General features: G+C 46.9%; 2 protein-coding genes across 2 annotated transcripts; one reads left to right on the top strand and one right to left on the bottom strand.

Moving 5' to 3' along the window:
- Nucleotides 1–5,313: 5,313 nt before the first annotated feature.
- On the top strand, nucleotides 5,314–53,426 carry LOC119440221 (uncharacterized). The gene is made up of 9 exons (XM_037705148.2): nucleotides 5,314–5,409; nucleotides 8,305–8,337; nucleotides 14,216–14,368; nucleotides 16,459–16,691; nucleotides 30,643–30,743; nucleotides 33,333–33,438; nucleotides 35,990–36,154; nucleotides 41,664–41,795; nucleotides 53,029–53,426. Exons 1-9 carry the CDS (start codon nucleotides 5,349–5,351, stop codon nucleotides 53,215–53,217), a joined length of 1,173 nt encoding a protein of 390 aa, XP_037561076.2. The 5' UTR covers nucleotides 5,314–5,348; the 3' UTR covers nucleotides 53,218–53,426.
- Nucleotides 53,427–57,171: 3,745 nt separating this feature from the next.
- On the bottom strand, nucleotides 57,172–98,484 carry LOC119441025 (neprilysin-3). Its single transcript, XM_049661462.1, has 11 exons — nucleotides 98,390–98,484; nucleotides 92,769–92,846; nucleotides 92,559–92,671; nucleotides 89,995–90,053; nucleotides 75,502–75,553; nucleotides 74,449–74,513; nucleotides 73,018–73,118; nucleotides 69,584–69,640; nucleotides 59,957–60,064; nucleotides 57,785–57,843; nucleotides 57,172–57,304 (listed from the first exon to the last, which is right to left on the bottom strand). The coding sequence occupies exons 1-11, from the start codon at nucleotides 98,477–98,479 to the stop codon at nucleotides 57,202–57,204; spliced, it is 885 nt and encodes a 294-aa protein (XP_049517419.1). The 5' UTR covers nucleotides 98,480–98,484; the 3' UTR covers nucleotides 57,172–57,201.
- Nucleotides 98,485–139,009: the final 40,525 nt, after the last annotated feature.

A 139,009-nucleotide genomic window follows, 5' to 3' on the forward strand; every position in this document is an offset into this window, starting at 1 on the left:
GAAAGTGCAATGTTTGAAGACGAGGAAGACATTCAGATCTGTTGCTATGTTCCTTCAAGGACGATGTCAACCACTGGATACCTCAGTATGTGAAGTCGTTGCGCCACCCCTCCCCCCACTCAACTAGCAATATGCATTTTGGGAACAGAGACATCAGCTGCTGTACAGCATCATTAAAGCAAAAAATTTACAAATTCCAACCGGCTGTCTGATGGATAACAGCATGCACCAATGATACATTGCGCATGCCCAATGCGTACAGAGACCCAGACTATTTAAAGGGGAGAGTCGACTATCACTAGAGACGGTAGATAGTACTTTTTAATGAAATAGTCCTTTTTAATCGAAAGGGTTCCCTGTCTTTACGACAGATTAAAAAAGGACTGTTTATGTGGCTGTTTAGAGACACTTTTATGTGACTATCTAATAGAATTTAAAAGCATACGTCCTCCTTAAACCACTCGACATCCCGTTTGATTCCCATAGCAAAAAGCCTGTTGTTATCATGTATTTTGGACTTTTATGACATTTCGGTATGTGGTCAGTCCTTGCAACTGCGACTTTCCGGGTGTGTTAGCGGCTATGGCGTGGCGCTGCTAGGCATGAAGTTGCGGGATCAAATCCCTGCCGCAACGGCCGTAATTAATTCAATGGGGACGAAATGCAAACACGCTCGCGTGTGCCGTGCATTACGGCCGTTGCGGCAGGGATTTGACGAAGGAGTTGTGTGGCAGACGAGAAAGAGGACGAGCTGTGCCTCGGACCACCATCTTTGTTGTTGTGGCTGTGTAGATATGTAACCGACATTGCAGACTTCTTGGTGCATAACGTCACACTCCAGCCCGCGGCTCGTCGGCAACTACTAACTGAGCGGTGCAGATAGTTTCTGTCGAGAGCGATTGATGACGTTCTGAAGTCCTGCGCGACGCAACGTAAGCTGACTACGGCCAACCATACATAGACGAATGGCTTGACGCAAGACCTGAACCAAACACTTACCATTTTGGCCATTTATGTGCATGTCTGACGTTCACCAGGACTCGCGTATAACATTTCCAGGCTTGCTGCATAACGTCACACTCCAGCACGGGGCTCGTCGGCAACTACTAACTGACCGGTGCAGATAGTTTCTTTCGAGAGGGATCGATGACATTCTTATACGGTCGCAACCCCACAATACCCATGGACACCCTGGTGCCTTTTTTTAGGTGCCCACCCACTTATTATGCGAGAGAGACTATTTCCCGTGCGGACCATGCCCGACAAGCAGCTCGCGCTCGATTTCACGAGTCCTAGATCCATCACCATCACCAGAGGACCACCTACTTTGTACCTGAATCGCCTCCTCTTGTGGTCCCCAGCGCGACTTGTCGGACTTTTCGAAAAAATGACGCAGTTTCACCCGAAAGGCGAAGCATCAATCGCGATAGCACATCAGTAGAGAGCGATACGGAGTAAGGATAGCAGTTTTATCAGCTGTATAAACTTGGACATGTCGCAGCACCAGGCAAAGCGCAGAACTGTTGTCGACGCCGTCGGCCTTTTGCTCGCGTTCGCACCTAACGCGCGCGGCGTTGGTGACTGTTGCCGGTGCCTCTGGCGGCGGCTCGGAGGTTTTCGATGAGAGCAGAACGGGACACTCGTCGAGCAGCGTCGGAAGTCTTTACCACCTTCTCGCCTCGCAACGTTTTTATATAAAAAAATGTCACAGTTTCGCCCTAAGGGCGAATCAATGAATGCGATAGCAACACAGCAATGTCATACGAAGTAAGGTGAGCGGCCTTGGTAGCAATATGAATTGTAGTAAACATGAGCTGATTAAGTAAGCAGGTGTGCTGCGGCGTAAGTAGACCGACATGAAGAGAGACTCGATGACCACGAGAAGGCGCGTGTGAAACAGTGGTGTTTCACAGCGCTTACCGTGGGCAGCGCGTGCGAAGGGACACACCTGTAGTGCTGCACTGTCGATCTGGGCAGCATTGCATGTGTAGCGTGCGTTGGAAAATGTGGCCCGACTATTACTAACTGAATGAACAAGCGTGGTGCGAGCGCGCACAAACAAACATGAATAGATCACACTGAATGACTGCAGCCAACGACTGTCAAAACGCTGGCAGCGAGCGCATACGCCGCGCAGCGGGCAAAGGTACGTGCGGTCTATCGCTTCAACGAAAACTGAGCGGCGCATGCACGGCGCATAAAGGTCAGAGCCGTGTGGAGATAAGAGATGGCGCGGTCGAACGAACGACGAGCGCGGTTGTTGGCAGCGTAGAAGTGCGCCCCTGCTCCCCCCCCCCCCCCCCCCTGCTCCCTCCGGCGCTGGCTTCCCGCTTCCTTGCTCTTGCGCGTGGGAGAGATAAGAGACTGTGCGGACGAGCGACGAGCGCGGTTGTTGGCAGAAAAGTGCCCCCCCCCCCCCTGCTCCCTCCGGCGCTGGCTTTCCGCTTCCTTGCTTGCGCGTGGGAGATTGAGTGCGTTCGCTCTCCGTGATAGCGCGCGTCCCCGCACGCTTCCGCTGGGGCATACGGCGCGCGGCGAAGATTTTATCTGTACGGAACCTCACGGCGACGACGACGGCGATGGCGACGGCGACGCCGACGGCAGAAATCCGGCAGAAATCCGACGCCGACGCAGCTAAACGTCGCCTCCTCTCCCTCCCAGGGATCCCGTCCGCCCCATGGCATTTTGCGCAACGGAAGAAGTCGCGTTTGCTCACTGCCGTGCTTTCGCTCCCCGCGAAAGCGCCCGTCCCTCGCGCGCTTTCACTCGCACATACAGCATATGGCGCACGGCGAAGATTTTATCGCCATTGGACGTTATACGGACGCTCACGGCGATGGCGACGATGCCGCCGGCAGCAGAAATTCGCTTGGAGTGTCCATATAATTGCTATCGAAATAAAACTGCTCTTCCAGTATACAGGGCGATGTGGTGTGTTGTTGTTGGCTCAAAATATGAGTCTTATCCACAGGGGCGATTGGCCACACTGGGTTGATTGAAAAGGGCATCGTCGCCAAGTGACTAATGTCAGTTATGAAATTTCACAACTGGGGCGCTATAACGTGAAATGATTCCAAACTGTTTAGATTCAAACTCCTGACGTCAAATTTACGTAACCACCTTCGCAAGCATCGGGCGGTGACCCGCATCACTGTCTGAACAACCCAATCAAACACTCTCCTCGTTTATAGGAGGTCACCTTTGTTCGCTTTCAAAGCCAATAACATTGTCTACACTCAACAGTTTTTCTTATCTAATGGGCTGACAAGAGGCGAGGAGCACGCTCTAGTGGAAAGGGTTTCGATGGAGCCTATCCAGCACAGTGAAAAGAGATAACCGCACGAAGAAGGTGGTGCCGGCTTCTCCGATTGGTCCGCTTCGCCTTACTTAGCTTGCGGTGGCTGGTCGAAAATCGCGGCGGCGTGCAACGGATGGATGAGAATGCCGCTAAAACAGATCCTCAGCAAGGAAGAGTTGGGAGAGTGATGTCGTATGCATGGTGAAAGGGCTCGATAACGTTTTACTGCCACGCAAAAATGTTTATTATGCGCAAATAAATACATGCTCACCGGCAGGTGCGAGTAGCGAGGGCCTGAGCGATTGGCGGGCAGCCATCTTCCATTCCTTTCGGAACGGGGCAGTCTGTGGCTATTCGGAAAAATTTTCAGTTTTGTTCGGCATAATATTGCATTTTTTCGCGTACACTTCACTTTGGCGAGGTGAGTTTTCGCTGTTTTGTGAGGTCGCGTGACAGACAGGCGAAGTGGGCGTAGCCAGAAAACATTGGACCTATAGCAGAGGGCTAATGGTGAAAAGGCGTCGAATCAGGAATGATTTTCTTCTGTGCGGTTTAATCATGCAGAATCAGTGTGTACACGTTATATCAGATAGGGAGCTATCGCGGTTTTCCTGACGTCGCGTGACGGACAGGCGAAGATGGGAGTGGCCCGAAAATGTTTTGACCAATCGTGGAGGCTGATTGCTGAAATTGGAATCAAAACAGTTTGGAATCATTTTACGTTATAGCGCCCCTGCAGCCTTGGTTATCATCTGCTAATCCTCGAACGGACATTTTAGACGTTGTTTGCCTCAAGCCGTATCGTGTCCCGGGAAACCCGTAATACCTGGTGTATTAGTTTTTTTCATGTAGTGGCCGTTCACCTGCACCGAGTCAGTGCTTTCACCGCCAGAGGGTACTGTTATGAGTTAGTTGTCCTGTGGATGTAGAAGTTGCTGAAGTGTATAGTTGACTTAGGAGTGAGGATCAACGCCGAATATCTCAGCAACCTTCGGTTTGCAGACGACATTGTCCCATTCAGCAACAATGGAGACGAATTACAGAAAATGATTGAGGACCTTAATCGAGAAAGTGTAAGAATTGGGCTGAAGATGAATATGCAGAAGACAAAGATAATGTTCAATAGCCTGGCAAGGGACCAAGAATTCAGGATCGCCAGTCAGCCTCTAGAGTCTGTAAAGGAGTACGTTTATCTAGGTCAATTACTCACAGGGGACCCTGATCATGAGAAAGAAATTCACAGAAGAATATCACTGGGTTGGAGTGCATACGGCCGGCCTTGCCAAATCCTGACTGGGAGCTTAGCACTATAGTTGAAAAGAAAAGTGTAGAATCCTTGCATTCTACCGGTGCTAACATATGGGGCAGAAACTTGTAGGTTAACAAAGAAGCTCGAGAACAAGTTAAGGACCGCACAAAGAGCAATGGAACGCAAAATCTTAGGGCTAACGTTAAGAGACAGGAAGAGAGCGGTGTGGATCAGAGAACCAACGGGGATAGCCGATATTCTAGTTGACATTAAGCTGAAGAAATGGAGCTGGGCATGCCATGTAATGCGTAGGATGGATAAACGATGGACCATTAGGGTAACAGAATGGATACCAAGAGAAGGGAAGCGCAGTCGAGGTCGGCAGAAAACTAGATGGGGTGATGAAGTTAGGAAATTTGCAGGCGAAAGTTGGAATACGCTAGCGTAAGACAGCAGTGGACATAAAATATAGGCTGATGATGATGATTATCGTTGACCAGATGAGGTCGAAGTGGTGTCTTTGGTCCGCCGCCTTTGTTGTTGCGACTCCGCTTTTAGCCTGCTTGCAAATGGTGTAAATGAATCAACTTTGCTACATATTTCCCCGTAACAAAATAGTTGTGCTGCGGCACTCGTAGAGTATCAAGGACATCGCTCCACTCAAATGACTCTTACTTCCATTTGTTTCAAGGCCACCATCCACCCAGTGGCATGGTGTCTCACATTACGGAACCGAGCACCACTGAGGCGTCGACTAGCGAGGGGTCCAAGTTAACGCCGGCTTCCGAAACAACGCCAGCAATGCGAGTGATATCAACAACACCAGCAGCGATAACGACGCCTAATATGACAACGACTACGTGTAAGTGTACAGGTCACGATACTATTCACTTAAGGCCCTACAGCGTCTACGTTAAACGGGACCAGGAAATTACCTTCCTTTAAGGACTACGGAAAACCTCTGTACAAATTGCGCCGTCCTATAGTACAGTGACAAGAAAAAAAAAAAACGCGGTGGAGCACTTTTACTTTTCATTTAAAGTCATGACTGTGATTACGTATAACTATGCTGGAAAGAGACATGAGTGTACGATAGCGATTGTGCCCTGGCCTGAAAGAGAAACGGCTAAGCGCATCGCCTGCTTTTAAAAATTTAGATCTTGCTTATCAAGGCCACTCGGATGTGGCTCGTCCTTTCGGAGCTGTTGAATTGTTTATGCGGTAGTATAGATGCGCCTTTGATATCTCCCTACAAATCGTCTCTTTGAGGAGGTTCGACAGGAAATTGTGCCATAGGAAAGCATGACTGTCATAGGCAACAATGGCAAACATTACTACCTCGGATTCATGGTTCGTACACCCGCATTGCAGTTTTACGTATGTGACTATCTGCTAGCATAAAAAATCCAATGTCCCAATTAAACCTCTCAACATCCGGTTTGATTGTGCTAGCAAAAAGCTGATTGTTTTCATTTGCTGTGAAATTTTATGACATGTTTTGGTAAGTTGTCGGTCCTTGTGACCGCGACTTGCCGTGGTGGCTTAGCGGCTATGAAGCGGCATGAAGTCGCGGTATCAAAATCCAGCTGCAGCGGATGCGTCTCGCGAGGGGCCAAATTCAAGAACGCCCGTCGGCCGTGCATGAGGTTTAGATTAAAAATCGCCAGCTGGTGATATTCCGGAGCCCCCAGAATGTACTATTCGAACTGCATTCAGAAGCGCTCGATGCAAAGTCATGCCCACTTTATTTCATTTGTTCAGTCGGCTTTTTTAAATCTTTAATGTACAAGGAGGCGCAGGACTACAAATAAATGCTATAGGAACGCCAGCAAGTGTTGCTCAATGGAAGCAAAGAATATCTTCACGTCTTCACCAGTAAAAAATCACCATTAAAAAGACAAATACCTCTACGCGAATACTTACCGAGTGCAAAAATATATTGCCTGTTTCATGTGCGATAATTTTCATCTCGTGTAGCATGATTTCATTTTCTCCCGCGCAAAACATTGTTGTAGGTTTTGTCGCAGATTCTCTTGTTCCTGCGGTGTTGTGATTCCCGAATGAGATCACATAATTGCATAATTAGTGCACCATCGCTGTGAGGTCCGTCATACTGTTTTTTTTGTTATTCTCGATGCCATTGCTTGATTCTTGTGAATGGGATACAGCAGCGTATAAATTCAGGTTTATTTCCTCTGACGCGCGCTTTTCAAGAACGCCCTCTGGCAAGATATTTATGTTAATAATTGTGTATTCTGTTACGCCTTGCTAACCTTACATTCGTTATGCTACAGAGCAATTTCTGTGAACTGCCTTGCTCAGTCGGAGAATTCACTTCAGCAACGTCACTCGAACCAGTGTCGTATAACATCCTTTTCTAAAGTGAAACGTAAATATATAAAAACTTGTTAAACAACCTCGACTGAAAACTACGTGGTAGAATGTCTATGGGATCGTGATTATATTACACATTTTCCCCAACTTATAAATAATTTCAGTTGCGCGTGGCTTCACATATTGGAGGTGACAGGTTTTATGTTAATAGTCTATTATGTTAATAGTTATTAAACGGTGCATTGAGTTGTCTAAGCAACAAATCGCGCCCTCGATACGATAACTAATCGTATCTTCTAAAACATTTTCAGAGCTTTCAGGAAGCACTACACAGGTATCGTAATACAGAACTTAAACTTTATTGCTTGTAGCAGCATTCCGGCTTCGTGAGGCCCAATCGAACTATATGCTCGCACTAACGCCAACACGCGACCTTTATAGCGCTTTGAAAGCAGTCGCGTAATTGTGTAATTTTATTGACGAATATTACTTCATAAAAATACACGTAGGTGGCTACAGAACAGGGCCTCAAATGCAGAAAGCAAAAAAGAGATCGAAGCTTGTAACTATTAGGGCTACACTGTTGCATTGAATATTGTTCGGGATATTCATGGGATTTAAGTGTGCTCCTTTGTTGATGTTTCTTTTCTTTTTGTGCTATTATGCTCCGAGGAGTATGCGGTCATATCGCGTAGCAAAAACTTATGGATTCTAAGTAAACTGAGTTCGAAGTTCGTGCTATTATTTCACTGACTTTTTTTCTTTGTGTGCGCGTTCAGTGTATCGCGAGGTTCGTGGCAAAGAATTCGTGTTTACTAGTCCAGCTGCTATTTCTAGTTGATAAGCGTGCAGCAAACTCTAAATGTTTACATACCGCTAGATCAGGGAAAAAGCCGAATATATCCGCAGTCACAGAACACAGCCTTGTATTCTGTTTCGCAGCCTGCAGTGTTTTCCGGCTTTACTAGCCTGTACACAACGGTCAACTACGAATGTGTGAAAAAACAGCGTAGGACGGTTTTACTGGCTATGGTCAGAAACTTCTTGGAAACTGAATATACTGTAATATCCTGCTGTCGATAAACATCTGTGGGGGAGTATATAAAAATCCATAGAAAGTACCGTTGCTCAAAAAAAAAAAAAAAAAAAAAAACCTACGCGTCAAGTGAATGTAGTGGATTCAGTGGGGAAGGCCCATTGTTCTCTTTAGAGTTTCATTTACTTTCTCCTTGATGAAAAAGGAAAGGTTATGAAATATGACCCTTTATTTTTAAGTATTAGCACATGCAGTTAAAGAAAAACAGATTTCTCCTATTATATTTGTTTCCTTTAATGCCAGATGGCGTATTGCGGTTGTTTGAAAGTTTGTTTGCTTCCGTTCTTGTTGGGTCATACAAAAGGATATATTATTACTACATTTCAGACAGACCTTTCAATGCAAGGTACCAAAGGAAAAGTGAGTGTATTTTTGTTCATTCACTTCCCTCCAGTTGAATGAGATATACTACTGATTGGTGGAAATGTCATTGTGTTGGTACATGCCAGTCAATCTTTCTAACGCAAAATTAACACACTTAGAAAGATAGACAAAGCACAGCTCAACGGCAACTATGTGACCCGCCAGTACCCTCATCTTCACACCCACACACGCACGCACACACGCACAGCACCACGCACACACGCACGCACGCACGCACGCACGCACACACGCACGCACGCACACACACACACACACACACACACACACACACACACACACACACACACACACACACACACACACACACACACACACACACACACACACACACACACACACACACACACACACACACACACACCACACACACACACACACACACACCACACACACACACACACACACACACACACACACACACACACACACACACACACACACACACACACACACACACCACACACACACACACACACACACACACACACACACACACACACACACACACACACACACACACACACACGCACGCACGCACGCACGCACGCACGCACGCACGCACGCACGCACGCACGCACGCACGCACGCACGCACGCACGCACGCACGCACGCACGCACGCACGCACGCACGCACGCACGCACGCACGCACGCACGCACGCACGCACGCACGCACGCACGCACGCACGCACGCACGCACGCACGCACGCACGCACGCACGCACGCACGGCACGCACGCACGCACGCACGCACGCACGCACGCAGCACCACACCACCACACACACACACACACACACACACACACACACACACACACACACACACACACACACACACGCACGCACGCACGCACACAAGGAACGGTCAGGGGATGTCACTGTGTTCCCGTGTTTGCGTTGGCGTATTAGCGTGCAGGCGTGCGTGTACATGCGCCTGTTTAGTATGTCAAGTATAGACCTTTTCACAAACCGACGTTTGAGCAGCGCCATTTGCCGACGCGGGCGACGTCTAGCGTCAGAACATGTTATGCCACCATTTTGGACTGTGCGCCTTGCGAGAGCAGGCCGGCCGCACTTCGGTTGTGTGATCTTCGCCGCGCATTATTTCGATTGTTTTCTTCCGTTTCGCTTGTCTTGTGCGGCTTGACTTGTTACATGTTTCACGTGCTCGCGTGAGCGCTCAGTGTGGTGTGCGATGGCACCAGCAAGCCCAGCCAGTGGATGTGGTGTTTCGTCGTCGGTAGCGGCGGCAGCCGCGTCTGCTTCGTCGAGACCTGGCGTGCTAATCAGCGGTATATTTCATTGTTATTTCTGGACACATGTGACCGTATCGTCGATTGAATCTGATCACCATTAGGTTTCGCGGTTGAGGGTTGCCTCATTTAGCGAAAGCAGGCGCGTACGTAGGTGTCGGGCAATGCTTAGAACCAGGCGCCGGCGGCCCGACGACGCGTGTCAGTGGTTGGTAGATATGCGGTGGTTACTCCATACGCTTCCGACGCAACTGAACAGCTCAATCATGCAAAATTTATTGGATCTGGTGCAATGCAGGGTGCTTATAACCAAATGTCAAAGCATAAGCGTGGCGATCGAGCAGCGTGGTACCTGCAGCGAACCGACGCGCGATAGTGATCACAGATGCCAGCGCAACTGATACAGCCCAGGTGCTATATTTTTATTTTTAGTATTTAGTAGTTATTTATTTATACATACTGTCAATCCCAATAGGGATTATAACATGACTTGTTATAAAGATATATTTGTTTACCTATTTTTACGTTTGTTTACCTGGAATGGCTTTTCTTTCGAATGTCTCAATTTGGAACAAGCTTCGCTCACCGTGAACCTTAACGTAGATCGTGCGCGAAGTTTGTATTGAAGATATCGCGTACGGAAAGAATTGTTCGTGTGCGCTAGCTATCTCTGAAGCGAAATACGCCAATAATATTGCAGCGTTAGGGCCATCTCTGCTCTTTCTCTAGTTTCTGTGCAATGTTCATAATAAAGTAATCTCAACTCTTGACAATTGTCGAATAAATACATATGCGTATGACTGCAAACCACTACTGACCGTGAGTGAAAAGCGCTTAGTGGTCAGCGAAGCGGTGCACTGCACGCACGTAAGTATTTCACTTGATCGACTGTGCGAATAATTTATTTTTTTCGTTCCTGTTATTCTTGAAAGTATGATGCTATTGTCCGCGCGTACCCATGCGAATACCATTTTTTACGTTCTAACTTGCGCGGGCTCATTTAGCGCGTTTCTACTCCATGCACAGTTAGCGCATTACGGTTCCCGAACTCTAGCACTGGCGCTAGGCCGCGCTGATGAGGTTGACACGTTCGTTTTTGCATTCTCTTGCTGCCCAAGCACATAGACAACGCTCAAAGATGGGTGAGCTCGATGCAGCACCACACTGTTGAAATTATTAACTTTATGGGCAGGGCCGCGCAGGGTGCGTGTGAACGCAGAGACAATGTTTTGGTGGACACAGGGTCTGCATACATCTTCCATAGGACACGATTTTTCCAGATCGTTGCGAAGTGTATTTACCGACTAGTTCTCTCGCAGAGTGCTTCAATTTGTGTTATACCGGTGTCACACGGTCATTTTGATAGCGATCGAGACCGATCTGGATCAGAATGTTCGACCGCGATTGGCTCCCTTCCGCAGATTGAGCAAAGAAGCCAATCGCGACCAAGAAATTCGACCCAGATCGGCCTCGATCTGATACGGGAGCCAGATCGGCCCCCGTATTAGGCAGTGGAATGAAGTCGTGTTTGAAAGAATAACAAATGTAGCCTCTGCTACTACATACGAGAAAATATTGCATCGAAGAGCTGACAATTCTCGCAACCTATTGGGACATGTGCCGAAAAAAGTTTACCAAAATGCGTTATTTTACTGATGTGTGCATTGGTTCACATTAGACTGAAATGCCAAGTCCTCAGGTGATGCAGGAAACCGGCAAAACGTTAACATATCACATCGGCAGTGGTCTCGCGGAGTGCTGTGTTGTGGACACACTATACTCCTCAAAATCGTTATTTTCCGCTGGTTGTTTGTGCACCCATAAACTGCACAGTGCTGGCCTGTAGCCTTTTGATGAGTATATATGCCATTATTTACGAGCGTAAGTCATTCGTGACAAAAATAAACGGAAACATCGAAGGAAAGCTACCACTCCGCAATGCAAGCGCAAGGCAAGCTCACAGTCCAGACCGAACAGGCAACACTGACACATACTCTCCACGCCAGACCGTCGGAAGCGCCCTCGTGAAAACGTCTATATGCACCAACTGGACCATCATAAAGGGCTTTTAAGGTAGCCCATTGTTTGTAAGGTGCACAGAGGGGGGCTAATAGAAATGGAGGTGCTATTGTTGGCGCTTGGGTTATTTCCCTGTAGCGAGCTTATCATTCACTTGGTGTTGTACTCTTTTGTAGAACGGTTCAGAACCAATTATGCAGAGAAAATCTTGCAACACTGAATGATCATTTAAAACATGTACTCCTATCACCAAAACACACGTGAGACGACTGCTGTACGAACGTACAAACGAAAAAAAAATGTAATAGAAAGCCCATCGGGTTTTCATCATATTATGTCTAATTTCGCGTAGTACGCTCATCTTAAAGGCCGCTTTGATGAATTTTTAGGCTCGTTTTATTCTGAGTCTTCAATGTATAGTATACGTGGGACTTACTAATGCCATAAGAAATACAAGCGCGCTTACGCTTAGCTCACAGGTACTTCCCTGCACTGCTATACGTGTTAATGTCACAGCCACCGCGACTGCCAGGGCAACGAGTGCTACCATACAAGATTAACTCTTAACAGTTATGGTACAGGCAACATCGTTAGCGTATGACTTGATTCAGCTTCCTTTTTCCCATTTTAATACATTATTTGTAGAGCGAATGCGTGGAAAGTGTGTAACGATTAAAAATGTGAGCAAGAATAAATACGAAACCATTCGGATCGTGATGAATTAATGAAACTGCACGTCCAATGCAAAGCGCATCTTGAAAAGTAAGAGTCTTCCGTGGTCTCTAAGGTGCTGTTTAGAGCGCTCACAGGGTAACAAACCAAGGAAATTGGATATGTAACCGTTATGGTACCATTTTCTTTGTAATACTGTCCGATGCGTCAATGCAAGGCCTTAGTCTCGGTTACTGTATAGCGCTCTAATGAAGGACGCATCATGGCACGTTTCCCGTATTTCGGTCACCATGATATAACGTTCAAGAGAGGTACACTTGCTAACGAGAAACAACTGAATTGTTATTGTATCTAATTATCGTCACAATGGCAGTACGAAAAACAAGTCGTGTCACCGAATGAACGTGAGTGTTTTGGTCGTTGTAGATAATACTAAATCACCTCCCATCACTTTAAAGAGACAAACATGGTGAGAGCGCCCAAATAATATTTTTGTGCATAAATCGTAGAAACATTCCTAAGCTACCTAAAAGTGAGTCATTGCTAATAAATGATTGGAGCGTTTTGAGCAGAAATTATATAGTCAGGCGATGCGTGACCAATCATTGCATTGCGCAACGACTTCGGCTCCCCTTCAGCGGAATCATTTGGAATAGCCATAGTTTGCGCGTGTCGTGTTTCACCTTCTGGACAACAAAAAATAACAAAAAACAACAATAAATCTTATCTCTTATACACGAACAGTAATTAATATACCAGAACACCAAATATAGAACTCGCGAATCAAACAGTAAGTACTATTTGATTCTTGAAATTTCCAATATTGATTAGCTTAACCTGTTCACTGAGGACCGCAATGTGTGGCATTCTATGATTTCGAAATGCTTTCGCAGATTTTGGCGTTACTTGGACAGGGAAGTCTACAAAGGCTGTCAGGTAGAATTGTTTATGCCTGAAAGCAGTACGATTCTTGCAATAACATTTAGCTTATTGGGACTAGTAGTGAAAATTTATGACGTGACTTAGTAGATGCTTTGAAAGGGGAAGTGGCAGCTTACAATTGTGTCTGGATTTGTGATATTCCTGAGAATGGATTTGATATGTGCTCTGTGATTTTTCATCCATTTGAAGGCTAGGCCGATTGGCACTGTCTTTCAAGAAACGCAAAAGAGTTAGTACATAACATTAGTATAGAGCACTAATGCAGACATTAAAAACTTGATTTCTAATTTTTGCCTCGGAAAGCTTACTAAGAAAAACGAAAGCCAATATTCTTTTTGTCATCTTGCATCTAGATTGCTCCGTCGACATGTTCACGCAACACAACAGATTTTGAAGATTGGTTGCTCGAGCCGTTTTTTGCAAAAAATTCTTCAAAGGTCGGTAGGCTGAATCTTCGGTTCTTTTGTGTGTAAGCAGGGGCGGTATTCTGTAAGAGTCTACTTAGTGGACTGTCCATTTCGGCTGTCGCTGATTGGCTGCTGCTTGACGTGCAGGAAGGAGACTGGCTAGCACTTTCCGGCACATCAAGCAGGAGCCAATCAGTGACAGCCGAAATGGACAGTCCACTAATTGGACTCTTACAGAATACCGCCCCAGGTCTCTCTTATCACAAAGCTATTCCGGACCGAACATAACCGATTACTATGTTCACGCAGTGATAATCACTAAAGTACAGGCGCCACCAGTATCTCGTTTGTACGTTCTTTCTATCTTAGCTAGTCATCGCTTTAGGTAAGACTCAGCTATTTGGTGTTACAGTTGCGCATTCTTTTGAACTCATCTAACCCAATATGATGCTTTATTGTTCCTTTAAGGTCGTGAGTGGGGTGCTTGTCCTTGAAAAACAGGCATTGGTGTGTTTAAGTTACTCAACCTCTTGAGATGCTGAGCATACGTGTCATGAATTACAGACATTACCGGACTGCTGTGCCAGACGGGAGCAGCCGAGTTCCTGTCCGTGCAGACACCCGACGCCTGCGACTTTTTCATTGTGGAGTTTGCCACAAACCCGGCGCGGCCCCACCCTGTCTACTCGTACATGGCCACGGTCGACATCACTTCCCGTGAGATTTGCTGGAAAGTTAGGTCTACCCGCTACTGCGACATCCACCGTTTTATCGACAAAAACTTTTCAAAAGACCAGTAGTAAACAGAAATGTGCTGCTGTGTGCATGTTTCTGTAGTTCCGTAGTGCAAGTTTTCAAGTTCCGTAGCGAGGTTGCAAGGCTAAAATATTTGTTAAATCTTTTTCACGAGGTTGGTAGAAATAATCTGAACCCCAAAAGCAGAAATTTATCCACTCTCAAAGAGGGCGGATAGAATAAGATCCAGACTCTCAACATATGGTGACCACCTTTCAACAAGCAGAATTACATCACGTGGGCGCCAAATATTTCAATCTGGCTTGAGCGTTTGTCCTGGTAATGATTAGCGTCTAAAGCTTGCGCTTCCTTCCTTGATGTGATGTATAAATCTATGCATACATAGCTGTTTGAGGCAAAATACTTCCTTCGAATTGCCCTTAGAGTTTGTCAGCACCAGCCAGATTGGTCGTCTAGAGGCTTGTCAATCCAAAAAAAAAAGGTATTCAGACGCTGATGTCATTTAGTTTATATCACAGTTGGCGCGATCTCTAATTTTCTCACCACCGCTGTGGCTGAACTGACGTAAAATTTTAAAAATCTACATTACCGCGACTAGGTGCTTTATCTTTGTGCTTTATCAGAAACAGTGTGATCAGAAACAGTTTTCAAGAAAACAGGAGTTTGGTTAATTTTCATGCTGCTTCAAAGCGTTTGCCCTTGTATTCAAAGTGTTGCTCCTGCACGGATATCTTATAGTGCATATTTAAAGAAATTTTATGTAGCAGTCGGCAGTTCAGTTCCACTTCCTCTGTTAGCGTGTTTGATTTTTCCGTGCATTATTCCTGTCATGAATTCATGCGGCTCACTTTCCCTGTATAAAACAAGTTGTTAGTATTCAAAGCACAGTGTTGTAGAGAAACAGTAACTAAGGCAGTTCACATCTCTATTCCAATTCTTTCACTTCTTTTCATGGGAGGGTGATCAGGTGATGGCGATGATGGTGGGGATGGTAGAGATGGTAACGATAACGTCAACCACTTGCTGAAGAGGGTGATCTGGTGATGGCGATGATGGTGGGGATGGTAGAGATGGTAACGATAACGTCAACCACTTGCTGAAGAGAGTGATCTGGTGATGGCGATGATGGTGGGGATGGTAGAGATGGTAACGATAACGTCAACCACTTGCTGAAGAGGGTGATCTGGTGATGGCGATGATGGTGGGGATGGTAGAGATGGTAACGATAACGTCAACCACTTGCTGAAAGGGGAGATCTGGTGATGGCGATGATGGTGGGGATGGTAGAGATGGTAACGATAACGTCAACCACTTTGCTGAAGATGTGCGTGATCTTTGGCAGAAATAAATGTTACTGTCTTTAAATGCGCTAAAACCTCATAACATAGACATGTTACCGGGTCTGCAGAAGTGTGGAATACTTTGTTGCTTATAATCACTGCAGCAGTACAAGTAACCCATGGGTAGATAGTAAAACAGCCGGTATTGAGTAACAAGTGAGATATGTAATAAATTGGCCAGATCTAGTTTAATCTAATTCGCAACATTACCCACTTTGCATCTAGCTTAAAGTGAACGTGTAGCGCTTCAGGACTATGCATGCCCATTCCACTCCAAGTTCATTCCAAAATCTCGGGCTCCCATTTCATTACCATTCGATATGCCCGTCTGGCACCATCATTCCGTTCCGAGTGTTTGAAAATGTGGAATGATTCCAGAATTTTTCCAACCCGGAAGTCGCCACAACTCTGGTCCCGAGTTCGTTTCATGAGCGCAGTGAACACGCATTCATGTGATGTGGAACGCAAAGACACCCGTTTAGTGAGCTTTGAGTGCACGTTAAACCTTGGGATGCTGAACCCAATATTCAGAAGAATTGATCATTCATGACAAGGGAAAGGTGTGCTGGGACGAAGAAACATAAAGCATGTAACTAAATTACCCAATACCAAACAAACCAATCATGATCGGCAATCATTATCAATCATCATCATTTTCATCAGCAGCAGCAGCACCAGCAGTACTCACAATCATGATCTGCGGCGTCGCAGTGGCCCAGCAGATAGAGGTGGTGAACAGGATTCGCGTTGCTGCCAACGGTGCCTTGCTCCTGCTCGTCCAGCGCAGTGTGTTGCACTCTTTTACGCCCGACAGTGGGCTCGACCCGCGTGCCGTCGTGCGCGGCCTGGTGCAGCTAGTGGTGGACACGAACGCCCACGGCGTGGTGCTTGCAGACAGGCACCTCCACGAAAGCGACTTGCAGCAAGTGTTTGCGGACGCGAACGTAAGCCTCAGTAGATTTTTGAACTGTAGGAAAATAGTGTATTGGCTTCCCCCTGCCTAAATGTGAAGACGGAGAGAAATTGTTTGTTTGTCTGAGTTGCTTTTTGTTTCTTGTAGTTCCATACACAAAGAGTACGTTATGTCTGTGAAGCTTGCAGCGCAGCTCAGAACGAGCAACAAGGAAGGTAGAAGGGGTAAAGAAAAGGACCGGTGAACAGGGTGAGCGATAACTTCCAACTGGTGGTTTATTCGGTGACTCAGACGGCTATATACTTATACAATCAGCGAATCGCGTGACATGAAAAGACAAGAACAAAAAATTAAACAACAAAAACTAAAATCACCATGTAAATACATATTCAGACAGCATGTGGCGGCAGTCAGAGATACGCCAATTTATTGCTTTGACGCGTAAATGTAGGTGAGCTTACACATGCATGGCGAAGCCCTATGATAGCTTTCCATTCAATGATTTTTCTTGTAAGCTGATTGTGACTACGACCTAGAATGACACATTCTTCTAAATAACGTTTGCAACCACACGTGTTGCAGTGCTGCGGAAGAAATTACCCCCCGGCTGTAATGCAATTCTTAGAAGTGTAGCTACAATCGCGCAGCCTATCATTCAGACATCGGCCAGTTTGACTGACGTAACGTTTTCCACACTTGAGTGGAAAATAATGAACACAGTGTGTGCAATTAACGAACTTCCTTTTATGTTTTTTGTCACAGCTAGGAGGAGCCTCCTTATTCCGATTAGTGAGCTTGCAAGTGCTCATAAAATTATTAGAGGCCGGAAACACCACACGAATATTCGCTTGCTTAGTGATTTTCTTAAGATTGTGTCAGGCGGTGTGGATATAAGGGATAATGCTTGTCCTACCCCAGGTGGTTGTAGGGTTATCTTCGTGCCGGTTGTTTTTTCTACACGCTCTTAGAATCCGCTCTGCTACTGATACTTGTAAGGACATAGGGTAGCCAGTCTGCTAAAGCCGTTCGCACTGAGAAGCACAGCTAGAAAAAAGAAACGGGATATTGGCATGATTTTTAATGCATTATTTAGGGAACGTTAGCAATGCCTCTCTTTACCAATTTAGAATGAGCAGAATAAAATGGAAGAAGTGGTTTGTTAGCACGAAGTTCTTTGTTACAACACGTGTGAATATCGCAACAAGTTAAGCGCAGGTCCAAAAACCCCATCTAGTCATTCTGTGGGAGCTCGTGGGTAACATCAAGGAGTGAAACGCATTCTTTGACTATTGTGTTGCGCACATTTTGTAGTTTATTCTTTTCCACTCAAGTGGGGAAAACGTTACGTTGGTCAAACTGGCAGATGTCTGAATGATAGGCTGCGCGAGCAGAGCTACACTGCTAAGAATTGCATCACAGCCGGGGGGTCTCTTCCGCAGCACTGCAACACGTGTGGTTGTAAACCTTATTTATAAGAATACGTCATTCTAGATCATAGTCACAATCAGCTTACGAGAGAAATCATTGAAGCGAAAGCTATCATAGGTCTTGGCCATGCATGTGCAAGCTCACCTACGTTTACGCTTTCAAGCACTGAATTGGCGTATCTCGTACTGCCGCATAATGCTGTCTGAATATGTTTGTACATGGTAGTTTTAGTTATTGGTGCTTGGTTTTTTGTTGTATTTTCATGCCACATAGTTCGCTGAGTGTATAAGTAGCCTTCTCGGTCACGAAATAAACCATCACTTGGAAGTTAGCGCTCACCCTGTTCTCCAGTATTTTCTTTACTACTTCTACCCTCCTTTTTGCTCGTTGTGAGCTGCGCTTCAAGCTTAAAAGTCGTAGAATACAAAATCGCGCAAACTGCTACGCATTTTGAGTACGTCATGTGTTAGCTTTTATTTGTACATGCTAAAAGGCCACATTTGGGATTCTTATTTTTTGAGTTCTGTTGTGACTAGCAGCTAAGTTTAGCTGGTGTCGGTTTACTTTCAAAAAAGGCATGTAGAAGGACAGGCGACGTCGACATAAAACTCATAATTTCTCACGAAAAATAAGCGCGTGCCGCGCATGAAAGAAACTGAAAAGAATGGTGGGTAATGTCTTTTTTTCAGTACTTTTCTTCAGTGGACCAATGAGCTGCTATAATCATTTATTCCTTCTATGTGTCGTAACTAGCAGGCTGTTTTTCTTCTATTCCTTATGATTGCTTAGCAGTCTTTTACGGGTGGCAAAGTGGTTAATGCCTTATAAGTCTTTCCACATCACTACCTCATGTCACCGTAGTAAAGAAAACGTGACGATGCGTCACCTGTTCTAGCATCTAAAATTCAGCGTGCTGGCACAGCGTCATCATGCAAGAACGCAAAAAATAGCACCATAAACAGGAAGACGTTCCTCGTCTGATTTTGCAGGCTATTTATTCACCATGAAATCATCCGTTTAGTACGGAGGACCAGAGCGCGATGAAACATTGCCTCAACTTGCCCATTCGAAAGCTCAAGTGACAAAAAAAATGTCACAGTTTCGCCTTAAGGGCGAAGCAATGAATGCGATAGCAACACAGCAATGTCATACGAAGTAAGGTGAGCGGCTTTGGTAGCAATATGAATTGTAGTAAACCTGAGCTGATTAAGTAAGCAGGTGTGCTGCGGCGTAAGTAGACCGGCATGAAGAGAGACTCGATGACCACGAGAAGGCGCGTGTGAAACGGTGATGTTGATGAGAAGCGCTGCCTGTGGGTAGCGCGTGTGAAGGGATACACCTGTAGCGCTGCACTGCTGATTCGGGCAGCATTGCATGTGTAGCGTGCGTTGGAAAATGTGGCCCGACTATTACTAACTGTGGTGTGAGCGCGCACAAACAAACATGAATAGATCGCACTGAATGACTGCAGACGACTGTCAAAACGCTGGCAGCAAGCGCATATACGCCGCAGCGGGCGAAGGTACGTGCGGTCTATCGCTTCAACGGAGACTGAGCGGCGAATGCACAGCGCATAAAGGTCAGAGCCGTGTGGAGATAAGAGATGGTGCGGGGCGAGCGACGAGCGCGGTTGTTGGCAGAGTAGAAGTGCGCCCCCCCCCCCCCCGCTCCCTCCAGTGCTGGCTTCCCGCTTCCTTGCTTGCGCGTGGGAGATTGAGTGCGTTCGCTCTCCGTGACAGCGTGCGTCCACGCACGCTTCCGCTCGGGCATACGGCTCGCGGCGAAGGTTTTATCTATACGGAACCTCACGGCGACGACGACGGCGACGGCGACGGCAGAAATCCGGTGGAAGGGTCCATATAATTGCTATCGCAATAAAACTTATTGAGATAGGGCTGGCCCCATTGTCATAAGCCTGCCATCCATAAGCATTCCAACACCAAGATACCATGTTTACGAAGAAAATTGGCGTTGTAACGCCAATTCTGTTGTTGCGAACGAGACCAAGCAACATAAAATTCCTTACGCTACGACACAAGTTTCATTTCGTAATGACAGAAGGGTGCAAGAATGAAAGAAACATTTTCTGGTCCTATAATATTCTCTAAAACACCGGTTTAAAGAACGCGCACTTATTATCTAGCCGAATGGACAGCTTTATGCGCGGCCCACACTCAATTTCTAATTTGATAACGTGGCAGCTGATGACACATACAAGAGGAGTGAGCACTGGCGGAAAGCATGCGATAGGAACAAGCTGTGCATTATATAGTTTTTTTGTTTTTTCGGGCAGTTCCCATAGTTCCCGGCAAAATATGGTAGTCCCCTAGAAGCGCTGCAAATTGTGGTCTACAGTTTCTCTAGTCGGATCACTTAAACAAAATATACGTCTGGTGACGCGCAGAGTCAGGTAGCAGATCTCCAAGGTCACTATTCCAGCTCAAAACTTGAAACATAAATGCGCATGGTACTCTGACATGGTTGGTTGGATTGAGGTATGGGTTGTCAGGAAACGGAGCGCGTGTAGGCCATGTGCCATGGTGTGCGTGACGAGAAAGAATTTGTGCAGGAGAAAAAATCGGGTCCCACGCGCGGAGTGATTCGCTTTAAGTATAGCTTGCATTGTTGTTTGTAATGAGCACTCTTCGTGCTTAGCGATCATGTGTGAATAGAGACCGCAATACCCAGTGTGGCGAACCACATCGCCAGCGCAGTTAGGAGGAAGAAGAGAAGACGACGAGGAGGAGACAGAAGAATGTAGTAATAAATGGGTTCTACCTACAGTACCCTAGTGAAATCTTAACATTGGCGCAGCCGAAAGCAGGAGCCTGTGAAGAAGAAGATGAACGTCGTGTTCAACAATGGACGAACCACCATCGAGGGCTACAAAGCAAGTGACGAACAACATGTCCAGCCACTGGAGGACATCACCACGCCTGATGTTCTGCGGAGCATTCCAAGTGCCTCCGGGTTTACGGCTGACGACCCCGTCACTAAAGGTATCGTTCCTGCCTGCAATGAACAAGACACGAGTCCGAAGCTTGTTTTAAAGGACTCATCTCAGCTCGTGAAACTGAACCAGCTGTAGTGCCGCTGGACAATGATATAACTGTTGTTACGAACGCACTACTTGACCTTCAGAAATGCCAGATGAGGCAACAGCAGCAGCTGGTAGATCTTCTTGTTGCGCTATTAAGATCTAGAAGCAACAGAGAACAGATTTTCTTGAAACCACACATATTTGATGGAAATTCGTCCGGTGTACATACCTGGCTTCATTTTTATGAGTACGCTTGCTCCCGGAACCAATAGTTGACTGACGAGGATCGCATACAGAACATGCGGCTATTTCTGTGTGGCAACGCGCGGAAATGGTACGATCTTCGGTTCACTTCACAGTTGAGCGAATCGTGGGATGAGGGGAAAGAGAGTTTCTCTCGAGCATTTAAAAAGAACCCCGTGGAACTTTGGAATAACGCCATATTCTACAGACAGAAGGCAGTTAACATCAGAGAATATGTGTTGGAAAAGTAGCATTTAATTTGTACAGCCGAGCCGAATCTTCCAGAATCGTCTGTTATCACCCTCATTATACACGGCATGACAAGAGAGTGCCAGAAACAAGTTCTAGCTAGGTCGCCAAGCACAATGGACCAATTGCTTGAGTCACTGGCGTGCGTTATGACCCCAGATTTTAATGTACCATCGAATAAGACAAGGGTCACAACTCGAGACCAAGCGATAACTACACATGAGGCTCGGTACCCCTTCACCAGTCATACCTCCGAAAGTCAAGGCACCAGCGAACCTCACCTTTACGCTGAAGAAACAGTGTTCCTTGTTAAATCAGGCGTTTTAATAGTGCCAATGCTTATAAACAGCAGAAACATGTCAGCATTGATTGACACTGGTGCTTCCGTAAACCTAATTAATGAAAATAGAGTGGATTCCACCAGCATCATTTTCGGGAAGCCTATTCGTGTGTGTAGCTACGATGGATCATGTCGGGAATATCATAAATGGACAAAAACAGCTCTTGAGTTCCAAGGTCAGAAGTTCAAGGTGGAAGCGCTCGTCGTGTCAGCGGTGGACTTCGACTTTCTTTTATCGCGGCCCGATATGAGGAGCATGAAGATTAACATATTATGGAATGACGAGGTGAGCATTGGACAACCTGAGCAAGATACGTCTTGGACTGCAACACCCGACGAACGAAAGCTATCATGCGCGGAAGACGTGCCGTTGAAGTTCCCCGAGCTAATATGTATTGGGCCATATCCCGAAGCTACAACAGCGATTGAGGTGCCGTTCTTGTTGCGCGACAGCACAGTCGTCATAAAAAAACCGTATAGCCTCAGCCATGAAAAGAAAGTATGGTTAAGGCCAGAACTTCAAGGCATGTTAGCGGCAGGGATCATTAGGCCATCGACATCATCTTTTTCTTCCCCTATTACCATTGTACCGAAGGAAGATGCATCATTCCGACTGTGCACTGATTACTGAATGATAAACAAGCAGACTGATTTTTTTTCATACCCGATGCCTAGGATAGATGATATCATTGACGAGACTGGAGGATGCGCATGGTTTTCACGTATAGACTTATGCAAGGGGTACTGGCAAGTGCCATTAAACGAAGAAACTAAGAAATTTACGGCCTTTGTCACACCATTCGACGTCTACGAGTATAATCGGTTACCATTTGGCTGGAAGAATTCTGGGTCATGGTTGCAAAAGGTGATGAACGAAACACTGAGCAAATTCATTGGAAAATTTTGCAATGTGTATGTGGATGATATCATCGTCTACTCCAGGACAAGGGAAAACCATGAGGAACATTTGTGTAAACTAGTTCAGGCTCTAAGCACCGCAAGACTTAAAATTAACATGAAGAAAAGTGAGTTTTTTTTTGCAATGAGGTGGTTTTCCTCGGTAGGGTGTGTGACGGTAAAAGAAAAAGCACGAAGGAAGAGAGTGTGCAACGCATCAAGAAGATGGTGAAACCGTATGATGTCCATTCCCTCCGAGTGTTTCTGGGACTGGCGGGCCATTTCCGTGCATTCATAACAGACTATGCCAGAAAGACGAAATGTCTCACTGCACTGACCCAAAAGGGTGTGCCATTTATGTGGTCAGAAGAATGCGAGAATTGCTACACCGAGCTTTTTCGCATCATTTCATCGGACTCTGTATTAATGCTCCCTGACTTTAGGTCGCCCTTTGAGCTATATACCGACTCATCTTATTATGGAGCAGGTTCCATACTCTATCAGCGTAATGCGACAGAACACCAAAGAAGAGAACTGAGGGTAGTACGTTACTACTCTTGCACTTTTACGAAAACACAAGAAAATTATGCAACTACGGAGAAGGAAGCACTGGCGGTGGTGATGGCCTTGCGATATTTCAGAAGCTACCTGGAAGGAAACCACTTCAAGCTGTTCACAGACAACCAGGCGTTGATGTACCTGTTAGGGCTATCGCAGCCGAAGGGCAGAATAGCTCGATGGGTTAGCGAAATACAACAATTCAGCTTTCACGTCATACATCGGCCGGGACAGAAACATCAAGATGCCGAAGCCCTATCTCGACTCCACGTGCCGCACGAAACCCAAACTACAAATGTAAACCTGTTACAGCTTTGGGAAGGCACCCAGGAGATGGAAGTAAGAAATGGAAAATTGTACGTTCCGGAGACCGAAGTGCCGACGTTCTTGAAGCTTTACCACACCAGTCCAGAGTCAGGAGGGCACGACGGATTTTGGAAGACATACCACAAAATAGCCCAGCGATTCACTTGGAAAAACATCAAAGAAAACATCACAAATTATGTGAAGACTTGTCATCAGTGCCAGCTTGTTAAAGCCAAGTACAAGCCAAGAGGCAACAGGATGGTCTTGCCAGAGTATTTCGATATCCCCTTCGAGGTGGTTCATCTTGATTTCGCTGAAATCAAAAAGAAGGGGAAGGGAGTTAGGAAGACGCAAGTATTCTTTGTAGCCGTAGACGAGTGCACGCGTTTTGTCGCCACCAAAGCTGGAAAAGAGGGCGCAAACTGCGTGATATCATTGCTGGAACGAGAACTCTTCAAGAACATCAGAGTCGTCGTCGCAGACAATGGCCCAGCCTTTAAAAGCGAGAAAGTACGACTTTGGGATGAGAAAAGAAATATCACCCTTCGTTTCCCAGCACCTTACCATCCGGAAGCGAATTCCCTTGCAGAGCGAATAATAAGGGACTTGAAGATGTACATAATGTACATACGATTATACCCCGAATTCAAAGGCGGCTGGAAATGCGCCTTAGAAGGAGCCGTAGCGCATCACAACAGATCATATACAGCGGGCCTAGGATGTAGCCCACATTTGACGGCGTTTCGCACGAGCTCATGGCTGCCAGCTGATCACGAACTGGGCTTAGTGAAACTAATTGATCTGAAGGACCATCCCAAGACTTCTCAGCAGTGGCAAAGATATAGAGTGACAATGAAAAAGAATTTTGACCGCAGACACAGCACAAAAATGCCGGAGATTGAACCAGATTCGTGGGTTCTGGTTCGAAAGGGACTTGATTCGAAAATGCCCTTTACAGGACCTTACTATGTCGTCAAGACAGCCAGACAGCAAGGACTCCTGAAGAAATTATACTACCAAGGACCCTGTGAAAAAGTTGAAAAGGCTTCAATTGGGAATGTGCTGCCGTATTATCCTCGTGGGGACCAAGACAGCCGATTGGGAGTGTATGGCGAACCACATCGCCCGTGTAGTTAGGAGGAAGAAGGGAAGACGACGAGGAGGAGACGGAAGAGTGTAGTAATAAATGGGTTCTACCTACAGTATACCCTAGTGAAATCTTTACACCCAGTTAGACACATTTTCATTGAGAGCCGCCTCGTTCAACAGAAATTCATTGCGCTCAATCATTCAGATGCTGCGCATGACAACGAAGGTTTGACGAAGACGGGAAAACCACGACTGCACAAAGATGACTGTGTGAGGTTGTAATGCAATAAAGTGGGAACTTGGGCTGGTTGATATCGGTTGGATAATAAAACGACTAACACTGCAAGACACAGGACTTAAGCCGAAGACAGACGAAGAACTGACTATCAACCAATGCTTTATTACGCACACAGCAATTATATACAGGTGCGTGAAGAGGAAGAAAGAGAATAAGTTCGGCGTAGAAACACATGACAAGAACGAAAGGCCTGTTATTGAAAATCAAGATGACAATGTTCAGCTTATGAGCCCCATCATCCATGTGCAATAAACGAAATTCACTTGGTGAAGAGCAATATCCATGGCAAACAAACGCACGTGTGACGTCTTCCGTGACTGTAGTAAGCTTCGTATATCTCACGCGCAAAACAACAAATTTAATAAAGAAGAAACGAACCAACCTGGACGCTGAAAGGGTAAAAGCAGATGAATTGAGCCTGGTGCTCGCAAACCAATGCGCAGCTTTAGAACAGGAAGGTGAACACAACAGAAGTAAGCAATGAAATCGTAACGAGGCTGATTTCTGAAGCAGCACTTCAATTTGGAGTTAAGGCACCAAGGCCGCCAGTAAGTAACCTCTCGAAAGTATCAAATGACCGGATAAAGAAACGACAAAGGATGAAAGTCTCAAACTCACGTGATTACATAGAGTTCGCCTAACTGTGAAAGCTGATAAACAAGAAGGAAGTAAGCGATATTCGAAATTATGCCGAAAAGAATAAGAAGCAGTAAGAAATGGCCGCACCATGACATAAGTCAGTAGAAACTTGGCATAAGACAGGGCAAGATGTGTGCAGTTAGTGATATGCAGGGTATACCATGTCATCAGCAATTTCAATGGTACAGTAAAAACTGCTGAAGAATTTGATACTGTCCTGTACAGCGACCTGAGCAGCCACACAACCTTCATTGGAAATGGGGACCAACAGGACACAGTTGCTCCTTCTATAGCGATGAAGCTAGAAGGGCATTGTAAGCCATGCCCTGGGGAAAAGTGGCAGATGGAATAACACTTCATTTACTCACAGGTGGCGGATATATTATGTTTGAAAAGCTTGCGGCCCTTTTGTAGGCAATGCCTCACGACTGCAAGTGTACGAGAGAAGTGGAAGAATCCCAACATTATACTAATTCATAAGAGCGAATATAATAAATAATTGAAGAATTGTAGGCGTATCAGTTTGCTTTCAGTATTTTTAAAGTATTCACCAAGATCATTTCCAATAGAATTTGGGCAACACTTGAATCGACCAAGGGAACAAGCTGGCTTCAAGAAGGTACATACATATTCTACAATGGATCACGTGCATACCACCAGTCTGTTAATTGACAAATCTGCGGAGTACAATAAACCTCTATATATGCTTTCGTAGATTATGAAAATACAATTGATTTAGTACAAATACCAGCAGTCATGGAGACATTGCATAATCAAAGAATACAGAAGGCATATGTAAATATCTTGGGAAATATGCACAAAGATTTCACAGTTGCCTTGTTTCTCCACAAGGAGAAAACTACATACAGGGGGGCCAGGCAAGGATACACAACTATTCCAGTCATATTCACTGCATGGTGCTAGATACGGGCCGCCGAGTGCCTTCTGCCGCTTCTTCTTGCCAGGAATCACCCACCGTCGCAACCGCATTTCCAGCTATTCGACATTGCCAGCCGAGAGACAGCCGGGCGCCTGCTGCCACTGCTTCTTGCCTGGAATGACTCGGTGTCGTACTGCGTACCATTTCTCGTAATAAACATGTGCACTTGATGTTTGTCGGGATCACGTCCCCCTAAGTGCGCTAGCCCTTGTTGACGTTGACCCCACTCCGCCGTTCGCTTTCCAAGAACCTCCCGGAAAGGTGGAGGCCACCGTGACTGCTGGACTGTCATCTTGTGCGGGAGAGTGGACGACGTGGGCGGGTAGGAACGTTGGAGGAAAAATCGCTTTTAGGGGCGAAGCACCTTAGCGTCGAGGCTTGTCCGTCCGTCCACGTTGTGCATGCTCATGGCCAACGTTGGCGGCGCCGTAGCCATAGCAGCCAGGAGGGCGGAGGAGGGCGGCGCGGCGCATGCGCACGCGGTCTCCTCCTCGCCAGCTCCTAGCTCACTTCCCGAACCCCACTTCCCTTCGCGGCACGCTCCCTCAATGCCCACGCAAAAGACGTCGAACGAGATCCCATACTAACGAAAGCAGACGTCGTTTGCTTTACCGAAACTTGGAACGCGAGACCGCACCTCAATCGATTCTTCCCCGTCGTCTGCACAGATGAAGCAGAGCATTCGGCGGGTGGTGTTGGGATGTACGTGAAATTGCCAGAGACCGCGGTGGATCTCGACCTACGGATAACGAGCCAATCTCGCAACGGCCAGCACGCTGCAATAAAGCTATCCGACGGAACAGTCGTCATGACAGTGTACTTGGCCCCGAATCTCTCTCGAGGCAACGTAGAAAAGTACATCAATCTTGTCATGTGCGAATACTAAACAAAGTACAGGAACAACCCCTTCTTACTTGTCGGGGACTTCAACGTAGATATCACGGACAGCGACTGGCTTGTGCAGTATATGACGTCTCGATACGCTCTACGATACATTTCGTATGTCTGGAAACCAACAACCACCATGGGAACGTGCATACACCTTGTCTTTGCCAACTTCAGGCTAGATCCGATCGAAGATCCATTGCCTCTACATTTCACGGACTACAAAGCAGTGATAATGAAGGGAAAACGGAATCCAGAACTCAACACGACATACGAGTTATGACAAATAAAACATTGTATAGACTGTACACACGCGTTGTCACTCATTTACATGCCTGAGTGGGCAATGTCACGGGTGATTTACGGTAAAAATGATCCCCAGTGCTTTGCCAACTCATGATTCACTTCGTGGAGATGCGTGGATTTTTCCTCCGCCGGGCGAACAGGTCTTAAAAAGCCGCAGCATGGAGGTGTGAGGAGGCAATTCTTCAGACCTTTCAAGCCAGGGCTCGCTTTGCTGTCGTCTCATGTTTCGCTTTCTGTGTTTTCTTGGCCTAACGTCGGCAAAAATGCGAAATAAACCAAGTTACTTGTTCCTTCGCAAAGCGTCAGCACTCTTCCGCATGGAACATCATCTCTGGCCGGAGAGCATTGGAGGTTACCGGACACCGACCTGGCCGAGGGAGCCACCGGGAATCCCGGAGGAAACTTCCAAACTCGGGAATCCAATAATACGTAGAAGTATGCAAGCTATTAGACTGGGAACGCTCAGGAGGGAATATCAACGGCGAATATCTTAGCAGCCTTTGGTTCGCAAATGACATTGACCTGTTCAACAACACTGGGGATGAATTACGACAAAGAAATGATTCAGGACCTTAACCAAGAAAGTGTGAGAGAAGGACTGAGGATTAATATGCAGAAGACAAAGAAAATGTTCAATAGCCATGGCAACGGAGCAAAACTTCAGTATCACCAGTCAGCCTCTAGAGTCTGTAAAGTAGTATGTTTACTTACAGGTGCAAGTTGAATAAGCTAGCACAAGACCGGGGCACTTGGAGATAGCATGGAGAGGCCTTCATCCTGCAGTGGACATAAATATAGAGTGATAATGATGTTGATGATTTTGATCTCATGCGCACGCTGGTCATTACAACGCCTGAGTACTTTTACAATAATCAAATAAAGTCTTAGTACCACGTCGAGAGCAATGCGCTGTGGGGTGGCTGTCTTCACTGTCTTTCATTAAATTGGAATGTTCGTTGACAGAAAGGCCGGTTTGGCCGATATAGCAACGAGCGCGTGAAGGGGGAAATTCGTATATAGCATTGTTACAGCAATCAACAAATTTGCTTATGTGTTTCTAATCATAGACGCGTCGCTACGCGTCTCTGCTATTCACTTTTTGGCACATAATGAAAAGTTTGTTCTTTTCGGAAGAAAAGAACTTTATTGCCTGCCTTAATTTGTCCGCTATCTTTTTCATTTGATGCGACACTCGGTGCAAATAAGGAATAACCGCGGTTCGAGACTGCGAGGTTCAATAGCGACGTCATGCCTACAACGGTGTGAAGGTATGATGACACGGGTATATTTATGGCAAAATGAAGACGACGGCAAATGACGACGAAAGCAAGACGACGATGCAGAGCTGGCAATGTCACCACGACGAACAAATGATGACGATGGCATCACGACCATAGGATACGCTGGAGCACACGCTGGAGGGACGACGGTGGCATGACGGCGACGGCGTGACGGCAATGTGATATTGGTGCTAAATTGATTACAATGGTATGACGTTTTGGCATAACAGTAATGGTATGACAATGCCCGAATGACGACAACTGTAAGATGACGATGGAACGACCAGGATGATATGACAACTACATCGCGACGGAGCAGTAATGGCAATGTCTAGTACATGGAAGTCGACCAAGATCGTAGGTATCAGCAAGCAGATATGACAACGGCACGACAACTATGACGTGATGACGACGATGAAATGACCACGACGTCATGACGGTGACTGTGTGACGACGACTGCTCGTCAATGACCGCGTGTGTTAGTGTTGGAACTCCCGCCCGCGCTTATGTGCAGCACCTGCTGCCACAAGCGGCATCTATTCGCCCTACACCTGGGCCTGAATTCACAAAAACGTTCTCACGCTAAAACTATTCGCAAGAACCGATGCTAGCCAATGAGAATATTGGTCATATTATTAGCTACGGCGGTCGGTCAGTGACAAAGAGCCCTTAGGAACAAAAAGCTTTGTGAATTCGGCCCCTGGTTTGTGTGTGCTATGTCCGATACCAGCTGATTGTCTAAATCTTTATGTAGCCAGGAGCCAGCAGAGATGACAATGATAGGACGGTGACAGCGTGATTTATACATTACTTTTAGTATGACCCACTCGTTCGGTAAGAGCCACCTCAATTCGCACTCTATCCGGTGTTTGTTTGCTCTATATCCGGTATCGGCCAGTCGTACAAGATTGTAGCCGGGAAAGATTGAGAAAGAGAAATCAGCTATATTATGCAAATAGCTCATTGTCCGAGCCAGAAAGCAGAAAAAATAATATTGGTACGACGGCGTGATGACGACATCTTTCAGCATGACCCACGTATTTGGTATGAGCTATTTGGCAAGACAGCAGCCATCGGCAGCATGGGAAAGTCGAAACAAGGGGCAAGGACATCTTGGCTTCAATCAAACTGAGTCATGTTGCGTTGCGTTGCACTTGGACAGCGAGAGGCAGTGCACAGGGTCAATTTCGCATCACCCGGCTCTTATATCTTCGTGTGAACTTGAGTTTGTGAGAGGCAGAATGAACAGCCGTATGTCACCAATCATTTGCATCGATAACTTAACAATGACACAGAGTTTGTGACCGGAAGAACTTTGAGGACTGGCTCCCCATCACGGTTTTCATTTGCATTGAACACATAGCGCGGTCATTTTTTTTGGCCTCATTCTGCTAGTACTGAACTTTAATGATGAGATGACTAAACTGTTCTGGTAAGATGATTTAGCGTAATACCTCGTCCTTCTTTCGTTTATCTGTTTCAGGACCTATCGAACGAGATCTACCCCTACCACGGCCTCATCAGATACGACAAGTACAGTGGACAACGGGCTGAGCTGCGTTCACTGTTGGCTAAAGTATCCAAGTACGAATAGCATATTCCCACCGACATTGTAATACGTGAGACCAGACGTCTTTCAAATACTCAGGTAGTTCACGCTGTCGCCCACCACTTTGCACTGAAGAGAATGTTGAAGTCCGGAGCAGACGCCTGGTAAACAAGCTTGCAAAAGATGAGCACATTGAAGGCTGCCGAAAGTTCGTGATACGGAAATCTTTAAAAATAACTCTTCTCGACTCTTCACTGGCTTGGATGCGCCAGGTATAGTACTCTGACACGTGCACAGCCGTCCGAACAAGTCTTAGATCCAGGTTGCACGACTCGGCCACGAAGTAATTGATTTTTTTTTCGCGGCAAAGCTGTTCAGGGGAGTTCTAAAATTGTTTTCATGCATCGGCAGTGAAAGCCCTTGGTGGCGTGGGACGGTATAAAATAGTCATAGAAGAGTCACTAACGCGGTCTGCGTCGGAGCCCCGAAATGGCCCTGTAATACTCTGACATTGGTGAATGAATTGTTGAAATCTTTATTGATATTAAATGTAGCCGTTAGGCTCAGGAACTCTTAGTCACGGGCTCCGCTAGTGAATTTTTCTGGAACTTCTTCCACTTGGTTGAGTTGGTCGTGCTGTACCGCCATCTAGTAACGTGGCGTCGGATATAATCGAGGGTATAACAGTGCTAATTTTCCATATAACTGAGTATTCCAACATGCTTGTGTTTAGCGAATGAATTACATCGTGTGAAGTGGAGCGTTTGCAAAGTCTTGGGTATAGAGTTAGGTCAGAGGAAAAACAGCATCTAGGACACCTGATGTGTGAGAGAATTCCTGGACACAGCTTCTCCGTTTCGTATGTGTTAGTTACCCGGATTGGCAGACATTTGCAAAGTTTTTTTTTCTTATGAGTGCATAGCTTGCTTGCCTCATTCGTCCGTTTTCGAGGTTGGTAGCCGGACTTTTTCTACCTGCGCAAAGTGCACGTGCTCACGCGCAAGCCAATTACAGGGCGCGTTCGGCACCGAACGCCATGCGTGCATTAACGTAAGAGCTGTGTGGTGTGCGAAGGTTTTACGCGTTGTGTAGGGTAGTCGCGCTGTGTCGCGTCTGTTCCTCGCCTAGGCTGACGGTTGTTGGAACGCGTTCATCGTCTAAGTCCGCTGCGCGTTTCATGTCGAGATGCGCCATTTCGTCGTGCCGGATCATCACAGCTTCGCTCGCAACGGCACCGACAGTGTGTGAGATCTACATGATCTTAAACGTAGTGGCCGACGTAGTCTCCCACGTCTGTTGAGTGTAACTAGCGTTCAAGAAAGCGCAGGTGCGCCACCTTTGTCATGCCATCGTTGTCACACTGTCTTCATTCTGTTGTTGTCAATCGGTCTTGATCATGCTGCCGTAGTCGGCGCACCGTTATTTCCATCATCTTTGTACCATAATCGCCGCCTTCGCAGTAACGCTGTCGTGCGGTCTACCAAAGCAAATCGACTGTAATCTGTGTCGTCCATTAACAAGTACCACTGTCGACGTCAGCAGCATAATTCGGCAACATGGCTCGTGTGTACATTTGATTACGGAGATCCGCCGAAGCTATTCACTTACCTTGACAATCATCTTCGATGGTTTCTGCAACAATCTTATTTTATTTTTTCGAAATCATGGCAGCTACTGGAAGACGATCTTAGTGAGCAGTGCGTCCTATATTTGCGCGCTTTAGGTGTCATTCATTAACAAACAACTACAGAAATTTGTCGTAGCGTTATGGCTATGTGTTTTGAGGTCTGCTTTAGTATTATAGCTAGCAAATAAGTTTATCTAACACACGTGCAATGTAACGACGAAGCCCGTGTTCCAGCCATGTAAATTGTAACCGTGTGGCGCAACCAGATTAATCAGCGCTTACCCGAAAGGCGCAGCAATTCGGCTCAAGGTTTGTTACGCGGGCTCAGGCTCTCGACGTCTTTACATAGGGGGCCTGTCCGTGTTCGGTAAGGTGCGCGCAGAAAATGAGTGCTTGAGCCTCCGAAGCGGGAAGCAGGTGGCCTAGCATAACTATACTGCCATGCATGTCCCGAAGAATTCGAGATAAAACGGAGTCATGAGCATCTCGGCTAAAATAAATCATTGAAAATAACTTGCCTGTCAGTGGAACAAAGTGGGATTGAAGATCGGCATGGAGTTTGGTGTCAGCATTGTGAGTTAAATTGCAACCTCAATCTAAATGTAATGCAGCATGTGCTAGTTACTTTTCAACTACAGTATCTCTTATGAAACAAATTAATGCAGTTGTTCTGAGAATCAAATATTATTAATGCAGTGCTGTTGTTTAGTGTAGGCACCAGGGAATTCGCTTTTGCGAGGTGTGTTCATGTGTAAAAATACCGAGCGACTAATTATTGGTTCTGCGGCTCGTCACATCAGTCGTTCTGAACAGGCCACTAAAACAAATCGCACTATAGATTGAACGAAATGCGCTGAACAAACGGCACTTAAGCAAGCTTATTAAAAAGACTGAAATGTTGGCATATTGATGCCTATATTTATGAGCATAGTTGCGGCATGAGGGCTATTATTGCACTTAAAGTGATGCATTGCTTACTTGGTAAATTGTTTTGCAGCATGCCGCATTTGACATTCGTGTTCCGTGTATCTGGCCTCAGCCGCACCTTCACGCATCCTTATTTCAACAACTTATACATGGAGAACTTAAATCAACAAAATTTGGTGAGTTTTTCTCGGCTGTCAGTCTTTCTCAGATTATTATTTATTTCGCAGATTATTATTATTGTTTCTTGTACAGCCTTCTCGAGGAATCTGCTATGTCTTCTACGCACTAAGGTAGACAGTAGGTGACAAATACCATGACCTCAATCTCCATCACAAAATAGTCTCCCTCAAGGGAACGAGAACAACTGAAGAGTGCAGACACTGTGACCGTTCATAACAGAATGCCAGGTTTGTTGTTGGACAGGTTCGGAAGTCTGCGATTAGTAAAAAAATATACAGATTTTGCCTCTCGTAAAAACCATCCGCCTAACCTGAAAACGGGGAAGGTTGAAAGTCTCCTTGCATTACCCTTGAATGGGATGTACGCGGGAGCATTGTGGGTTTGACCAGCCATTTATCTTCTTGGAGCTATAAATATTTCCTAATATTTATCTCTTCCTGTCGCGCGGTAGTTGCTCACGGTATACACCAGTCAACGTCAATTCCCATTGGAAGCGAAGCTTCAAAAAATTAAATTATGGGGTTTTACGTGCCAAAAGCCACGGTCTGATTATGAGGCACACCGTAGTGGGGGACTCCGGAAGAACTTGGACCACCAGGGGTTCTTTAACGTGTACCTAAATCTAAGTACACGGGTGTTTTCGCATTTCGCCCCCATCGGAATGCGGCCGCCGTGGCCGGGATCGCGAAGCTTCTGACGAAGCCTTCGCGATATCGCAGTGGCTTAGGTGTTGCTATGCTGAGCTCGAGCTCGCGGGTTCAATCTCGGCGTCGGTTACTGCTGCATTTCGATGGGGGCGAAATGATAAAAACGCTGGTGCACTTATCGTTACAATTATCGTACCGATTGTGTACGTTCAAGAAAGTTAACCTTAACACATTGCCTGCGTTAGAGAACATCAGGTTGTCAAAACTGATGCGTAGTCCGACACTACAGCGTGCCTCATTGTCACATCGTGATTTTGGCACGTAACAACCTAGAATTTCTTCTTTTTTAATTTAGAGGTTTTGACAAAAGCTGTTCAATACGAATTGTCAGCGACATGGACTACGCCGGTCGTGGGAGTTGCAATTGAAGAGCGACTGTAGAAAGAACGAACACGTTAAATGAAGAACAATTTTAAACCATAGCCTCCTCAGGCACTGCATACACAATTGTGTGCACCAATACATAGTGCTTAACAAGTAAAGCAGTTAAGAAAATTGTGAAATTGATGACGTTTCGCATATATCGCATACATTTTGAAACCACATACAGCATGCTTGGACCTTCACTGAAATTTGATAATTGTGTGTAAAGTATTTTAGTAAAACGAGTTGGGAGATGATGTGTCGTCTCGTTGCTAGCGTGTCGTCACGCTGAAGGTTGACTCGTTTTATTCTTTCTGGCAATGTTTAACATCAGACATAATTTTTAAGCAGCTGGTTAGATGCTTCCAAAATATGCTTGTAAGAAATAGTCGGTGTGAAATAGTTGGCCTGAAATTCCTAAAGAAGTTCTCACCTGAAGTCGAGATTGTGCGCCCTTGACAAAACTCACTGATGAATCGAAAATTCTCGATCCTTTCTGCAGCTGCACGGTTTTTATAACTGAAGATGTGCAAAATTTGGTGAAACCAAATTTAAAAACAATCAGAATCAGAATCCACTTTATTTCCAACAAACAAGTTGGGGGCCCCCAGGCAAAAAGCTGTCGCAGACAACTTGACGGTACCTGGGGGCCACGCATAGTATACTGGCACCCGAAAGAGCCAAACCAAACCAATTTTTATTTTGTTAGAACAAACTAACATTCTTATTCTAGTGATTAGGTATTGTGTTGAAAGTAAAAAAAGGAGAACGAAGTAAAAAATAGAAAGAAAAACGAATTCGCTACTTCGACGCTCCGTCGGCAGTTTCACGAGCATTGCGCTGTTCAAGCGGGCAACGTATCCTCCGCAAGCTTCAATAAAAGTGGAAATGCAGTAGTGGGGACCGCGTGGCTGCAACACGGTAACAGAACACACACACACACACACACACACACACACACACACACACACGCACACGCACACGCACACGCACACGCACACGCACACGCACACGCACACACGCACACGCACACACACACACACACACACACACACACGCACACACACACACGCACGCACGCACGCACTCATATATATAGAGTAACCGATATTAGTAGGTGGTTTAGCTTCGTTCATTGCTCTAGCGAAATCTGAGCAAAATAACCATACTCAAAGTCAGAATCTATTACTTACATTATACTGCCGCTTAACTTAGGCTATATAATTTGTGCCTTATTGCTTAAAAAGCATATTTGTGACAGCAATATTATTTGTTAAATATAAGTTACTGCATATTTCACGGCTACAAATACACCGTCGGGTGGACTAGACGTCCTGCTGTCCTCACATACTGTTTTCTACTGCCGATTTTCTGCAAAACCTCAACCATGCTGCGTTTGTCCTCTTTGCACGGACGAAAACAGCAGGAATGCTTCATCTTCTACGCTACGTAAAGATCACGCTTTACTATTGCGCAGAGCTGGATTATCGACGAAGACGTGGTCCGGCCGCTAATGACAATTGACGGTCGCAAATCGGTGGCCCTGTCCATGAGTCTTATGGCCAGGAGCTGTCCAGAGAACACCATCATCAAGGCCGACACCATGAGCGAATGCAGCGACATGCCACTGGACTTGACACGAGTAAGTCACTGAGCCTGGTAATTCGATCCTCGTCATCTTGTAGCCCTTTAGAACATAAAGTAGCGTTCCTTGCGAAAAATCGATCGATTGAACCTCGTGCATCGGAAGCTGTCATTTGAAACAGTGGTCCATCGGAGATAATGAAACGAAAGATGACATGACAATGGAAGGAATGTTAAGCTCGATGAATTATTTTATAAGCATGCTGTTGTCAAAATGAATGTCGTGAACAGTGCCACTTAGGCTCAACGTTTTTGCTTTACCGGTGCTTTTTTTCTTGGCTACGTAGGTCGGAAAAAAATCAGGCAAGTTTGCACTCGGTCGTGCAAAGCTTAGGCGCAGCGAAGCTTACTGGCTACTACTGCTAGGTATGAACTTGGTTGCTGCTAGGTCTTAAATTGGTTTAACTTAACTACGCATGTAGGAAGGTATTCTCGAGCGATAATTTTCGGAGGTACCTTCCCTTTCGCGACATTTCGCGTGACTAGCGCTGGACGCGTGGGCGCCTACGAGCGACAGCGCTCCTGGCATGCCACAAACGCAGGCAGTCTAACCAAGTTTGGTACAGTGCCAAGAAAGCTGTCGCTTGCCGACGCCGAACGCGCTGGAGGCTAGTCACTCGATATTAATCGGCCATCTTCGCTGTGTCTTGAGGTGTGCGCGGCCTAGTGTGAGCTTTCGCCTTTTTTTCCTCCTGGCTCAGCGCGCCGCGGAGAGAAGAGAGGCAGGGGTCGAGAAGGCAGAGAGCTGGCGAGGAGGAGACTGCCTGCACGAGGTCTTATCCTCCTCCTCTTTTTTTTGGGTTGCCATGGCTACCATGGCTACGCACCACAAATTACCGATGGCTTTAACAGCTTCGCTGTTAAAAAACAACTGTCATATCAAACATGCGTATAGTTCGATAAGTGTGTGCATAAGCGCACAAGCCTAATGACATCGCATAATCCCATGGCGCATAAGCCCATGACATCCGGTCAGTGTGTTGTGCACTTTGTATGCTCTTCGTAAACTGTTAACATGTAGGCTCGCTAAAGTTCGGCGTCAGGAGTGAGCAAAATGTTCTTCCGCGAAAACTGTACAGCCTGTGTACTTCCTTCCGTCGGCGGAGGCATGACAGGTTCGCCGGGAGTATTCCTCGAGGTGGTAGCTAGATAATGGTTAACCCACACTTGCACAGTTAGCTCACTTAAATCCAGTGAAAGTATTCAGTGACGACTTAGTCCGTCAATCATTCTGATAGATATAATTCTGAGAAACAGCAGCGTACACGACTCCTCTGTGTTCCTTTAAAGAGTCCCTAACCATCCTCTCATAATAAAGAAAAACGATCGTGTGGTCCTGTTCTGCTTTTTTACGGTCCCTTCTTCACATATGCAGATCCCAGCATGGTAATGCATGTGACGTAAGAACTATAGACTCTGTTGTTTAGTCCATACACCGAGAAATCATGCAGTCCCGATCCTTCTCCTAGCACGCCTTTACCATGAAGTCAACGCCGATTCTTCGTTGTCGTCTCACTTGCCTGTCATGCGCACTCAACTAAGTTGTCCTCGTGTAGCGTGTTTTGCACTCAGTGTGCGACGGCAATCGTGAGGAGCCGAGACACGCGGAGTCCTGATAAGCGGAATTCGATGTAGTTCCAAGCAAACAAACATTTCGCAGAAAGGCGAAGCATTGATTGCGATAGAAAATTAGTAGACAATTATACGAAGTAAGGATAGTAGTTCTATCGGCCGTAAAACGAGTAAACATAGGCACACTAACTTAATGAACAAGCATCGTGTCACGCGGGCACAAGCAAACATGAACACATCTCACTCGATGACCGCGGAAACTCGCTGTCAGAACGCTGGAATGAGGCAGCGCGGCAGCAGAAGCGAGCAAACTGACCTTCGTGCTGCCTCTCGCATCAACGCGAACTAAACCTTGAAAACATAGCGCAAGGCGTACTCTGTCACCGTCACAGATGGCTTGCGAGATAGCGCGGCCCAGGTGCGCGTGGCCGTGCCTTATGCAGGAAGCGCCTAAGTAACCCCCCCCCCCCCCCCCCCTGCCTTGCGTGCGACGGAAGACGGCGTGCTTCCTCCCCGCTTTCCTCCCTTGCATGCGCGAGATAGAGCCACCATCACCAGATCACCCTCGCACGCTTTCACTCGCTCATACATCATACGGCGCACGGCGATGATTTTGTCGCCCGTGGACTTTATACAGAATCTCACGGCGACGGCACAAATGTACCTGTAGTGTCCATGTAATTGATATCGCAATAAAAGAACGCTAACGTGCAGTTCAGTACTAGCGTATTGTATCCACGTTTTCTAGAGCAGTATAATACAGAAAGGTTGCATAGGCGAGAGGGAAACAACTCGCTCTTCTTCAAGCTCGGAGTGGCATCGGCGTCCTCGACAAAGAAAGAATGAACAGAACTGTTTTGTTATTCTAGTAACTGTGCAAGATGCGTCGCCAGGCTTCTTTGCTCATAATGAGGGTCAGTTTTTAGGGCACCGAAAGCAACGACACGCTGGTATTTTCTCTCTCTGGTGTCCTTCCTTTGTTGTGCGCGCTGAAACCTTGCTTTTCAAATAGCTAGGCAGGATTGTTACCCTTTATAACGTAATGCCAGAAACGTCCCTCTTACGGAGAGCGAATACTATCTAAGACAGGAAAGCCCAAAAAGGTCCCAGTTTCACTCGAAAGGCGAAATATGGATTGCAACAGCAAATTAGTAGAGAGCTATACGGAGTAGCAATACTAGTTTTATCGGCTGCAGAAACTTGGACATATTCGCTTGCTAACTGAATTAACAAGCACGGTGTCAGCGCGCACAAGCAAATATGAATAGATCACACTCGATGACCGCAGACAACCACTGTCCAAACCCTGGCGTAAGCAAGCGTCGCCGCTGCAGCGAGCGAAGGTTCGTGTGGTCTACTGCTTCAAAGGAAACTGAGCGGCGAAATCACAGCGCATACAAATGTAAGATCCGTGTGGAGATCGCTTTCAAGATACGGTGCGCCCGACAGCCCGCAGCGGCGCACAGTACAAATACGAAGTTGTTGGCAGAGTAGAAGCTGCAACCCCTCCCTGCCGCGCTGCTTACCCGCTTTCCTCCTTTCGCTTGAGAGATCGAGTCGCCAGTTCGCATTGCGCCCGGTTGCAAGATGCGCATTTGATGCCGCAGCACAGCTACGCCTTCCCCTCCCTCACTCGCATCCCCCTACGGCCTTTCGCGCGACGGAAGAAGTCACGTTTGCTCTCCGCCGTGCGTTCGCTCTGCGTGAAAGCGCATCCCGCGCGCGCTTTTACTCGGCACCGATTTTATCGCCCTTGGACTTTATACGGAACCTCACGGCGACGACGACGGCGAAGCCGACGGCAGAAATCCTATTGGAGTGTCCATATAATTGCTATCGCAATAAAAAAAATGTTGCAGTGGCTTAGCTCGGCTATGCCAAGATATACGTAGCGTTAGCAAAGGTTCAGCTCATTATTCTTAGCTTTCCTGGTTGTCTCCTACGCTCAACCGCTAATTGCCAGGCAACTACTTCGGGATCCGATGAGTCAAGCTTCTCCGTTCTTCTGCGCTGTTGAGCAGCATTTGCTCTCTCCTTCTCCATGGCTATACCACACTGGCAAACGCCAGTCAGAAGCGCAGCGCAGCTGCTCCAGCGCAGTGTCAGACGGCGACTGCACAGCGAGCGCGCGGGCGCCAGTGCGTCTACCACGGCTACGACGTCACTCCTCTGGAATGCGCAGACCGGCGGCGGAGAGTCGCGCGCGGCGGCGGCGGAGTGCGCGAGAGGTGCCGGCTCCGGTGGCTCCGGTGCGCAAGCCGTGTGACATCACTGATCCTTGCGCATGCGCAGCACGGCTCTTGATGTGCCGCGCGAAACGGGCTTGGCTAGGCCAGTGTAGCTAACGCTACAATATGACCCGCCAATGACCAATCCACTACTGGGAAGGTGCTTGGTCAGCGAAGCTGTAGATATGTTGACCCTAACGCAGTGCAACCTGTCAAACACAATCCCTGGATGTGCGCCTATTAAGCACATTGCTCTCCAATGTTATATAGTATGAGCCAAACACATGGTTCAATGCAGTTTACAAAACCATAATAACGCGATAGCGTTAAGGGTCCTGCGTCGCATGAAATCAGGCGTCGGCGTCCGCCGCCAAGATAATTAATCCGAACCACCAAGACCCCGCAGACCTTCCGTGTGGCGCAGACGCGCTGGTGAACCAATTCAATTTCTCAAAGTAAAATGCGTCAGAAAAACCGTAAATATCGACTTAACCACAACCTACATGTATCTCAGCGTTTGTTGTGGTATGAATATACAAGAAAAACTAATTCTGTTCCGCGGAAACTCAAACTCAAACGCCTCTTCCAGCATTTCTACCATTCATACAGCGGCGCGACTCGTTCGGTGGTCCTTGAAAAAAAAAAACACAATCCAGATGGCGGTTGCCTCCTCGACAGCGGCGCGGTGAGGCGAAGGCGCAGAAAAAAAAAGCGGCAGTTGCCGGGAAGCCTAACAAACAGTTGGGGATCTTTGAATGCTATCGCGTTCCTTTCTTAAAGGCGAAGCATAAGCGTCCTCCAAATTTTTATTACTTTTAAATGACTGCTATAACTGCTGTGGGGAAGCTACGATACGCACCTTGCCGTTTTCCGTCCTTATTTTAGATGTTTTTGGCCAACGTTAAATCTATGCATGACCCGTGTACGCTAGTTGGTTGACTTGGATCGTTAAAGTAACCGAGGCAAAACACTGCTACGAACTGGGTGAACCACTGCTTGGTTTCGGCTTTACGATATCTACGTTAATGTCTCCGACAACGACCACCGGCGAAGGATTGGCGGCAGCGTACACTACGTTGATGAAGGCGGAATTTCGCGCGCCTCGTCATCAATCATGTGGTTTGGCGGCTCTTTTTTTGTGAGTTTCGTACCGAAACGAAAGCTGTGGTGTATTTTCGCTTCACGCCTCTGTTTTAAGGGTGTATGAGCCATTGCTCCTGGCCCTTCAGTGCTGCGGGGATCGGCACACCTGGGTTTTCTGTCGACATGACGGACGCAAAACATCACGGGATCCTAGCGATAAACAGCTTCGCTGTCAAAAGGAGACGGGCTTGAATTACCAGCTCTAGATCCTAGTGACGTCATCATTTGTGCAGCGCTTATTCGGGACAGTTCGATAATGTATTAAAATCTACAATAGGGAAACCTGAGAATATCTGATCACTAAACATGCTTCCTACATTCACATATACTTTGGAGTTCGTCATGTGCTAAATAACATACTGACTTGCGGTGTGGTTCGAAGTGTAAAAATTGGAACTTCGACATTACTCTTCTCTAATAACGAACATTATTCATCCAGTAAAATGCATATTGAGCCTGCAAAAAGTACTTTGTCATACTAAGCTATGTTACCCTTACACACTACAGTGTGCCTATAAAATAACGAATTCAGACAGGTTAAAGCTTACTCTACCTTCTTCACAGATCTGCATGATATACCCGGCCTTTCTTCAAGCCAACCACTGGTCAGTAATGACACGGCGCTACAATGGCGCACGTGATGATGGACTCACAAGAGACATGTTTTTCGAGACCAGCGATACATTTTCAACTAAGGTTGGTGGAATACTTGCTCTCATCTAGTGCGCAATGATTAGGAAAAAAATGCTTGAAATCTCCAAGCCGTGCAAGCATCAGCCTGAATCTCAGCTTAGAAGAAAAAAATTCGCTGAGGTTTAACTCTTGTAAACCTATATAGTTATCACGAGCGAAAGATCTGCTTGCCTTGGTATTGCAAAGACTATGCACACACTGTTTCATTATTGCACGCTTCTGCGCTTCGGAAGCTTCTTTATAACGAGCTAACCTCTGGCCTGCCTCATAAGGGCTCATAAGGGCTCATAACCTCATAAGGGCTCCGTAATTTTCTTCTATCTGTGGCGGAATTCCAAGGATATCGCAACGATGTTTAGCTATGAGTGTGTCTAACGGTGCAAGGAACCTGCGGATACAACTTTTCTGGAAATCGGGTCATCAGGAAGAATTCTACAGCCGATTTTCTGGATCGAGCGGAACAGCAGGAGTGCCATCGGCGAGCGGCGGCGGCCACGTTAGCAGGTGAGGCCGCGCGCCACGAGGAGCTTGAAAGCCCGCACCAGCTGCGCTCGAAGAGCCAGCTCCCACGACAGAGCAGCAAAACAACGCAAGGCACATCATGAGCATGGAGGTGGTGGTAGAAGGCGAAATCATTTCGCCTGAAGATTTTAAGGCTGATGCTGGATGGATGGAAAGCCACCGTCAAAGAAGAGCCAAGATTCTGGAGGACCTCAACGTCGAGGCTAGAAAAGACAACAAGAACAGGAACCAGGACGCAGAACAGAGGGAAGCCGCACGCGGTCGGCCACGCCATCGCAAGCAACCACAAGCACCGCGGCTGCCAGAATTACCAAAAGACGACATCAAAATTATTTTACGACCCAAGGAAGGACTGAACGTCTCCAAAACAAGTCACGTATCTCTAAGGGACAGCATCCTGAACGCAGCCGGGATTCACGTCAACGACGCCATCATAGACACGCTACGCACCAACAACTTCAAGAACATAATAATTATCAGCACGCCAGACATGGCACGCGCTAAAAGATATAACGGCATAAAAGCAATCGTCATCCAAGGAAAGAGGTACGAAATAATGGCATACGCAACGTCACATGAAGACACTGCGAAAGGAGTGATACATAACATCCCAGAAGCAGAAAGCGAAGAAGACATCACCAAGAGCCTGGTAAATATACGGAACCCGACAATATTGCAAGCACGAAGAATGGGCAAGACCACATCCGTAGTAATAGTCTTCAAAGATGAAGAAGTCCCGTACTTCGTCTATTACAGGGGTACCGAATACAGGTGCTACCTGCACAAAAAGAAAAACGACATCTGCGGAGCATGTGGCAGACTTGGTCACAGATCTGACGTCTGCCCGGCGCCGGAAAACAAAATATGCACGGACTGTGGATACAAGAATCCGCCGGAGAGCCATAGCTGTGATCCCAAGTGCGCCCTATGTAGTAAGGACCACCGTACAGGAGACAAGGGATGCAGCCAGCGCTACCAGGTCCCATTTCTCTTGAAGAAACGGCAACTCGAGAAGAAGAAAGCACAAGAACGCCTCGCCGAGGGAAAATTCAACAATCCAGGCATATTAAAAACAGTAAGGGAACGATCGGAATCCTTCCCCCGCCTACCCATTTCGGACAGCGCGCAAAAAGCACAAAACGACAGCAACAAGAAAACGACCACCGACCTCAAAGGGCCGAGCTGCGACGGAACCCCTGCCAGCACACGGGCGTCGAGATCACCGTGGAGACAGCAGTCCAGGTCCAGATCCGGGTCAATATCCAGGTCAAGATCCAGGTCCAAGTCCCAATCAAGGAACGGGACAACCGAGGCGCCTCAAGGAGAAGACCAACCAAATAAGGTGAGCTGGGCAAACACGGTCTCCCAGAGCTCCACACAGCATACGCAAAACGATGCACTAGCCGAGGTACAAGCAGAATTGGGCAAACTTAAAAAGCTTTTACATCTTTCGTTAGAAGAAAACAAATTACTTAAGGAAGAGATCACCAAGCTTAGAAACAAGAAGCAGATAGATGACAACAATAAGATGGATACCACACAGATTCAAGAAAGTCAAGAGAAGAGGCCTGTAGCTAACGCTAACCAAGATTCCGCATCCCCTCCCATGAAAAGGAGGGCTACTGCCGAAATAACACAGAAAGAACAAGTAGTAGCCAAGCCGCCACAACCACAGTACATAGACGAAAAGTTTCTTGATGAAAAGTTACAATTGCTTAGTGAGGAGACGGATCGCAAACTAGAAATTCTTAGTAGCTCCATTAGTGAAGGGATAAATGCAAGCATAGAAAGAATGATGGCCAAATACATGGGAAATATTAATGCCAGACTTGCTGTATTAGAAAATGCTACGCATACGGAAGGCATGGGGGGACAAGTCGGTCCCATTAAGACCCAAAAACCGTACTCTAGGCCAACCGCAGCTGACGTAAACAGGGCTACAAAGGATAGCCAATAACGTCACCATGGCTACTAATAACACTTATACAATATGGCAATGGAACTGTCGCGGGTTTCGTAGGAAACGAGGAAACCTGCAACAGTTTGTAGATAATAAAGTTATGGGGCCAGTGCCTGACGCAATCTGCCTGCAAGAAACCGGATGCACTGCCAAATTATCGGGATATAAAACATTCTGTCAAGGAGACCTGGCCAAAATGGATGGAAGTAACAACAAGCCTGTGGTTGCGACACTGGTCCGACGCAATCTGCCGGTCATCCGACATGATATAGGCACAGAATACATCGACCACGTTTTCGTTGAAATTATATCGGCAAAAAACAGAAACAAGAACAGTCTCTTCGTACTAAACGTATACAGCAATCCTAAGAAAAAACATAGCTTCGCGAATCTTTTCCGAAAGGCGCTAGATATAGCAAAAAAGCACACTTTAATAATAACAGGAGATTTCAATGCGCGCCACCCCGCCTGGGGCTACAAGTTGGAAACGGTGAAGGGAAGACGTCTATGGCAGGACGTTCAGCGAGAGGGTCTTACTCTGATTACCGACACAGCACATCCCACCAGGCTGGGGAACAGCGTGTGTACGGACACAACGCCAGATTTGACATTTGTAAAAAATGCTAAAGCTGATGCGGGATGGCTAAATCTACAGGAAAACCTAGGAAGTGACCACTACATAGTGGCCACCACACTAGTTGCAGGAACAACCAAGCCCAGAGAAGGCAACCAAATAAGAATCACCGAATGGGATGAATTCAGGAAAATAAGAACGGCTGAACGCGAATCCGAAGAAAACAGCAGCAACCCAAAGGACATTGAAGACATTGAATCCTGGGTTGAACAGCTGCACAAATGTGTCGACCAGGCAACTAAGACCATACCAGAGGAAGCAGAGATAAAGCAAGCCGACGCGAAGCTCCTACACATGTGGGAAGCGAAACAAGGCCTGCAAAGACGATTGAGCAAACAAAAGCTAAATCGTAACCTACGAAGACGCATTGCAAGGCTAAATCAGGACATAGAAAATTACGCGCACCAACTAACCAGACAAAACTGGTACAGCACGTGCGAAGAAATGGATTTACAGATTGGTCTCGCCAAAACATGGAATGTTCTTAGACATCTAATTGATCCAGATAAGAGCAAGACGACGCAAAAGCACAATCTAAGCAAGATAATCCATAATTACCCTGGTACGGACAAGGAGTTAATTAAAGAAATCCAAGACAAATACATAGGATCCAATCCCAAAGAAAATCTAAAGGCATACGCAGGGGCATATAACGAAGCACTCGATCGTCCTTTTACCGTGGCAGAGGTACGAGGGGCTATTCATAATCTCCGCACAAAATCTGCTCCGGGCCTAGACGGAGTTACCAACAAGATGCTTCGTAACCTGGACGATCAGTCTATTGAAGCTCTCACAAAATACATGACCATCTGCTGGGAAAGAGGCAAAATTCCGAAACAGTGGAAAACAGCAAAAATCGTAATGATCCCGAAGCCAGGCAAAAAACTACAGCTTGACAACCTCAGACCAATCTCGCTGACCTCGTGCATTGGGAAATTGATGGAACACGTGGTCCTCGACAGATTAAACAGATACATGGAAAACAGAGAAGCCTTTCCACACACAATGGTGGGCTTCCGCCCGAAATTATCGACGCAAGACATAATGCTGAGAATTAAGCACCAAATAATAGACGGAAACGGCTGCTCCCGGATGGATACCAGGGCCATACTGGGACTAGACCTAACCAAGGCCTTTGACAATGTGAAACATGAAGCAATATTGGAAAACCTAGAAAAATTAGGAGTTGGGCGTAAGACGTACGAATACATCAAAGACTTTCTATCTGACAGAAGAGCAATTTAACAATAGGAGGAGTGGCGTCGGACGAACTAGAGATGGGAAGCAGAGGTACGCCGCAAGGCTCTGTCCTCTCGCCTTTTCTCTTCAATGTCGCCATGATAGGCCTCCCAGAAATACTTAATAACATTGAAGATCTAAATCATAGCCTATACGCCGATGATATTACGCTATGGATAGCGGGAGGCAGTGATGGTCATATTCAGGACACACTGCAAAAGGCGATTGATGCGGTAGAAGCATACGTTGGGTCGAGAGGTCTGGGATGCTCCCCGCAGAAATCCGAGCTCCTGCTATACCAGCCAACGTCAAGAGGGAAAAAGAAAACCGAAGTCCCCAATATACAGCTCTTCGCAAACCAAGGACAACCCATACCACTGGTTACAAGTATAAAGATCCTCGGTATGCGGATTCAGAACAACGGCTACAATATTGAAACCATCAGACAGTTAGAAAGCAATACATATCAGACAACGCGTCTTATTTCACGCATAGCAAACAAACATCACGGTATGAAAGAAAATAGCTTGATCAGACTAATCCAAACCTTTGTTCTCAGCCGGATCGTCTACGTAGCGCCATTCTTAGACCTTAAAACTGAAGAAAAGAAAAGAATCAACGTCATGATCAGGAAAACCTACAAGCAAGCTCTGGGGATCCCGGTCTCCACTTCGAATGAACGTTTTGAAGCGCTGGGGCTCCATAACACCATAGAAGAATTGATAGAAGCTCACAGAACTGCCCAGATGGAGAGGCTCTCCAAAAGTCGAACTGGAAGACATATTCTGGAATCACTGAACATCAACTATGAACCCAGAACTGACATCAAAACAGATATACCTGCGGACATTAGGAGACACCTATATATACCCCCGTTACCCAAACACATGCATCCTTCGCACAACGAAGAACGAAGAAAAGAAAGAGCCAAAGCATTAGGAAGCAGGTTTGGTAATTCTAAAAATGTGCTCTATGTAGACGCAGCCGACTACGAACATCAAGATGCCATGGCAGTGGCAGTAGTCAATAATCGAGGACATGCAATTGCGTCAGCCACAATCCTAACAACAACGCCAGAGGTAGGCGAAGAGGTCGCCATTGCACTAGCAATGACATCTTCTCCCAAATATAAAATTGTAATAAGTGATTCCAAGACCGCCATATTAAATTACGCTAAAGGACGCATCTCGCCAAAGGCGCAAAAAATCCTCCAGGCTGGTTTCCACGGAGACCGAGCAAGGGGAATACAAATCATCTGGGCACCAGCCCACTCTGGCCTGCCAGGCAACGTGAATGCGCATGACGCGGCTCGAGGTTTCGCAGACCGAGACGACGTCACCAACACCAACACGGACGCATTCGCAATCCGCCGGTCGGGCAGAGATAGGCTGGTTTCCTTTAGGGAAATCATTGATCATTACAGACTAGCCAGGGCTAGATATCCGGCAGCACATTGTTCATTAAACAAGTGGCAATCAGTGGCTTGGCGGCTAATACAAACAAACACTTTTCCCAACCCCATTGCCTTCAGTCACTATCACCCAGATGTATACACAGACATATGTAAGCATTGTAACAACCGAGCAGATCTTCAACACATAATCTGGGCATGCCCAAAGAAACAATATAACAATAACTGTTCAAAACCACAACAACCCAGTTTAATAATAAGAAATAAGGAGCAATGGGAGGCCGTGTTGCTCAGCTCGGACCCAGATGTTCAAGCGAGAGTAGTCCAAATGGCTGAAGACGCCGCCGCGGCTCAGGGGCTGCCGGCCGCCGTCTAAAGGGGGGACGGGGGAGGCTTCTAGCCATTACCCCCTCCTCTAACCACATTTTGGACAAAATAAAGTTATTTCTCTCTCTCTCTCTCTGGCCTGCCTTTGCTACGGAGTTTCCGCAGCCAACTTTGCCTTTGCTTGAGATTTCACAGCCTGCCGTCTAGCTTATCTTACTGGATGATTGGATTCAGCCTGGCAGCTTGCACTGAAGCGCATGCACAGACAGCCCAGCCGGCGCGCCACCATGGCGAGACTGAGGGTGTGTTCCAATACTCGCCTTAGACGGCTAAATAGACAGCTAAGTGGACGGCGGCCATCTTAAGTCTCGTTCCAATTCTCACGAAGATGTGAAAGTAGACAGCATCGCGAAGACAGCATCGAAGTCAAGAACGATGCAGGCTACTTTACTGTCTAAAGAAGATAGCGACTGAGCAGGACGCTTAGAAACTCGACGGGAAGGTTGTCTGCACACACCAAAACGTAGACACGCTTTTCTATACCCTTAATGTAAGTCACATAATGTTTTTCATAGGTTCGCAGGCAAAAATACTTAAAATACAGAACTATTATGTGCTTTTCTCAACTTTGTTTTTGTCGCCGCGAGGTGGAGTCACGTCGCAGAATAGTCTTCCAGACGGCTCGAAACGCGCTCCATTACTTGTCCTCGAAGCTGTCTTGGGTGTCTTAGTAGATGTCAAAGTAGACTGTCTACGATGATGGAAAGAATTGGAACACAGCCTGAGGGACCAAGCGCCGGCGAAGCAGCCGTTAAAGCCTCGCCTAGTCACGTGGTAAAGCAGCTGCGAGGCTCCAAGCGTGCGCAGCTGCGACGCCTCTCCATAGCGGATCACGTGACGTGACGTCACACCTGCCACACTTGAGCTCCGGCGGCTCAAGGTCATTTCAACCTTGCGACGCATGGCGTAGTAGAGCTTTCGCTCTAAAATCATCCTGACCATATTTGTATCACGCACGCTTAATAGCTCTGGCTCGCCTGCCTTATCAGAGGAAACCAGAAGCAATCTGTAGTAGAATTGTTTTAGAACTTTATTGTTCAAATTATATCTTACGAACTAAAATAAACAAATAAGTTTTTATCCAACGCAATCAAATACTGAGGCTGTCCAAGTGCTTTGGACATATCCTGTGAGGTAAAGCTGTAGGTTCAAATTATTAGAAGCCTTTAAAAGAGCAATGCTTGCTATTGTCTTCATTTGAAAACAGTCTGTCACGGAGCTATGTTGCTTTGTGTGCAGGTTATTTTGATAAATAAAAGATACGATGTTAAATGTCATCGGAAAAGACGAAGTTGCCTGTAATCCGCACAAAAACAAACTATATTCAGAACACAAGACATCACAATACAGCGAAGGAATAAAGCTAATGTTCATTAGTGCACCAAGTTGGGCTAGTTGGTTGAAGTTCATATTGGAAAGATTTTAACTGCGTTAAAAACAGGGACAAAGGAGGACGAAAAAGACGTGTTGGCGCACGTGTTGTCTTTTTCGTCCTCCTTTTCCCCTGTTTTAGCGCTGTTAAAATCTTGCTAATGTTCATGCAAATGTTCAAAAAACACAAAGGGACTCCTTCACCTGCGAAGTGGTCGAAGCTTTCAGTCAAGGTGATGAGAGCGGGACGTGCAGATGTGCGCGTGTTGCGGAGTTGGCAGAAAAGGAAGAAAGATTAAGGAGATGTATACAAACATGTTAGAATGAAAAACATGTGTAGCATACCTGATTAAAACAAGCATGCTAGAAGAATATTTGTCACCGCCCTGTTTCAAAGGGGATCCCAATAAATCATCATCAGCAGCCCATCATCAGGTCAACACTGCGTGGAAACTGGCGTGGAAGCTGGCAGTGGCCGGATTCCCTGTCGACGTTCACCGGCCCGAACTTGGCTGAAGTATTAGAGACGCCGTCCAAGCCTAGGCTATATACCCTTACGGCGTTCGCCAGAGACAGGCTTTGGGAGGGACTTGATGAGGTGCCTGCGTGCAGGTGGCAGCCTGTTACGACTGCAGCTTAGGAGCTCGAGTGGCGGCTACTCCTGCGCACAGGACGCCATCTTCCATCTTCCGCCGCGTTTTCCTCGCTCGCTGCGTTGTCCCCGTATCCCTCTGTTATAGTTTTTTTGTTACGCTCAACCGAGGAGATTGCTGATTGGCTCAGTTTCACATGTATTCTGATTGACGCAGCTGCGCGTCATTTTGATCCTCGACGGATTTTAGTTGGAGCGCTCCCGCCGCCGTTTAATACCTGCCAACATTCCCCAATTTGTCCTAAAGTTTACGAGTTCGGACTCGTTTTACGATATTACAAATGTGGCCTCATATTTTATGAAAACTAACGTCTGTTAGCGTATTTGCTCGTCGGTCTCCGAAACTGCCCTTGGAATTCTTCTGATGGAGAAATAACGCAAGAGAAGCACTTGCTTCGAGTAAATTTATAGATATAAGTTCCTGAAAGAGGCGAAATTGGCCACAGCATAGTCGCTCATGAATGTACTGTGATCAAAAACCAATATTGTACATGCAAATTATTTTACTAGTGCTACTTGCCAAAATTTACAGAGGGAAGATTGTGGCTGCCTGTGGGTAAGGTCTAAAGGTAAATCATCGTTACTGAAGCACATCGGTACTCCTGAAAAGGCGCGTGTTCAAGGCAAGCTTAAACTAAATCTTACATTCCCCTCACAGGACAAGAAACATCATCAGCCTATATTTATGTACACTAAAGGACGAAGGCCTCTCCATATCTCAGATTACCCCTGTCTTGCACTAGCTGATTCCGATTTGCGCCTGCAAATTTCCTAGCTTCTAGTTTCTGCCGTCCTCGACTGCGCTTCTCCTCTCTTGGTATCCATTCGGTAACTCTAATGGTCCACCGGTTATCTATCCTGCGCATTACATAGCCTGCCCAGCTCCATTTTTCCTCTTAATGTCAACTGGAATATCGGATATCTCCGTTTGCTGTCTCACAATACATATGTGCACACAATTATGTAGACACTTTGCTGGTGCCATTGTCAGATGGGAAAAGCACTTGGCACCCGTGGGCGATGCGCCCCAGACCTTACAGGTACTGAACAACACAACATTATTCGGTACGTTGATCCCGGCACCTCCCATTACACGGGTTGATTGGATACGGAAGTTTGGTTCAGGCCAACTGTCCTTCCCGCACAAGGAGGACGCTTCGAAGCAGCACGAAGTTAGTTTCCGCGCTCAACACGAAAACAGCCATGTCGGTCATCAGAACAACGAGCCCGACATAACCTGGGATTGCCTTAGCACAAACGAGGTCTAGGCAATTAACCATGGAGACCACAAAAGCCATCCCTGCGGCGACATGACCACTGTCGCATGCGCCGTAACCTATTCTGTCTCTGGGTTTCCCAAAAACAAACGAAAACACATTCATCGACTGGCAGACACGGCGATATCGAGCGTCCTTAAATGCACGAATTACAGCTTGATGCAGAGCTGTCCTCCTTACTCACTTATAATCACAGCAAGGCGGGCGCACACTTCGAGAAACTTCTCACCTTAGTGGTGCCAGTTCCGGGTTAGATGGAACCGGACCGCCTTCCGTAATTTTGCGAGCAATTCCCCCGAAAACTACCCTAATCACAGTGCGCTAACCAAACCTCATACGAACACTCAACAAGAAGAAATCCACAAACGAACCACGACTACGTTATCCGACCGTACAAATCTCATAGTGATACGTTTTACTACACAACCCCCCGGATGTGATTGAAATGATGTATCTACTACGAAGCCCTATTCTTTGACTGAAAAATGTCGGTGAAGCTGAACATGCTGCGCGCGGGAAGTTTTACGAATTTTCGATTTCATTTTGATGTGCCGATTTCATGTGCTGGTACGACTGTCAATTGACGGCCGACAGTATTACGACAGCATCCATACAGGTTCTTTTTGAATTGTACAGTAGCTTGTTTGACGCTTCGTGCGTTTAAGGTTATATTATATATTTATTCTAAACCTGTATACAACCATGCATATTTCTTCAAACAAACAGCTGGAGAAGACGCTAAGAACTACACAACGAGCGATGGAATGAAATATGATAGATGGATTTTTAGGAGACGGGAAGGCTATGGCATGCCTTAGAAAACAAATTGGTGTAGCCAGCATCCTGGCTAAGATTAGGAGAGGGAAATTGAGTTAGGCAGGTCATGTGTAGACCCGTCGGTTTGTATTAACAAACAAAAATAAGAAAAATAACTACAGCCCACATCAGTTACTTCTTCGGCTTTGTACACACATTACATCGACAACAGCAGGTTCGGACAGTCGAGACCGTCATCTCTCGAACAATAACTTCATTACGATCCAAAGAGAACATCGACTGCTGGGCACACAGAACTCTGCAGAATCTGTCAACTTGCAGTATTGCGTGCTAGCAGAGTGGTTAGCGCATCCGGCTCGTAGTCTGTACATTACCCAGGGGTGCACGAGTTTGACTACTATGTAGGGAGGAGGGGGCTAACTTTTCTTCGTCTTCACTTCACCGTATGGCGAAAGTGAGGATGAGTATGATGTGGTGATCCCGACGATTTGAAGACGATAGTGTCAGTGCAACGGAAAGGAATGACGGACTGAAATGTTCACATTATGCACGCACACACATGCACCAGGGTTCATCGTTAGGTCAGTCACAGAGGGTCCGATAAGTTGGTGGACCTCGTAGGAATACACGGACATAAAGGGAGGCTTGCGAACACGCACAGAAACTACGCATGTATCAGTAGGTCTCCATTTGTGTACACGTCTTCGGGTCTTCTTTACGGCTGGAAATGTCCGAGTCGACTTTCTGGCCAAGCGGCGAAGCCGCCTAAATGTGCTTGCCTGAGGAACACCAACGTTAAAGTTGCTGTTAACAATATTGCCGAGGTCTGCGGCCTATGGGGCCGTGAGTCATAGTGTTCTGTGTACTTTTTTTCCCTTGCGGTATTTCACTACGTAGACAAGAAGGCGCGCGTTAGGGGTCCCATTTACAGAACAGCGTATTATACATGTGCTGTTCTCACGCAATTTCTAACGCCCGCGGTCGCTCACTTCCCTTTTCGTTGCAGGCTTATATGATGGCGAAACAAATAAAGCGGAGCGGCGCCGACCCGTTCACATTTATCCTGGAGAGGTATGACCTGGAGCCTCAAGAAGAGATCTACTATGAGCATCCAGAGGGAGACAGGAACGTCCTTTGCGAGGCCAAGACGTTTGGCTTCACGAACAAGACGAAAGCGAAGCTCATGACATTGTGATATAGTGACCAACAAGTATCCGGCGCATACCCCAGCACTTGATTTCAACCATTGACCCTTGTATCGGCGAGCATCTGCTCGAGCATTTGTAGCATTATTACGCCCGTGTTTGTGCTTCAGCCTGTGTAATTGTTCTCTTCATATTGTCCCAGCAGCTCCACCAAAATGTCACTGGTATAAACTATTTACTAGATGTATTTACAGGAGATAGACAGGCAGCAGCTGAGAAGACAGAGAGGCTGTTGCCACTTCGTCCTCTTCTACGTCGTCGACATTGTCTGCTTTCCTCACCATAACAATATGTTGGCTGTGAATGTCGAAGTAAATACCTGTAAAATCACACTGTGTGTCTTGGCTGCTTGTTTTTGAGCAAAAAATTCATGAGTCATTCCAATCTGTGAAGATGGATTACCAGTGAAGCTGTTTAGCACACGGCACAGAGGTGACAAAGAATTTTGAACAAATGTACGAACATATTTATTGTCCTGATCGGTTATCATCGTGACGATAGATACGTACACACATTCTGGTATAACCTCCGTTATTAAATGCGCCCCTCACGTAAGACACTGAATGGCTCATACCTCCTTCAACAATGGCTCATATCCCGTAAATAAAATAAAAAGTTTCAAATAAAAATTTTAATGCGGCTTCCCCATTACGACAGCAGATGAGAAGGAAAATTCTACCTTTGAATGATGAACGGCAACAGAGCCAGCTCTGGAAGAAGACGATGAACGCGCGCGCAGTGTTACAAGTGCGTCGCGCGGTTGCGCGCGCCAACGAGCCAGCTGTGGAAGAAGACGACGACGCTGGAGTCGTTGCTGACGATGATAGTTTTTATTGACGGACAAGATAAAGGCACGGGACCCTAGCCAAAGCCTGCTTCACTCTAAAACATTTTGCAGCTATATACCGAAGCTCCATTGTTGCTCAAAGTTTGCATAAGGATGGCATTTTCACCCTGATTGTTCAATGTAACACTTCGCATTGTTACTTGCCTAATTTGTCAAGAAATAACTGCGAATTCGTGTTTGTGTGCACCACTCAGAGATACCCTAGCGAATCTTGAAGGCTCCTTTCTGGCGTATTACAGATGTCCGAAAATGTATTAAGCAGTGCTTGTTAATATGGTTACATAATATCGAGCTTGTCTATAAAATAATAATAATAAAACTGAACAAAATGTCCTCGTATGACGTACTGTTCAGCAATACTAATATTTATACCTCGAGAACCATACTTCTTATGCACACACACATGGTTCATGAGCCAATCACATGAAGAATGCTTCGATATAAGCAGACTTCCACTGGGGTTGAGTCTGCCTGTATGTTTCTTGAAAAAACCTGCAAATATTTGCAGAAAGATTTGTATGTATTACTAATGGGTCCAACACGCGCCTGACATGTCACTTCTGTCGCCTGCAATAAGGCGGAGGATGGCCTTCGAGATTTGGTACCAATAACTGCTCGTGGGTGCACTAGCGAGGCACAGATGAAGACAAATTCGCAGTTTCTGCTTGGCAAACTAGGCAAGTAACAACGTGATGTGCTTCGGTGAAAAATCCAGACTACAAAAGGTGACCTTTCTGTAAAAGTTTTGTCCGATTGTCCGAACAAAGCTGCGGTAAGTGCGAAAGCTTAATGACTGATCAAAGCTTCACCGCAATGCAGATGTGAATTGTTTTGAGATCATTTAGCATGCGAACTTAAATATAACACCAGCCAACGGAAGCCGCAGGATTTACTAGGATAAGGTGGAGGGTGCAGGACCTCGGGTGCGGTCCGTGGATTGTGGCTGCCAAAACGTGTTGAGGTGTGTTCGCGTACAAGACCGGCTGTCCCAGATTCTCACCTTTCTCAACAATACACCATTTACGCTTTACTACAACGCACGACGGTAACGCGGCGAAGCTGTATAAGCCGCTTGCCGCCGTGCCTCCTTCGTTAAGCTCTTGTAGTTGTTGGCTATCCAACATTTCACCGGGTATACAGCAATTTCGCGTGCCACCTGTCTTCTTTTGCTGCGGCATGATTAAGGCAGTAAATTACTCGTAAAATACTTGCCGACGGTTCCGCAGTATGCACAACAGCAGCTCAAAACCAACAACCACGTAAAATATACGAAACATTTGAAAGAAACGAAAAATTTTGCAGAACCTATGATGCCTTCACATTCGCCTTGCCGGCAGCTGCCCGGTGCACCCTTTCGCCAAACGACACCATCAGGGGAAAGCGCGGTGCTTCCGAAAGCGCAGTGTTTCTGAAAAAGTCCATTTAACCGATGCTGAGCGGAATCGCACCCGCGTCAGGTGGATTCCTCAAGGACAGCACCCCGTCGCATTAGCAGGATGCGACACAAATGCACTGTGTATGCGCCGCTTTTCAATGAACGCCCTTTACGCGAACGCTTTAGCGAGTTGTGCCACGAATCCAATGGTTATCTGCCACTCTTCAATGTACCAAAAGTGGCAGTGAGTATGTGTCACTGATTGTGCGGCAAGGGTGGGGTGGGAACAATTATCACCGCTTTTAGACGTTTATAAACTGCGCGAAAAAACGAGGACACAAGGAGGAAACACACACGACACCACGAGCGCAGTACCTGTCGACATCGAGCACCTGTTCTACTCAATCTCGCATGACGGTTTGTTCGCCACCATCAGGCAACAAATTCAAGAGACTGGAGAAGTAGCCTTTCAGAGCACGGCAAGGGTGAGCACGGAGCTTTTCCTTGAACTGTTAAGCTTTTATTTGAGTTCCACGGCCATCGAGTTTGATGGAAAATACTATGTGCAGAAGGCTGGTATTTGTATTGGTCCTGCAGTTGCACCCGTTATTTGCGATATCTATCTGTCGGTGTGCGATCAACGAGTTCAGCAACTAATTTCCGGGGAACATGTCGTGCGTATTTTCCGTTATGTCGAAAAAAAGTGCACTCATGGTGTCGTGTGTTTCTTTCTTGTGTCCTCGTTTTTTTCGTGCAGTTTATAAAAGTCTAAAAGCTATGAACCAACTAGCCCGCCAGAACGTCCTACTAAATTGTCTCCAATCATAGGCACCGCCGCGCCGAGCTTCTCGTCTCGGATGCCACGCGTGGACTTCTCGGCAGTGCCACTAGATGGCGCAGCTTGTCCTGAAACACGCGCGAGGGACGAGTCGGGTTGCCACATGACGCATTTCTCAGCGTTCGCCCGCATCGGCGCTCCATGCATTTCGCAGGAAAATCCCTCCGCAGTACATGCCTCATAAATCATTTGGACGGTGGCTATACGTTGTTTCTCTATACTGATTCAATGGGAAACGGACTACCGTCGACAGTCATAGTGAGATGCGTTCTGCCACAATCTTCAAGCAAATCTTGCATTGCCTCACAAGTGGGTGGAGGTGGTGTCATGCTAAAACCCGGCTGCTCCCACAGTTAGAGCCGGTGCGGAGAACGCTGATCACGTGACACGTGCGCCTGATCAAGGTCGTTCAGTCTGTGGCGGGGGGGGGAGAAAGGGAACGAAAGGGGATTGAAGCACTCCGCCGGGCTTCCCTCGCCTCAAATAAGTTTTGGCGGCCGGATGGGAAGGCTCCGCGGGGTGCATTCCGCCGAGGAGCAGGCTGCGTTTGAGCAACGGCGCCGCGATCTCGCTCGGGAAAAGGCTAGTCGTCGACGAGCCGGTTATAGTGTGATGCTTCCGAAGCCCCAGCGACACGTCAGCGAAGAGCCGCGGAGCCCGAGTTGCGGGAGCGCGATGCTGTTTAAGCCAAACGAAGTGGAACGCCTGCGACAGCGTCGTCTTGCCACAAGCTTCGCTTCCCTCATTTTCTCGACAGGGGAAGGGCTGGTGATTTTTTATTAAGAATAAAAGAGCCATCGTGAATGGACGCTCTTCTAAAGTTGTAAGCGACCTCGCACTGTATTTATTTGTTACGAGCATTCTTTTTTTGTCCACTCGTCAAAAAGTAGCAAGGTGTCTTCCCAAGGCAGTGGTTAGTCCCAGAAGCTACACTTGTTGCTTGGGTTCATCTTGCTATCGTTGGCACATTTGAAGGCAGCTGAGAACTCGAACGAGTTCATCAGAGGAACGTTCACCCTGCACGTATAAAAATGAAAGCAATATCGCCAGTTTTCGATATAAAATATAGAACATTCGCTATTTTGCGCCATTTATTTCACTGCATTAAACCATTATCCTAATTTTAAAGTCATAACAGGGCAGATAGCAAGGAAAGAAGACTACAGTTTTCTACACAGAGTGTTAAATTATACGGTTCACTCAAATCTAGCCGTTACTGTAACTGCCGATATCGTCCGCAATGCCACATCTTACTTTTCGTGTACATCCTCTTTGACTTAGCGCCTAAGTTATTTTTAAATTTGTAGGCATACTGACAAAGCAGTCGCTCCTTCTAAGACAGAGCGATCTGTGGCAATCGCAGCAGAAAGTAATATATAGGGGCTAGATAAGGGTCCCAGCAATTAATAAACAAGTTATTGCAGGTTTCCAAATACCATACGCTGTATTTTTCGTACGATTTGCTCTGCTCATGTGACTCATATGCACGTCACTCACCTCTCTTCTGCGTTCATCATCGACGCGGTAGAACCCTGAGCGGACATTTCACAGTGGCTCTGCAAGTGTGAGAGAAACAGTATCAAGTTGTAATAACGGAATACCCAGATTAAGGAAGTTATTGTTCTGGGAATGGACGTTCTTGTACGACTAATACCATGGTGGATCTGCATGCACTGAGTCAGCATGCTGGTACTTTTCCTGAGCAGTAGTGCTGATCTGTTTGCCAAGTGTGCCGGTAAACTTAGCGACACACTGTGACTCAATGGTTAAGAGATACCGCTTCTACCAAGTGGCTCAGTGAGTGCAGTAAGTAGTCAACTCTACGAAAACATTACATATCTAGACTTCAAGAGCGTCGTAAAACATGAAAAACACTATTACTGGCCTTTGTATATAAAAAATAGGACATTGATATAGTCATTCGACGCAGCGCTGAAATTATTTAAAATCGCGAGACGCTGCCACTTTTTCCGATTATGGTGCTGTGACATAGAGCAGCCTAGGTGTGTAAGCATTCGGCGCATACGTTGTGGGCTAAGGTGTACCGTACGTGATGCGCTTGGATTGACTGTGTTAGAGCGCGCCATACGCCTAGTATGGGACACAGCCTGCAATGTTTACATGTGTCAATTAAAAGAAACACAAATAATAACGGCCACTCGCTGACCAACTGCAATTCCGAGGCCAAAACGAGAAATTGTTTCGTTTGTAAGTGCTGCTTGGGATTGGCTGCCAGCCTTCTTTAATAACGTGTCCTGCATTACGATTGGCTGGCAGAGTTAAGTAGATTGGCGTCCAGTGCTGTGTTATTGCTTCACCACGTACGTGGATGTTTTTTTTTCAGTTTGCTGATTCCCACAATGCTTTAGCGCATATTTTAAGCAAGCCTTCCAGAGACCTTACCCGAAAAAATATTTTTCTGGCCACAAACCAATTTTTTTATATATTAAGATCTATTATGACCATATGAATGATGCTCGCCATGTGTATACTGACGGATTTATTTCGTTGCTTGAGGAAACACATTGAAATCGCGGAGTTTGATGTATTCAGTGCTGAAAGTGTGCCCAGTTATTGTGGTGACGTTCGTAATTGTTTTTTCGCCATACCTTGCAGCGATAGGAAACTTCAAGAAACACTATTTTCTTTGTCTTTTTTTGTAGCACACTTTTGGCACAGGTACGCCTTAAGTGATGACTGGCTCATGATTACTGCTAAGTGAGGATTCCTTGAGCTCTGGGCCACTTTCGATTCGCCAACTACATTATGTGCCAAAATGGTGATTATGTTGATGGTCAATTCGTCAATGCTAAACGATGAGTTAATGAGCTCTCGGAGAATTGCATGTAAAAAGAAACAGTCTTACGATCTGGACTGCTCTCGGTTTAAATGCGATTTCCAGGGAGCCATTTCGAATTAAATCAGTACATTTTTTTGTCTGCTGATAGCGTTAGAAACTACACAGAGGTGTATATGCTCTGAGCCGTAGTGTATAACATATGTCCTTTGTCTGTCTCCTCGATCTCAAACAAAACGTGCGCAAAATGCAACAGCAAGATTTCTTTGACAGTGGAGCCTTCTTGCTTTCATTCTAAACATGGTTCAGACATGATTGAATAAAATAACGTATTACATATTACAACTTCTGCCGGTGTTCGAAAGTCTATATTAAGCGCTCTCGCAGAGTGTATTCTTTTCTGAGGATCCCGAGAGCGCGGAATCAAACTAGAGAACACACTGTTATGTGTGAGACCAAATCTGAGGGTGAAGTCGCGCTTGCGAATGACAGGCCGTGCGCGTGAGCCACTACGATTAGGCATCAAGCAGTGACTAGAGCAGACCGATGTTCGCACCTGCAAGCCTTGACGCCGAAGCGCATCGCTAAAAAGGAAAACTCTCATCGCTCGCACCATTAGCACAATGACGCCTGATTTTGCAAACAATAAGCTTGCGTCTTCGTAGAAGAGTAGCACAAAACACGGCAAACTCTCCAGGAATATCTGTCACGGGCTCTGAGCGAAATGAGAACATCGGCGAAATTCTATTGCGATATCAACTTGAGGGTGCTATGAAGGTCCAAATCATTTGTGTACGCAATCCTGCAGCAGCGAATCAAACTTGTCACAGTAGCAGGCAGTCTGAGGACTCTGACAAGTGATCTCAGTTTACCAAAGCGTAATAGATGAAAAACAGCTGGTCTGCTGTTACGTCCGGGAGGCCGTCGAGGATGTAGTCCATCTGCAGATACTGCTTGCTGAAAAGTCGGTCCTCGAAGGCCTGCACATGAGAACGAGCAGCGGTGACGATTGCGGGAGAAGTTTGCGTACTACTTCGAGCCAGTTAACGTATATACGTGCGTTATATTTTGCCTTGTTAATGCCGACTTTATCAAGTCCTGCATTTGCAACTTCTCACTCAAGACCCGCCGCGGAAGCACAATAGCTACGGCGCTGCTCTGTTGACGAGGTCGCAGCTTTCTTCCCGGCCGCGGCGATCGCATTCCGATGGGGGCGGAGTGCAAAAAATGGTCGTGTACCACGTATTGGGTGCACCTTAATGAATCCCAGGAGATAAGAATTAGTCCCGAATCACCCAATACAGCGTGCCTCACAATCAGATAATGACCTTGGCACGCGAAACCCCATATTTCGGTTTTTACCTTCTAACGCAATAAGTTTACTTTTGCCTCTGAGTTCTTTTGTTTTTCATACAGCCATCACTCTGTAACATCACCAATCTTTACGCTTCGTCAAAAGGTAAACTGGGCGATGGTTATAATTGCCGCCATGACCGTTTATTCTGTTTTTTGAGAGCCAGAAAAATTTTTAAGTGAGCATGGTATACACAACAAAGGCAGCTGACATTCAATGTAACTGTAATATCTATCTATCATATACCCCCGTAACCTGTGCTACGAATTCCTCTATCCTACCTCGAGCTCGAGTTCCTTCTCCTCAATAAAATTCTATCGCCATTCAGCTTGCTAATTTACATGACACTCTGTCTTCTATTCTGCACGCCTTTTCACTAGAGAAGTATGGTTAGGCACTGGCATTGCCAACGATAGCGTGTGCAACTGTTTCAGCAAGTTATGGCCAAAGGAAATTTGCAAGTGAAAAAACGCAACCTGGAAAACGTCACAGGACCTTAAAAACTCGCGCGATGTCTTAATGGTTAAACGATGCCACAATAGTGCGAAAGTAACACATTTGCATTTTGTTGTGGCGCTCTATTCGCGGCATCAGGCAAACAGGATGTTCCTACGAGGCCATTAAGTAATATTTAAAGATAGCCGTTTTCAAATGAAAGGAAGGCTGCTGCGTAGACATGCCGTCAGTGGTGGCAACCACGGTGATACGGTGTAATTAGTCGCTAAATAACAAAACTACGTTAATAAAATGATAAGCTTTTAGTGGCAGCGGTCTCATCGTAATGTGAAAATTGAACGCAGCTCACAGTACAAACCATGTCAACTTTTGGATCTGGAAAAATGCTATTGCCCGCGGAACAGTGTCGCGACGAATTTCGGCTATCAGAGCGCGCGAAACCAAAACTGGGAATCTGCAGTGACCACTAGGCCGCTCCTCTCGAAGCGATGTTCTGCTTACGTGATCCAGCAGTGGGCAGACAGCGTGCTGTGGCTCCATTCGCCTTGCATTCGCGCAACATGTGCATTTACTTGCCACAAATTATTGCCATGCATGATGGATGCTTCCTTCAGAAAGCGACATAGACGAGCGCGTGGTCACGTGGCTTACAGCCGGTTTTACGATATTGCAAGCATGCTGTGTGTAACCTGCGGCTGAAGAGGTCATTCTAATGAAGTACCGCGGGTAAGCCGCAGAAACGTGTTTTACTAAATACTGCAGCTAACCAAGCAGGCGGTCTGGAATCAAAATACGGCGCTCGGCTATTACTGCATCCTGTCTACTCAAATCCTGACCATACTTGGCTTCTGCGTTATTTATGCCAGCTCACTTTACGTCCGCGAGGAACAGTATGCACAGAAAAGTACAAGGTATTGTACATTTTACATGCACCTGGCTATGATGTTCATACATTTCTAGAGTGTGACCAACACAGTGCATACCGTGGTGCTCACCTAAAGTCTCAGTATTAGCGTACTCCAGAGAGTTGTACGTAGTCACAAAAGAAGCCCGGACCCCGATTTATCGACAACGAAGGCGTTGAAGTTGAAAACAAAAAACAAAAACAAAAAAGAGCTCGTGAAGCGGCAAGCACAGAAGTAAATCAGACTTTGAAGATTTGAACAAAATTTCAGAAAACATGCGTTACACACCGGGTTTGCTATTATTACTCATAAATAAGTGATCGTGACGTGTTCTTATTTATGGTTAGAGTACTCTAATGCACCGGAAAAAAATAATATTAAACAGTAGGAAGAATTTAAGAAACTGCCGGAAAAGGTGCGTTCTTTTTTTCAATACCAGCGCGATGAGCCTGCGAGGTCATGCATCACAGCCCCACTGCGTAGCAGATCTGCTGCATGGTATACCCTTTTTCGAGCTGTTGACGTATTATTCATACCACCGCACACAATGTCGTCGTTCGAAGCCCTGCATATAATATGTTCAGTTTATAGCCCCTTGTTCACAGATATTCGCACCACGCCGCTCTCGCAGCGAGAGAAGGGTAGTGCAGACACCCGATACAGCTTCTGCTAATAATTATTTATTTACAAACCCCGAGCAGCCACATTTTCGCACTGCTCATTCTACTGACGGAGGTAGGAAGGAGGCTAGCATGAAAGTGGCCTACGGTGGGAACGAACTATTCAACTCTAAGCATCGTAACAATGAATCAATTATTCTCAGGTAGTTTCCAACTTTCGCTTTTGTTAGAATTCTTCCATCTTGCCGGTTTCCTCAGAATTCGATCGCTTATTCAAAGCCTTCGCGTACGCGCAGGAAGTGCCTCCAATTTGAAAAAATATATATATATTGAACGGTCGGAAGCCAAAGTGCCATCGGGTGCCTAGTTGCCGTTGTGGTGGCGAAACCTTATAGGTGACATCGATGGTTAAGCAGCTTCTCGCATATCAGTAGTCGTGCACACTTTGTAGGGGTTGTTGGCATTATCCGTATAAATTGGTAATCGGCTGAGCTACGTGTTCGCAAGATGAAGTGTTCACCCTCCTTGTTCGCGCTGTTGCGAGACAAGTGAACACGACTGAAGCACCTAACTGTCAGCGTGACAAGGAAGCAATCGCAGACACACTGATGGGTAAGAGTGAATATCGCAAAGAAATATATTGGCAAGGCCTGGGCACCTCACACATCCGCGATGTCAGCACAGTCGTCTTTATATCCGAAAGTGCGCCTTCTGCCAATAACTATAGACGATAACTGTACTTTACGATACTTACGTTGTTGCTCACAAAACTTTGGCCAAAGCTTCAGGAGACATGTAATTGTTGCATATTTATCTTTCCCAGCTCATTACGCTTTTTCCACATGGCGGGAGCATATTCATACGGTGCGCATACTAAGCAGGCTTAGAAATTACTTGCCCAAGACTGAACACAATTTCAGCCGTTGTAATAAATCAAGGTAATGCTATTTTCAAACGAACGGCTCCGCGGGAGTCTGTGAGGATGAATTTAGGGTCGGGAGGGGAGGCTTCTAGGGCGATCGCCACTCCATCCGCGTGCGCTGAGCTGGGGTGCTTAGAACGAAAGGCCGTCCACTTGTGTTTCCCTCGTGTAATATTGCAGCCGTGTACCATCCCCCCCCCCTTCCTTGATTTGTTGGGGCCTGCAATATCGAACGTAGAGACGTTTTTCTTAGAGCCATAGTGCGGTGGCAGGGCATCCGCCCGCGCCTGGCTCGGCCATTATCGCGCCGCCAGGCGTGTCTCCGTGTTCATCTCATTGGACAGGGGTTTAACGTAGAGAGCTGGAAGAACGCCAACATTATACTTATCCATAAGAAGGGAGACGTTAAAGAACTGAAGAATTACAGACCCATTGCTTGCTTTCAGTATTGTATAAAATATTCACCAAGATAATTTCTAATAGAATCAGGACAACACTTGACTTCAGTCAACCAAGAGAACAGGCTGGCTTCAGGAAAGGATATTCTACGATGGACCATATCCATGCCATCAATCAGGTAATCGAGAAATCTGCGGAGTACAATCAACCTCTCTATATGGCTTTCATAGATTATGAAAAGGCATTCGATTCAGTAGAGATACCAGCAGTCATAGAGGCATTGCATAATCAAGGAGTAGAGGAGGCATACGTGAATATCTTATCAAATATCTACAAGGATTCCACAGCTACCTTGGTTCTCCACAAGAAAAGTAGAAAGATACCTATCACGAAAGGGGTCAGGCAAGGAGACACAATCTCTCCAATGCTATTCACTGCATGCTTAGAAGAAGTATTCAAGCTCTTAGACTGGGAAGGATTAGGAGTGAGGATCGACGGCGAATATCTCAGCAACCTTCGGTTTGCAGATGACATTGTCCTATTGAGCAACAATGGAGAGGAATTACAACAAATGATTGAGGACCTTCATCGAGAAAGTGCAAGAATTGGGTTGAAGATGAATATGCAGAAGACAAAGATAATGTTCAATAGCCTGGCAAGGGAACAAGAATTCAGGATCGCAAGTCAGCCTCTAGAGTCTGTAAAGGAATATGTTTATCTAGGTCAACTACTCACAGGGGACCCTGATCATGAGAAAGAAATTTACAGACGAATAAAATTGGGTTGGACTGCGTACGGCAGGCATTGCCAAATCCTGACTGGGAGCTTACCACTGTCCTTGAAAAGAAAAGTGTACAATCATTGCATTCTACCGGTGCTAACATATGGGGCAGAAACTTGGAGGTTAACAAAGAAGCTCGAGAACAAGTTAAGGACCGCACAAAGAGCGATGGAACGAAAAATCTTAGGAGTAACGTTAAGAGAGAGGAAGAGAGCCTTGTGGATCAGAGAACAAACGGGGGTAGACGATATTCTAGTTGACATTAAGCGGAAGAAATGGAGCTGGGCAGGCCATGTAATCCGTAGGATGGATAACCGGTGGACCATTAGGGTTACAGAATGGATACCAAGAGAAGGGAAGCGCAGTCGAGGACGGCAGAAAGTCAGGTGGGATGATGAGGTTAGGAAATTCGCAGGCGCAAGTTGGAATACGCTAGCGCAAGGCAGGGGTAATTGGAGATCGCAGGGAGAGGCCTTCGTCCTGCAGTAGACATAAATATAGGCTGATGATGATGATGATGATGATGACCATTCCCCCCCCCCCCCTCCCCTTGATTGGTTGGGGCCTGCAATATCGACGTAGAAGACGTGTTTCTTAGAGCCATAGTGGCGGTGCAGGGCATCCGCCCGCGCCTGGCGTCGGCCATTATCATCGACGCCAGGCGTGTCTCCGCGTTCATCTCAATTGGAAGGGGTCGAACGTAGAGGGCGCGTCTCCACAGCTCGGGCACTCGAGCCCTTTCCATCATATTGTGGTCATGTTTAATATGTAACCGGTCCAAGAGGCGGTGACCGGACATGGTCTGGGCGAGATGCGTGTATTAGTTAGCGAGATGCGCCTCGCGAAGTTCCCGATAGAAGTTCACCACCCCCAACGCGAGAAGACGAACGTTGGAAGGGGAGATCGGGAGGTCGAGGGCTTTCTTGAGCATTTTGCGGAGTACAACCTCCAAGCAATCTTCGTCAGGTTTCCGTAAGCGTAGGTATCGTAGTATGGAGTCGAGTGCAGTACTCTACTAGTTACGAAGGCATGTGCGAGCCGCACCGCATCCTTACTTCGTAACCCTCCTCGCTTGTTGGAAACGCGGCGAACCATCCGGCCCACCTGTTCGCCAACCTTGCGGAGTTTGGCAAGAGGTGTGTCTGCCTTGCGATGTTGATTAATGACGTAACCGAGTACTCGAATCTCCTCCACTTCTCGAATGGGGCCACTGGCGAGAGAAAGCTGAACTGAGATTTGCATTTCGGGGAAGGTCGAATATGCACAAATTGAGACTTGGACGGGGAGCAGTGGAGGTCGCAGTACGTAGCATAGTGGTCTATTATGCTCGCCGCTGCTTGCAGGCATTCCTCCATCTTTCCTATGTTTCCCGTAGTGGCCCAGATGGTAATGTCGTCGGCGTACAGCGCATGCTGCACTTCCGACAACTGTGCCGGGAGGTGAGTCATGGCAATGTTAAAGAAAAGCGGCGACAACACAGCGCCTTGTGGTGTGCCCCATGTTCCCATCTCAAACGAGCCATACTCGGTGTCTTGCAGGAGTATATAGGCCAAGCGGTCCGTTAAGAAATGTTTGACATAGTTGAATGTTTGAGCGCCCCAGTTGGTCTCGCTAAGATGCTTTAGTATGACGGCGGGCTTAACATTATCAAAGGCACCCTTGACATCGAGTGCCAGGACTATCTTGTCGTTATGTGGGTGTTCTGTGGGTTCGAGGATCATGCCACAGGACGTTGTAACCCACAGGATGCTGTAAAAGGATGTCTTGTGCCGACTTTTGAGGTCGGAAGCAGAACATGGTGTCGGCGACGGTGTTCTTGCTCTCGAGATATTCCGAGAGGTGGTCATGGACCATCGTTTCCACGAGTTTCCCTAATCATGAAGTGAGGGAGATGGGCCGGAGGTTGTCTATGTTTACCAATTTACTCGCCTTCGGTATAAATGTTACCAATGATGTTTTCCAATCGGCTGGCAACGAAGTGCCCCCGGTCCAAATGGCGTTGATGTATTATGCCCGATCTGAAAGGTTTTCCAATAGTTTGACTGTTACCTTATCTCTCCCGGGCGCCGTCCCCCTGCGCATTTGTGCAAGAGCCGCGCGTATGAATAATCCAACCCTCGCGGGTCTAGATCCTGAGTGAGGTATTGTGAACGCGAAGCGTTCGCTAGCTGCTCCGTGTTTCCTTGAAAGTTGTGTAGTGCGCGAGTGAGGTGTTTCTGGGTTTTCGATCGTGTTTGTGTAGGGTCTATGAGACTCCTGAAGAGCCGCCAAGTGTTGCTGCTCGACATCTGCCTTGCTGCGCTGTTACAGCTATCTACCCAGTTAGTGTCGGCGAGCTGGGCAGCGTATACTCGGCTGCTTGCTGAGTAAGGTCAGAGATGCGAGCGCGGAGTTTACGATTGTGTTTCTGCCGCCAGGATCGTTTGGTTAGGCTGCAGCGAGCTTCCCAGAGGTGCATCAGGTGGTTATCCACGTCCAGTGCACTTTCCGTAAGCTGTATCTGCTTTTCGTGTGAACGGGGTGTTTGCAAGAGTCCGTGTGCCCAAGTGGAGTAGTCTTGTTCAAGAGAGAAGTTGCGGGGAGGGCCTGGCGGAAAGCATTCCAGTCGGGAAGTTTGGCTTGTGCAAGGGATCGATGTAAGGGTCGAGTGTAAATGACAGTGTTCAGTATGCAGTGGTCGCTACCGAGGGTGTCCTCGGTGTTGATCCAGTCTGCGTGTCGCACACACACACACACACACAGACACACACACACACACACACACACACACACACACACACACACACACACACACACACACACACACACACACACACACACACACACACACACACACACACACACACACACACACACACACACACACACACACACACACACACACACACACACACACACACACACACACACACACACACACACACACACACACACACACACACGCACACCCACAAACACATACGCACACGCACGCGCACACGCACACACGACCACACACCCACACACACACGCACACTTCTGTACTTCGATGATACCGGAGGCCCCCAATACGACGTGCCTGATAATAAAATAGTGGTTTTCGAACGTAAAACTACAGAATTTAATTTTGCCTGTGCTTCAATGACCGGTATAATAACTGACTAGGTCAGCTATGCACGAATCTGCAGTAACACTTGTTATCTTCATAGATTAAGAATATATACGGCCTTATTCACAGAAAACCAATTACTTTACCGCGTATATGCTTTGAGAACCATGGCAACAGTAATTTTCTTAAATTACCGTCATTGTGATTCCAGTCGTTCCACGAGGAAAAAATGTTGCAGTTTCACCCGAAAGGCGAAGCATCAATAGCGATAGCAAATTAGTAGAGAGCCATACAGAGTAAGGATAGTAGTTTTATCAGCTGTATAAACATGGACATGTAGCAGCACCAGCAATGCGTAAACCTTTGTCGACGCAATCGGCGTTGTGCCCGCGTTCGCACCGAACGCGCGTCGTTGGTGACTGCTGCCGGTGCCTCTGGCAGCGGGGTCGGAGGTTTTCGACGAGATCAGAGCGGGAGTAGTAGTGGTTTATTGAGGAAAATGACGCTTATTGCTTCTGCCCAATAGGGAGCACGGCGAAGCGTCAGGAGAAGGGGAAGTGGGAGATAATACGGGACACTCGTCGAGCAGCGTCGTTAGTCTTTACCACCTTCTCGCTCGCAACGCTTTATTGCGATAGCACTTATATGGACACTCCAAATGGATTTCTGCCGTGGTTCCGTATGAAGTCCAACGGCGATGAAATCGGTAGCCGTGCGCCGTATGCTCTATGTGAGAGTGAAAGCGCGTGAGGGATGTGCGCTTTCACGGGGAGCGAACGCAGGGCGGAGCGCAAATGCGGCTTCTTCCGTCGCGCGAAAGGCCATGGGGGGACGCAGGGGAGGGAGGGGAGGCGACGTTTAGCTGCGGCACCAAATGTGTATTTATATATGAAAACGTTGCGAGGCGAGAACGTGGTAAACACTTCTGACGCTACTCGACGAGTGTGCCATTCTGATCTCGTCGAAAACCTCCGAGCCCCGGAGGTACGGGCAGCAGTCACTAACGCCGCGCTCGTTCGGTGCGAACGCGGGAAAACGCCGACGGCGTCGACAACAGTTCTGCGCGTTGCTGGTGCTGCTACATGTCCAAGTTAATGCAGCTGATACAACTACTATTCTTACTCCGTATAGCTATCTACAAATTTTTTATCGACATTGATTCTTCGCCTTTCGGGTGAAACTGCGACATTTTTATGTAAATACGCATTTGGTGCCACAGCTAAACGTCGGCACCCCTCCCTCCCATACCCCCACGGCCTTTCGCGCGACGGAAGGTGTCGCGTTTGCTCTCCGCCGAGTGTTCGCGTGCTTTCACTCGCACATGCAGCATACGGCGCGCGGCGACGATTTCATCGCCGTTGGACTTCATACGGAACCTCAAGGTGACGGCTACTACGACGCCGACGGCAGACATCCGCTGGGAGTGTCCATATAATTGCTATCGCAATCATAGACTATATGGTAAGACATTCTCGATCGTATTCATGAATTCTAGTGAAAAAAAAGTGAAAAACTGCGAACTGCTTCTCAATCACGGTCAAATTTCGTGCATGTTCAATACTACTAAGCCGGTGTGATTGTTAAACACCCACTTTCGGACATACTTAACGTAGTGCGAAGACACAACCACGAAAATACCACACGCAAATGCACATGACGCGTGTTTGTGGTGTGTATCTATATGCCTTATACATTTTTCTTTATGATTATGTTTAAATGTACCATTCACTACGTTCTTAAGAAAGTACCAGCCAGTCGAACGTGTCCTCCTGGTAAACCATGCAGTTAGGTGGACATCCCAAATATTTACACACTTCAGTTAACAGTCACTTAGGGAAGTTAAACGTCTCAAAGCAAATCTACTATAGTTCCTTGATAAGCATTTCAAGAAATATGAAGACACATAAGAGAATAGCATTATCTATGCCTATAATATCTATATCGCCGTTGACATTACGAGGAAAAATTGCGTACCTCAAACGCGACGACGATTCCAGAGCTTTCTTCCACCCTTGTAAACATCGAAGCATTCTGAAGAAGAAAATTATACGTAAAGGCAAATGGAAACTGAATGAACCTGAACTGCTGTTTTAATGGTTCGTAAAGACGTAGAACAACGGATGTATAAGATAAGTGTTAGCGATACGCGTTATAAGATATAACGCGTTATACGCGTTATAAGATACGCGTTATAAGATAAGTGAAATGCGATACGCGTTTTTTTGTGGTGACGGATGAACTGCATGTACGGCGCGCAGTGCTGAAATATTTGTAATTTCTTTTACGGGAATATATAATTTTTTTATACATTTAACAGCATTTTTAGACATCGACCATGCATGGTAGCACAATTTCACTTTTTGACCTTGATTACTCTAAATAGTAGACGTAATTTGCACGAGAAATCGAAATGGGTAATTCCGTTTTTACGGAAATTTTGCTAATTACCTTTTCAACTAACCAGCTTCGGTACATATAATTTACGAAATGAAGCGGGCTAGTTTGTAAGCCATTAACTCAAAACCAATTCTGAGGATGATACCAGTTACGAGATATGCAATTGCAAAGTGTGCGATAAAATGAATTTGTATTCCAGTTACTTTTGCGGTTTAGCACGTAAAGGGGCGTTTTCTTTAAAATGGAAGTGGAAGAGCCGTGCATCTCACCGCAAATTTGACAACGCTTATCTCAAAACTAATACCAGCTCTAACATTTCTTACAAGTGAAGGGGCCTTTAGAAATCACTGGCGTCAATCCGAAAATTGCAATATGTGTACTCAAGCAATTATTAATGCGAAAAAAATTACATGTCCCGCGAGACAGAAAAGCCGGCGTTGGTGTCCGCACCAATGGTACCAAAAATGCCCGACGGCGCAAGAAGAAATTGTCAGAACATGCTCGAATTGACGTCCGATTTCTCAGGGAGGTTCCTGTAAACAAAGTAAATAACTGGCTTGGAAAAGGACATTTGGTAAATTTTGGTCTGGGTGGGAATCGAATCCGGGCCTCTGGGGTGTGTGACATGCTTCCCCGACTCAAAAAAAAAAAGAAAAAGACTCCACGGCGGCACCACGGTTCTGGTTGACTAAGGTGCACCTAGAGCGTGCGTCTTGGTACACGTCATGTCGCAGCCACTGAACAAAGGTATGACCTAGTGCGTGCGTCATTGGACGCGTGACGGCGCAGCCAACTGGAGCAGGTGGTGTCACGTCATGAGTGTATAAAAAAAAACCGATAATGTCCAGTTGAACGCCGCTGAGCCGTCCTTCCAGTTATGAACTCCTCGCGGGCAAGCAAGCATTGGAGACGCTTGGCGCGTTTCGGTTTGGCCTTAGCCAAGAAATTTCCCCAAAGGAAGTATAACGCTTTCGCATTCCAACACGCAAGCAGTCTTAGGCGTCTCTCACTTTTATGAAGTTGATGAGGGAGGTTTTGCTAAATATTCAAGTATAAATTTTGATTTACAGTGCAAGTAATGTCCACTCTTTCGAGTAATTCAGATCAATGATTACATTTCTGCCATAGGAATATTTCAAAAATTTTGTTAACGTTAAAACACCCCGTAGAGGCTTAGCCAGAGAAGTGCCCACGTCCTCAGTGCTTTTCATAATTAAGCACCGTGATACCGTTCTGTTGCAGAGCTGACGCTTTCATTTCGCAAATTATGCGTAACATACAGCTGCTGTTTTATACGAACTCTGTAAGCGTGCGAATATTGAAAACTTGAAATACATATTGGTGTAGCCCTTATCTCGGACTGTTATCGGAATTTAATAGTCCAAGTTGAATAGGCCTCGAAGATAGCTATAACTATGATGCCAGTGACGTAGGTACAACCTGTTTGGTGCAATACACAATTATAGACACTGGATATACAAGCAATGCATTATAAAGCTTCAAAATGAAAAGTACATTCATTGCTTCCTGGCTCTCTTGAACTGAATTCATCTATGCTAGCTTTTAATGCGACAGCATTAAGGGCCCCGTGTCTCGGAAAATCCGGCGTTGGTACGTATATACGATGCGTACGCATCGGCGTCTGGTGGTAATAATCATGCCGAACTGCATTATCCCGAACCACCCCGACAGGGCGGGCGCTTCGCGTGGCACAAGACGTTAGTGAATAAAAATTAAATTTTTCTCAAAGTAATATCCGTCAAGAAAATTGTAAACTACAACTTAACCACAATCTACAGACGTGATATCGTCTGACTGTAATTTGAATATACGAGAAAAAAGACTGATAAGCAGGCAGGCATCTTTGAATGCTTTCGCGTTCCACTCCTAAAGGCGAAGCTTAAGCGACCTCCAATTCTGATGGTGTTTCGCTGTAGTATGGCTGTAGGAAACATTCAGGGGAATGTTGCAGACCGAGACTTTTTAAATTTTGATCGGCCCCATGTCGCAGAAAGTACAGTGTTGGTGCCAGCATCAACTGCATCAAATAACGCCCTCTAGTTACATATTTTAAGGCGAACCTTAAGCGTACTTTAATTCTTTTGATACTTTAATTCTGTCAATTACCATCGGCTCCATCTAGCGTGAAGCGACCTGTGGTAGAATGAGACGATAGATTGTTTTCGGGACAAACTAAGTAGCGCGGAAGCTCTGACCCAGCAGCTCGTATTTGACCAATAATGCGTTACGACATTTCAGCAGCCTCGTTAGACTTATTGTGATGATGGTGATAGCCTGAAAGCAAAAAATACCCTTATGCGACGAACAGAAGCCTACGAATAGCAACCATACAATCATAGAATACTTAATTTACTCTTCGTGGAAGCCTTTACAACGAACTTCACCCATTAGAAAAAAAAAACGCTGAGAAGTTGCAAACAGTTCCGAAGGGCGATGCGTTTTCGTACACCTCACTCAACCTAAAATTAGACATTGAAGTTCGACCATCGAGAATATTTCTATAAATCTATAGACAGATACGCTCAAAGCTGCAAGGTGTTGGACACGCTAACACGTGGTTCGCTAATGTGGAAAGGTAATTGTGCCGCACATTTCCGGGAAACGTTAGTATTCGACGAACAAGATGTCACTCGGGCATTTCTTGCTATGTAACCCACTGTCTGTGCCACTATCCGTGGATGTTCATTAAGTATGCAGTGCATGCAATACAAATGGACAATAGCTGCAGCGATTTATAGCGCCGACTTTAGGCCTTGATGCCCCGTAAATGAAGTTATTCCATCACTGTCCCAAACTAGAAAATATAAACAGCCCAATTCGTAGACTCCGAAGGAGCATGTACGGGCGAAAGTACGAGAGCATACCGCTTCTAAGCTAAGGTAGTACGGGGTATTCTTGTTTGCGCGAACGTGTAGTGCAGAACTTATATACACTTGAAAATTCCTTTCACCAGTTATACAGAGCAGCAGCAAGCGCAAGGAATATTTTACCTGGTTCTTCTTGTAGTGTCCACCAAAACATTTTGCTGTCTCGTCGAAGTTTGAAGAAGCGTAATTTGTCCAATAGTAGTCGTTTGGCATGAAGAAATTGGCTACACGAAATAAGAGTTTGCATTTTATTACAAACTATGTTCGCCAAAGGCAAACCGTTAATGTGGCACGGCGTCCCGCTTTCGTGCAGGCTTTGTAACAAAAGCGAAAAAAACGCCGAAGCGGCTACCGAAGGCTGGGAACGCTGGGTATACATTGATTTGTTTATCTCTGAAAGCGAATGTATACAGCTGCAGTTCCAACTGTAGCTTCACTTTTCATTCTTAGGCGGCGGGTGAGATTATCTCACGCTCAGGCATTCATTCTTCACAGATAGTGCTTATGTTCTGGATTCAGCGCACGACTATTGAACGACTTCTTATAGTCCGTTAATGTCTGTAATGCATTAAGGGAGTGACGATCAGTCCTCTTCCTGTTTGTGCAAGTGTTCCAATAAAAGCACAAATGAAAAAAGTCTCTTCGCGAGCTCTAACAGTTTGCATACGAATGACGGATTCGTTCCCGTTCTGAAAAAGCTGAATATTGATGGCAGCTTAATTTAAGAAAAAAAGGCTCATTTACTTCTGCTTTTATAGAAAAACATAGAACCCAGAATCTAATTTAAATATACCTGTTGTAAAAACAAAGTGCATGGGGAAGTGGAGAATGGGAAAACGGGCAAATTAGGACAAAACAAGTATTTTAAAGGATGGTCGACACCACGTCGACACTCTACTCAAAACATGTGTTTTATACTGCAAAATGTATGCTGTCTCAACGCCGCGCAAAATGCTGGTGGTGGAGGATATGCTCAGCGCGATACGGTAAACAACTGCCATGTAGAAAACGATACACGTTCTCGCAACTGCAGTATTTTGTGCTTACTCAAAAACATCAAATCGTAAGGATTTGGAAAATGTGACCCTAAGCTCATAAGGTTTGAAAGTAGTCTTGTACGAACAAGCATTTAAGCATAATATGCCTTTAGAAAACAGAACGTCTTCACGCATTCTAAACATATCTGCTGTGTACGCCTATTACTGTTAAACGACTTATGAGCGAGCTGGTTCTACCATTACTGCTCGTCACTTGAGAGGCCGCTAGTCGAGAATATATGTACTGAAGATACGCGTTTTAGTTAGAAAGCACAAGGAAGCCGCCAGAAGCAGAAACAGAAAAACGTTAGGTATAACTGGCGCGTAGTAATCTTGTGAAGCCAGTGCGTTCTTTCTGTTTATAACCTATTTCTTTTTCTCCACATTGATGGTTTGCTGAAGCCACTGGGAATACTTGCATGGCTTGGGCTACGAGAAGATTTTACGGTAGAGCGCGCTCTACATGTCGACATGCCGCTTACGAAAATGTGAGGTGATTTAAGTAGAGTGTTCATACTTGCAAACGTAGCTCTAAAGAGGCAGTCGGTGAGTCGAGGGCCAATGCGGGGAATGTGGAACATCCTGAAAGCATTAAAAAGGTGTATGACATGATTACAACTGAAAGACAGACAATCTAAACATGGTGATGAGCAACGCACAAAATGGAGGCTTGTTGCTTTCCAGTTGATTGGAGGAGAAAGTTTGCTCTGCCGTGAACACAAATCTAGTTTCTATTGAAATGTACGACTACTATTTCGGCAGGAGCCGACTCCTAAATGAATGAAAGTACTCCGAATAATATAGTTAACAGTAACACCAACGACTGAGATTGTTTATGCTATGGTTATTACTAAACTTGAGTATTCGAGCCAGCGTGGTAACCAACGCTGTCTTAAAGTACCTGATGTTATATTTATTATAACGGGAAGAGTGGTATTGATCTTTCAGCCTAACTACACCAAAACTCGCAATAATGACCGATTCTCGTTTCAGGGACTGTAAATTACACACTGCAGTGCAGATTGCACTTGTAGTCGCATTTTCTAACTGAATATGATAATTGATTACGAATCTCCCAAACTGTAAACTATTTAGAGTCTTAAACAGTTGCCGAGTGAAGCAGCGAATACATTTTCATAGATTTTTTGAGGTATAGCATCACGCCATGAACCATCATGAATGGTAAAAGAAATGTTGCGATTGGTAATAAAAGCAAAGAAATAGCTCGCGCTAATATAAAGAAACACCAATGGGGCAGGTAGAGCGAGTGGCATGGGGTCGTTGAGCTTACAGGAATAAATGTTGGCGCAAGACGCGCTGCTTTGCGATCTAGCTGAGTAATGTCCTTCACCAACATGAAGCCTGGTCCACCCAGACAACGAAACCTTGTGATCTTACGCCGAATATATCGAGAGAAACATGGTGTGTCTGAGGCATCTATGTAGCGCCGTTGTGGATAACCGAACAAAAGAGGCCTATAAAAACTGCCGTGTATCACGCACGGTGAAAATTAACAAGTGAATCTGTACGAGAAGAGCGGCTTGCTTAGAAGCATTGCATTCATACGCACCTTTCCTTTTGCGACGTTGGCACGGAAAGGTTGTAGAAGGCTAAAGGAAGAACTGAAAAAAAAAACGATGAAAACATGGGAAACATTAGGCCATTTAGGCAACTACAAAAGTTCACTATTTTCGAAGCAGATAAAGCGGCTAATATTTTTTCAGGTGAAGAAGTCGGCACTTGGAAAGACTAACAATGCTTTTCATTACAGTTAACATTGTCGTGGTCATCATTGTCACTGCCATATCACCAGTAGCACAACTTTCTTTTGTCTAGTGGCTGTGGCAGTACATTGGGTCATTGGTCAATCTCCAACGCGTTCTATCTTGAGTCAACAATATCTAGCTTTATATACGTGAAACAAAACCAACCAAAAAGGAGTGAAAACGTATACATTACTAGAAACGATGAAACCCAGCCTTTAGGACGCAAACACCAGGAGAGAAGTAGACGTACACACGCTGGGACTAGCAACAACTTCTCTCCTGGTATTTGTGTTTTAAAGGCTGGGTTCCTTCGTTTCTACAAGTATGTACCAACAGGCACAGCAACAGACTCTTCTACGCATACATTGGTACCTCGCTGCAAGAATGTGCCATTCAGCGAAAATTTCAACAATTCGCAGAGTGAACCTGGCTTGTTCACGTTTTTTACTCCGTGGAGTGAACCCAGTACCTCGGAACAAACAACGCTTAACTGTACGTAATGGCACCTGAGCATTTCCTGGTACTCCATGTAGTGGGCCACTATTTTCCCTCACCTGGCCTCGCTCTCGTGCGTCTCACTGGCACTGTGCTTTTACCATTTCACAGACTGACTGGGACTGAAGTTACAAGTTGTGCAGATGGATGTAAACACTATAGTATAAATTGACCTTTTCCTTCATCCTCCACTAGCGGTATCTAAATCTCGAACATGGAACATTGGTCAATACACTGACATTACATGTATATATATACATATATCATCATGAGCAGCCTGTGTGTGCACTGCACTGCAGGACTAAGGCCTCTCCCAGCAATCTCCAATTACCCCTGTCTTGCGCTATCTCATTCCAACTTCAGTCTGCAAATTTCCTAATTTCATCAGCCCACCTAATTTTCCACCGTCCTCGACTGCGCTTCCGTTCCCTTGGCACCCATTCTGTAACTCTTGTGGTCCAACAGTTATCTGCATTACGCATATACATGGCCTGCTCAGCTCCATTTTTTTTCTCTTAATGTCCATTAGGATATCGGCTATCCCCGTTTGCTCTCTGATCCGCGCCACTCTCTTCATGTCTCCTTAACCTTAGGCCTAACATATTTCACTGCACGGCTGTTTGTGCGGTTCTTAACATGTTTGTGCGGTTCTTAACTTTTTTCTCGAGCTTCTTTGTTAACCTCCAAGTTTCTGCCCCATATGTTAGCACCGGTAGAATGCAATGATTGTGCACTTTTCATTTCAACGACAGTGGCAAGCTCCCAGTTAGAATATAATAATGCCTGCCGTATGCATTCCAACCCATTTTATTTTTATGTAAATTTCCTTCTCATGATCGGGGTCCCCTATGAGTAATTTACCTAGATGAAAGTGCTCCTGAAAGGGCTCTAGAAGCTGACTAGTGATTATGAATTCTTGTTCCCTTGTCAGACTATAAAACACTATCTTTGTCTACAGCATATCAATCTTCAACCCTACTCTTACACGTTTCTTGGTTAATGTACGTAATAATTTGTTGTAATTCGTCCCCATTGTTGCTCAAGAGCACAATGTGATCTGCAAACCGAAGATTGTTGAGACATTTGCCGTTGATCCTCACTCCCTAGCCTTCCCAATCTAAGAGCTTTAATATTTCTAAGCGTGCGGTGAATAGCATTGGAGAAATTTTTGACCCGATTTTTGACAGGTAACTTTACATTTTTCGTGTGGAGAACGAAGATAGTTGTGGAATCTCTGTAGATATTCCCAAGGTATACACGTATGCCTCCTGTGTGCCTTGATTACGCGCACGCTATGCCTCCATGACTGCTGGTGGCTCTATTGAACCAAATGCCTTTTTATGATCTATGAAATCCTAATCTCCCTCTCCTCTCTCTCTCTCTATATATATATATAGTAGAAGCACGTAGGAAGTACATAACAGGACTTTACTAGTCCTTTTATGTTTTTCCTACGTGCTTCTATTTTTTGAACTGCTGTGCCGGCTCCTGTGATTGCTTGCTTCACTGATATTCACTGCAACTGTTGAAATTAAATACTTGTTCTGATTACCTTGTAGCATCTCTCGAGTTATATATATATATATATATATAACTCGAGCGATGCTACAAGGTAATCAGAACAAGTATTTAATTTCAACAGTTTCGACCGACGGACCAGTCTTCATCAAGATTTTAAAAAAGATGTTGCACTTCGGCACTGATAGTGAAGGCAGCAGACAGCGTGTTTGACCGTTCTTAGGGCAAAAAGAAAAACAAACATACAAGAGATACTTCACACCGAAAAGGAACAGTGGTGAGTGATTTACTCTTTTTAGGCACCATGACAGATTTACAGCAGCCTTATCGGCAACGATGCAGGCGGAGTCCCACGTTTGTAGGGCAAGCAGGACAGTTGGAGAGGAAGAACACTAGCCAGAGAAGAGGGAGAGGTGCTGAAAGTAGCGGTAACTAGATATCCGTAGTAACGACGCAGGGAGGGAGAAAACGGTCGCTGCGCAGCACCAGTGCGCGTGTCGCCGTTGTAGCTGGAAAGAGGGCAAGTTGATAAGGTGGTGTGGGCATGGTAGAGACGGATCGCAGAAGGGAGACAGGAAGGCAGCAACTGTGCAAAGGAACGTAGTGTCACAATACACATATACACAGGCACGGCCCGTTCTGGTGATATTTGTGGTCCAGCTGAGGTAGGAAGAACGACAATATATATATATATATATATATATATATATATATATATAACATAGGTTGACAAACCAACGATATTTATTAAGGGCGAACCTGTGCCCACGACTAACAGTCACTGCGGTCGTAAAGAATTGCCCGGCAGTCGCGTTCTAAAACTCGAGTCCAGCCGTCTTCTTCTTTCTTCTGGAGTCCTGCCTCGTGCGCGTGGCGCATGCGAGCCCGGTCCAACCGGGTGCTCATGCCAGGAAGATGGCTGCCTGTTGTTGCTGAACAATACCACGGTACGGCGTGCATATTGTCCAATACGAAGGGCGCGCAACATAAATGTGGCCAAGTTGTCGCGGCATTATCCTCCTCCTTAACGCATCGGCCCGATGCGTGAGAGTGGTTCCTGTAAGCACTCACTTTTTAGATGCGAAGCATCTTATCCTCGGGGCTATGCACTCCCTCCCTCCCTACCTCCCTCCATCCACCCAACCGCCGTGCGTTCACACCCCTATTGCGCATGCGCATCCTCCTCCCCCTCCTCTCCTTGTCTCATCTCCTCTCCTCTCGCCATTCATGCGCATCCTCTCCCCCTCTCCTCTCCGGATTGCGCAACGAATTGCAACACCTGCGGCTCCGCGCGCGATAATGCGAAGTAGCTTAGGTTAGAGGCTCGACGGTAGGAGCCCAAGAAGCACCAGCAACAGTCACCAACGACGCGCGCGTTCGGTGCGAACGCGGACAAAACGCTGACGGCGTCGACCACAGTTCTGCGCGTTGCTGGTGCTGCTGCATGTCCAAGTTTATACAGCGGATAAAACTACCTTGAGTCGACCCCATGGCTGCTTCGCATACTAATCGGGGTTACCCTACGGGAAGACGGTGTAATTTTTTTTTCATCATCTCTCCTGGTAGGGTTTCATACGGACCATATGTACAACTTCCGTGGGGTTGCGCTGTCTTGAGCTCTCGTGTCCAGCGAATTTCACTTCGTAAGTGACGTCGCTTATACGACGAAGTGTTTCGTAAGGACCGAAGTATCGGCAGAGAAGCTTTTCAGACAGTCCACAGCGTCGCACTGGGGTCCATACCCACACCTTGTCACCGGGCTGATAATGCGCTTCACTACGTCGCTGGTAGTACCGGCAGGAGTTGATGCGTTGGCGGCGTATTCGGTACCTTGCAATCTGTCGTGCCTCCTCGGCTCTTTGCAAGAAATCATCTGGGTCCGATGAGTTATTGTTTTCTTCATCTAACGGCAACATAGCATCCAAAGTTGTGGTTACTGCTTGGCCGAATACAAGTTCAAACGGGGCGACTCGTGTTGTTTCTTGAACGGCCGTATTATATGCGAAGGTGATGTACAGCAAAATTTCGTCCCACAGCCTATGCTCAACATCAACATACATCGAAAGCATCTCAGCCAGTGTTCTGTTGAGGCGTTCAGTTAAACCGTTTGTCTGAGGGTGGTATGCCGTAGTTCTCCTGTGATCAGTATGTGTCATTTGCAACAAGCATTTCATTAGGTCCGCAGTAAAGGCTGTTCCACGATAGGTAATAACAACTGTGGGAGCGCCATGCCTGAGCACGATATTGTTGACAAAGAATTTTGCAACTTCGACAGCCCTTGCACTGTACAGTGAATCAGTTTCTGCCACAGTCCGTGGCCACAACTATCCACTTTTTGCCTAAAGATGATGTTGGGAATGGTGCAAGGAGGTCCATACCGACTTGTTGGAATGGGGCTTTTGGTGGCTCTATTGGCTGGAGGAGGCCTGCCGGTTTTACGGATGGAGTCTTGCGCCTTTGACACTCGCGACAAGTCTTGACATAGTGTTGCATGGATGCTAATAACTTAGGCCAGTAGTATTTCAGACGAATCGTGGCGAATGTACGGCTCACGCCCATGTGTCCAGATGAAGGTTCATCGTGACATGCATGCAAAATTTCTTCTCGCATAGCTCTGGGTACGACAAGTAAAAACTTTGTCTCGCTTTTCTCGAAGTTTCTCTTGTAGAGGACACTTCCTCGCAGACAGAACGAGGATAGCCCTCTAGAGAAAATACGCGGGATTTGAACGTCGAGTCTCTCCAGGCGCTGTATAAGTGGTAGCAATTCCGGGTCATCTCGTTGGTGTTGAGCGATTTGTGACGCGTCAACAATGCCAAGGAACGGGAATTCCTCTTCTTCTGGCCCAGTTGTCTCGACTTGTGCGAATGGTGATCACTGACTGCTCTGAATGATCTACCATAGAGGTAGGGTCGAAATTTACATATTGCCCAAATGACTGCAAGACACTCTTCCTCGGTTGCCGAGTAGTTTACATCTGCTTTCGAGAGCTTACGGCTGGCATAAGCAATTACTTTCTCCTGGCCGTTCTTCCACTGAACTAGTATGGCACCGAGGCCGACGTTACTCGAATCGGTATGAACTTCAGTGTCGGCTGTCTCATCAAAATGGGCAAGGATTGGAGAAGCTTGCAGGCGATTCCTTAACTCGTCAAAGGCGTCTTGTTGTTCGGTGTTCGACATGAAAGGTACATCTTCTCCTGCTAGTATTGTTAGGGGGTCAGCAATCTTTGAAAACTTTTCCACAAATCTTATGTAGCATGTGCATAAACCCCCCCCCCCCAAAAAAAAAAACGAGAACAAAAAAAAAAACGTCGCACTGACTTTTTGTCTGTGGGTGTCGGGAGCCTCGAAACGGCTGCTGTCTTTTCGGGATCTGTTCGAACGCCTTCAGCACTAATGACGTGTCCGAGAAACTGAAGTTCATCGAAGCCGAATTGAGATTTTTCAGGCTTAATTGTCAAGTCTGCTGCACGAATAGCTTCTAATACTTGTCGAAGTCGCTCTATATGTTGGTCAAAAGTTGCGAAAAATACGATCACATCATCAAAATACACTAAGCACGACTGCTCATTTCAGTCCTGCATACACCGTGTCCATCATTCGCTGGAACGTTCCAGGCACGTAAGAGAGGCCGCATGGGAGCGCTTTAAATTCGTAGAGGCCGTCAGGGGTTACGAATGCTGTCTTTTCACGGTCCCGCTCATCCACCTCTATTTGCCAAAAACCAGTGTTAAGATCCAGGGAAGAGAAAAACTTTGCACATCTGAGCCGATCTAACGTATTGTCGATACGCGGAAGGGGGTATACATCCCGCTTAATTACGCTGTTCAATTTACTGTAGTCGACGCAGAATTGATGTGTGTTATCTTTTTTCTTAACTAGCACTACGGGAAAGGCCCATGGACTGCTGGAAGGCTGAATAACGTCATTTGAAAGCATCTCCTCTACTCGCTTCTTGAGGATCTCCCTTTCTTTTGGTGAAACTCGATATGGGTGCTTGCATACCGGTCTTATTGTGGCGTCCTCTGTTATGATTCTGTGCTTTGCAACAGACGTGCGCCATACCTTCGACGAAGTAGAGAAGCAGTCAGAAAAGTAGTTTATCAGGGCACATATCTGTTTCTTTTCGGCTTCCGGGAGTCTTGGGTTGACGGTAATTGATCCGTCGACACTGCAGGTTCCTTGCAGAGCAGTTGACGTTGTCGTTGGGCTGCATAATTCGGTCGCTACACCGAACTCGTGGAAATAGGCAATAGCTGTTCCTTGTGAGATGTGTTGGAATTCATTTCCGAAATTCGTAAGTGCAACATTTACACGGCCATTGCTTAAGTGCACAAGACCCCGAGCCACGCAAATACCTTTGTTCAGAAAGAGCGCCATGTTTCCATCCGCTATGCCTTCGCGGTCGCAAAATGTTTCATTTTGCACAAGAACCATTATACTGTAGCGTGGAGGCACACTTACATCATCATCAACGACGCGCGTTGCAGCACGACGTCGCTCCTCCGATTCTTCCACAGGTATAGCTTGTTTTGTCGAGAAAGACCCACTGGACCGACGTAGGTTAATTATGGCGCCGTTAGCTTGGACTTTTCCCGTGAACATTCTGGCAGTACAATAAAGTCAGAAACGTAAGTGAAGCCTTTTATCGTAAGTCTTGCGGTGCATCGGCTAAGGGGCATAATAAGATGACCGCCTGCCGTGCTTATCTGTGGTCCAGTCCGCAGCGTCACAACTTTTTTCAATTTCTTCGCCATCTTGAAGCTTAGCCGGTGTCGACTAAGGCATTCAGCTCGCATCCGTCTATTATCAATCGTAAATCTGATGTAATCGTTTCGTTCCTGCACCTGTTTACTGAAATTATCTTGTCATCGATCTGCAACCGTGTTGGAGGATCTTCGTAACTATGGTTATCAGCGGCCTCACCTCCACAGGTCGCTTGCTTCAGTTTCCCTGGTGTGGGCTTGGTGAACGACGCCTAGGCAATCTTGGGGAGGCGCGTGGGCTAGGCGATCGGTAGCGCATGGGTGACGGTGACCGTGATTCATGTTGGCGAGGAGTAATGGGGCTTTGGCGCGTGGACAAGTATTCTTCGATCTCTGCTGGTCGTTCACCGTTTCGGGGGCATGATGCACTTAAGGGAAAGTCTCTTAATCCAGCTTGACGGTACGGGTTGAACCTATACAGGTGACCCGCTTCTCCACAGTGAAAACACAAAGGCCTGCGCTCGTGGTGACGCCAGACGTCACTTTTCCGGGGCCTCTGCTCTGCGAAACGAGGTGCACTAAGTGGTGGAGGCGGATAGGCAGCCGGTGGTTCCAGCAGACGAGGTGCACTGCGTACTGTCGACGGGTAGGGAACGGTCGTGGCAACTGCTCCACTACTGTGTACCGCGGGTTGCCTGAGTACGTCGGCGTACGTTGGCATGCGCTGCATCGGCTGTGGCTCATGCTATGGACCCCGTATGACCTGCCTCAGTTCGTCGCGGACAACGTCGACGATAGATAGTGCAGTTGGAGTCTGAGGTGTCCGCAAATTCTTGAGCTCTTCCCTGATCACCGACCGGATGAGCTCCCGCAGGGCTTCAAGATCGTTTGGCACGCCTCCAGAGAAGACATGGGCAGGTGCACAGCTTCCCTCCCAGGTTGTATTGCCGAGCGCGCTGTTCCAGCGTCTTTTCGATGGTCGTTGCTTCGGTTCTGAACTCTGCGGCCGTGGGCGGTGGGATGCGGACGATGAACTGCGAAGAATTCCTTGCTTTATCCCACGCATGAGATGGCGCAGATTCTTATCTTCACTCTTCGTGGGATCGGCACGCTTGAACAGGCGAGACATGTCCTCGATGTACACCAACCACGTTCTCGTTTGTGAGCCGGTTCCTAGCTTGAAGCGCAATTTCCGCCTTTTCTTCACGATCCGTGCTGGCGTATGTTGCTAGCACTTGTCGTCGAAATTCCTCCCAAGAGGACAAAGAAGGTTCAGTGGTTCTCATACCACGTTTTTGCGAAGACCTCAAAGCGACATATACGTTTCGGAGCTGCTGTCTCTCATCCCATTCATTGAAGCTCGCCACTCTCTCGAACAGTTCCAACCGGTCTTGCCCGTGTTCGAAAGAGTCGCCATGGAATGTTGGCGGCTTGAGAGATTGGCTTACGGCCAGCTGTGCCGGTATTACCTGGCTAGTCATTGTGGGGGCGTCCGTTGTCCGAGTTTCCCTTGGCGTGAAGAGAAGAGGGCCGAATTCGGGCGAGTCACCTCGAAGACGGCGGCTGGTCCGCTGGTGCGCAGGTGTCAGTTCCACGGAATGGACTCGCTGGTGGTCGGGGCTACGCTGACTTTCGTACGTGGGGCTTCGACTCATACCCAGCACCTCCACCAGAAATGTAACGATGTTGAGAAACGCAGGTTAACAAAACAACGATATTTAGTAAGTGCGAACCGGTTCCCACGACTAAACGTCACTGCGGTCGTGAAGAATTCCCGGCAGTCGCGTTCTAAAACTGGCGTCCAACCGCCTTCTTTCTTCTTGAGTGCTGCCTCGTGCGCGTTGCGCATGCGAGCCGGGTCCAACGGGGTGCTCGTGCCACGAAGATTGCTGAACTGAACTGAACCTTATTTGGTCCTGAGAAGAGCAAGTCCCCCTAAGGGGGCTCGTCTGCGGGCCGCGTCCACGACGAGACCGGGAGGTGGAACTCGGTGGCCAGGTCCTGGGCTCTCTGAGTCTGGACAGCCCGAAGTTGGTCGTGCCACAAGATTGCTGCCGGTTGTTGCTGAGCGGCACGGTACGGCATGCACAGTGTCCAATACGAAGGGCGCGCAACTTAAATGTGGCCAAGTTGCCGCGGCAATATATATATATATATCAGTGAAGTAAAGAGTAACCGGAGCGGCACAGATGTAGTTCAAAAAATAGAAGCACGTAGGAAAAACATAACAAGACTTTACTGACGTTACGGCCGGGGTCTGGCCTTCATATATATATATATATATATATATATATATATATACGGAAATGGTAATACCAGTATGCCCTTGTGCTTGCAGTTTTTTATACAGCCAAGTCAGGGATGATATGTGTAAGTGCTGTTTTCTAAAGCTTACCGGACTCACCAGCACCGGCACCTCGTAAGCTCTCGCGTATTCCTAGAAGGGGCATTATGTCACTCAGAATGTCTACTTGAGTGGCATGGCTAAGGTAACTGTGGATTTATTAGTTTTTCGGCTGCCGCCTGAGGCGCATGTGGAAGAATGAATCCAAGCTCAATTGGATTGTCTACTGCTTCTTTAGAATATTTTTGACGTACTAGGGCTGATTTCGGTTGCTCCGCGTGTCTCTCAAATTACGCAGACTTGGAACACATTTTTCTGTATCTGTGAGTTCGGGAGTACGGGATGCTTGTTTTGCAGTGGTGGGGGTGGCTGCTATAGAAGTGAAAGTATTCCTGACAATCTGTTGACTTGTACAGGGACGTGGAAATGCGACCTCCAGGCAATGAAAAAGTGACGTCGAGGAAGTGAACAATATCTTGGAAGAAATAGCGCGTAAAATAAATTGATAGGTGCAATGAATTGAAATTAGAAGTGAAAACAAGATACTTTATTCATACCCGGGCCCCACAAGAAATATGGCAACCAGGAATAGCTTGGAGAGTATTGTTTTTATGGCCGAGTTTCCGAAGAAGAGAATTTCTAACGGCGCCTCAAAGATATTACCACAATTTGGAGCCATGTTCGTTCCCATGGCGGCTCTGTTGATTTGCAGACAGTGCTTTCTGTCAAACTCGAAGAGATTATATGTAAGTACTATATATATTGTTGCATCCAAGCGTGAAAAGGGATGTGGGGTTCAACAAGAGAAAGAAAAAAAACGACGACTGGGCAGTGGCCATTCCTGCTGTTCGTAGCCTGCTGTTCGTCATCTCGTGTGGTGAATACGCACCAATGATTCCGTGGGTGCGACGGCACATCTCTTCCCAAAGGAGCAACTCTTCGCGAACAATCTGCGTTATGTTGAATGGAAGGTCATCACACAAGCTCGTGTTTACACTTGCCACCATTGTGATATTAGCGAAGCGACCAAACTTCGGTATTATCCCTCTCCTCTTCAGCGTCTCAAAGGTCATGCAGTGGCGAATGACATGAGACACGGAATCCAAGCTTTCTTTGCCGATCAAAAAATTGTAGATGTCTTCGGCTGCTCCTTTCAACAAATGTCTAACTTTGTCATGTTCGGACATTTGAGAGTTGACTATATTACAGAGTTTCAGCACTTCTTCAATATAAGTCTTGCATGTCTCGCCGGGAGACTGAGCCATTCGCGAAAGCGTCTGTTCAGCGCGTTTCGTTTTTGCACTGGTGTCTCCAAAACACGCTCTGAGCTCCTGGACGAAAAGCTCCCACAAAGTGAGCATGTATTCGTGATTCTCATACCAGACGAACGCTGTGTCGGTAAGGGTAAGCACAACATTGGACAATTGTGCGGCAGAGTTGCAACCGTTAGACCGCCTCACCCTTCGGTAGTTCGTGAGCCACTCGTCGGCAGTTTCTCCGGCTTTTCATCCGAAAGTGAGTAGCACCCGGTAGTACTGCCACGGAACACCAGCTGCTGGCCTTGGAGCAGCGTCAGAGGCTTCGGGAATCTGGTGGAAGGCGTCTTCAGGCATTTTAGGTGATAATGGCGGAAGTCCGGCAAGTCGACGGCTTCGGCGAAGTTGTAGCAGCGTAGGCTCCGCGGTTATGAGCGGTTTACTCCGCATGTCCACCAGTTTGTTATGCGCTAGGGGAAAATGGGTTTATTTAGGCGTCCAATGGCGGGAACAGCAGGCTACGAACAGCACGAATGGCCGCTGCACAGTCGTCGCTTTTCTGTGTCTTCCTCTTTTTGATTCCCACGTCCCTTTTACGCGCCTGGACGGGAGAACGCTTTGTCTGGCTCCGCAACATCAAACGCAGCCGTATCGACCGCATGGCACTCGACAGTGCACGCCGCGACCGTTGAGTATAGGTCTACCCCACAGACGAGAGGGCCCATGAGCTATCAAGATCATGAGTACGGCCAACGCCCTCACCGCACGCACTCTTCCCGGCGGCCGATGCCTATAGCCAGGATGAATGTGACCCACCTGCTGGCTATGCGGTCGACACGAACATGCCTGACATTGTGGGACATCGAAATTTGCTGCCTCTGCTGGTGTGTTTCCGTTGCGGTGTCGCGGGCCACACAGCGAAGTTTCGCAATCGTCGCCCAAGAACGTGGAATGGTCGATCCAGGTTTTCAACGAGGACCACACTTCCTCTGAGGAGAATTCAACAGCCGTACACGCCCTCATGGTCAGCTGGGGCTCCTCCAACCATTACTGGCAGAGAAGCTTTCGGAGCCGCTCACCGGCATCTGACAGGAGTTTGACACCTGGTGTCATCCTCTCGTGCACACCGTTTACCTGAATCTACATCGCCAGTACGCCTCTCCGCCTCGCCTTCGCAACCGGAAAACTAGCTAGCGCAGCCGATGGGGGTGAGGTCGCTCGACACGTGCTATCAACAGAAATGCCGCCCTGTAGTTGTTATGATTAAGAACAAAGTGCATGTACTTGTTGAGGGTGTTTCTGCAATGGCTCTAGTGGTTACCCGAGCAACTGTATCTGTAATGAGTCTCGCTTTCAAATGTTTGTTAGGGCGCATAGTTCTATTTCGTTGGGACCAGGCTGCAACGTTTATGTGGAGTGAGCGGCGAGAAGTTGCGTCCTGTTTGCGTGTGCACTGCTGAAGTATACTTGGCTGGTGGAGTTTTCGCGACGGAATTTGTAGTTATTCCCCTATCGAAGCAAGAAGTGATTTTGGGCATCGACTTTTTGTGACAGTTTGGTGCGACGGTCGATTGCCGCACAGGGGAAGTTTTAGTCGATGGCCGTGTTTCATCCGCACTCTCAGAGGAGACTTGCAGTCAAGCTAAATTTGTGTCTATGCAGGTACTGTTGTGCCTGCGTCCACCTCTGTGTGCATTTAAGTTTTTTGTCACAGTGAAGTTCCAGAATGTTTTCATGCCTCCGTAGAGACAATGCATCTAAACTGTGGGAAGAAGAACATTTTTGTCTCTGATTGTGTGGCATCCACCGTCAATGCGCGAGCTGGCTTGTGGACGGCTAATTTCCCGACAGAACCTGTCTTGCTTCAAGAAGGCTTGAAACTCGCCTACTTTACAGCATACACGTCTTCGTCCTTAGTTGAACTAACAGACCCGCCGTTTGAACCACGTCTCGTGTGAACCAATGCGAACCAACCACGCCGCGTGAACCAATCGCACTCTCCGTCCACGTCTCAGACGTGGACGGAGAGTGCGATTCTGCATTTCGTCTGTTCAAGTTACTGCTCACATCCCGACCTATCCTTCGCCACTCCAATCCTACGGCACCGACAGAAATCCACACAGGTGCCTAGTTGCGTTGGTCTAGGCGCTATGAGACCGTCAGCACAAGATTGCTTATGCAAGCCGCTCATTAAGCAAACCTGATCGCAATTACACGGTGACAGAGCAAGAATACCTCGCTGTAATATTTACGGTTCAGCGATTTCGCTCTTACTTGTACGGAAGCCCATTTGTACTCGTCACAGACCACCATTCCCTGTGCTCTCTTGTGAACCTTCGCGACCCTTGTGGTTGCCTTGCGCGCTGGGCTCTGAGGTTGCAGGAATATAACTTCACTGTTTCCTACCAGAGTGACCCAAACATGCTGGCGCAGACTGCTTTTCCCTATGCCGCTTACCACAACGGACTGCGACGCAGACGATTTTGATCATCTCGTTGGCACTGTGACACCCGCTTTTCCTGATATCGATGCCTTCAAAGCAGAACAATGGGCAGACACCATATTGGAGCCACTCTTCACTTCAGCCCTTTCAAGTGCCACAAGCAGCTACTGTGTACGTGATGGGCTATTGTACAAAAGGAACTACTCAAGCAGGGGTGCACGCTTTCTTCTAGGGATGCCGGAGCGAACGAACGCTTTTACTGGCCCGGATGCGACATTCGGCTGAGTTGTATGTTGTCAGCTGCATACTGTACCAACGTCGGAAACGTCCAACCACTGCCCCATCTTGTCTCCTTCAACATGTGCCACCTCCCAGCTTGCCCTTTCAGCAAGTTAGAATTCATCTGTTACGCCCTTTTTCTCAGCAATCCAAGGGGATGCGCTGGATAATTGCCGGCGCCCACTATTTCACGCGCTACGGGGCGACGGCGGCTATACCATCAGCCACTGCCACGAAGTGTCACTCTTCCTACTTCACGTTATTGTCCTACAACTTGGACCCCGCCTGGTGTTGTTATAAGCGACCGGGGACGTCAACTCACAGTGGATATCGTGGAAGAGCTTGTACGTTTATGTAACTCGCTCCTCAGGCACTCGACGCCATATAATTCGCAAATGAACGGCGTCACTGAGCGCACTAATCGAACGATCACCTTGTATGCTGCGCCGGATCATGAAAATTAGCATAAAGTTCTACCGTTTATTACATACGCCTACAACACAATCAGATCGTGGTTTTGGCATGTAACCCCCCACCCCACTACCAAATTTAATTTTAAGCTCTAGATAATAGCGTCCGCGACTGGACGAGGCCGTCATTAAACGCGCAGCAGACTCCTACACAGAGAAAAGAGAGATAAAAAAAAACTTGGTCATGCCGGCTTATGGACAGCGGAGTGTTTGACGGCTCTTCTTTCTTTACAAACAAAGGATGGTTATGCCATACTATTTCCATAATTTATTGCGCCAACACGTGTGTGTTTGCAAACAGAGAGCGAAATGTACCTTGTTATTGTTAAAGTTTGCAGGTGGTTCCATAAAAGTACGCGGTATCCAGACGGTACTTTGTACGCTAGTGTTTGTGGCCGTTAAGGGTATGTTAACGTAATATATTTATATTTAGCATTACTTTTCTACGTAGGACTAAAAAATATGAACACCTTAAGGTCAGATGTATAGCCTCCCGCATGTTTAGCTATATCGCGCGAGAACACTGTAATATGGTCGTACGGCGTCCTGAAGGGAACATCAAATTGGACAACTCTTGCACAGAAGAGTGCTTGGTGCATTCTCCTGGGGCGAGGATGACGCGTGATGGACGCTCGCGCGATATAGCTAAAAATTCGGGAGGCTGCACAATCATTAAAAAAGAAAAAAAAAATACGCTAGGCAACAATACGTGCAATACGTAATAAGCGTCGGCACTATTGACCGTGAGAATTCTTGCCGACTCTCACATTTGTGAAGCACTTACCAACGACATTTTTCTCTGGGTTGAAATGACAGTCGGTGTCAAATATTGACATACCCCTCCTGTAAAAGATATCAGGAACTCAGAAGAGTTAGCAGCCCGTTTCATAGCGTCGTAGGTTCCTCTGGAATGCTATCTAGATTTATTGGCCTAATTTGTGCATGCAAATGTCTGCACACCATGCCACTTATTCGCACATAAACTGAAACTAGGGCTGCTCAAAATTCTACACAGAAGTGCTTCATCGTGATGGCACGTTTAAGGCACTTGCCATATTTCAAAAAAGGGAAGGCAGTCACATTTAAGTGACTGTTTTCCACCGAAGCAAGAGCGCTAAGTGGCGCTCGCCGTAAAGTGCCTATGTATCTGCCGTAAAATCTCTACACCCCGTGTCGTACGTAGCAGGTAACACAAAGCAGGCAACGCATAGCAGGCAACTGCTCGCATTCCCGATCAAACGATCGTGCATCCCGTACGAATTATATAGTTTGTATGTAATTCGTTGTAACGTCTGATGCTTTTATGTCGCGAAATACGGCCACATGACTACAGGGGAGGCATCGGAGATCTGAACCCGTTTACTTCCAAACGAGCGGACTGACATATCTCTACGACCAACGGCTACAGTGCGCCGCTATCGTTCCCGGCCGAAACATCGCAGGTCGTATACTCGAAGCACCAAGGTATATGAGAATGACAAGTAATACGTAAGTTTACGTAACCTTACGTCCAAAAGTTGTAGCTGTAATACATGTATGTCATTTATCTTTTCCTTGGGAACTGCCGCAGGTCCAAAATGACGGCATTTCATGACGAGCGCAATGCGACGTGCTACGTCACACTTGCGTAGCGTGTGCAGCGTTGTGTACAAAGCACTAAATCAAGTGAATTTTGCATTTCCGTCTTCTACGTTCTCACCCTAACCGAACATCCAGCACAGAGACACCCATTACACTTGTTATGAACGAGGCACTTGTTGCTACGGCTGCAAGCAGCAGAGGACCTGACCACTGGTGCGCCGCTGCCTATTTGCGTGTTGGTATAAAGTGACGAGTATGCACCCTTGTAGCACACATCAATCATAGTACGATGAATATGTGGGACTAAGGTGCAAATGATCTCGTACGAACAGCGGTGCCTTACTTAAACGAAGCAGCATTCTGGAAGCTAGGGCCATCTTCCGCTAATCAAGTGGCTTATTTCATCGAGAATTCTATGTAGTCCCTCGTTAGCTGGGAATACAAAGCGTTTTTTTAGACTACACGAAATTTAAAAAAATTGCCTGTGGCATATAGCGCAACTGTAGTCCTTGAGCATGAATAATTCAAGTGGCGGACATTACTCGCAAGACAAATCGAAGCACATAATCGAATAAATACCGAAAATACTTTAATTATATTTTTGAATATTTACTGAACGTATTGCAAATTTCAAATTGTAGCCGGTGAGTTCCCGTGACATATGCACTTGGAACGAGTTCTAAAGATCGCGCGGGTTTCGAGATATACACGGTCAAACTTTTCGTAAAAATGCACTATTATTCGAATGTTTTTTTTTTTACAAAATCCGTTTAAGCATTTAAGCACAAAAGTAACTGGCCCGCCCATGTACTTCGTCATGCACTTTCGCAATTAAAATCTCAGCACTGGTTTAATTATGAATATCATTCAGCTACGATTCGTAAATTGAAATATGTACCGCGAAGTCAATAATTGCAGTTATTTAGTGAACTTTCGTTAATGAGTTGATTATGCAGTTTGATTTTCCGTGCAAGTCCGCATGGTGGAGTTATACAGCTAAATGGCTAGAATTAAACTATCTGTAAAAGATGGATTTTAAAAATTTTGTATGATCTAAAAAAAAAAGCACTCGGTATATAAAAGATGACGATTGAAACATCGAGCAGCTAGGCCCAGTGCGAAGTGCTAGAACAGGCAGGTGTTGTGAATTCCGTTTTGCATGGGTCAGAAAAGGCTACGTGTATTGCACAACGCTGCAGGAAATTTCTTAGGAGATTTCGAGCAACAAGAATGTTACGTGCCGCTTTACTGAGGAGAAAAACAGTGCCATCACGCATCTCAACGAAGTGTAGACTTGTTTCTGCTGTGGCATTTAAAGGCTATTATGCCTTTCAACGATCAGCTCAACGGACATTTTAGAGTAACGCAGGTAAATAGTAATATTATATTACTCATTTCACTGCCATTATGATGCCCGTAAACATAGTAGTACCATGAATGTTTGTCGAGGGAACATATATACGCTGTGTGCAATGACTGTCACACCTCAGTACATGTTTGCATTATTAAATGAAAGAAAATGTATTGTAGCTGCCATTATAGTTTTAAAAGTAGCAGGATTATTTAAAACCGTGCATGCGATCAAGCAGTTCTCGCAAGAACTCCCAGATTCGTATGATTCTATGCAACCTCTGATTTCCCGTAATTAATAGCATCGAGAGTGAATAGGAAAGAATTTGAGACGCAATGAAATACCCCAAAACAGGAACTTTTTTTTCTTGAGGCGGGTTCAAGTTTAAAAGACCAGTCGGGGTATTCGACACATACCTGCGATCGACAAGTGGGTGGTGCATTGGTGCTGTCCAGGAGGGGGCCATAAATGCGCTCACTTGAAGGAAATAATCCATCGATTTGTTCTTCCACTCCACCGCCTTGTTGATCTAATGGGGGAAAAAAGAGGAATAAAATGCAGGCCACAACATTGTAAACATACAGGCACTGACACATTGTGGATATCTGATGAATGCAGCCACCCACCTTGGTGGACATCATATTGACGAGCACGTTGGCTGTGTAACGTGCCGGAAAGAATGAGAGCACGACGACGCTCTGCGCCTGCGTGAAACGGTGTTGATTTGAGCAGAGTTATTGAGACGAAAGCCTTAAATGGCTCATGGGTCGAAAAATCTGACGACCGTGCGGCGTTATGGCACCAAAATTCAACTGATGATTTCAGGTGACCTCTCAGACACACTCAAGAGACTGTTATCGTGAGTAGAAGCAAGTTCGAAATGACTATAGAAGCTACGAATATAGCTGCATTTCGTGAACGCACGCGCCAGTACGCCATCAAATTCTTTATCAATAAAATGCCTCGGATTACCTGTGTTCGCGTTGAACGGACACCCTTAAATAATTAGTGTGGCCACAAAAGTGTCTGTGTGTGATTTTTCCGGTTTTGTTTATATTTGCCGAACAATGTACAAGTGCCATATGACGTTGAGGAGTATAAGTATGCCTGCAAGAACTGGAAATAAATATTTGGCTGAAAGTTAGCTCTGTGTCTATTGTACCTTCTCGTGTCCCTTTCAATCTGTCTGCGCTACGAGAAACTAGACAAACTAAAAGGAAAGAGAAAGCCGTGACTGTTCTAACATGCAATGAACCTCGCAAAACTAGTGGCGATGTCTAGGCGACCGCAAAAGAGAAGTAAAAGAAGTAAATAAAAAACAATACGACGCAACAACGCATTCGAATGAGAATGTGCAGTAATTTAATGAATGTCTCGTGAGCGTGCAGGCTTGCACCTTCATCCTGTTTAGCGTATGCTAAAGTGACTGTCAACTTTTTTTTCTATAGAAAAAGAAATCAGAAAAAGAAAACTTGCATCTTCTTGCATCTTCATGAAAAGTTAAAGAAAGGCGTGTGTAGTTTGTCGCAAGTTAGCGACAACGTGGTCAATGACCGTTAGTGAGATTATGTGTACCGCATTTTCTGGATTCTGGCGGGCACTTGCAATGCTTGCAACGCGTATCCGATTTTCTGGGCCAGAAGCGAAAAATCTATCGTGGATTGTAACGTGAACTCCGGTTTTCATTCTTGAAAAATTATCGGTACAATGCACTTGATTGTACTCTCACTGGTGTTTCAGTGGAGATTTGTTCTCACAATTAAAAATGAAGCATCGATTGCGATAGCAAATTAGTAGACAGCTATGCGAAGCAAGGATATTAGTTTTATCGGCCGTATTAACTTGCGAACATTCGTTTACTAAATTAACAAGCCCGGTGTCACGCGCACACAGGTAAACATGAACGCATCTCGCCTGATGACCGCGGAAACTCGCTGTGAAAACGCTGGAGAAACCGCGCCAGCAGCAGCGGCCAAATCGACCATCGCGCTGTCTCTCGTCTCCCTTCAATGCGAACGTCGAAAGCACAGCGCATACGAAGCTACCGGCACTCGGAGCATGCACTTTCTCTCCACCGCGGATCGCTTTGAAGATGAGGCCCGAGCGGGCGTGCACTTCACCAAGTCGCAGATCGCTTTCACGATACGGCGCCCGCGCGGCCGCTCTGTAAGCAGCAGCCGATGGAGCATAACGCATCCCCCCTCCTTCTCTGTCGCCTCGCTCCCGTGCCTCTCGCGTGAAAGACCGTGCGCTGCCTGCCTTTCTCCCTCGCATGCGCTACATTGAGCCGCGATTCCCGGCTCACCCTCGTACGCTTTCACCAGCGCGCACAGCGTACAGCGCGTAGCGAGGATTTTATCGCCGTTGGCCTTTATACGGAACCTCGCGGTGACGGTGACGCCGACGGCAGAAATACGGTTACAGCGTCCATATATTTGATATCGCAATAAAATAATGCCAGAATTTCGCCGTAACGGCGAAGCAATGAATGTGATGCAGTCAGGAAGCGCTGCAGTCAGGAAGCGTGGCGGCAGCACCGAGCGAATTGACCTTCATGCTGTCTCTTGCTCCAACTCAACTAAACATCGAAAGCACAGCGCATACGAAGCTACCTGCCCTGGGCGTACTTTGTCCACATCGCAGATCGCTGTCAAGATACGGCACCCGCGGGGCCACGACGTAAGCAGCAGCCGCCGCAGGAGTAGAAATTCGCCGCCGCCGTAGTAGAATATAGTAGAAAAGTAGACGCCGCCGGAGTAGAAAATTCTTTCCCTTTCCCTTCCCTCGCCTCACCCCCCCTCTCCGTGCCTCGCGCGTGACAGAAGACGGCGCGCTTCCACCCCGGCTATCTTCCTCGCGCGCGAGATTGAGCGGTGATCGTCGGCTGACCCTCGCAAACTTTCACTCGCACATAAGCCTACGGCGCGTGGTGACGATGTTATCGCGTTTGGATTTGATACGGAACATCACGGCGACGGCAGAAGTGCGCTTGGAGTGTCCATATAATTGCTGTCGCTATGAAAAAGCTTATTGTTCTTGCGAGGTAGAATACACACCGGGCATCGCTCATTCTAGCTGTCGGATGACCTCCTTATCACATACGTATGCCATCCGACAGTTGGAATGAAAGATTACCGGTGTGTCCTTATCACATAAGTATATGGCGGTGAAATGCAAGACCGCCCCGCCCGTCTGCTTGCATTGTTGTGCACGCTAAAGAACCCCATGTGGTCAAAATTTAATCCGGAGCCCTCCACCACTGCGTGACTCATAACCAAAACTGGTTTTGGCATGTAGAACACCAAAAAGAAGATCACATAAGTATAACCTGACAGAGCATCTCATCTTGGGTGTTACATGAAAAAAGTTGTCGCAGTTTCACCTGAAAGGCGAAGCATCAATTGCGACAGCAAATTTGTAGAGAGCTATACGGAGTAATGATAGTAGCTTTATCAGCTGTATTAACCTGGACATGCAGCAGCACCGGCCACACGCAGAAGTTGCCGACGCCGTCGGCGTTTTGCCCGCGTTCGCACAAAATGCGTGCGGCGTTGGTGATTGTTGCCGGAGCCTCTGATATAAATAGGCACTTAATGCCGCAGCTAAACGTCGCCTCCCCCCCACGGCCTTTCGCGCGTCGGAAGAAGGCGCGTTTGCTCTGCATATATGGTTATTGTAAAGGAGGAAAGAGGCGCCTACTTCTGCAGCCCTTAAGGAAGCACGGCGCAGAACGCGCGTTTGTTCTCGCCGTGGGTTCACTCCCCGTGAAAGCGCGCGTCCCTCGCGCCCTTTCACTCGCACATACAGCGTTCGGCGCGCGGCGACGATTTCATCTCCATTGACGTCATACGGAACCTCACGGCGACGGCGACGCCGACGGCAGAAATCTGCTTTTGAGTGTCCATATAATTCCTATCGCAATAAAATTATGTGGATCACACGCGCTGTGGGAATCAATGTGAGCAAAGCTTTTCGTGCTGTTAGCATTGACTGACGGTAATTGGCGTTGATGTTTATGGTGAGTGTTTAGGTTCTTCAGCCTTTAGTGCAATACGAAAGTGGTGAGTTGATGTAAACGTTACTTGCACGCACTAGTTGTGTTTGTCTGCGCAGTACATATAACACAGGGCGAGACGTGTTTGCTTGAGGCGTTGTTGTGCGCCATCGTTCATAGCTTCCGGGGTAAGAGCTGTCATTGCCTGACATGACACATCACATTGTGGCATAAGCATAAAATTTTAATTAACTTATGGAGCGGTACGTGCCAAACCCACAATCTGATTATGAGGTACATCGTAGTCGTGACTCCGGAATAATTTGAGCCACCTGGCATTCTTTACCGTGCACCTAAATAGAAGCACAACGAGAATTTTTGCATTTAGCCTACGTCGAAATGCAATTGCCGTGGTCAGGGTCTTACCCGCGAGCTCGAGCAATGCCATAGCCGTAAAGCTATATACCGCTGCGGATAGCGAAGTGTTGATTTCATGGGCGGCCGCTACTCTAATGTATCACCTAGACGCCGCGGTACTTTAATGCACATTTGCGTATGCACGCACTGGGTGAATTGTCGGCGTGGCAAATTTGCTCGGTTTTCATTTTTCAGAAATAGCAGAAACACTGTACCTTGAAATAAAATTTATGCAATTTTTGCCCAACTACTGCCTTGTCAAGTAGTAGTGTTTCCTTGCCTTCTAACATTTCCTTTTCCCTCGACCGCACTCTCCCCATGTATGCGAGCTGCGAGCGAGGCGTGGAAAGGCTGTTGTGATTAACCTTGTTTCGTGGCTGCGTCGGTCCTCGTCCTTCTCTGACTCCTTTCCCTGCCTCCTCTCCGCCATTCTATATACCCGCCCTCTGGACTGCTGCACGTTAGTACAAAGGTCACAGGTAATTACAGCCGTCAATTGTGGCGATGGCCAGGGAGCTCCAGACGGCATTGTGGCGACGCGATGAAAAGTTCCAAATAAGTTCCTCGCCGCGCCTTTACTCTCCGCCGCGCTCCTGTACCTTGAAACTAACCCCTCCCCCCCCCCCCCCCCACCCCACCCCGCCTACCTCGCGGTGTGCCAGACAGCAGAAGCAGTCGAAAAGTCGAAGGAAGGCGCCAAGGAAGTTTTGCTTTAAAATGGATCCCCCCGGTTACTATTCTCGTTCATTCATAGCTAGGGTCTAGAATCTGGCAGCCTTGATTACATTTTATGCAGCATACCTGGGTTTATCAGGCCACTTGTCTGCTCTGCTAACTTCATGTGTTACATGACGCCATCGCGCAAAAAAGAATGTTCCACGTCTGCTCAGCATGGCTCTGAGTTTCGCTGTCTAACACTGCCAGCAATTGATCAAGCACACATAATACCCAAGAAAGGGGACAGATTGGTGGCCGTCGCCGTACCACAATTAGTAGTTCAATGCACGCCTAATGCGGAGGTTGTGGGTTCGTCTCCTACCGGCGACAAGTTACCTTTTCGTCCACTTTCATTTTTCTTTTTCATTATTTTCAGAATTTAAATTCAGTCACAGCTAATTACCCTATGTTTATTTGGCTTCATTGCCTGTTGACTGTAATGATAGTAATTAATCAAAATAGAGCCCCTCTGTCTCCCTTCTTCCTAATTATGTTTTTTTTCTATCTTCTTTATACTTCTTGTTCCTTTGCCACCAAGGTTTTGGGTAACATGATGGGTGTTTATTAGAAAATTGCAAATGCATTTTTTATCTCAAAAGTATCCGTCGCGGGAGGGAGCAAAGAATGTCAGCTGGCCTGACCGCGAAGTATTTTAGTCAAAGAGCCAGCATGTCGCATTCACCAATTTACCCTGGCAGCATCGTCCTATTCTTCCCGCCTCTCTTACAGTAGGGCCACTACAAAACTAAGTCCACACCGTCAAGAATATTCCCAATTTCTTTGCTTACTTCCACGTTTCTGTTGCGAGGTAGTACCATGGGTGGACACATTCATGGAGAACCACTTTCTTGAACAAAATGTAGCCATACGTGCTACCAGCACGTTCTCCCTCCCCTGCCAAAATTAAGGTATCCATGGGTTATTTGCCTTCAGGCTTGAAGCAGCCACACCTGCTGTGTTGTCCTACTCCGCAAAGAAGGCCAAGAATGATTATGTCGATAGCGCGTACACAGCAGGCAGGTGTCTCGTTGGTAAGTCTTCATCGCTTTTTGAAGCGCCGCAATCTATCGTGCTCTACATGGATCACATGTGCTGTAAAGCAACAAGCTGCTCGCACACCTTTTGGGTAAGAATATGCCTGGTCCAGTTGTCGACACGTTCGATGGCCATGACCTCGTCAATGAACGCGGACCGTATCTCTTCGGCCATTATGTCCGCCTGAAATCACACACGCACATACAACAGAACACTGACATGCATACACGTATAGAGATAGTAATTCTGGAGATGAATAGGCGCTGTTTACAGCAGCGCTTTAGGGAACACGACTTAGTGTCGCAAACAAGAAAATCAGCAGGTGTTATGACAGTCACGAAAATGTACTTCTGAATGCAAGCGCAGTTTCAAGCCGAAGCATGTGTTTCGAGCCGCAGCGGCAACAGCAACAATGATACAAAATTAGTTTCTGTTCAATCAGCTGAAAAGTGCGCATAAAAACGGTATCTCCCAGAGCTCTGCATTGATTGCATATTAAGGAGGCCATAGTATAATGCTAACATCTTACCTGTGCAACGTTGAAATACTCAATATAATTAACCCTCTAATACGCAACGAAATATTTTTTACCGTTCGCCCACTGAAGGCACGCATTGATGGTGGATAAGAGTTTTTATTTTCAGAAAGCATTTGATAATAAGTGTTTTGAGACAGTGAGACAGAAACACTGAATCTTTTAATTGCCGCGTTATGTATTTATTAATTAGCGAATGCCACAGTTAAAAGTACACCACTGGAAATTTACCACTGGAAATTGTAAAGTCTACCATACAAAATTGTAAAAGCAGGCCATATTTCCTAAGATGGGGGTTGCTGGTGTCCGCCATTAAGTTCACGTGAAGCCATTGCTGCTGCCACAAGACAATGGTGATTACTACACTCAGCTCACAAGTCGAAATACACAAAACTGTTTTTTTCGCATTTCTATCCCTATATTCGTTAAAGTGAGCATTAAAATTAGTCATTGCCGGTTATAATTAAAATTTAAATTAGTGATTGCACTCTCTCAGTGGTTGCACTCTCTGTTCTAATGAATAAAAAACAGGCAATACAAGCTCACTGCATGTCTTGCGGCGGCCTTTGGTTTGGCAGCGGAAACATTTCCTTTGAAGGAATGAATTTGATAATTCATATCTGATTTACCTATGCGTTTGATGTAATCGTTTTATGTCTAGCGCATTCAGTGGTTTATAAGACTTGAATGTGTATGACGTGACACGTCACCCACATCAAAAGGAAACAGAACACATGACGTGCGAACCAGAATGATATTGCGCGCCATTAAATGCACGATCCATTTTGTTTGATCAACCTGGTACATTACGAGCGTAATTTAAAATGTAATTTCAGCCTTCTTTATGCATCTACCGCTCACTGCTGAAAGCGCTGTGGAAAATTAGATCTATCTGCTTTCTTTACATTGCAGATGACGCAGAATCCGGACTGTGCGAAGATTCTTTTCTTTCGGCATCATTTTTGCACTTCTTCATTTACTTGCATGACGCCAGATTTTTGCTATCGCCAGTATCGGCCACTCACCGGGCCGGCTCATCAAAAGAAAGAAAAAAAAACTGATTAGAATCGATGGAATAGAATCCTCACGTATTACTGAGCCCAGTTTCAGCGGTTTTGTAGGAGATAAAATAATAACTGCGTGCCATGAGTTCGGTGAAGAGCGGGGTGCTGTCGGCCGCCTTGTCGAAAGCCGCAATCATGAAGCTGGGCAGAACTCGGTCGGCGAGACGCAGGCATAGACGCCACTTGGGCACTGGATGGGGATGCATGTGACCCGTAAGTACGAACATGGCCGCGTCCCAGAGGTAGTCCTTGCCCTCCAGGAACGGTGAAAGGTAGATGGCCGTGTGGAAGGCCATGTACGTGAATACATCGGCTCTGTGCATGAATGGTGCAAGGGGAGATGGAATTTACTTAGACCTTGCTCTAACAACGCACTCATTTCTTTGTGGCCGTCGGCACTTCTGTATTCGACCACGCGACATCTATTAATGCCGATGGCCCCTTTTCTATGCCCGGCATGACGAATAAGATTCACAGTTATTTAATTTCGAAGGACATATTACTACACCAAATCTGTATCTTTATCGTGAACTGTTTCCGCAATTGAGCTTGTAGAATGCAGACACCCCGTTTATTGTTTTATTATTTATTAACCCGTTAAGTACCGTGGGCGTGTCCTACTCGAGTTAAAAGGACTCGTATGTCTCGTCTACGGGTTAGGGCGCTCTTTCTAAGTACAGGTAATGAGCCGGGCTTCTCTAATTGAGTTTTACAATCTGGGGACTTCCCGCTGTGGCTGCTAGGGCCCTACAGACTTTATTCGCCCAATTATAAAGCCCAGATTTTAAAGATGGCGGCTCCCAGTCACGTGTGCCGCGCATGTCGCGAAAGCGCGGCATTCATTTCAATAAGTCGCCAACCTCCGTACACGATTTACTTCTGCATGAAAGCATTGGCAGTGACGGCAGTGTTTTTCATGCTATAGCCAACATGCAGTGAGTGTGATTTCGCCGACTACGATTATATACGGCGCAACCGTAGAAGAAATTATAGGAATGGATTTATGATACGAAACCTGTGTTCTAGTCCACCATAGCCACTTTTCAAAAACTTTTCTTTTTTATTTGCAAGCCTTTCTCCCCAAATGTTTGCTCGAAAATGCACATATAATCAGACGGTAGTGACGCAATGGAACTCCTGCAACTCTCAAATTTCTAGTCAACGTTTCTTGTTACTTTTGTTTCGCATTTTCAGACACAACTTTGGTATTTACTATACCTCTTGATATATATATATATATATATATATATATATATATATGAATCTGCAAGCACACGATAAACAGATGTGCAATATAGAAAAAAAGATGTATTTTTCTGAAACATCTTTGAGGTTTTCTGCCGGCACACAGAGGGCTTACAGTAATTAATTTTATGCGCTGCTGTACCTATATGTATTGCTGTAGTACTTTGTGCTTTAGGCTTGGAGCCCTGCCATACACATAAATAGATAAATAAATAAAGTATCGTTAATTCGGGGAACAAATACTTATTGCTGACATTGAATAAAAGAAAAGTAGGAAAGACTAAATTGCGCAACGTTGTCCGCTTTAGTAGCAGCGCAATGCTTGTGACGTCTTGACGAATACGACAAAGGTTGAATTTAATAGATTTATCGCTTCTGGCGTATAGGACGGTTATAGATCCAACCTATAAAGTATAAAGAGGAAAAAGCAATTCCGGAAAGTTCTGCCTGCATTATTTAATAAATCACAAGAAACCTGAACTACCAAAAATGTAAACAATGTAAGATAAACATGCGACACCTTACAACAATTTCTTAACAGTAGGTAACATATATAAATGATATAAAACACATCTAAACAGCACTTACAGAAAGTATACAATACACCTCTTTATAACGATACATACATATATAGAAAGTGGATGCGTGTTTACAGTAGCATTACACAGATATAAGGTGAATAATATGCAAAGCGCGTATCATGTGCCTACAAATGCGTGCCTACAAATGTAGCCGGTTTACTACAACCCGTCCAAGTACCGCAAACGCAATTTGACCAGATCGGAATGAACCTCTTGGGTCCACTTCCTACCTCTACTACTGGTAACCGCTGGGTTACTGTAGCAACTGACTATCTCACTCGCTACGCCGAAACAAAAGCTATCCAGAGAGGCACAGCAGCAGAGGTGGCCCGATTTTTCATAGAGAATGTTTTGCTGAGACATGGCGCACCAACCATCGTCATAACAGACCGAGGCACCGCATTCACAGCCACGCTTTTAGATCACGTCCTGATGCTCAGTGGCACAACTCATCGAAAGACAACAGCCTACCATCCACAAACGAACGGACTAACAGAGCGCCTGAACAAAACACTCGAAGACATGCTTTCCATGTACGTGAATATAGAGCACAAAGATTGGGACGAGATTCTGCCTTATATCACGTTTGCTTATAACACGGCTAAACAAGAAACTACACGGATGACTCCATTCAGCCTTGTCCACGGACGCGAAGTAAGGACGATGCTCGACGCCATGCTACCACACGAACCTGACGACATTGACACGGATGCCGAAGCGTTTATGCAACGTGCAGAAGAAGCCAGGCAACTCGCACGCGTGCGAATACACCTGCAGCAAGAATACGATGCAGGTCGCTATAATGCCCGTCATAGGCCTGCAACGTACGACACCGGTGACAGAGTATGGGTCTGGACGCCTATACGAAAACGGGGACTATCCGAGAAGCTGCTGAGGCGATATTTCGGACCCTATAAAGTGCTCCATCAGCTAAGTGACGTCACATACGAGGTCGTTCCAGATAGCCCTTACTGCACAAGGCGCCGCCAACACCGTTCTGAACTTGTGCACGTAGTGTGCATGAAGCCCTACGTCAGCGAGTGACTGTACGAGGGACTTTCGTTTTCACCAAGCGAACTTATTGTTTAGCATCGGGGCGATGCTCTTTTCGAGGGAGAGCAAATGACGCGTGCTCTATGTTGAAATTTAGACTACGATGACGATATGTGCTTTAACGTGCTCCGTGTAGTGGGACAGGGGGAACTTCAAGACGAAGAAGACGTCTGTTGTTTGGTGTTCTTTTTGAACAGGCTGTTCCGCTGCCGTCTTGCTCCGCCGTTGTTGTCTCTTGTTCGCGTTGAACCGCGACAATATGATACCCATGAAAAGTATTTTTTCTTTTGCGTAGGTATTGTTTCAACCCCGCAGAGTAGTTGAAGGAATGTCACTTCACACCTTGACATCTGCAGCTTTTTTTTTGTCTCCGCTGACCGTAAGCATTATTTGAAAATGGTACAAAATATTTACCTTGAGAAACGGAACGCGAGCTCGTCGTGCGTTTTACAAATATGTCGCTTTGAAACACACTTTTGTTTAGGAAGATGTTGTTATTACCAACGCCAATGGTAATCACGTAAAGTAAAGAATGGAATGTGATCTTGCTGGTTTCAAACATGGGCCTGGAAGGGGTGTGTGGTCGCCCGAAATTATTTAACCTGAAAGCTCTTCTTTGTAAACACTATCAGAGGCTCAAAGTATGTTCTATAAATGTAACCCCATGCTCCCATACAATCTGCGAAGTGCGACTGGTAATATAGTACTTGAATGTCTCCAGCGCAAAGAATTTCTTAGCGTTTGCTAAAACAAAACAGGGGAAACATAACTTTTTGTCAGTGTGAATCTACATGAGACTGCTGGTTAAACGCGTAGTCTAACTCAACGCCCAAATATGTGATCTTGTTTGTCTGTTCCTACTGATCCCTACCAGTTCTTATATTAACACCTGGTTGAGCTTAAAAATTTATATGGAGTCTCGAAGACAACATATACTGTTTAGGACGCGTTCAGTGATAGTTGATTAGCTGCGAACCAATTATAGATCGAGATTATTTCATTGTCTAGCGTAGCAACGGCTTTATTAATTAAATGAGACGTCAGTACATTCCCGGTATCGTCAGCATATATGATTGCATTTGTTGAATAAAGGCATGTCTGAAAACCACTTATATAGGGGCGGGAAAGAATAGACCCAAGCACTGAGACACCCATACACACAGGCAGTAATCGAGAGATCCATCCTTCAATTGATAGAGATTAGCCGTGGTCAGTCAAGTGCTACCTCCTGAAAACATATTGACGCGTGTACTTGTTTATCCTCGGTGACCGCTTTCACCCGGCTAGCAAACATTAAACGTTATCGCGCAGCGCAAGATGCGACTACGTGATTTAGAACTTCCGCGAATGTTATCGTTGATTGTATGTGTTGTGTATGTTGTGTATTGCACGCGCGACACCAAGTTTGTAGTAGCTTCTGGAAACCACGCGGGCACCAGCGTGCACTGGAACCTTCGACGAGTAATCTACAAAAGCCGCCGCGCTTGACCCGCGGATCAGATTTCGGCGATCGTGAGCCCTGTTCACCGTTATCGCTGTGCTTTGGGTGTAACTTGCTTTTGTGGACACAAGTTCGCTCAATAAAAAGTTAGTTTCGTCATTCACAGTTTTGCTGCTGTATTATTCACCCTCGCTACTGCGTGACAATATGCCAGTCCCTTGAACCAATACCGTCTAAGTTCACTAATCACAAAGTCATTATCCACATAATAAAAAGCCTTCTTTACGTCCACGACACAGCTACACTAATGACATTATTAGTTAGAGCCTTGCAAATTGTCTCGGAAAGCGAAATAACTGCTGAGGTAGTTAACTTCGCTTAGCGAACGTCATGCTCGTTAGTTGTGTAATGGCCTTAGAAGAATCGAAGTTTCAGCATTTATTTATTGTAGATATTGTATTATTCAGTCCGGACCATTCCACACCCAGTACATTCAGACCCGCCGTGGTTGCTCAGTGGCTATGGTGTTGGGCTGCTGAGCACAAGGTCGCGGGATCGAATCCCGGCCACGGCGGCCGAATTTCGATGGGGGCGAAATGCGAAAACACCCGTGTACTTAGATTTAGGTGCACGTTAAAGAACCCCAGGTGGTCCAAATTTCCGCAGTCCCCCACTACGGCGTGCCTCATAATCAGAACTGGTTTTGGCACGTAAAACCCCATAATTTAATTTACATTGCTCATCACGACCTCTGGGGGATCTGTGTTGTGCATCAAAAGTATTAGTGTTTCAGAACCTGACCTGAACACTTCTCACAATCCCCGGTACGTACTATCGACCAAAAAGTTTAGGGACCAAGGGATCTGACAAAAGCTGAATATCTCCGCAGCCTCAAAACACAGCCCGGTATTCCCATGTTAGAGCCTCTACTAGTATATGCGAACAACAATGTGATGTACGGTTTCACTGGCTACTTTTAAAGGCTGCTCGGATATTTAGCATTTTCTGAGATACCGTGGTCCGTAAACTTTCTTGGTCGATAGTACATCATTCGTTAGAAGCACGGAATCTTTGTCAGCAAAGCCTACTTACGGTGATGACTTTAAGTGAGCTTGGATGACATGAAGCTGGTCGTAATTCTTGATAATTGCCATCTTGTCCTCACCCATGTACTCCTTGGAGCCATCCATCATGTCCAAGAGCTGAAAGAATATATACATATAGGGTGTTTCAGCGACCACTTCTAAAATTTATTTAAGGTTGCCTGTGGCAGATAGCACAATTCTAGTTAATGACCTGGTCTACTCGAAGAGGCGGACATTACTTGCACAAAAAATTGAAATGCATAATCGACTAATAAAAAAATTAACTAATAAAGTTTTTAACTAATTACCTGATGGCCCATTTTGCAATATACAAATGGTAGCCGTGGAGTTCGCAAGGCGGATCCACTTGGAATTAATTCTCAGGATGACACCAGTTTGGAGATATTGTTACGCGTGAAAGAGACCGTTTATCACCCTTACGGATGAAGGGGGCCGTCTATTTTAGGTCGCGAAGGTGAGCGCAAGAGCGGCCAGCTGGTTGATCAACTCTGCGTCGTCCTCTTCTTTTATAACGCGGGACCAGACGAAACCCGCCGGGCGAGTCAATCCAGTTGTCTCGATGTAAACCGGTAGAGCGTCCTCGCAGAACCTAAATGGCCAGACATAGGGTCGTCGTGCACAGCACTCAGAATCGCTATACGAAGACTCTTCGGCATCACTAGAAGAAAACGTGCTCCAGTACTGGAGCACTGCACGGGCTCGGGCTTACCCGAAAGCCCGGGCCCGGCCCGGCCCGTGGGCCGGGCCGGGCCGGGTAGAGGAGTTTTTTCACGGGCTCGGGCCGGGCTCGGGCACGGCGTGTGCTTGTTGACCCGGGCCCGGGCCGGGCTCGGAATTTCTGCGAGTTATTCTCGGGCTTCTCAACTCTGAAAAACATGTATTTTTCGGTCTCGGGCCGGGTTCGGGCCGGTTTCTAGTCGGGCTCGGGCCGGGCTCGGGCTTAAGGTAAAGGGGTGGCGGGCCGGGCCGGGCGGGTAACGTAGATTATTTCCGGGCCCGGGTCGGGCCCGGGTCTCGCCATAAAAGTTTTGATCGGGCTCGGGCGGGCCGCCCAATGTAAAAACGGGCCCGGGCCCGGGCCGGGCCCGGGCCGCAAAAATCGGCCCGTGCAGTGCTCTATCCAGTACTGGTAAAGCTCTTCTTATACAGGAGTCTATCACGTACGCAGAAATGGTTTGCTGTAGTAGAAGTGGTCGTAGCGGTGAAGAGCGGTGTTAATTTAGCGTCCTTCCGCTGTTCGGATTTGAAACAGTCGAACTCTGGAAAACTTGTTGACACAGAAGCCACAAGGTGATCGAAGTCGTCGGCGTCAGAGTCCGTAGTACTAAGTGGCATACGCGAGAGGCAGTGCGCGTCAGTGTGTCGTCGACCACTCTTATAAGAGACGCTGAAGCTGTATTTTTGTAGTCGGAGCGCCCAATGCGCAAGGCAGCCACAAGCGTCACGAAGATTTACAAGCTAACACAATGAGTGGTCGTCGGTGGCAACTGCGAAGGGGCGTCCATACAGGTAAGAACGAAACCGCTGAACAGCAAATATTACCGCGAGGCATTCTTGCTTCGTGACAGTGTAATTCTGCTCGGGCCTACTTAATGAGAGACTTGCATATGCCATCACGCGTTCGTGGTAACCGTGGCGTTGAACTAGGATGGCACCAATACCTAGGCCACTGACATCCGTATGGAGTTCCGTCGGAGCTGAAGGACTGAAGTGTTGAAGTAAAGGCCGTGACATCAGCAGAAACTTCAACTGACGAAAAGAAGAGTCGCACTCCAGAGTCCACTCAAAGGGGATGTCCTTTCGTAGCAGACATGTCAGCGGATACGCGACGTCGCCAAACCTAAGGATAAAGTGGCGGAAGTAAGAACAAAGTCCCAGAAAACTACGGAGCTCCTTGACAGAGCGTGGTGCACTTAGCGCTTCAACAGCTGCTGTCTTCTGGGGATCAGGGCGGATGCCGTCCTTATCGACAAGGTGCCCAAGCACAAGGGTTTGGCGGTCTCCGAAGTGGCATGTATTTGAGTTTAAAACTAGGCCAGCGTTTCTGATGCCGTTCAGGACAATATCCAGACGCGAGTTCTGTTCGCTGAAGGTGTGGCCAAAGATAACGACGTCGTCGAGGTAGCACATGCAGATGTTCCCAAATTTTTGCGGTTCATTCCAGTTAACTTCTTGCTTCAATGCATAAAGCGACGCTTTGTTAAGAAATTAATTGGAACACCAATGCATTTCTTTGCAATGTTCGGGAATCGATATCTCGAAACTGGTGTCATTTCAAGAATTCCTTCCAAGTGGATCCTCCTTGCGAACTCCACGGATACAATTTGTAAATTGGAATATAGGTCATCATGTAATTAGTTAAAAAGTTAATTACTGACTTTTTGGTAATTATTTGATTATGCATTTGAATTTCTTGTGCAAGTTTTGTCCACCTCTTTGAATAGACCAGCTCATGAACTAGAATTGTGCTATCTGTCACAGGAAAAGTTTAAAAATTTTGAAAGTATTCGCTCAAACACCCTGCATATAATGGGGGTGTGCGAGTGTTGAAAATCTGGAATAATAATCGAGTAGTCCCTGCTATTTGGTTCAACAATTCACTATTCAAGGTTGCCGAATATTCATTTATTCTGAATGTGCAAGGAAATAAAACAGGTATTGCAGTTTTGACGGAGACATCAAAATGGATTTGAGGGCAGTGCCGCATGACTCAGCTGCAGAATAACTGCGGCCGTTGCACCGGGGCAGCAGCATCTCATTGAACGAGCAGGGTACATAACTTTTGTTCAATGCCTTTCATTCATTCAGTGACAGTGACTCGCTTTCACCGAGGCTACATACGAATTCGTTTCAATTTAATGCATGGCCGGTCTCCCACGTTCGCACCACTATAAAACAATGTGCGGCACCGTACATTTTAACGTATCGCACTTTCTCACAACCTACATGCACCGGGTAAAGTGATTCGTTATTATTGCGGTCATAGTGCCAGTTGTTTATCGCTTACAAGTGTCTAATGCGTAATTGTGAACTCTAGTTTTTACATACGGTGCGCCGATGCATGTAATCCTTATTTATTTTTTACCAAAGAATTTGTGCACGAACTTCATATATTATGTTGCTTTAAAAATAGGATTATATTCAATACACCATTGTATTGAATACTACACAACGACTACACAACGGTTGGTCGTTTTGCTAGAGTATTCGTATTCGATTCACATATTTCACTATACGAACACCCCTAAAATAAAGGTCGTTCGAATTTAACTTAACATTAACCATAAAAACGCAATGATGGCTGCGCCAATCCTGCTTGCACAAGTGAGTTCTGCAGTTTGGCGGCCATAATTCTGACGACAAACTCGAGTCATTGAATGCATAATTACGAAAAACATCTTAATGACCTATTGTGCAATCACAGTTATGGTGCATGTTTATATTTCAAATCTTAAAACAATCGTACTTGAAGAAGACACCACTTTGTTTGTTTGATTCTTGAGGAGCACTTCTGTTCCGTGGTGTTGATCAAATATGATATTCAGCGAGACAATTTAGCATTCAGGCCGTAGATATCAACATAACCTTGAGCCTCCATTGTTACATGAAAAAGCAGGATCATTACGCTGCAGGGAGCGCGAGGGAAAGGTGAAACTGCTGAAACCATCCTCTATGATTATCTAAGACAGTGCGATGCATTTCTTCCCTGCTAGTGGCGCGAAGTCCGGACGAACTCGCGTCCTCCCGGGGAAACGATTGTTTTGACGACCGCCTCATGCGCAGGCCGCGCCACCCTGACGACGTAGGATCGGAAACAGACGCGGTCGCGTTGGATGTCGTATCGGACGCCGAATCGGACCGTGTGTCTCCCGCTTTACGCTCCTCTTTCGAATGATACAGGGCTCATCTGCAAGTAGAGGCCTATGCCTGACATACCGCAACTAGCGCAACCGAGCCACGTATGTTGCATTTGCTCATCTGCAAGTAGAGGCCTATGCCTGACATACCGCAAGCTAGCGCAACCGAGCCACGTATGTTGAATTTGTCGGGCGCACACCCGTACCGGCGAGTGGAACAAGGAGGCAGAAGGCGCCAAGCAAGTATAGCCGCGTGCCAGTGAGTGCGGGTTGGGAGGGGAGGGGGGGGGGTACTAGTTAAAGAAATGCTTCGCACCTAAAAGTGCGCCGTGGCTTTATTTCGCCACCAATAGCAATAACGCAGCTGTTGCCAACTTTGCCCAGCTTGCAAAAATGTTGAACACTCAGAAGGCTACTTCACCGTTGGGGCTTGACGTTGTGTCGGGATCCACAAACCAGTTCTTGCTGTATATATTGCCCTGGGAGAGCTTCTAATATATAGCGAGTCCATTTAATAATCTTCATCAGGTGATAGGATGTCCTAGGATGTGACTTTGTCCTAATCAGTGAATGCTAGACAAATTCACATGGGAAAATTTATCACCTAAGCAAAAAAAAAATTGTTACACTGCTCTGCACAATACCCAGGAAGATGAGCTCGAGCTTGAGAGCTGAAGAAGACGACGCTTCAGTGACTGACTAGTTTTGTCAATGATTGACAATCGTGTAAATATTGAAAATATATTTTCCCGTCTTGCTTCTTCCCTCCGTCACATATTAGGTGGAAATGCGGGTTACTACTGTTCACGACGGAGCTCCGCAGCGGACGTAGCCTGGCCGCTAACAACATGAAGACCGCTGGAGCCGGTGCTGGGACAGCCGCCATGCCGACAGGAGCAACCGCTACCCCAACGCCGACAGTTCTTGTCCCAGCCCCGCGACCCAGGTATGTTTTCCGGGACCGACAATCTTGACGTCGATGAGTAGCTCCACATGTACGAGCTTGTGAGCGCCCATAACAGGTGGGATCGAACTGTTATGCTGGCAAACAATTTTCTACCTGCAGGCACGACTCGGGTCTGGTTTCGAAACCACGATGAAGAATTGACTAGCTGGGAGCAATGCAAGCAAAAGCTCCGTGAGTTATTCGGCAAGCCTCTTGGCCGTCAGCGAGCTGCGCAAAAGGAACTTGGGTCTCGCATGCAGACTTCGACCGAACCATACCTGACATACATCCAGGATGTCCTCGCCCTTTGCCGCAAGGTTGACAAGCGGATGTCAGAAGAAGACAAAGTAAACCACGTACTAAAGGGCATAGCGGACGACGTTTTTCATCTGCTGGTATATAAGAATTTTTCCACCATCGACGAACGGCGACGCTTCGAAGAAGCAAAATGTCGTCGCATCGCACACCAATTCACGCGTCTTCCAAACACAGCTGCTACGTCGTCGTGAGGACCTTCACTCTCCGCATCAGCCGCCAACGTCCGAGAGCCTCGTTCGTGTCGTTCGGCGAGAGATCGAAGCTGCGGCACCAGTTGGCTTCCAGACCTATGCTACCGATTATCGACTGACAATTTCCCTCGTGCAGTCTGTCATACGCGAAGAGTTGGCGAACCTTGGCATTCAGTATGTCTGTTCCGTCAACCGATTGGATACCTACGCCTTTCCTACGATCCCTGCTTCGCGACGCCAGTATCCCTCTCGGCCTTTTCGCAACCCAGCTAAATGGCGAACAACCGATGACAGGCCGATGCTTCAACTGCCGACGCGTTGGCAACATTTCCCGTCATTGCCGCAATACCTGGACGTCATCGCAATATCAGTCTGCGTCCCCACCTTACCGCCGCTCACCAGGCACTCGACCACCACCGGAAGATTCCACAGAGCCATACTACTCTACTCAGGCGTCCGCATCTACATGCAGAGTCGTTCACCCTCACCACGACGTCCCCTGTCTCGCTCACCCACTATTCGCCGTTCTCCGTCCCCCATGTACCGGCGCTCTACGGGAAACTGACGGGTGTAGCTCGGAGGGTTGACGCTGCTAGATCGACCCGGACTGCAATACCTCTATTGACCTTACCGACGGATAGGAATTTACTTGATGTGTATGTGGATGGTGTCCCTGTTACTGCTCTACTTGATACCGGTGCGCACATCTCTGTGATGAGCGACCAGCTTCGTCTCACTAAAGTCCTGATACCTGCGGCGTCCTATGTTGTACATGCGAGTCGCTGATGGAAGAACACTGGCCACAATAGGAATGTGTGCCGCTTGTGTGGGCGTCTCTGGCCGCCAAACATCTGTATTATTTACTGTTATTCAAGAGTGTCCTCATGACGTTATTCTAGGCCTTGATTTTCTATCCGCTCACTCCGCACTTATCGACTGCTCCGCTGGACTTGTTCAACTCGATCTGCCTTGCCCTGATCCACCCGGGGAAGTTCCCAGCAGACTGTGCTCAGCCGAGCACATTCGACTCCCCCCACAAGTCATGATCTGCGCCCTCCTCTCCGCCGCTGCACCTGTGCCTGACGGTGACTATATTGTTGCTCTTCTCGCGGACGTCCTCCTTGCCCATAACGTTGCTCTTCCGTACACCGTCGTCACTATCACGAACAACTCCACCACCATTCCTCTCGTAAACTTCGGAATTGGGGACCACGTCCTCCGACAAGGCATAGCCTTGGGTACGCTGTCCTCCTCCCAAGACTGTCAGTTATCAGCCTTGACTGCTGATATTACGTCGTCTCCCGTTGACTCTGCATCTTCTTTGTCGGCTTCCTTTCCGGAGTTAAGACATGATTGCTCCCGATCTTCCGCCACACCACGCCGACAAGCTACGCCACCTGCTTGCCTCATTCAGCGACATATTTGACATGCATGGTCGCCCTTTATGCCAGACCTCTCTCTCGACACACCGTATTGACACCGGTGACGCACACCCTATTCACAGGCGAACATACCGCGTGTCTTTCCATGAATGACAAGTCATTCACACGGAGGTCGAAAAGATGCTCTCTCGAGGTATCGTCGAACCGCCATCCAGTCCTTGGGCGTCCCCTGTAGTTCTAGATAAAAAGAAGGACGACACCTGGCGCTTCTGCGTGGATTACCGGCACGTCAACAAGATCACAAAGAAAGACGTTTATCGTCTACCACTCATTGATGACGCCGTCGACTGCCTCCACGGTGCGAACTACTTTTCTTCCATCGACCTTCGTTCCGGCTACTGGCAGATTGCCGTCGACGACTTGGACCGCGAGAAGACTGCCTTTATAACCTCCGACGGCTTATACCAGTTCAAAGTCATGCTGTTCGGCTTATGTAATGCTCCAGTTACATTTGAACGCATGATGGACACACTCCTGCATTGCCTGAAGTGGTCTATCTGTCTTTGTTACTTAGACAACGTCATCGTTTTTGCTCCTACATTTGCCTCGCACCTGGAGCGCCTCTAGCTCATTCTTTCTGCCTTTTGCACTGTTGGCCTTCAACTTAATTCATCTAAATGCCACTTCGGCCGCCGCCTAATTGCTGTCCTCGGTCATCTTGTTGACTCATCTGGTGTGCGCCCAGACCCGGACAAAGTTCGTGCCGTACAGAAGTTTCCTATACCAACCAGTACTAAAGATGTCCGGAGCTTCGTGGGTCTGTGCTCACACTTCCGCCGCTTCGTGCACAATTTTGCGGAAGTCGCCCGTCCTCTTACTGCTATTCTGAAGGCAGACGTTTCATTTTCTTCGGGTCCTGCGCAGGCAACCACCTTCTCGAAGCTTATCTCCCTCCTGACGTCTCCACCCATCCTGGCGCACTTCGACCCATCTGCTCCTACAGAAGTCCGCACTGATGCCAGTGGTCATGGAATCGGTGCCATTTTATGCCAACATCAGCGAGGTCTCGACCGCGTGGTTGCATACGCCAGCCGTCTGCTTTCTCCCGCTGAGCGTAATTATTCCATCACGGAAAGTGAGTGTCTTGCGCTTGTCTGGCCAGTGGCGAAATTTCGCCCTTATCTACATGGTCGCCCATTTAAGGTCACCACAGACCACCATGCACTCTGCTGGCTTTCGTCTCTGACAGACCCTACCGGTCGCCTAGGGCGCTGTGCGCTACGCTTACAGGAATACTCGTACAGAGTTGCCTACAAGTCTGGCTGTTTACATCAAGATTCTGACTGCTTGTCCCGCCATTCAGTCGACCCTCCTGATTTTCCTGCGACCGATGCTTCTGTATTTTCGCTATCTGCTTTTGCTGACCTCGCTACCGAACAGCGCCGAGATCCAACCATACGTGGTATCATGGACAAGCTCACATCAGGGTCAAGCGATCCCTCCCTTCGCTTGTTCGTACTCCAGGACGGCATTCTACATGGGCGCAGCATGCACCATAGCGGACCTGAGATGCTGCTTGTCACTCCCCGGCATCTTCGTACCACTGTTCTGTCCTAGCTGCACGATGTACCAACTTCTGGTCACCTTGGGGAATCTCATACATACGACCGTGCCCCACGACGATTTTTTTGGCCTGGTCTGTACCGATCTGTCCGCCACTATGTCGCTTCGTGTGAGTTATGTCAGCGCCGGAAGAAGCCGTCTGCGCTCCCTGCTGGTCGATTCCAACCTCTTGACGTTCCGGCCGAACCCTTCACTCGCGCTGGTGTAGACTTCCTGATACCTATCCCCACATCTACCTCCCCTAACAAGTGGATTGCCGTCGCAACCGATTATACAACTCGGTTTGCGATCACCAGAGCCCTTCCAACCTCCTGTGCAACGGACGTAGCCGACTTCCTGTTGCACAACATAATTTTTCACTACGGCGCTCCTCGTCAGTTTCTTACCGACCGGGGTCGCTACTTCCTCTTCACAGTTGTGGACGACTTGCTGCGCTCCTAATCTACCAAACACAAACTTACTACTGCATACCATCCGCAGACGAACGGTTTTACTGAGCGGCTTAATCGAACAATAACGGACATGCTCTCCATGTATGTGTCTGATGACCATCGTGACGGGGATACTGCGCTCCCTTTTGTCACATTCGCGTACAATTCCTCGCGCCACGACACTGCCGGTTACTCGCCATTTTATTTTTTGTACGGCCGCTATCCCGTATTGCCTTTTGACACAATACTGCCTACACCTCAAGAGCCCGTGTCTGAGTATGCCCGCGACGTCATTGCCCGAGCCGAAGAAGCACGCTAAGTTGCTTACCATCGCCTTTGTGCTTCCCAGATCAAACGGAAAAGCTTTTATGACAGTCGTCACCGTGACGCTGACTATGCTCCCAGGGATCTTGTCCTTCTGGTCTCCGACCCGCCGCGTCGGCCGCTCTGAAAAACTAATGTCTCGCTACTCCGGTCCTTACCGGGTCCTTCGCCAGGTGACCGACGTGACCTAAGAGATCGCTCCGGTCCCACCTACTACTCGCTCCTTCCAGACTTCCCATTACATCGTTCATGTCAGCCGCCTGAAACGCTACCAGTCCTCTTCTACCTAGGAAGCACCGGGACGGCGCTCCCACGCCGGGCGGACATATGCTACGCTGTTCTGCACAATATCGAGGAAGATGAGCACGAGCTTGAGGGCTGAAGAAGACGATGCTTCAGTGACTGACTAGTTGTGTCAATCATTGTCAATCGTGTAAATATTGAATATATATTTTTCGTCTTGCTTCTTCCCTCCGTCGCAATATGTTCAAGCATCAATGTCTTAAGAACCACTGAAATATGTTGTGTCCCTTAAAATATTGCTATGCATTGAATTTACTTAGAATGGACTCGGTGACCATATTGCAACGAATAAAGCATTTTGCGTCAGCCAGGAATCGCAAACGGTGCATACAACACGTCCACGTTAATATTTCGACAGCTCGTAACTAACGGTATTTTCTTGAGAGAAGCAAATACCGCGGTATATTCCTCGAAGGAGTTGATAAACTTACATAAAATATGCCTATGTACTACAATAGAATAGGCAGATTTCGAAAAAAAACTATGACGAATTTCGCGTACGCATTTTAGCCAACCGTAAATGACGGGGACGAGCCATCAGGTAGAAAACGAAAATAATTTACCGGCTTGAACATTGAGATGTTGTTATAGGGTGCCATGGTATATTTCATCATTCGATCGGAGATGGGCATATCCTCCGTTGATGCCTGCAACAGCAGTGAAGGTAAGGAAATCAGTTAGGTGCAACAGCGAGGGAAATAGACATTAGCATTCGCGCTACAAGCCACGTCGCGTGCTCCTAGGTACGGCAATATGAACCCTGATACTGTCTCGCAAAGTGCTTCAAATGCTGTTAATGTAAATTTTCGGTTACGGTCACTGGAACATTAGCAACTTCTAAATCATCCGGCTTTGAAGAGATGCTAATAATGAGCGTGCCAGGGTCACGTGCCAACCATCTGTTTTAGCTGAAATAAAGTTTTAAATCGTGAGGTTTAATGTCCGGAGACTGAATCGTTGTAGTGAAATCTGAATTATGTTGACCCCCTGCAGTTTTTTAACGTGCTCGCATAGCGGCGTAGACGAGCATTGCATTCCGCCCCCATTCGAATTCGGCCGGGATTGAACCCGCAACTTAGCTCGGAAGTGCCTGAAATCACGCGAGAACAATTATGCAGCTCCATCGTGCATGTTGATATCTATGTGAAGCCAAGCATTCGTGAAGTGAATAATGGGATTCTATAAATTTGCCCATTTTATTCCGGCGTCCTCGCGTAAAAGAAAATCCTTGCGTAAAGGAAACTGGCGCGCTCATATACTATCGCATACCTGTTGTTGCGACTTCGGGATGGAGGACGAGAGACGGGTTCTTGCAGCATACGAAGAGGAAACCAAAAGCTTCATACAATATGTACAAAGATAGCAGAGACTAGTGCACATGTAGCGGTAAGAGCGTGCTTACTGACTTGGTGACTAGTGGGGACTCTCTCACCTAACGATGGACCGGTTCTGCCTTATATGCTCTTGCCGACCAATAGTCTGGAGGAAGGAGACGGAGTAGGTACTGAGGTAACCCGGCTCGCATTCCTACTCGTTTGACGGGACGTATTGAAGAGTGCTGACCTTTCCCCGTTTCGCGTTGAGCAAGGCACTTTCGAGTCATTAGTGTTGTGTCCTTCACCAGGGGAACGTCAAGTAACCGCGATAAATGAGCGCTCAAAGATGCGTGGCACAACACCGTGCTACGCCATGTGACAAATCTCATATTGCTTTGTGTTTCTTCATTTCTTCTTATTTATTTTAAATCTAGCAGCCGCTCCGTGGCCAGTCCCGCCTTATGGGAATGTGACATAGTAAAGAAGTCATAACCATCAGCGCGGGGCAATCATCACACAGAGCCAGTTGGCGTTGGCCCGATATGTACCGCCCACTACAGGTCGGTATGTGCTATACAGGGTGACAATTTTGAAGTTTTATGGAATTTTTATCAATCGCCTGTGGAAGGTAGCGTAACTCTTGTCCTTGAGCTGGATTATTCGAAGAGGCTGACATTACTAGCCTGAAAAGTCGAAACACATATTCAAATAATTAACAAACATTCACTATTTAACTTACTTATTATGAGCACTTAACGGCACATATTGCAATTTACGATTTGTAGCCGGTGAGCTTTCGAGAAGTATCAACTTGAAATTAATTTCCATGATGACACCAGTTTTGAGATGTTTTGGAACGAAATACATGGTCGTTTCAGTTACTTTTGTGCTTTATTGCATAAAAGAGGGTTTTGGTAAAGAAGTAAGCGGGACAACGGTGCATTGTTAGGGCAAGTTTGATGGCGCATATCTCCAAACTGGCATCATTCTGGAAATTCATTCCAAGTGAAAAATTTATAAAATTACAGGGTTGTACGTGCCAAAACCACGCTCTGATTATGAGGCATGTCGTAGTGGGGGACTCCAAAAATTTTGACCACTTGGGAATCTTTAATTTTCTCCTAAATCTAAGTACACGGGTGTTTTCGCATTTCGCACCCATCGAAATGCGGCCGCCTTGGTCGGGATTTCATTCCAAGTGTATAGGCCTTGCAAACTCACTGGCTCATATGTGTAGTAAAGCAAATTATTTCAAAAGATAATTAGCGAATTTTCGTTAATTAGTCGAATATATGTTTCGATTTCTCGTGCAAGTAATGTCCGCCTCTCTGAATAATTCAGCTCAAGGACTAGAATTGTGTTATCTGCAACAGGTTATTTTTTAAATTCCATAAAAATTGAAAATTAATGTACTGTCATATGAAAACCATCATAATAATCAACACCTGGTGGCCATCGGTAAGTGCTTGTTGGTGCTGGAAGTGTGCGTGCGGTTGTGGTCTAATGGTTAGACATCGGGCTCCAGAGCTGGTGGCTGAGATTTGAATCCCGCCTTCGGACTCGTTCACTATTTGAAAAAAAAAGGAAACTCGAATCTATTCGGTGAGAACCCGAAAGAAAGGCGCAGGCCGAACCGTGCAATACAGACCCCCCTTAAAACAAACTCATGCTCTAAAACGTGCGATGTGTTGCATTACATCTATGCTGAGCGTTTTCGGAGAAATAAAGGTCATCTGTTTTAAAACGAGCTGTACCCTAAATGATTGTTGTTAATTTTGACGGGAATATTATTGTGAATTTTGTGATATATATTCTGAAGCAAGCTTGTGTTACATCGCATATAGCTGCATTAACCTACTCAGTAGTTTATTTTCATGTGGGAGGCCGAATTTTAAAGGGCCACGAATACGCAAAGGGCGCAAAAAGCAGGACCTAATCATATCGAGTTGCTGTTTGAGGAGCGGTAAGTTTGTGTACACAGCCTCAAGCCTCAGAGCGAGGAAGGCAATATTGAGATGATCTGAGTTAGAAACTTGCAAGTTGATGGCTAAAAACTTATTGACATCTCGAACCCTCTCCCCCCCCCCCCCCCAGTCATAATCGTAAAAAATGTCTCTCGAGAAGCCAATGCACTCTTTCGCAATATTTCAGTGTTGGATTAATAATAGCTTCTTGTTATTGTAGTTGGGTGCACAACAGAGCAAGATTAGGGCAGTGAGGGTTACGCGGTGCCGAAAAGAAGCAGAAGCTTTTTAACGCTCATGTCACTTTTTACTGCATCACTAAATGCTTTCCAGGTTAAAATGCGGTTTCGTGTGTTTTTGTGTGTGCGTACATGTGTACGTGGCGTCAACCTTTGTGTAGAAGTTGGTGCGGCATAAGGCATGAAGGCACGCCACTGGTCCGACGCTACACGTGAGTGCGAAGTCACTAGTAGTGTAATTGCATAGACACACACCAGACACGGCGTGTTTTATCATCGTCTTGTCTCTTCCGAAACAGAGCAACCCATCAAGAGGCAGCGGCCTCTCATGAGAAAATTACAGCGTCTACATTGCAGCACCTACAAATTACAGCGCCCTTGTCAGCGTCTCTTTTCCCAGGAAGGCAGTCCCATTTTTTAAAGCGTAACCTTTCTTTGGCGAGCTCTCCAGCCCTGTGACGTCATAGGTGCAAGGCGTTGTCTCATTACAAAAAGATGTAATTTGCAAAGTTCAGCTATTTAATCGTTAAGATAGTGTAAATGTATATGATTGGTAGCTTTTCAATCTACAAGAAAAAATTTAAAGTAAAAAATAAAATACAAAGAGAATACCCATAGAGATACATAGGACTCCTTAGAAATTCATGGGGAAGATTATAGTAGGGGTGGGCAAACTGAAATTTGGGGGTGGTCCACTTGAAATTTCTGGTTGGATGAAATTGAAACTTTGAGATGGGCCAACTTGAAATTTAGGGGTTGGTCAGCTTAAATTTGAGGATGGGCCAACTTGAAATTTGCAAGTGGGCCAACATGATATGTGCAGTGGGCATACTTAGATTAGGTGGTGGGCCAACTTAAAATTTGAGGGTGGGTCAACTTGAAATTTGGCATGGGCCTATTTGCAATTTGGGGGTGGGCCAACTTGAAATGTGTGTAGGCCAATTTAAATAGGGGGTAGGTCAACTTGGCATTTGGGGGCTGGAGGAGGAGGAAAAGGAATAAACGTTTATTGTGCGAAACAGCAAGAACGTGTTCTTTGTCCAAGGTGGGCAGCTTACTGAGTCCGGAAAGCTATTGGCTAATGCCACGGCCCGGGCGTGGTCCACCAGACTTCACTGATTCAGGCTCTGGCCATGCAACATTGCCTCCCATGTTTCTTTGACGGCTTGTAGCAGCTCTGAAGCTTCATCGTGATTTTAACGCGATCGCGTTTAGGGCCCCGTGTCGCAGAAAATCTGGCGTCTGCAACCAGCGTGTGATCGAGAGTGGCGGTATCCAACCACATCGACCGCGCAGGCCCTCTACGTGGTGCGAGTCTTTGATGAATAAAAACTGAATTTCTCACAGTGAAATCCGTCAGAAAAATTATAAAGTACGACTTTACCATTCGGCGTCGGATTAGCCGTCAGATTCGTCTTCTGATTGTTTACCAATCGGCGTCGGATTGTAATTTGAATGTACGAGAAAACCTAATCCTGCTACGAGGAAACAAACACAAACCCCTTTTCCAGCATTTCTACCAGACCTGCGCGTGTCGGGGCAATAGCAAACAATTAATAAAATAATAAAAAAGGTGCTAGGGCCTTCACATTTTATTATAAGACCACTTATATTGCCACTGAAAAAACGTGTTTCCAGCAATGCATTTCGTTTAAAAGTGAAGCCGACTTTAAGGGAATCGGTGTAAGCTTGCTCTTTGTAAGCTGGCTTTCCCACGTTCAGTGTTGCAGTGAATGAAGCCTACTTGCCGGATGCGAACGATGCGATGCGAACGTGTCCCAATAACGCTATCACGTTCTATATTCATAAAGGTGAAGCTTAAGCGTCTTCAAAATTTATTCTTCTCGTGATGTGGGCAGGGCCAACCCTAAATTTGAGGGTGGACATACTTAAATTTGTGTTTCAGCCTACATAAGATTTTGTGGTGGTACTTGAACGCTGCTCAGAATCCTTCGAGCTATCAACACCTCGTGGGCAAGCGATCGTGCTGAGACGCTTGGCGCGTTTTCATTGGGCCTTACCGAGGCACAGCCAGAACGCAGGCGAGATATCGTGTGAACAAGGGACGCGCGCATAACACGACAGCGAGGGTGACATGCCATCGCGGCGATGCACTCTCACCTCACGCAACACCTCACGCGCTATTAAGGCAGCTGGTGTTTCCTTTCGACCACTCTGCTCCGTCGAGGGGCACTTGTACCCGGCGTTCTGGCTCAATTGGTAAAATTGCATTGAACAGGTCGGATGCGGCGAGCAAATCTGACAATTGCCTACTAAAGCCTAACGACTCGGTCACCGGAAAGGCCATGGGTAGACATCGATCAGCTAGGAAAAGCAAGCAAAAATTGGAGGACCCTTAAGCTTCGCCTTGAAGAGTGGAACGCGATAGCGTTATCGGGCCCCGTTCGCATCGCATTTTGGTTTCAGTGGGCTTCACCGAAGCATAGAACGTGGGAAAGCCAGTTTACAAAGACCAAGCTTACACCGATTCCCTTAAAGTCGGCTTCACGTTTAAAGAGAAAGGCATTGCTGGGAAGACGCTTTTTCAGGGGCAATATAAGTCGTCTTATACTAAAATATTAATGCACTAGCACCCTTTTTTATTATTTTATTAATTGTTTGCTATTGCCCCGACGCGCGCACGTCTCCAAAACGCATTAGGCAGGCGAAGTCCCAATATGACCTGCCGAGGATGCGAGCGCCATCTGGATAGCATTTTCGCCAGTAAATTACCCGAGCACGTCATGTTGGTATTGTAGAAATTCTGGAAAAGGGGTTTGTGTTTGAGTTTCCTCGTAACAGAATGATGTTTTCTCGTACATTCAAATTAGAATCCAACGCCACTATGTTTGCAGGTTGTGGTTAAGCCGTACTTTACTATTTGTGTGACGGATTTCACTGTGAGAAATTCAATTTTTATTCACCAAAACCTTGCACCACGTGGAGGGCCTTTGCGGTCGCGGTGGTTCGGGATGATTTTCTCCTACGCTAACACCTTGCGCCGCGCGAAGGGCCTGCGTGGTCGGGGTGGTTGGGGATGATTGTTTCCGCCACTGACGCCGACACCCACCCCAACAGCGACGCCGGATTTTCTGCGACACGAGGCCCTTAACGCTATCGCGTTAAAAACGTAGTCACAGCCGAGCCAAACAATGCTTATGCTTTACCCTATTGCAAAACCTAGTATCCAGTGCCATGCCTGATTATGGCCCCAGTGTCGCGCACTGCATGCTGGGGCGCTGTGAAGGCGCGGCACACTGGGAGGCGCTGGGAGCGGGATACTGGTGGGAAACGCAGTTCTAGAGCCAGAAATACCAGGTGCTTCGCTACCGTACATATTTTTTTTAAATACAGAAAACAACAAAGAGTGTTTTATTGGAATAAAAAAAGAGAAAAAAGATAAAAAAGTCAGAGCCATTCCTTCCTTTGAAGAGGCAAGTCCAGTGAAGCTGGCGCTCTGATGAGATTTCCTATGTTGGGGTTTAGCTATATTGGGGGATTGGCTATGTTGAATGTGGCTACAAAATCGTAAACCGGCCCCTTTGCGACGTACTCGGGAAAGAGGCTTCGGTCGCGGCTCCGAGTAGCACACTGGGGTATTCTTTAACACTGAGACGATTGCTATACTATGTTTGGCTCTGAAAGAACTGGCTCGGTGTCCACAGGTGGCAACGTTGCTAGCGCGTTGCGGGGTATGGGACGCGTCGGCGTCCATGGGCGACGGCGTTTCTAGCTTGTTCCTCACGCTTTTCTACGACGTTCCCAGACAAGAGGCTTTGACAAAAGCTCCGTGTATACAACCAACGCTAACGTGACCTCCTCTCACACCTCACTTCTCGTACATTTTTTTCGTACACCTGCCATTGGTTGGTGCGCCTCACGCTCTCCCCCTCCAACGTGAGCATTGGCTGGCGCGACTTACCTCAACCCCCCTCCTCGTTCTCCTTTTCATCTGCATCCTCTCACACCGTTCTCACCGGGTTCAGCTCTTCTTTCCCACTCCTCTGCCACTAGGTCACATGACTTTTCTACAGGCGCACACGATCTCCTGAAACCTAGCCTTTAACAGTTTCGCTGTAAAAAAAGTGGTTCCACTTATGCCACGTCAGTACGTGGTGAAGGATGAATAATTTGCCATGTCAACCCGAAGAAGCAGTTTCAGTTTCACATAGACTTGTCTCGCACATACGTACATGGTAAACGGCAACTACGAGTAAAGCTTACGCCTGTATCAGAAAGAAAAGTTGTCTGTATTCAATAGAATGCTTGGAAGTGATGCAACCCTCACTTGCTTTTGCGATTGGAATTTTAACTTCAAAAAGCCTCAAATGAACCGTTGATCCGCGCCGCTGGACGGGCTGTTACTGACGATTTTGACAGCGCTTTCTTGTCCACACAAGGGAAATGCAGGATTTCCTTAGTTCGACAGTGCGTTTCAACCGACATGTCTGTGTAGCCACATATTTCGGTCACAGAGAAGCGTCGGTTAGTGCGGTAGGCAGCCTTCGGCGACAGCACATATACGTATGTTTATAAGGCGTCACATCGGCGCTCATCGTTTCTTGTGCTGATGCTATAGACACGAAAGAATGGTCTGTTACCCTCGTCAGACTTGTTCATTCCTGAACCCAGACAGGCCGATAGCGTGTAGATGGACTCGACTACAACGGTAGGCCTAACCTTCGGTGGAAGCAACCGATCTCGGCGCGTGTACCTGGTGAATGCTAAAATTTGTGTATTTGAGCCTCAGAACCTTTCAACTATTATTTTTTACTACACTAGAAAAAGTGGAAGCGCACGAATTGGCTCAGCTTTGTTATCAGTGCGATGATGTCAATCAGGGGCAGGCTGGGGTCCGTTCGACTGCGTATGATTGATTCCTGAGTTTCGTGTAGACTTCACAACACTGCGACAACTCGCAGTCATGATTTTCATAGAAACTACTAGAAAACGAGGTGTTATCTGCATTTGCTTGATTTAGTTCAAGAATATAGCAATCCGCAGTCAAAAGGGAAATGCGCAAAACGAAAATCACCCTCAGTGTCGCATATGCATGGGCAGCTCACGCACCTTTATACCAATCTGCAACACAAAACGCACACTTTTGACCTCAAATATAGCGTTATTGAGGACAGGAGACTTGTTCCTCCCCATAAAATTGTATCATTCATTTAATATTCAACAGCGCCTATACTCCTTATGTACTGGAAGCAGTGTGGCACAAACGCAACCAGCGCAGTTCCAGTACGAGCCAGCGAACTCCAGCGACAACCAGGCGTTGTACAGCGCACAACAGCGTGCCCCAGCGTCATAGCAGTAAAACCAGCGACTCGTCCAGTGTGACCTGCTCTTATCCAATGATCTCACCGGTGTCCCAGTGACTCCCAGCGAGCACCAACGTTCCCAGTGCCGATCGAGTGTCAAAAAAGGCGCTGGTGTCACACTGCAAGGCACTAGAAGACGCTGGTTTTTGCAGTTGGGTAGTAGACAATTCTCTAAATTTCTATAGCTTTTTCCCATGAAGGAAGCGGTGCGGCTCATACGGTGACACAAAATCAAAGCCACTCACCTTAGCCAAGTCAAAGGCGATTTGCGCTAGCTTGCGACAGAGGGGGTCCTCATGGCCATGCGGAAGGCCAACAGCTTCCGTAAACTTGCAGGCAAGACCTGCCAACGTTTTCATGTTGTTGGCTTCCATGGCATACGCCTGGCTCACAATGCTGTCACCTTCTTCTATCTGTAAAGTCACAAAGTGAAGACCTCGTCCACACCGGTGCACACTAATTCAATCACTAGGAATACTTCTTAGAGAAAGAATACAAAATTTTGAAAAGGTAACGTGCTGACTATTTTCAGAAAATAGATATGGAGTGCCATGTGGATGCGGAAAAGCAGTTCCAAGAGTAATGTGCCTAATATGGAAGTAGTAAAAACATGCAAAAATATGTACAAATAAACCAATACTGAGCACCTAGCTCATTTGGCAGCAGTGGTTGCGGCTAGTGGAGAACTTACTTATTCTGTTATTCGACGCCAGTCAGGTTGCTGACAACTAAGCCCGATCAGCTGTCTGCTGGTCGCAATCTCCGATACAATCAGTTGCCCGGTGAGCGCAACTCTCCAGTCACTACACGTGCCTGGGTGATCTACGCTGCCCTCACAGGATTACCCTCGTCATCGCCAGAAATACATTGATGATGATTATTTAATCGCATCCGCTTTGAAACGGGGCGGTGACAAAATTTGGAGGACGCTTAAGCTTCGCCTTTAAGAGTAGAACGTGATAGCGTTATCGGGACCCGTTCGCATCGCATCGTTCACATACAGCAAGTAGGCTTCATTCACTACAACCATGAATGTGGGAAAGCCAGCTTACAAAGACCAAGCTTACGCCGATCCCCTCAAAGTCGGCTTCACTGTTAAACTGAAATGCATTGCTTGACAGCCGTTTTTCCAGGGGCAATATAAGTGATCTTACATTAAAATGTGAAGGCCCTAACATCTTTCTTTATTATTTTATTAATTGTTTGCAGTTGCCCCGACGCGTGCAACTCTGGTAGAAATACTTGAGTTTCCTCGTAGCAGAATTTGGTTTTCTCGTACATTCAGATTACAATCCGATGCTGATTGGTAAACAATCCAACGGGAAATCCGACGCCGAATGGTAAAGTCGTACTTTGCCATTTTTCTGACGGATTTCACTGTGAGAAATTCAATTTTTGTTTACCAAAACCTTGCAGCACGTGGAGGGCTGGCGCGGTCGGCGTGTTTGGATGATATTCTCCGCCACCCTCGATCACACGCTGGCTGCCGACGCCGGATTTTCTGCGACACGAGGGCCTAAACGCTATCGCGTTAATAGTCACCTAGCTTGCTTGAATTGATCAGGTATACTATTGATGTTTGTTATCTAGCATTTTTGCACACATTTCATAATTTGTTTCTCCAATATCTTCCGTTTACCGCTACCTATGGCTGTAGGAGATAAAATCGGTCGCATCAATCTCCTCCCTGCTTTTTTTCCACCAATACTCTAAAGGTCTCTTGCTTGATGAAAAGCTGGGCCTGCAACCTGTTGGCGCTTTGGCCCTCCATAAGGATTCCTTCCAGTCCGGACTCGTCATTTGGCAGCAGTGGTTGCAGCTAGTGGACAACGTGCTAGTTCTGTTCTTCTGCGCCATTCCGGTTGGTGCTTTATTTATAGTTCTCTCTTGTATTCCTTGCCGTTCCCACTGCTGCCAGTTGGTTTAGTGATTTTTTTAGTGTACTTCAGTCTTGCAACATGCCGACAACGGCCGAGTTATCTTTACAAATCGAGCTACTTCGTACTGATCTTCAGAGGGCTTACAAATGCGTAGCCATCTTACGAGTTCGTTAAGAGGAGAAATGGAGAACTGCCCAAAGAGAACAAAACGTTCAAGGACGAGAATAAACAACTAGACAACTGGCTACCTGCGCTGGAGCAATGCTTGAACAATATTGAGACAATGGCATTCCTAGCACAGAAGGTAAGAACTGTCTCGCTGTAGTGCAGGCAGACGGTGAAAAGAGCAGATGCCCTGTTGAGGCTACGGACATCGATAATGTCCATCGCGTCCCGGCAGAAAATACATCCAACATTATCGCGCGATTTTGCTCCAGAGGAAAGGAAGCCGACTTTGCTTCCAAGGCACGGAAAGCATGCATTACGACAGCATGCAGCCACTGTCATTTAACACCAGAGAAAAAGAGACTGTTTACTTAGCCTTTGGAACTAAAACAGGAGGTTTCTGTGAATAGATAGCTGCATAATAAAGGCCAGGAAAAGTGATCACAGCTGTGTGTATAGCATATGTGATGCAGGCAATCTGTCTATCTTTCAATAGATTGTGGCCGCTAGGCAAAGTCTTGATGCATAACTATGAATTCCTCTGTTCTTTCTTATCAGCACACTAAAACATTTCTTAAGGATAACAAGTCGGCTTTATCGCTGATTTAGCTTAACGTACGTAGCCTAAGAAAACATCATGAAGACCTCATTCACTTCCTATATGTGATCGATCACACGTTTTCTGTCGTTTGCCTCTCCAGAACATGGTTAAGGAAGAATTATGAAAATTTAGCTGAGCTAATCATACTTCTGAATACTGTATCAGTGATTCGACGCGTAGTGGTGGTTCCGCCATCTTTATCGATTCATCGCTATCATACAGGTGCCGTCACGACCTTTTCTTCAATAACCTGAACTGTGAATAGGTGTGGGTAGAATTTGATCCGAATGTTTTTTCGCTGAACGGCAGAAACAAAATCATTGCATCACTGTGCCACTCGCCCTCATCATCGATTACTTAGTTTTGCTCACAACTTGTGTCTATCTTGAACCTACTTGTTTTTTTAAATAAAAACATCATATCAGGCGACAATAACAATATATTTGACCCTATTAGTCATTTATGCTCTGATTATGTTCGCGCTAACCAAAGCTTTGGCTGCTCTTTATTATTAACCGCTCCCCCTATGGGGGATCTATCAGGTAACAACACATTAATTGATCATATTTTGTCAAGCTTGATGACGGATGTCACGGTGGCTGTAATAGAGTACCAGTTGAGTGACCATTATCCTGTTTTCCTCAGGTTATGATCTGCACCTTCGTCCAGTCACTCAAACGACAAACAATATACTAAATCTGCTTTCAACGCAGAAATGTTGTTTCCTTGGTAAACAAATTAGATTGGACTAATTTCCCAGAAGCTGAATCGCCTGACCAAGTTTAGAACGTGTCAAGTCTGATAACAAGTTGCATAAACCAGAGTACACCGTCCAGCCCAATCACTCGTTGGCTTAGTGCGCGTAGAAATCCGTGGATCCTAAATGGGTTGTTGCGGTCAATTTCTAGAAAAAGATAGAATGCACAAGAAACTAAAACGTCAATCAGTTAACACAATGCTACTAATTCGCTTTAAGGAATATTCGAATACACTTGGGGTAGTTTTGAAACGTGCAAAACGTGGCTACAATCAAAAGAACTTATTGCTCAGTGGAAGCAGAACTGAACAAAACTGGCAGCTTATTAAAGTGTTTCCTAAACAAAAACGATTCCCGTGGGCGAAAAACTAAAATAACATTTGCATCAATACTTATACTGAACCAAATGATATTGCTAACGCTTTTAATGACCATTTTATTTACACCGGAAGCACTCAACACCCTCTATCATGTGCCTATTTGTTGCATTGTCCACATTACTTTTACTTATATCCAAATTCTAGTACAGAAGTTCGTTCTGTCACATCATTAAAAAAAAACAGGCAACTTTGCACTCGGTCGCGCAAAGCTTATTTACAGCGAAACTTACTGGCTGCTACTGCTAGGTATTAACTTGGTTGCTGCTAGGTCTTAACTTGGTTTAACTTAACTACGCATGTGGGGACGTATTCTCGAGTGATCATTTTCGGAGGTACCTTCCGTTTCGCGACTTTTCGCGTGACAAGCGCTGGACGTGTCGGCGCCTACCAGCGGAAAGCGCTCCTGGCATGCCACAAACGAAGGCAGGCTAGCTAAGGTTGGCACAGTGCCAAGAACGCTGCTGCTTTCCCGACGCCGAACGCGTTGGAGGCTAGCCGCTCGATATCAATCGGCCAGCTTCGCTATGTCTTGACATTTACGCGGCCTAGTGAAAGCTTTCTCCTTTTTTTCTCTTGGTTCAGCGCGCCGCGGAGAGAAGATAGGCGGGGGTCGGGAAGGCAAAGAGCTGGTGAGGAGGAGACCGCGTCGTCAGCTCTTCCTCTCCTTCTCACATGTGCATGCACTGCGCCGTTGTCATGGCTACGGCGCAGCAGTTTCGTGGCACCCACCACAAATTACGGCTGGCTTAAGCAGCTTCGCTGTTAAAACAACCGTGGTGGGTTTAGATTTGTTACTGTTCACTTTGAGCGACCATGCCTGAACCACGCGAAGTTTGTTACGATTCACTTAGAGCGGCCACGCCCGAACCACGTGCCAACGCTTGGGGAAAGGTGTTCCTGACGATCTCGGTCGTGATCATGAACAGACGTGTCCATCGCGAGGGTCAGAGATACGTCAGAGACGAAACCTGCCGTGCCACCTTGCGACCATCTCACCCTTGCTGGGGACGTTCAACCCGCCACAGTCAGTCACCCTCAATACTTGGTCTGGTTTGCCCTGTCCTGTAGTAGGGGCAGTAAAGGGGGGGAGTGCCCGGTTGGTGGAGGGTATCAGAAAACAAGCAAGCAGCCACGTCGAGAACACTTTTGATTTGCGCTAGCGTGCAGGTGCATACATGCTGAAAGTTTCTCGTATGTTTTCTTTGGAGCACACCGCTCACTCGTAACCATGTATTAAGCTAGCGTTATTTGTTTTTACGTCGCCTTGTCTTCCCTGCCGAGCCCACTCCGATGGTCAACCTGGTTCGAGCTCCAAGCGGACGCTGTTGAAGGTTCATCAAATCCGGGCCCGTAACAACTGGTCGCAGCGGTGGGATGCATGAAATCCCAACCCGCTGTGCAACTGGATTGCAAGCGATGAGAGGTGGACTTACGAGCCTCGTCTACCAAGTCGCAACTGAATGCAGCATTTGCGATGGTCTACGTCGGATTCTTGGCTGCAAGGTGGTGAGTGTGGGACTTTCTTCGCTGAGTTTGGCAGGTTTTGTTGAAGTGTTCGAACAGAACGGGTAGTTCGAGCGATTGTTGTCGCCTAGTTAGGTTGCGGCTAGATACCTGTGTGCAGTAGAGAGAGCAACACTGAAAACAGCCATCAATTTGAAGCAGTTGCATCAATCGGAGTTGTTGGACCTAGCAAAGGAGTTGCGCCTGGATGTCACTGACACACTCCAAAAACCAGAGTTGTTTGAGACTATTCTTGCTCGAGGCTGAGGATGATGAGCTTACGGAATGTCTAGAGATCTCTAGACATAGGGCGATTGCAAAAAGTCAGGCAGAAGAGCGTGAACAACAGGAACGTAAAGAGCAGAAAGAACAGGAACGCAAAGAACAGGAAGAACGTAAGGAACAGAAAGAACGTGAAGAACGTAAAGAGCGGGACGAAAGGGCACACGCTCTAGAATTGAAGCGACTGAAAATTGAAATGGAACGAGGTAGAGCTAGCTGCAGGGCAGAGGGGCGATGGAAACAGTGCAGGAGAGTGCGTATCATTAAAGATGACAGAGCTAGTGCGGCTTTATGAGCTCGGAGAGGACATTGGTTTGTTCTTGGTGAACTTCGAGTGGACGTGCGAGAAGCAAGGGTTATCTCGTGAGTCGTGGCCACAGCATCTGCTCACACTGTTACGGGGCTAGGCAACGGGCGCAATCGCTCGCCAGAGAGGAAGCTCATGATTATGATAAGGTAAAGCCGAGGCTAGGAATGAGTCCTTTACAGAGTTTGCATATATGCTCATGTCAAAGATGGAGGAATGCCTCAAGGAACAAAAAGCCTACGGTGATCAAGCGAAGGTTGTTCAGTGCTTTGCACATGAATAATTTTATAACCGGTTACCTGAGAACGTGAGGTACTGGGTTCAAGATAGGCCAGAAGTTAGCACATTAGCCAGAGCCACTGAACTAGCTCAGGAATTTCTGACGCTTCGGGCTCGACGAGTCAGCGACGGTCCAAAAAGCGATCTCAGTTTCAGGTTCGGCAGGCCAAAGCTAGGGCCAGAAAAGAGAAAGAACGAGCCTGTAATTGATGGTACCGCAAAATGCAGTGCTTCCTGGTCGGAAGGGACTCTGGAGTTAAAACAGAGCAGCAAAATAAATTGGAAGCGAGGAAATCTTTTCTTTCCTACAACTGTCATAAACCAGGACACATTGGACCAGGCAAAGGTAGTGTTTTTATCGGTTGGTTGCAATGACGAGAACATGAAGCTGCTCGAACCGTAAATGCGCGACCTTGAGGTAAACGGGGAAACCATGTCACGTACTGCGCGACTCCGCGGACGTGGTTTACAGCTCTTATGTGGAAGCGGAGATGTTAACAAGTGAATGCGCCTGGATAAAGCCAGCTGTAGAAGCTCAAAGTGCATGTGTTCCGGTCGCAAATATATCTATTAAAGATCCTTTCGGCACGCTTGAGAATGAAGCTGCCCTATGACCGATGCTTCCTCCGCAGTACCCTTACCTGTTTTCAAATAGGTCGGATCAGATTGTGCGAGAGAAAGGGCTAATGTCCGGGGAGCCTAGCGTGATGGCAATAACGAGATCGAAAGCTCATAAGTTAGCTGCAAGAGCAGTCACGGTAACTTCACTAACTGAGGTGGATCGCTGATCGGGATCTCAGAAAGAGGACATCGAGAATGTCTCCGTGGTAGAAACACAGGAGCTGCAGCAGCTGTTAGAGATAGAGAGTTCAGCCTTGATTAAGGAACTAGTCTGGAAAGAATAGCTGGAACCTGAACGAATGACCGAGTTGCAGGAAGTCCTGCAAGAATTTGAGTATTTATTTGTAGATAGGCCAGGAAGGACATCGGTTCTTACGCACCACATTGAGCTCACTTCTTCGGAGCCGGTATGTTCAAAGCCTTATCGAGTGCCAGCCCGCCAACGTGAGATTATGAATGCAGAAGTGAAAAAATGTGATAGGTGTTATCGAGCCTTGCGATAGCGATTGCACCTTGCTTTCAATCTTAGTTGAGGTGCAGGGCAAGGATCCGCGTCCTTGCATACATTACCGCAGGCTAACCGCGATCACTAAAGATCAAATTTATCCTATACCAAACATCAAAGAGCGCAACGAGAAGGTTAGTAGCGCCCAATTCATTTCCAGACTGGATCTAGTTGGAGGCTAGTGACAAGTTCCGCTCACCGAGCAGGCTAGTAGATATGCCACCTTCATATCGCCGTTGGTAACGTTACGCTCTAAGGTCCTAAACTTCTGTTTGAAAAATGCCCCGCACTGTTTTTCAGGTCTTATGGACAAAGTGTTGACAGGACAGGAAGAGTTCGCCTTGGCGTACTTAGATGATGTCGCGATATACGACGTATTCCGCATCTCAGTCGGAGTATATTGTTACGCCCACGAAAGGCGTTTATTGAACCGCCAGCCAGGCAGAGTTAGTGGCGACGGCCTTGATCAGCTGAGTGCCTGGTCAAGATTCAGCTAGCCTGCCACACGTCGTCTTCCTCTTCACCCGTCTTGGATGCCCCACAATCTATTAAGGCGTAAACCTAGCACGCACGTAAGAGTGTCACATTTCCCCCCGAGCAGACAAAGCCCACTGGGTAAGTCAAACGGGCTGTAGAGAGACGAAAGGCTTCAAACGGGCGACATGCGTAATTTCAGTCTTTGCTGACCGTCTACCATTTGATGTGAGGCGTGCTATACGGTAGGTCAATTCGCTTATACGATCCGTGATAACATAGGGCTCCACATAGTTGGCCAGGAGCGTTTCACATAACCCACGTTTTCTCGTTGGTTTCCACAACCACACCAAGTCACCAGGGTCATATATCACGTGTCGGCGTCAGCGGTCGTAGCATGCCTTCGAGCGGTCTTGTGAACCTAGCGTGCGCAAAGAACCAAGTCGTCGGGCCTCTTCAGCAAGAGAGACAGTCTCGGATATACAAAGATTATAGTGGCTTGAAAACGGGAAGATAGTGTCCAATGTATAACGCGGCGGACGAGCATAAAGAAGAAAGAAGGGACTGTAGCCCGTAGTTTCGTGCTGTGAGGTATTGAATGCGTACGTAATGAAAGGTAGCACGCTGTCCCAGTTATTATGATCGGACGCGACATACATGGACAGCATGTTAGTGAGGGTTCTGTTGGTGCGTTCCGTAAGGCCATTTGTTTGTGGATGATACGGGGTGGAATGTCGAAAACTTGAAGAACATAGACGGAGCATCTCTTCTACCACGTCTAGAGTGAACTGGCGCCCACGATCGCTGATGGTGACTCTGGGAGGTCCATGTCGGAAAATGACGAAACGCAGCAGAAAAAAAGTTGCAGTGGCTTAGCTCGGCTATGCCAGGATATACGTAGCGTTAGCAAAGGTTCAGCTGATTATTCTTAGCTTTCCTGGTTGTCTCCTACGCTAAACCGCTAATTGCCAGGCAACTACTTCGGGATCCGATGAGTCAAGCTTCTCCGTTCTTCTGCGCTGTTGAGCAGCATTTGCGCTCTCCTTCTCCATGGCTATACCACACTGGCAAACGCCAGTCAGAAGCGCCGCGGCTCTAGCGCAGTGTCAGACGGCGACTGCACAGCGAGCGCGCGCCGGCGCCAGTGCGTCTACCACGGCTACGACGTCACTCCTCTGGAATGCGCAGACCGGCGGCGGTGAGTCACGTGCGGCGGCGGCGGAGTGCGCGAGAGGTGCCGGCTCCGGTGGCTCCGGTGCGCAAGCCGTGTGACATCACTGATCATTGCGCATGTGCAGCACGGCTCTTGATGTGCAGCGCGAAACGGGCTTGGCTAGGCCAGTGTAGCTAACGCTACAAAATGCACACTTTGGTGGCAGTAGCCGATGGTATAGCAGCTGTCTCACAGTAGCGTGTGAAGTTATCGGCACACACAACAATCCAGCGATTCCCATCAGATGACCGCGGGAATGGACCGAGAAGGTCGATGCCGACTTGCTTGAAAGGAGTGCTTGGGGGTGGCACTGGATGTAGTCGGCTAGGCGGAGCGCTCGTCGAACGCTTGTGACGTTGGTACTCGTTGCATCTGGTCACGTACCGGTCGATCGTCTGACGCATTTTAGGCCAAGAACCTTTCTTGCGCGCGGTAGAGCGTTCGCGCAGATCCCAAATGACCAGAAGTTGGATCGTCATGCATAGCACGCAAGATGGAAACACGGAGATTCTCCGGGACCACCAGGAGATATCGTGGGCCTGTAGTAGAATAGTTCTTGTATAGTACTCCGTCCCGAACGCAAAAACGAGTGGATGGTGCTGATTTTCTTGCAGTAGTGAGCAGTGGTTCCAAAGTTCTGTACTTTTGCTGCTCGATCTTGAAGGTATTAATATGAGGAAATCCTGGCTCCAACGATGCGATATAGCGATCGAAGTTCTCCACGTCGCAGTTCGTTGTCGGAAGCGGCAGACGCGAGAGGCAGTCAGCGTCGGCGTGCCGTCGGCCGCTTTTATAAGAAACAGTAAAATCATACTCTTGTAAACGAAGTGTCCAACGCGCAAGCCGACCTGACGGATCACGGAGATTAACCAGCCAGCAGAGAGAATGATGGTCTGTCACCACGGGGAAGGGGCGTCTGTACAGGTATGACCGGAAGCGCTGTACTGCGAAAATCACTGCGAGACATTCTTGCTCTGTGATTGTGTACTTGCGCTCGAACTTGCTTAAGGAGCGACTCGCATAGGCAACGACGTGTTCTTTGGTGTCGACGCGTTGAATAAGGACTGCGCCGATTCCAATACCACTAGCATCCGTATGAACCTCCGTGGGAGCAGCCGGGTCAAAGTGTCGGAGAATGGGATGGGACGTCAGAAGCAACTGGGCTCACGAAAACTGGCCTCGCATTCAGGGGTCCATTCAAAAGGAACGCCCTTCTGAAGGAGGCATGTCAGCAGATACGCGATGTTGGCAAATCCACGAATAAACCGGCGAAAGTGTGAGCAAAGGCCCAGAAAACTGCGTAGCTCTTCTACTGAGCGAGGTCGTTTGAAGGCTTCGACAGCAGCAGTCTTCGCGGGATCGGGTCGTATGCCCTCCTTGTCCACTAGATGACCCAGAAATCAGTGTTTGGCGCTCTCCAAAATCGCATTTCTTCGAGTTGAGCACCAAACCTGCTTTGCCCAAGCCGTCTCGCACAAGATCAAGACGTGCGTTGTGCTCGCTGAACGTGCGCCCGAAAATCACTACATCGTCTAGGTAGCACATGCACACTTCCCACTTCAAACCACGCAGGATGTTGTCCATGAAGCGCTCGAAAGTTGCAGGCGCATTACACATCCCGAATGACATCACATTAAATTCAAAAAGTCCGTCTGGTGTTACAAATGCCGTTTTCCTCCTTGTCTGTCTTGCGCATAGGAATCTGCCAGTACCCCGACCTCAAGTCGACAGACGAAAAGTAAGATGCTGATGAGAGGCAGTCGATAGCATCATCGATACCTGGAAGAGGATACACGTCCTTTTTAGTGATGGTGTTGAGACGCCGGTAGTCTACACAAAATCGCCATGTCCCATCTTTATTTTTAACCAGAATCACTTGCGCTGCCCACAGACTGCATGATTCTTGGATTACATTCTTATTTAGCATTCGCGGACTTGGTCGTTGATCACCTTGCATTCCGATGGTGAGACTCCGTACGGCTTCTGTCGCAAAGGCTGGGCAGATCCCGTATCTATGCGATGGTGTATACAAGAAGGAGGAAACGATGGTGGCCCCTCTTGCTGCGAAAAGTCGAACAGCCCGGCATGTTTTAGCAGAATATTCGCCACTTCATGACGCTGTTTTGTGCTGAGCGACTTGTTCACCATAGCTAGAATGGAGGAGTCCACAGCAGGGCATGCATGAACGCAATGGTGTTCATCCGCAGAATCCGGGGCATCTGTAAGAATGCCGAGTGACAGCACTTGATCTTCATGGTAGGCGGCAAGTTTCAGGCCCTTTGGTATTATTGCAGGTTCACTGGAACAGTTTACAGTCCATAAGCTAGTGCATCGGTCAACAACTGACAGCGTATAATGCGGTATCAGCACATTCCTCTTGATGCAGCTCAGCCGAACGGGTTCGACGGTAGCGTCAAACGTTCTGTCGGTGGTAGGGAAACAGGAGACTGAAACACAGGTTGCAGATAACGGAGGCACAACTGTATCCATAGTTACACAAAGCACACTTTCGTGATAAGGTGGGGTCTCCATAAACGCAGCCGAAAAGCTCGTACCTACACTAATTTCTCCCGTTCCGCAGTCGACAGTGCCACCATATAGTTTCAAAAAATCAAGGCCCAGGATTACGTCATGCGTGGAATGAGGCAGAACAGCGAACTCTGCGTTAAATATCTGACCACCCAAAATAACGTTCACATTGCACATCCCGACAGGATGCAATAAGTCCCCACTCACTCCGCGAAACGTATCAGCATGGTGCCAGCGAAACATCACTTTTCGTCCTAGGAGGCTTTTAAACGCAAGCCTCATCACTGAAACGGTTGCTCCCGTGTCCACTAAGGCCATGGTTGAAACTCCGTCAATCAGTACAGACACGTTATTCTTAAGCATAGAAATGGGTGGAGGTACCTCTGGCGACATCGAAGATTGTCCAGTGACCTCACCTCCAACGGCCGCGCTGACTAGTTTTCCGGAGGTGGCGACGGGTAGCGACGCCGCCGAGACGGCGACCGGCTTACGCGAGGAGCGGGTGGTGGTGTCAAGCTGCGGTCGGATGCTGTAGAACGGTTCCGCAGCACCTCCGGGCGCTGGTGAGGTATGCTTCCTGGATATGTGTGCGATGGTGAGTACGTTTCAAGTTGAGCGCGGTACCGCCTAGACATCGTCGATCGGTCGAACCTCGGTGGTTGGCGGCGATTGCAGTACCTGGCAATGTAACCTAAGTCGCCACAGCTATAGCACACAGGTAAACGACGATCGATGAACTGCGCCTCGAAGCGCTCATCCGTGGGTGGTCGTGTAGCAGAGTGAAGTGGCTGAGTCTGTTGCACAGGAGGAACGGTCGGGCAGTGTGCAAACCTTCCGGGACGAGGGTGTTCATGTCGTTGATCGGGCGTAAATGCGCCCTGACGTGGCCATGGAGCTCCTCTGTGGTGGATGTCCGTGACACATACCGACGGCTGCCACGAAGCGCACGGTGCTACAGGCGCCATGTGTTGCGGGGAATAGGCTACAGGTTGTTGCATGACGTTGCACGCAAGCACCTCGTGTCGCAGCAGTTCTTCACGCACGATCTGCCGTATAGTAGACGAAATATCGGCGGACGGGCTCTCATCGACGCTGGCAACGGTTGTCACATTTGCCAATCGGCCATATTTTGGCGCAATGCGACGTGTATTCAACGTCTCAAATGTGCGGCAGTGACGTACGACATCTGAGACGGAATCAACGTGTTCCCTGCCTATAAAGAAATTATAGACATCCTCTGCAATTCATTTGAGGAGCTGTCTGACTCGGTCTTCCTCAGAGATATGAGAATTGACTATTTTGCACAACTTGAGGATCTCTTCTATGTAAGTAGTGCAAGTTTCTCCGGAAGCTTGAGCTCTTTGAGCTAGTGTTCGCTCTGCGCGCTTCTTTTTGGCGTAGGAGTCGCCAAAACACTTCTTAATTTCTTCAACAAAGCGCTCCCACGTTGTTAGGGAGTATTCGTGGTTTTCATACCACATCAGCGCTGCCTCACTCAGAAACAGTACGACGTATTCAAGCTTAGTGACAGAGTCCCAATGGTTGTATCGGCTATCAACAAAATGTCAGATGGCGCAAGCGGAAGTGATCTATCTGGATCATGTGATCGGACAGGGCCTTCACAGTCCCTCTGAGCTAAAGGGGGCTGCGATACGTGATTTTCCGCAGCCCCGCACAAATACCAATATCCGATCTTTCTTAGGGGTCGCAGGGTATCAGCGATAAATACCGAGGTATTCTGAACTAGCTAGCGCTCTGACAGATGCTCTACGAAAACTGAACCAGCAGAGCGTCCTCTGGAATGAAAAAAAGGGAATCGGCTTTGAATGCCCTAATTTTATTCACTTTGTTAGAATTTCTCACAATGTCATGAAGTTTGTTCTAGATAAAGGTTAAGGCTACTCCAGAAGCGCGCTCACGTGCTGACATGCACAGCGTGCATTGCTTCTGTATGATGTATCTGCACGAGTAATAGAGTTGTTGCAAGCAAGTGCTTATGAAGCAGTAATTTTTTTCACAAATGCCAGTGAACAAGGTCTTGATGCCAGCTGACCACGACAACTTTTTCAGTTTCCGTAGGTAGCTAAATTGCTAGTGCTTTTCATTGTATCAATCTACCTCACAAATCTTATATTCCCTCAAGGTTCATTTTTTTTCATCCACAATGTGGATTTAAACAAGGTAACACAGTTTCCAACCCTGATATTTTTTCACTCTCCGTGCTCGCAATCACACGGTAAAAGAAAAATATTTATGACAAGGAGCCTCACCGCAAGGACTTTGAGAGTGGTGTTCATGGGGTTCATGCTCAACCCTACGGTGACAAGGGCTGCGTTGTTCAACATGAACAGCAATTTTCCCGCCGCCTTAAGCACACCATCAGCTGTAGCGACATCCTTGGTCTTCAAGTCAATGCCCAGCAAAGACAACGTGTTTGCCAGTTCGTCGTCCTTGACGGCACCTGAATGACAAAGAAGTCAGGCGGACGAAATTTGATGAAGTGGAGCCCCAGCTGTAAGTTCAACGATATCAAAAGTTGTATTGTCCGCAACCACGGGCTAGCTAAACTGACGAATGTACACTCGTAATATGTTTCCCATAAATAAGCTCCACATCAATTGAAGCCTCACAGTTTTTTAATGCGCAAGCGTCAAGTGGCCCATCAAGCAAAAAAGCTGGCGGCGTCTGTGTCCGCGAAATCGCACCTAACTTCCGATTGACTGGGAGGCCCCGTCAAGAGCGGCGGCTCGCGCGCTCGTGACGCTGGATCCTGCTTGCTGGCTCGGGCGTCGACGGAGCAGAGCGGGCGAAAGGGGGCGCCTGCTGCCGCAATAGCGCGCCAGTGTTGCGGGAGGGGAGAGGGCATCACCACGACGCCACGTCAACCTCTCTCTCGCTCTTGGAAGGCTGTGTTATGCGCGCTAGCTGTCGCCTGCGTTCTTACTGCGCCTCGGTAAGGTCAAATCGCAACGTGTGAAGCGTCGCAATGTGCTCGCTTGCCCGCGAGGAGTTCATAAAGCGAAGGACTACCCAGCGTCGTTCAAAAGGACAATAATGCTTTCGCATTCACAACTGATAAGAAGTGCTTAGATGTCCTCGGATTTTTTTTTTCACAGAAGAGATACGCTTCTCTGTGAGGTGTTTAGTACCTTTATTCTTTTGTTATGTTGTGGTCAGAGAGGCAGTCGAAAAGTTTTGCAACTCGCATATAAGGAAAAGTATGACGCTCTGTATATTTATTTGTGCTTAACTCTATATACTTTATGTATGCTGCTGTTGGATAAATACGGCAGTGCCCTCGCTTTAGAAGTGCGTACTTAATGAAAACTGTTGATAATCACTCTGTCAAGCTGTAAACTCCATTGACACGCATATCCCCTCCCAAAGTGTTCATATTACAAAAAAAGGGGAGTCATATACCCGTGTCATGCCCGGGCACCCATGAACTCCTGTTAACTCCTTCGTGTTTATCCTGATGGAGACACGCTCGTTGTCACACGGTCACCCATTCGTTAAGGAAGTTTCATCCAGCTATTCGCGAAGCGAGTTGTCGCTTCGCGAATTAGCTGCATGAAACTCATAATTCACTCGCAATGCGAGTAAATTGTCAAATGAGCATTATTCTCTTACTCCGCTATGAACCAACGTCTAACGCCACACAAAAGCCAACTGTACTCGCTAAAAATATCAGACGTTTACACCTAATGGCTCACATGTTTGCCTTTTAGAGTAGACCCGAGAACAAGTGCGTTTCTTGCGTACGTGTTCTCAGGTCACCTGAAACAGTGTATTCAAACTTATTCTTACCGATATCAAACAAGTGATGAAATCAGTACACCAAATGAGCCAAGGCTGAAATGTACTTAAGTGCACGTGCACTAAAACTCAGAGCAAATATCACCTCTGATATGCACAAAATAAAGACCAATTTCATCTATATCACAAATTATAGACCAATTTCACTA

The sequence above is a fragment of the Dermacentor silvarum genome, chromosome 2 (genome assembly GCF_013339745.2).
Source record: "Dermacentor silvarum isolate Dsil-2018 chromosome 2, BIME_Dsil_1.4, whole genome shotgun sequence".
NCBI lineage: Eukaryota > Metazoa > Arthropoda > Arachnida > Ixodida > Ixodidae > Dermacentor > Dermacentor silvarum.

Bases quoted from the DNA above. Each gene is read 5' to 3' on its own strand.
- LOC119440221 (XM_037705148.2), top strand. From the start codon at position 5,349: ATGCGAGTGATATCAACAACACCAGCAGCGATAACGACGCCTAATATG. The intron at 5,410-8,304 runs GTAAGTGTACAG...ACTACATTTCAG, and splicing joins TAATATGACAACGACTACGT to ACAGACCTTTCAATGCAAGG. The intron at 16,692-30,642 runs GTAAGCCTCAGT...TATCTGTTTCAG, and splicing joins AAGTGTTTGCGGACGCGAAC to GACCTATCGAACGAGATCTA.
- LOC119441025 (XM_049661462.1), bottom strand. From the start codon at position 98,479: ATGGCCGAAGAGATACGGTCCGCGTTCATTGACGAGGTCATGGCCATC. The intron at 92,672-92,768 runs GTGGGTGGCTGC...TTCCCCCATTAG, and splicing joins TCAATATGATGTCCACCAAG to ATCAACAAGGCGGTGGAGTG. The intron at 90,054-92,558 runs GTATGTGTCGAA...TATCTTTTACAG, and splicing joins CACCCACTTGTCGATCGCAG to GAGGGGTATGTCAATATTTG.